Consider the following 110,833-nt stretch of genomic DNA (forward strand, 5'->3'; position numbering starts at 1 on the left):
ACATTTGTTAATTTTCAAAGGGGCATAACCCTACCAATGAGTCGTTGAATCTTTTCGATTCAAATGTAACGAAGCACCAGGGTCTGTTCCTGAACAAAGTCCACTCTTTGTTTTTTTTCTACCTATTATGGTTATGGAGTTAGAATGATAACAAGTTTTTCGATGTTAGGGGAGATAACCCCTATAAAGGAAATGTTACGGGGTCGTGCCCTCACCACAAGATAGCTTTTGGTCAACCGATACTAGATACCTAATATCATTTCAACATGTCGCATACTTTTTTTGGGAAATTTCGTTAAAGTTTGGCGGAAAGAATAATAATAATAATTAAAGTTCAATTCTTCTTGAATAATTGATAGGTCTTTCCTTCCATTTTCTTTTAATTATACTGTCATAAATAAATATATCATATATATATTGATTGATAAATTTATTGATTAGTTGGTTGGTTGGTTGGTTGGTTTATAAGTTAAACACTTGATACAGGGTCTCTTGAAACAAGCGAAAAAAAGAGACCTTGGATTCCGTATTAAACACATGAAACGGAAACATGTATTGAATGATTGATTGATTGATTGATTGATTGGTTGGTTGGTTAAACACGTCGGTTAAATATGCTGGTTAAACACGTTGGTTGGTTAAACACGTTTAATAGGCTCAATTAAATCAAGCAAAAAAAAAAACACCTTGGATCCCTTATGAAACACATTAAACGGAAACATTGATTGATTGATTGATTGATTGATTGATTGATTGATTAATTGATTGAATGATTGATTGGTTGGTTGGTTGGTTGGTTGGTTGGTTTGGTTTCAAACACACATAAAACTGTTTAAATAGTGCCAAAAACCACATAATTTGATGACCTTGACCTTTGACCTTGTGACCTTCGTCAAGGTCATTGCTCCACAAGGTCATTCCAAAAGACCCTATGGGTCAAGGACCTTTTGTTTAAGAGTTTTGCCTAAAAATGGCTTTTTAAAAACCATTAGTGGGAGTTATGTCCCTTACATGATGGTAAAATCAATATAGTCATAATGTAAAAAAGTTGTCCCTTGAAGTACCAATCATTTTTCACTGCTTAAATTTTCTGTATCAATAACCGTTCAATAGTTATAGGGAAATGAAAAACTTTTGAAAATCTAAAATATGACCTTGACCTTTGACCTTGACCTATATTTTTAAGTTTTGGTCCAATGAACTCAAATCTGAAGACCCGCAGTCTTTACGACTTACGGTTCATGAGATTTATATGCATATCGAAAATTAAAATATTCAAGGGGAAATAACTCCTATAATAAGTCACTGGATCGCTTCGGTGAATTTTGTGAACTTGTATTATTTGGCAAGGAACATTTAAAAAAAAACCATTTGCCGCTAAGTCTTATAGTTCATGAGTTATAGCGATAACAGTGTTTTTTGTAATTGGGGAGATAACTCCTATAACGTAAATAGTACACTTCGGTGCCCTTAATACAAGATAGCTTTTATTGACCCGATACTTGGTACCAAAGATTATTTTGATATCTTGCGTACTTTTCTTGGGGATTGACTTTGAAAACGGCGGAAGAAAAAGAATAATAATTAAACTGTCAATTGTTCTTGAACAATTGAGAGGTCTTTCCTTTTTTAATGTAAAATACATGTTCCAACAGACGTAGAATGTATTGAAAAGGTCACGGTCAACCTTAAAAAGCTCGAAAACACACTAAAAATCCTTTAAATAAGGTTAAAAACACTAAATTCGCTGTCTGGGACATGACCTTGACCTTTGACCTTTTGACCTTTGTCAAGGTCATTGGTCCCCAATGCCATTACTGAAGACCCTAAGGGTCTAGGACCTTTGGTTATATAGTAAAAGCTGATTTTGTCTTTTCAAAAACCTAAAACAGGGGTTATGCCCCTTATAGAAAGGTCAAATCTCGTTGGTCAAAATGTAACAAAGTTGCGCCATAATGACCCAAACATTTTCCACCATTTAAAACTTCTGTAAGTATAATGGTTTCTGAGATTATCCCATAACAAGGTGTTAGGTCAAAGGTCAAGGTCAACAAACAAATTTGACCTTGAGGTATTTTTTAAAGATACATGAAATGATGATGATTGGTGAAGATCCTATGTGTCTATGACTTACGGTTTCTGAGTTTTGGTGGCCAACCGACACCGGTTAATTTTCATAGGGGCATAACCCTACCAATGAGTCGTTGAATCTTTTCGATCCAAATGTAACGAAGAACCGGGGTCTGGTCCTGAACAAATTTCACCCTTCATTTTTTTTCTACCTATTACGGTTACGGTGTTGGAACGATAACAAGGTTTTTGGGTTTCGGAGGGATTACTCCGAACCGACAAAATATTTCGACTCACAGGGTGAGTTCCAGATAGGTATTCATGACACCGATACAAAGTGTGAACATGAAAGCGACACGTCTTACGGTTACGGAGGGAAATTTTGTCAAAGTTTGGCGGAACAAGAAGAATAATAATAATAATCAGAAGAAATACAGTAAGGTCTTTCCCTTTAGTAAAAGGAAAGACCTTAATTAAAGTTCAATTCTTCTTGAATAATTGATAGGTCTTTCCTTCAATTTTCTTTTAATTATACTGTCATAAATAAATATATCATATATATATTGATTGATAAATTTATTGATTAGTTGGTTGGTTGGTTGGTTGGTTTATTAGTTAAACACTTGATACAGGGTCTCTTGCAACAAGCGAAAAAAAGAGACCTTGGATTCCGTATTAAACACATGAAACGGAAACATGTATCGAATGATTGATTGATTGATTGGTTGGTTGGTTGGTTAAACACGTCGGTTAAATATGCTGGTTAAACACGTTGGTTGGTTAAACACGTTTAATAGGCTCAATTAAAACAAGCAAAAAAAAACACCTTGGATCCCTTATGAAACACATTAAACGGAAACATTGATTGATTGATTGATTGATTGATTGATTAATTAATTGATTGAATGATTGATTGGTTGGTTGGTTGGTTTGGATTCAAACACACATAAAACTGTTTAAATAGTGCCAAAAACCACATAATTTGATGACCTTGACCTTTGACCTTGTGACCTTCGTCAAGGTCATTGCTCCACAAGGTCATTGCAAAAGACCCTATGGGTCAAGGACCTTTTGTTTAACAGTTTTGCCTAAAAATGGCTTTTTAAAAACCATTAGTGGGAGTTATGTCCCTTACATGATGGTAAAATCAATATAGTCATAATGTAAAAAAGTTGCCCCTTAAAGTACCAATCATTTTTCACTGCTTAAATTTTCTGTATCTATAACCGTTCAATAGTTATAGGGAAATGAAAAACTTTTGAAAATCTAAAATATGACCTTGACCTTTGACCTTGACCTATATTTTTAAGTTTTGGTCCAATGAACTCAAATCTGAAGACCCGGAGTCTTTACGACTTACGGTTCATGAGATTTATATGCATATCGAAAATTAAAATATTCAAGGGGAAATAACTCCTATAATAAGTCACTGGATCGCTTCGGTTAAAATTATTTGAACTTGTATCATTTGGCAAGGAACATTTAAAAAAAAACCATTTGCCGCTAAGTCTTATAGTTCATGAGTTATAGCGATAACAGTGTTTTTTGTAATTGGGGAGATAACTCCTATAACGTAAATAGTACACTTCGGTGCCCTTAATACAAGATAGCTTTTATTGACCCGATACTTGGTACCAAAGATTATTTTGATATCTTGCGTACTTTTCTTGGGGATTGACTTTGAAAACGGCGGAAGAAAAAGAATAATAATTAAAAACCAATTGTTCAAAGAACAATTGAAGGTCTTTCAACTAATAAAGATCTATTTTGATATGAAAATATTAAAATTCAGTTGAAAATGTCAGTTCCTATGGCTTTATGATGTATAAATATGAATTTAAAGCAAAGGTCAAAATTTAGAACGTCCAATTAACCTTTGACCTTGACCTCAATTTCAAGGTCATAGACTTAACATCTTCAATCAAAAGACACTAGTTCCTTAATATGTATGGTTCATGAGTAATATCACTTTACGCATAATTCTAAATATAAGAGGGGCGAAAACTCCCATTTATTGTCTACGCACCCTTGCAACCAAAATTTATAAGTTACGACGTGTTGCAACTAACAATTTAGTAAAAATAATTTGTCGATATCTTATAAGGTTAATGAAAATAAGTGAAAATAAGCCAAAATCAAAATTTATAATTTGACCTTGACCTTTGACCTTGACCTAATTTTTATTTTTTTGGACCAAGGATCTTAAATCAAAAGACCCTAGATCTCTATCACTTATGGTTTACCAGTTAGAAATGCATATCACCTATATCATATATAAAAGGGGGGATAACTCTCATATGGAGTCTCCGGATAGCTTCGGTCAAAATTAATCAAATCATCTTGAGGATGTAACGAGCAATTTGGTAAAATAAATTTGTCGGTTTCTTATACGGTTGCGAAGACTTAGAGATAACAAGAAAAACAGTGTTCGGGGAGATAACTCTTACAAGGTAAAAGTTTTTGTTACGCGGTGTCAGTTTCAGAAGCGTATTAACTGTTCGATATCATATACCATATATCTAAGCGACATCTTGCGAAACAAAAAAACAGTGAAGGAAAAAAAAGTTGGCGGAAGAAAAAAAATAATAATAATTAAAAACCAATTGTTCAAAGAACAATTGAAGGTCTTTCAACTAATAAAGATCTATTTTGATATGAAAATATTAAAATTCAGTTGAAAATGTCAGTTCCTATGGCTTAATGATGTATAAATATGAATTTCAGGCAAAGGTCAAAATCTAGAACGTCCAATTAACCTATGACCTTGACCTCAATTTCAAGGTCATAAACCAAGGATCCCAAATCAAAAGACCCTTGGTCTGTATTATGTATGGTTCATGAGTAATATCACTTTACGCATAATTCTAAATATAAGAGGGGCGAACACTCCCGTTTATTGTCTACGCACCCTTGCAACCAAAATTTATAAGTTACGACATGTCGCAACTAACAATTTAGTAAAAATAATTTGTCGATATCTTATAAGGTTAATGAAAATAAGTGAAAATAAGCCAAAATCAAAATTTAGAATTTGACCTTGACCTTTGACCTTGACCTCATTTTCATTTTTTTGGACCAAGGATCTTTAATCAAAAGACCCTGGGTCTCTATCACTTATGGTTTACCAGTTAGAAATGCATATCACCTATATCATATAGAAAAGGGGGGATAACTCTCATATGGAGTCTCCGGATAGCTTCGTTCAAAATTAATCAAATCATCCTGAGGATGTAACGAGCAATTTGGTAAAATAAATTTGTCGGTTTCTTATACAGTTGCGAAGCCTTAGAGATAACAAGAAAAACAGTGTTTGGGGAGATAACTCTTACAAGGTAAAGTTTTTAGTTACGCGGTGTCAGTTTGAGAAGCGTATTAACTGTTCGATATCATATACCATATATCTAAGCGACATCTTGCGAAACAAAAAAACAGCGAAGGTAAAAAAAGTTGGCGGAAGAAAAAAAATAATAATAATAATAATAATAATAATAATAATCAGAACAAATACAATAGGTCTTTCACCTGAAAGGTTGAAAGACCTAATAATAATAATAATAATAATAATAATAATAATAATAATCAGAACAAATACAATAGGTCTTTCACCTGAAAGGTTGAAAGACCTAATAATAAACAAACGAAATACAGTAAGGTCTTTCCATTTAAGAAAGGAAAGACCTTAATAATAATAATAATCAGAAGAAATACAGTAAGGTCTTTCCTTATAGAAAAAGGAAAGACCTTAATGAAAATGCGAGTTTCAGGTAAAGTTTTTGGTCAAGGTAGTTTTTGGTCAAGGTAGTTTTTGATGAAGTTCAAGTCCAATCAACATGAAACTTAGTACACATGTTCCATATGGTATGATCTTTCTAATTTTAATGCCAAATTAGATTTTTTACCCAAATTCACGGTACGTTGAACATGGGAAATGATCGTGCGAGTGGGGCATCCTTGTACTTTGGACACATTCTTGTCATTAATTATTTCTCAATCACATCAATTCTTTTACCTACTAGGTTGAATGATATTAATATTGCACATTGAAATTGTTTATTTTACTCTGTTTTACTTGACCTGTTGATCACACTCTGCTTTGATATGTTTTGTTGTTAGATTCTTTTCTACTATTTTGAACTTCCATTAAGGATATTAATTTGTTCTTGCTAATCATTGTTTAGAAATCAACCATTTGAAAAAAAAATCCAGATATCTTGTATACCAATTCCGGTTAACGTCATAGTGAAGTAGTGAAATGACAACTACCACTGCGAGTGCGACAACATCTTTAGAAAATTATTGATAAATTTGTTGTCAAACCAAGAGACATAAAAATAAAATCATCATCATCATGAGCTAGTTATTCGATCGTGCTTTTGATATAATACCCAACTAAAAAGAGAATGTTACTGTTGAAAAAAGTAAAATCACAAAATTACTGGAATCCGATGAAAATTCAAAACGGAAAGACCATAAAGATGGCAATTCAAAAGCTCAAACACATCAAACGAATGGATTACAACTGTCATATTCCTGACTTGGTACAGGCATTTTCTGAAGTAGCAAATTGTGGATTAAACCTGGTTTTATAGCGAGCAAACTCTCTCACTTGAATGACATTCGCACCTAGTTCCATTTTATAGACAACGATGTGTGAACCAAACAAACAGACTTAATAGGTAAAATGTCAAAAATAGGAATACAGCAGTCAACAATGTGTTATAATCACAATCATTCTGTTTATTCAAATCGTAAAATCCCGACATCCCTGCCTTATAATGATGAAACAATGCAGACTACTTGAAGGGCAGATTTATATTCCATACAGAAACAAATCCTTTCGATAATTGACCTATCAATACACATGTATCTGAGATGTCAACGCATTAAAATAGCTATTAACAAAAATACCAAACTCCAAGTTAATATAAAAAGGATGGGTTGAACTTGTTTTTTTTTAAACTATCATCAGGTACAAGGCTTATTATTTTGTATGTCAGATACCCGTTTTATCTGCAAAAAAATCATTTACGCTCGAATTAAACAAGTTAAAAAGGCCATTTAAAGTACACGTAATTAGATAAGGCATAACTGCAATATTTTTTTTTTAATTTTGAGGTGAGAAAATTTTAATAGAAAGTGAATATGTTCATAATAAATTATCAACATTTATAAAAGGCGTCTGCAAAACAAAAATAAACAAACTTAAAAATCAAAGATAACTGACACTCTTTTAAAGCAATAACGAACTACAAAACATGTACGATATTTATCAATTCCCTTATCTGCGAACATAACTATTCCACATTTCAACGTTGTCGGCGACATCATCATTTAGGTCTAGTCTGTGGTTAAAGTTGTATCAATAACTATGTAAATCTTGTATGGAATTTATTTTCAAAAAAAAATATTTGGAAGCTTTTACGGGCTAAACAAACTCATAAAAGATACCAGGCAAATAATCTTGTACGCCAGACTTTCTTTTCGTCTACAAAAAGACTCATTAGGAACGCTCAATGTTTACCCCCAACTAATAATAAGATATAAAAAAAATATGATAATTAATTATACTAAATTCTTTTTGTTAGTTCTTAATATATTATTGTAATGTATTAAGATTGTTCTTAATACATTACAATAATAATTGTGAGAATTGCCGTGTGTTATATCGCTATAATTAGTTATCAAAGGTACCAGGATTATAATTTAATACGCCAGACTCATTTTTTTTATTTGTTTTGTTTAAACAAGATTCTGCATTTCATAATCAATCTTTTAATATATTTTACGAGGAAGATTTTATTTGTTTATTTAAAAAAATCCGTATAAATTTGTAATTTATATATATTTATATAATATGTCAATTAAACTCTTCCGTAATTTTTCAACATCCGAGTTTTAGATCATCCATTTCCTGCCTTCTCAGTATCATACCGCTTACATTATGCACAAACACTGGTTAAACCAAGAAGATGATATGTCAACTGCTTTAAAATGTAGGTATTCAATTTAAAATTATTTCTGATATTTATGAACCTTTTTAAGTACTAGCAATCATTTCAGCTATTTTATTTGACTATTTGAACACAGTAAAATAACGATCTATATATTTCCGGGTTTCCATAATGAACGACATATTATCAGTTGCACTTCTATTAATTATATTCATTACGTATAACATGAATGCAATTTTCACAAGGAAATCCGTTTACGCTGAAATTGTGCTACTCTTACTATGACGTTTCATAACCAAATATAAGTCCGAGTGATTTTTGTGTTATTTTACTGTGGCACCTTGCTACCACTGTTTTTTGCAAATGTCAAAACGTAGGGTTGTTCGTCACTTCTTCAGCATTTAGATACCTCAAATTTATATTGTATTACATTTCTCCACGTAAGATTATCACATGGTTATTCGTTTTAACTCGGCAAATTCCGGAAGATATATCCAAATGATACTGGTTTCAATTAAAACAAACCCAACAATGTAGGACGTAAAACCAATATTTAGAAACCGGAAAATATACATGTACTATAAGAAATAATACCATTTATAAGGCGTTTTTTGTATAGTTTTAAAACTTTACCGTTTTCATAATTTGATGCTTATCTAAAATGTTTTATACATTTTATGAGGTCAAAATAATAAATTTGAACTTTGTAGTTAAATTATTTTATGCTTAATTATGTTTTCAATATAATGATAAATATATTAAATTGCCTCTGTTGTTGACTTGCAGTAAAAAAAGGCAGTTGAGAATGATAAATTTTAAATCAAATATAAAAAAGAAGATGTGGTATGATTGCCAATGAGACAACTATCCACAAAAGACCAAAATGACACAGACATTAACAACTACAGGTCACCGTACGGCCTTCAACAATGAGCAAAGACCATACCGCATAGTCAGCTATAAAAGGCCCCGATAAGACAATGTAAAACAATTCAAACGAGAAAACTAATCAAAAATACTGTTATAAAAGGACAACATGCGATTTTTCTTGGTATCAGATATCTTATCAGTCCTCTGTTGATGTCAGCCCTCGAGCTTACTGCCCTTTGTTGATATATATACCTAGGTCTGATAATACATCTTATATGGAGACTGTCAACGTATATTTGTTCCACCTGACAGAAGTTCCACTATTGTCGTTCAATAATCTGATATTATTGTAGCTATATCTAATAAGATTTTTTAGTACAGCTCTTCAAAACATAAGATAATGAATCTGAAATTAATTTGATATAAACTTTAAAAAAAATTTAAGAATGGTTGAGGTTTCTTATTTCTAGCTAGTCATTAGATAATTTATGAGAGGCTAATCTGAAGGACGGAAGAAGATTCGGCGGTAAGCTGCAGTTTGTCTCATATGATTTGTTTTACATTTTGTTATTTTACTATCCGATGTCAGAGCTATGTGATACTCCACATACACATATACTCAGATTATCAAGTTTATGACTCTGATATGATATAAGGAGATGTCGATGAACGTTATCAGTGTATCGTGTACCTCATTGTTAATAGCTTGAAAGAAAATATTCTAGGGGTCGAATATGTTATTTTGTGTCTTGTCAGTATATTGCATACTTAACAGTTGATGTTGTACATATATTGTTTTGGTTGTCTAAAATATTAAAAGAGACTTTCTCACATTAACCTACTTCAAAACCCGAATTCGCATTGATATTTTGCACCGGACGAGACGCAAACAGCGGTCAACCAATCAATACATGCACATTGTCTGTCTTACTCTTCCATAACGACATCGCAGCAAGTTAAGAGATTAAAATCAAATAATATAGTCCATATGTCTATATGCCTCGTCAATGTACTTCAATATACTGTCCATGTGATATGTCTGCTCATCTCCTGGTTTCTAACTGGTCTGGTATTGATGAAGCTTTACAAACTTGTAGAAGATCACAATCAAATTATTGCATCATGCCGAAATCATTGATTAACACATTATGCATAGAACTAAATCTGTTTATGTAACGTTTTTGTTACTTTTTGCAGGATGAAATATGGAAAGTTGGAATGAGGTAAGATTTTCTCCCTAAATTTTAATGTTCATATCCCGACTCATGTGACTTACTGTTACAAACAGTGTACTGTTCTCTAATCGGTCTATAGAATGTACAAACATATACATTTGTAAAATATTTCCATAGTCTATAGAATCACTGTACAAACAAATAGAAGTGTACAATATTCTCAAAGGATTATAGACTCACTATACACACATATGCAAGTGTACAATATTCTTAACGGAATCTTTACTCACTAGACAAACATATACAAGTGTGCACTACTTTTCGAAATCCATAGACTGTAATAGAGATACAAGTGTAAAGTATTCACAGATGTTTATAAACCTTACAAACATATACAAATGTATAGTATTCTATTAAATCAATAGACTGTTTAGACATGTTCAAGTGTACAACCCGGGGTGTACAATACTCACTGAGGCCTATAAAGTGTACTATCTGATACATGTGTGGCGCATTCTCTGCTGAGATAGAAAGAAAGGGACATCTTATACATTTTACAATTACACAATTTTAAAAAGCCATACTTAAGCACAATACAATACATAATTGTCTAGAGTCTTTAAAACCACTGAAATTATAGATAGCAATCAGCACTCTCGCTTGGTAGTCAGTCACTGAGATTTGATATAAAATTTTGAAACTGTAAACTGTGACTTTTATATGTTATCTTTGTAATACATTTGTATGTTCAAGAGGGAATACAATAGCTTTGTTTTACTTACAGAAACTTCTTACAGCTGCTCAGGATGGGAATATTGAAGACGTAGAATTATATGTAAAGAATGGAGCAAATTTAGAATACACAAATGGAAGTTTTGTAAGTAAAGTAAAAATATTTAAAACATATTAAGGTATTTATTATACAGTATACACAATATTGATAATTAGAAAAACGCCCTTATTATTGTTAAATGATTTTATTTTTATTAGGAATAATACTATTGCTTGTTATTGCAGGTATTCCTGTATTCAACACAGTCATTGAGAAACACCATTACACAACATGAATATACAACACTGTTGTAATAACACAAACAGTGAGAAAAATCATTATAAAACACTACCCACTAATGTATGCAATTCCTGTTTTAACACACCACGTGATAAATTGGTATATTAATCACTGATGTCTGCCTTAATTATACTTTAGTTAAAGTGGAGAACATACCAAAGAGACAATCAAAACACATACGTAGAAGACGAACGGAAAATATCATGACCAAGCGAAAATGACAAAACGATCTACATTAGTTTATAACATACAATGTATTGTTTACATTTGCCGAAAAAAATAATTATATAGCAGTTCTGAATGAAGTTTTGACATTTCATATCAAACTATGTTGTTTGTTTCGTATTTTAATGGAGTAAAATAGCTTGACTGGCCATTTTATTTAATTTTGACCACTGCTGTTTATATTGCGTTTATCTCTATACAACAATGTTCAGTTTATGACACACATTTTGATGTTAGTTATATATTGATATTACAGTGGGGAAAGACACCGGTCATGGTTGCTGCTCAGGCTGGACACCTTCAGATTGTTCGCTACCTTGCTGAACAGGGCAGTATTTTAGAGACTAGAGACAAGGTGATGTTATCGATGCTATCTTCTAATAGATATAAGATGTGGTAGAGTGCTAATGAGACAATTCTCCATCCATGTCACAATTTGTAAAAGTAAACCATTATAGGTCAAAGTACAGCCTTAAACACGGAGCATTCGCTCAAATCGAACAGCGAGCTATAAAAAACACCAAAACGACTAGTATTAAACCATCCAAACGAGAAAACCAACAGTCTAATCTATATAAAAAGGGAGACTTCTTTTAATCCTCATTATACTGAACAATCGTTATTTCTTGCTGTTACGCAGACATGTCAACAGAACCATACATACTTGCTAGAATTATTTAAAGCGTTATTTTATTTTACTCGCTTCAATGTACTAGTTGATTAATTGATAGATTATCTATGTGTTAGACTACTTTCACCTCTATGGCTATATATTGTCGGGGCAAAACCGGATTTAAAATTGGCAGACCTGTCAGTAATTCATTGATATACATATTGGTAATATTTATAAAAAAGAATATGTTGTTCACATCACTAATGGGTTTTCTGAGATTTCAAAATTTACCATGTCGTTTATTTATTGTTTATAATGAATACAAGTGTAACTGTCAATTTTTATTCAGTTTTTACTACTAATTTATGCAATATATATTTTATCTATATTCATTTCACTACATTGTCGAGTGATAACACAAGTTGAATCAGATGTGGATACTTAAAAATTTCTTTTAGAGTACATACAATCTAACTCTCTTTCATCTTGTAACAGTATTAAAACATTTGACTTTTCTACTCTTTACACCAGTATTCCACATTCCAAACTAAGAGACAAATTAAAAGAGTTGGTATTGCTTTACTTCATAAAAAAGAATGACCAACGTAGATACAAGTATCTTGTCTTAGGGAGGGATAAATCCTACTTTGTAAAGGATCACTCTGATTCAAACAAAAAATTCTCTGAAACTGATATTATCAAGATGCTTGATTTCTTGATTGACAACATATTTGTTACGTTCGGAGGACGTGTTTTTCAACAAACTGTCGGCATTCCAATGGGAACAAAATGTGCCCCTCTACTTGCCGACTTGTTTCTTTATTATTATGAGGCTGACTTAATGCAGGAACTTCTTAAGAAGAAAAATAAGAAGTTAGCAATATCCTTTAACTCTACTTTCCGCTATATAGATGATGTTCTTTCACTAATAATTCAAAATTTGGTGACTATGTGGAACGCATCTATTCCATCGAGCTAGAGATAAAGGATACTACAGATACAGTTAAGTCGGCCTCATATCTTGACTTACATCTAGAAATTGACAATGAGGGTCGGTTGAAAACAAAACTTTACGACAAAAGAGATGATTTAAACTTTCCAATTGTGAACTTTCCATTTCTAAGTAGCAACATTTCAGCAGCACCTGCATACGGGGTATATATCTCCCAATTGATACGATATTCCCGTGCTTGCATTTCCTATCATGATTTTCTTGATAGAGGGTTGCTGCTCACAAGGAATCTATTAAACCAAGAGTTCCAAATGGTGAAGTTGAAATCATTCCTTCGTAAATTTTACGCCATCACGAGTTGGTTGACTGTTATGGAATAACCGTTTCACAAATGGTATCGGATATGTTCCTTACTTTGTAACTACAATCCCCTTCCCTTTCATGAATGTGACCTACCGAATTAGACTATTTACCGGATTTGTTATCACATAAGAAACACGACGGGTGCCACATGTGGATCTGCTTACCCTTCCGGAGCACCTTAGATCACCCCTAGTTTTTTGGTGGGGTTCGTGTTGTTTATTCTTTTTTAGCCATGGCGTTGTCAGTTTGTTTTAGATTTATGAGTTTGACTGTCCCTTTGGTATCTTTCGTCCCTCTTTTGTGATGTCCTTTATATGTTGATATTACAGTATGGATGGACACCATTATCTCTTGCTGCTGTAAGAGGACACCTTGAAATCGTCTGTTATTTGGTAAAAGAGGGCGTTAATTTAGAGACCAAAGACCAGGTAATCATGATAGTGATAACTGTTACCCCTTCAATGTGATCAGACTTTAGTCCATACTAAATCAAGATAAAATCACGATTTTAATCATACAGGCTTACTGGACAATAAGTTATTTGTTAGAATAATTATAGTATGGCCTTTACTTATATATACTGAATAAGATAGTTAATGTTTATTGTTTTAAAGTATTTTGTAAACATGTCATTTTGGATTTGATTACAACCAGTTTATTTTAAGATTATTATGTCAGAAAATACTGATTATGCAGAGCTACTACAAAACATCTTTTGAAAATACTGATAGAAAGTATGTTGTTGTTTTACTGAAAAAGAAAAAAAAAGTTACTGCTTTTATGTTTCTTGTTGTTCATGTTGTTGATCAGATACGCTTTAACAACTCATATTTATTATAATTAAATAAAGTTTTTAAGACTTCATCTTACTTGTCTCATTGAACTAAATCCATCATTGATTTACATATTGGTTCTCTAAAAATATTTTCATGACAGTTCAGATCGTAGTTCTCACATTTCACAAGAGCATTTGTTGTTGTGTTTGTTGTTAATGTCAAATATAAATCAAATTATCATTTTATTTGACCACTGATTCGTGTGATACATATTTTGTTTATATTCATTTCTCAACAATGTCCAATTTTATAGAGAGGAATGACACCAACTATGTATGCTGCTGAGAGAGGACATTTAGAGATCGTCAAGTTTATGAATGCACAGGGTAGTGATTTACAGGTCAAATCCCAGGTGATGTTAGAGAATATCTCATTACCCTGTTAAAACTACTCTTTATACTGAATCAACACAAAATCATACATGTTTGATGGAAAACAAACGGTCGTTTAAATTATATAAAGTGGTTTATTATTTTTATCTCGTTGAACTGAATCAAATTATTACGGTGTTCTTATGTTTTTTGACAAAAAACAAGTTGTGATAACTTTTTCAGACTAATTTAATCTAACACATATTTTAAATGTCATGCCATATCACCACAAACATGTTTGCTTATTTGTTGTTACTTTTATATTATCGTTGATCATTTCAACGAGATTGACTTTCTCACTTAAGGCGGTACGGCGAAAGGGAGAAAAGCAATCGAGTTGAGATGACCAATGATAATCTGTTTATCGCTATTTTATCTATGACGACGTTGTAAATTTCATTTCAATATCATTAACAACGGCACATGCTCCATTAGTTTCACGCGGTAATTTTTCATATCACTTGACTGTGTTGAGAAAGGAGATTATCAGTCAGGAAGATCGAGGTTAAAATCCGTAAAATTGCGATTATGTAGAATATAAATGACAGCGTGACTACCACTGGTCAATGTGGTACGATAAATTTCTAAAAATTATTATTACACGCCATAGTCCTGTTGATGTCTGTTATTTGTTGATATAACAGGTTGGTATGACACCATTACAGTTTGCTGCTGAGAGAGGACATCTGGAGATCGTCCAGTTTCTGAAAGAAAAGGGCTGTGATTTAGAGACCAGATCCCAGGTGATGTAATATTTTATATAATTGAGGTCAGGTGAAGAATTATTTTGATCGTTTCATCCACTGATAACATACTATAACTCGTTTAAATGTTTCCCGTACATTTTGGTTTTTACGTGTATTATTTTACTCCAGCATTACATAATCATATGAAACGATCTGATAACATACTATAACTCGTTTAAATGTTTCTCGTACATTTTGGTGTATTATTTTACTACATCATTACATAATCATATTCTTAATGCGACGAGTTTAAAATTCAAAGTCTTGTGATTTCCCGTTAATTGAAAACCCCTGTTTGAACTTTGTTGAACTTTCTTTGTTTCTCTTTTACCATTTCATAGTAATGGCTTTTTACTTTTTGGATAAATTTAGATTAGATTTCCAGATGTTGAATCGAGAGTTGCTTTTTGAAATTAAGTAAATTTTTTGTGCATATTACATGATTTCATATATAATTAAATAATTATTTGCTTATTGCATGTCTTAAAATTAATCGGATTTGATATAAAAAAAAATTGAAGTAAGACCTGATTTATATTAGAGCGTTTAGTATTTATGTGATAAATATGTATTTTATATACATATTGATTTATTAATTATAGGTTTTAATTTTTCAAACTCAACTTTTTTAAGATCGAAAGAAAGAGAACCTCTTTTTGATATAGATTAAAATTTGGATAGAATGTTTTCAAACACTAAACAAAATCATGAATATTCTCAGTTGTTGCGGGCAAGGGTATATGAGATTACGGAGTCATCACTATAGTTTATAATTAATTCACAACATTGTCCTTTGGATGACACAAGTTTTGATGTATGCTATATTTTGATATTACAGAGAGGAATGACAGCATTAATGTATGCCGCTGAGAGAGGGAACCTTGAGATCGTCAAATATTTGTCGTCACATGGCAGTCATTTAGAAGCCAGAGACACTTGGGTAATGATATACCTCCTCAGTATGATTTTCTCCCCTTTATACTAAATCAATACAAAATCATGTTGCTCATCAGACAGGTTTTATAGACAACAAATACTTGTTCTAATTACATATTATTATTTATAATTTTATTATACTCGACTGAATTTGGCAATATTGGTTTTCTGTCAAATTGTTTTTTTTGGAAATATCGGATTTTAACAAGACGTTGATGAGGACAAGTTGCATTAACATACTTAGTCAGATGCTGTTTCTTAAATAGATATAACGTTAAACTCTTTTGAAAGTGACAAATTCTTGTTAGAATTATATAAAATGGGACCTTATTTTACTTTTCTCATTTATTGAATCAGTAAATGAAACCTTTTCTTATATTTGTCGATTTGTTGAAAAAACTTTGATTCGCATAGTGATTCACCATACGGGAGCAACACCAGATATTGGTACAAGCTGAAGCGAAAAGAGATTGTTAAATTTGGGACCAATATTCATAATCTTATTTTTTTATGCATCTGTCATTATTGCATATGTATAACGATGTGTATAATGATAAATTATGAACTGACCTGCTCTCCAAATCATTCAGAAATGTAAAGCATCAGCTTGAAGTAGATCTGGGAATAAAAAATACCATCTAGTACCGGGAAAAAGAGACACAGATTGATTTAGATAAAAAAAAGTAGCCAGTTTGATGCTTTTAATGATTAGATATTTATTCGTTTTATTTTATGGCCCACCAATAAAACTGAAGACCATAAATTGTCTTTAAAAGTTATGTAAATCACAAAGGCAAAGTTTGATAGTGTGCCGCAAAATATTATTTAAATGTACGGGAGGTTGCATTTTATAACTTCTCTCCGCTTCAGCTAGTATCAATATTCGGTGTTGCTCTTATGACACAGCTTTTGATTTCTGTTATGTTTTGATATTACAGTGGGGAGAGACACCATTAATATTTGCTGCAGAGGGAGGACACCTTGAGATTGTCAAGCATCTACATACAAAGAAAAGTAACTTAGAGGCCAAAACAGATGTAATGACCAATATTTATCTGTTCATCATAAAATAAGGAGATGTGTTTTGATTGCAAACGAGACAACTATTCATCGAAGATCAAATGACTTAGATGTTGGCAACCGTAGGTCATCGTTTGACTTACAACAATGAATCAAACCTATATCGTTTAACAAGTTATTAAACACACTGACATGACATAATGTTAAAAATTAAAACAATATAAATGACGGTCTGAATTACGTACAAAACAACAAATGAAAATGATACACAGATACAAATGACAACCACTGAATCACGGGCACATGGCTTTAGACAGGAACAAACACAATGTGTCGAGGTTTCTAGGTTTGTTGGCGCCGAATCCTTCTCCTATCCAGGGACCTTGGTGTAACAGCACACAATAAGAACATGCAGAACAAACTTAAATAAATTAAAAACTGTTTTGACTGATCAGATCGTTATCAGCACGAAAAAATTCACAAAAGCAATTAAGACAACCAAAATACTGATATAACTACTTACAGTGACTTGAAAGCTAGTTTCAGTCCAATAACAATTTGTAAAAAAAAGTATGATCTCATTCCTCTTCAACAAAAACCATGCTGTTTATCAGAGAGGTTTAATGGACAGTAAATAGTTCAGGAATAGTTTAGATATAAATGAATTGGGGTCATATTTTACTTTTTCAATTGTACTGAATCAGAAAATACAAGTTCTGATTTATTTTCTGACAAAATATTGGAAAACATCTCCATAAGATATTAAAGAAAACAAGTTGTGTTAACAATATAGTCATATAAAACTGTAAATTCCGAAAGTTTTGCAATGTTTTCAACAATGCAAAAGATTGCAAATGGAAGAGTATTGCAATAATAAAAGGTGCATTTTGAAGTCTTTACCTTTATGACACTTTTCCTGATATCGCAAATCTTGCATTTGTTTAGTCTGCAAAATTCGCAATAATTTCCTTTGAACACTTTGAACAATATACTGAATGAAAACAAACCATATTTTTAATCAGACAAGTTTAATGGACAACAAATACTTGTTAGAAATATTTAAATTGAGGTCTATTTTTTTTGTACTTTCGTCTTCTTGACCCCACTAGCATAAAGGAAAGTTGTTTTGTTTTCATTGCACTCATGATTGAAGTTTTATTATCACAGAACAATACATGTTGTTTATTTCTGTTTAATCTAGCATATAAATACTGGTCATTTATTGATGTTCGAACACTTAAAAATACATTTTGATTATATATATTACGCATACAATTTCCGTTCATTGCTCAATTTATTATTGTTGTTGTTATTACAGGGTGGTATGACACCATTAATGTTTGCTGCCGAGGGAGGAAACCTGGAGATCCTCACGTATCTTGCTTCATATGGCTGTGATTTAGAGACAAGAGACCGGGTTAGATACATTCTCATTAGTCTTATCATGCTTCTCTTTATACTGACTCATTAACTAATCATGCTGTTGGATCAATCAGGTGTAATGGACAAGATATCCTTTTTAGAGTTATATGAAGTGAGGGTCTATGATTTAAATACCAGAGACTGGGTCAGATATTATCTCCTCCGTTTGATCATACTTCTCTTTATGAAAATCGTGTTGTTAATCATAGAAGTTTAATGAAGACAAAACCACTTGTTAGGATTATATAAATTGGGATCTGATGTGACTTGATGACGTACTGAATCATATAATAAGAATGTATTTTGTTTTCTGACAAGGATGTTTTATGTTACAACTGATTATTAAAAAGAAGTTGACGAGAACAAGTAGTGTTAGCGTCTTTATTCAGATTGGATTAATAAAGCTAAAGAATATATTTTATGTAATACACTGATTTATGTGAAGTATATTTTGTTTATTATTTTTTAACATTGAGCTGTTTCTCCATAAGTATAATTATTTTCTTTAAAACCAAAATATATTATTTTTCTTTTATTTTAATAAAATTCGTTGACGTTTTACTTGATTGAAATAGTGTTTCTTAGCATTAACACACTATTTAATCTATATTTTTTTATGATTATAGGATGGCGAAACAGCTTTACATTATGCTGCTAGAAATAGACAGGTTGAGATAACCAAATGTCTAATTGAGCAAGGAAGCAATCCTTGGATGAAAACACGAAAGGTACTATCCAGTCTTCAAGATTATTCGCCATCTCAATTTATAAGGAATGTAAAACTCTACAACATCATGTGTGCACTATTTAAAATGAAATATTTGTCAAAATATCAATTGATATGATGTGAAGTAAGAAGTGAACATGGTGGAGTCACTACCACTAATAATACACTACTAACACATTAACGACGAACCATACACTATCAAGCCAACTTCCACCTATCATACACTTTAATTAATCCTATTGCTAAGTTTAAGAGAAAAGATTTGAGGTGTATGTGAAATTAATGCAATAGCCAAACATTACTTTCTGTTTTACCAGTCGCTTTTGAAAATATGTTTATATGTGTATGATCGATTCATAAATAAATGATTTGAATGTATTTCAGGGTCAGACCCCCTTTGATATGGCAACAATAAAAAGCAACGACTCTGAAGAGGAAATAATAAAGAAGACAGAAGTAATGAATATTCTAAAGGTATTTTTGTTATATCAAAAGTCAGTTTAAGAGCAAATTTTGGCCTCTGTGGCTGGGAGGAGTAATAAGTTCAACCACTATCATATTACTAAAATTGAGATAGGAAATGGGGAATATTTCAAAGCGACAACAACCCGACCATAGAGCAGATAACAGGCGTAGGCCACCAATGGGTCTTCAATGTAGCGAGAAACTCCAGCACGGGGTTTGTAAACAGTGAGGATATGAGTTCGAGTCCGGCACGTGGCTTTACCAACAAATGTATCAAAAATGCGGCTGCAATCTTAAATGACTAGGATGGCTAGTTATTATACCGAAAGTCTCTCTCCAGCAACTCAGGCTTCCCTCATCTATTAAAAACTGACCGCCACGAAATAACACAATAGTCAGTTGCGTATTACCAATCAATCAATCAATCCAGATTAAATTAATGAAAACATTTTTTAATTTTTTAATTTACAAAGATTGTCCTTTATTAACACTTAAGTTAAATTCTTAAGCTTTATTAAAAAAAATTATTCAAGTCTTCCTTACCTAAGAATTCTTTAATCTGAGTCTTCAAACGGTAATTGGAGAGTCTCAGATTAAAGGTTCATTATGTAAGTGAAGAATTTTAGTGATATCTTTGTTTAAGGAACACTCAAGTAACGATGTTTTATGATTAGAGGCACTGTTGCTGGAGTTTGTTAGGCATACATTATTTTGTCAAACCTTCGTAGAATTTAAGGTGTAATACCACCAAATCATGGTACGTCACATCCGGTTGTATACGAAAGTAGGTCGAAAATAATATTCCCTTGAATTTGACAGTTGTAGGTAATTAATCTTAAGTTTATTGCAGTAAAACATTTCTGTGTCATAAAAATATGTACACAGATAAAATAAGGGGAGAAATTTGATTGGTTTACTTCCAATGATGGGTATTTTCTAATATGCAATGAAATGTTAAGTGAATTTTTTTCTATAGTACAGGACAGGAATAAACTTCACTCATGCCAAGTATTTCTTTATTTGAAACAAAGATAAATGTTTTTGAAAAGTGCAAATTTAGCAAAGATTAATAGGGGGAAATCAATGGTGGTAGTATACCTTGATAAAACTTTGATGGAAGCATTTTACAAATAAAATTAACGTTTGATGCAAAATTTTGGAAATATCTTAATTAATTATTTAGTGTTTTACTCATAGTTGAACTTTGGCGTTAATAGCTATATTTACAGACAACCTGGGATTACATTTCTTGACATAATATGTTTGTAAACCTTCACGGATGGTTATGAAATTATTAGGGAAATTGATCAGCAGCAATTTAAAGCTAGACTTCGGGAGCCCTTTACATTTGTTATATTCAGCTGTTTATTGCAACTAAAAAACGTTCTGGCATTTGACATTTTCAAGCTTATTCATTTTAGAAGTTTACATTTATTTACACAATTGTTTACATACCTTACATCATTATGAAATAATAGTGAAAACAAGTAACGAACTTGAAAAAAAGAAATTGAGGAAAAAAACCCAATGAATGTAAGGTTTACGATGGTATTATCGAACCTTGCCTAAAATTGAAAGTTCTTTCAACTATTGTACCAAAAAATTGTAAGTTGTTTCGACAATTGAACACATTTTTTAAAGGACATAATATGATAATTTGTATGGGTTTTTTTGTAGACTGCCATGGAAAAGACCCCTAAAGGTAACTTCTGTAATCCTTGTTATTCTGATATTGACTGGTATACTTTATAATTGCTTGCTTCTGAAATTTAAAATAAAGCAACAACTAAATACTGTTTATTATGAAAAGCGGACGAACAGTGTGATGTAGTTATTAATGATGTCATGGAGAAACTAGCCCTGATGGCCTGTGGTGTATGAGCTTCCCAGAATTACAGATCAGTGTAGACTAATTTGCAATATGCTGTCCCGAAATCTTTTTTAACTCAATTTTTAGGCGAGTCTTGAGCATGTTGAGTATGTAACAATTATTTTAAAAGAAATTGTTAGTTATATTTTCATAATTGTTCAGCAAATTATGACCGAACCAATCATATGCCATTACCTATGGCGATTATATGTTTTCAGAATGGGCGCATTGTTTTTTAGTACATGAATTGTTCACTTTTCACAGCATGAAGATTGATTCTTTTTTACTATAAAGTGTGAATATTGAACCAGTTTATTTCATAGAAGGACATTGCCAGCCGCTTATGGAATCTGCGATAAAAGAGAATGTTTTGGTCTTGTTTTTTCGTTCTCATATGACCTCTCGGAAAATGATATGACTTTTTGAGAGAAAAAAGAAAAATGACACAATAGTATATTTTTCATACAAAAAGCAAAGACGAATTATGTTTGATACAACACTCATGCAATAGACTACACGGCAAAGCATTCTAATAATTTTATTACTAGCAATACAATTTACTTTGCCAACTGTTCTGTTTTTAGTGAAAAAGAACTGCTAGTATAGAATAACAAAAAAAAAAAAAAAGAATTGCAATTGTTTTTATTCTCTCCACAGCTTAAAAGAAAAGACTATCCTTTATCCCTGTTTGTCCGTCCGTCGTCTGTCTATCCATTGTTTGGTATCTGTGTCCATCGTCCATCAAATTTTTGTGACACTTTTCTCAGAACAACAGATCAGAGCTTTCTGAATGTTTTTTTCTTTCACATTAGTATGCTATATTTTGTGACACAGTGTCAATTTCATAACTAATCAACTTCTTGCGTGCCGATTAATTATTCATTCAAAACATAATGAATATGTATAAATTATTCGTCCCTTTTTTCTGGGACACTGCATATTAGATCTTCCTGATATTTGTTATCAGACGTCGTGTAAGCATGCCGTACCGTGTGACATGGTTTCTTATTCACCTATCATCAACTCCCTGTTACTTATCACTGAATACCTATTTATCATGCTAAACATATAAGATATGTATAAAAGTTTCATCACGGTGTTCTATGGAACTCCTGAGATGTTAAATCAGGCTTCATGGAATCATGTATTACTGTATAATTCGTTTTTGGAAAGATTGGAACTTGTTTTGAATCTTTCCTTAGGCTCTGTCCTCCCTAACAACACGACAGGTTAGCTACTATTACTAAATGTATTCACAAAGGAATATAGTTCCCTATAGTTCTCATGTATGTGCACATAATATACATATAAACTAAACAAATGGGTATATTTTTGGAGCAGTTAATTCAAGAATGTATGTCATTAAGGTATGTTGATGGAAAGGTTTTTTTTAAACATCTTGATTAGGTAATTAAGTATTGATACAATACTAGATGATTGACAACTGTCATTATCATCAACCATTCAGGGACAAGGTGGACCTTTAATTACAGTGCCCCACCTCCTAAACTGTCAAATTGACCTCATTACTTATCAACCTCAGTCTTACATAATTATACAGACCCTATGACATCTTTCCTTCAATATACATCCCAATAAACAAATATCAATGAATATTTGACCTCATAATTGAATACACAAATGTATATATTATATGTTTGATATATAAGGATGATAGATTTATTATTGCCTATTACTTTGTACGTCGTAACTACAATCCCCTTCCCTTTCATGAATGTGACCTACCGAATTAGACTATTTACTTGATTTGTTATCACATAAGGAGCAGGATGTGCTTACCCTTCCGGAGCACCTGCGATCACTCCTAGTTTTTGGTGGGGTTCGTGTTGTGTATTCTTTAGTTTTCTATGTTGTGTCATGTGTACTATTGTATGTCTGGTTGTCTTTTGAATTTTTAGCCATGGCGTTGTCAGTTTATTTTCAATTTATGAGTTTGACTGTCCCTTTGGTATCTTTCGTCCCTCTTTTTATTTTTTTTTTTTATCTATATTACATAAAGTGAATCTGTAAATTATGTCTGAAAGATAAATGATTGATTAAGGATTAACAAGATCTTTAAAAAAATGAAATATAAATATAAATATGAATATATAAAAGGTATTCAAGTAAGGCCTTTGATTTACTTGATAAATTTCCAATAATGATCTGCAATTAATCAACAATTAAGGTTAGTTCACTTATTTTTATGGCCCCGCAGCGAAATTTTTTGCCGAAACTATGGGCTTTGGACTTGGATAAATTGTTTAAAATCACAGTTTTACAGACTTTTTTTCTAAATGCTTTCAGAAATTGGGTGGATTTTTGGTATGTGAGTTTACCATGTTGAATTACAGATCAAGTTTAAGTTTCGTTTCGCTCCGCTAATTTTTGCCGAAATTACGGGATTTGGACTTTGATAAATTGTTGAAAATCGCAGTTTTACAGACTTTTTTTCTAAAGTCTTTCAGATATTTGAATGATTTTTGGTATGTGAGTTATTCATGATGAGTTATAGATCAAGTTAAAGTTTCGTTCCGATCCGCTAATTTTTGCCAAAATTAAGGGTTTACAACTTTGAAAATTGTTTAAAGTCACAGTTATACAGACTTTTTTCTATACACCTCCAGATTTTGAGCTAATTGTTGATATGTGAGACTACCATTATGTTTGTGTCCTTATGTGTTTTTGAAATTGCAGATTTTTCAACTTTTTGAAACGGGGCCATTCGTGTCGCTTTGACACATCTAGTTTTTATTTATAATTGGCTTGTAACAGTTTTAAGATTTTAAAACTTTTGATTATAACAAAATATTTTTTATTAATTTATTCCCCATCAATCATTATGTCTATTTTAGTCATTTGAATTTTTATAAGAAGTGAATATATATTTTTGCAATCAAGAAAAAATCCGCATTTCAATAAAATATATTTTTTTTTAATTTGTTTAGGGATGACATCAAAAGATTGATGTAGAATAAAAAAAACTTAAATCAAATAGTTTGGGGGTGGGAAGGTCAACATTGCTGCAAGTTTTGATAATACAAGATCAATTTTACATATATCCCTATTGGTCAATCATTTTTTCCCAAATTAAGTTAAGAGGGAGGGTGTGGGGGTCAGTGAAAAAACTATGTGAATTAAGTTTTTTTTATCCTACATTAAACTTTTGATGTCGTCCCTTACCTTGAAAAAGTACATTTTCAATGCCCTGTTCTGAAAAATATAAATTGATCAAAAGACACTCTAAAACTTTTAATCTTCCATGTCATATAACCTATGTTTTAACTTACAAAATGCCCCAAAACAACATTTTTAGATTATTTTTGTTGACACTGTTTAAAGTTCTTTAATAGCTTATGTCTTATAAGAGTAGTTGGTAACATTTACTAGAAGAGTTTTCAGCAATAATGCTTTATTTATGTTCTTTTGTCCCCACCATACCTTAATTTGAAATTATCCAAACTACTGTACCAATTTTTCAATGAGTGATATCCACCACTTTGATTCACAATATTTTTCCCCAACCAAGTTTTGTCAATATTATTTTGGCATCTGGGTTTTTCAAAGTACTTTCAAATTAAAAAAAAAAAATGTTATTGATTTTATTTTAGATTACTTCCAGAAAAAAAAGTCTGCCATGTTGGAGCGTTTGAAGGGCAAAGGTACCTATAAATCGTTTGATATGCGCTGTATGGTGACAGGCCAGTTTGGGGTAGGGAAATCTACTCTTGTAAAGCTGTTAATAGGTGATGTAATACCAAAAGGAAGACATGCTACCGATGGAATCTCCCTTATTGAAGGTCGTTGTGGCCTTGATGTTAATACAAGAAAATGGATTCTTTATAGTCCAGGTAAAGATCAACCTTTATAAAATTTAGAAACTCAATTAAAGACGTACTATTAAGATGAATCAATTTGATTTTTATTTCCAATATTTAAATTCTAGGTTTTTTCTCTACAAAAGTATTTCCATGATTCATTGAACAGCTTAGATTGATGCCAATCCGTTGGTTGTTTGAATTGTCGTTTGGACTTGCAAGGGCTTTTTAGTTACAGGAAACGATGTTGATTGGATTTTGGTTGTTTTAGTTTTTTATTTTGGTTGCTTGGTATATATGTTTCAGAAAAATCTATAATGTTCGTCACATTTTATACTCGTACATATCTGTTCATATCATTTATTGAATTGTTAATAAATATAACAGCTCTACTCCTATATATTTATTTTTACCAGGAACTTATGAAGCCAGTGATGTTGTATACAACAAAGTGTTAATGACCTCGGTAGATACTGATAAAAAAAAGTCATCAGATCAGTTAGACAAATCACAAGCATCAGCTACAAGCCCATCTGGAAGTAAAAATGAAACACTGGTTAATCCAAACGTTTTCATACAGCAGACACAGGCTACGGTAATGCCTACCCAATCGACAAGATCCGAATATATTACTTCCCGACATTCAGCATTTATAGCGTCGTCATCTCAAACTTTTTCCAATGATGGTTTATCAAAAAAGCAGAGGAAACAGAAAATGAAATCCAAGATGACTGAAGATAAAATCAGAAGAGACATGGAAAAATATCTTAAGAGTGGAAACTTTGAGATGGAAGTAGGGCGTCTCATCTTTTGGGACTTTGGTGGACAGTATGTTTATTACACAACACACCAAACATTCATGACTTACAGAGCTTTATTTCTTGTTATATTTGATGGAAGCAAAGGATTGCACGAACATGTTCCTGATGTGTTGGGTTTTCCAGGACAGCATACGACACCAACCCCAGCAGGTAGAATACTGTTAATAACATTTTAAGGTCTTATACATCATTGGCTTTCATATGTTTGGTTTGAGTGTTCGTGTTGAAGGTAAATCTAACAGTTTGATTTAACACTCAGCTATAAATTAGATCCTTTCTGTGATCACCGTGATGTTATTTTTGCACAGTGCACCATTGACAGGCAGCAGTGATACGTTAATCAACTTCCTTAACTATTCATCTACTCAAACCCCAAATAAGGCAAAACATTAAGGCGGACATTATTTTACCGGTGTTGCAATTTCGTCATGTGAGTAAAAAGAGACAAATTAGGTAACAAACTAGTATTTTGAATACATTTCGGAGTTGAGTATGGCGTCCGTTGTCACTGAGCTGGTGCACATTTTAGTTTGGGGACAGCTGAAGCACTCCTCCAGGTGCGGAATTTCCTCGATATATTGAAGACCTGCTTTCTAGTCGAGTTGTTGTCTCTTTGGCTCATTCCCAGTTTCTATTCTCCAATTATACTAATTAGTAAAACATAAAGCATTGACAGTTGAATGACTTTAATATGTTAGCTTAAAGTGATACGACCTTCATATATGAGTATAAAAGTGTAAATAACCCGGTTTCAATTATCTTTTGCATTTTCAGTATTTTTACAACACTGGGTAAACTGCATCCTGACCTATTGTAAGGCTGTTTATGTAGGCATTCCAAAGATCTTGTTTGTTGCTACACATAAAGACAAAATACCAACGGTAGGTGACCCTTTGTTAAATGATTCTGGTATATCTGGCCTTTCATATATATCATATTTGGGTTTTTTCTGACACGACTATGTTACAAATTATGAGAAGTAAGTTACAGTGTATGACACAAGTGAGAAAAAAACCACTTGTGCAATAGAACATACAATATAGAAAACAGGGAGATATCACATTGAACATGAGGGAGAATAAAAACTAACAATAGTCAACAAACACAATAAAACTAAAGATAAAGCAACATGTATGACCATAAAGAGAAAAAGTCAGCCGATTCTGCTCGACAAATTACATTCTATAAGATATTAAATGAGTTCCTCCTGGTGAACTAGTAAATTGCGTAATTAGTTGTTTTAAGTCTCTAAGGGTAAACTGTTTATAACACCAAATAATTTATTTATCAAATTCTTCTGTATTACTTTATAGGAGAATATTGAGACACAGCGTAGAGAATTATACAATGGAGTAGAAGAGTTATTCAAAAACCATGAAGGACATGACCATCTGGTACTTGATAAACATATATTCGTCAATGCAACAGACAAAGCAGATCCAGAGATTGATGTCCTTAAGAAAACGATCACGGATCTTACGTTTAAACATCCATGTTGGGGAGAGATAATGCCTAATGCGTGTGTTCCCCTTGAACTGGAGATTTCGGTTTTGGTGGCTAAAGGAAAACAGATTTTGTCAGTTTTGGAACTTGAAGAATTAAATTCCATAAGCCAGGTGTCCGTCCTGTTTCCTGAGGAGCTCAACGATTTTTTGCATTTTCAACACTCTCTAGGAAAAATAGTCTACTTTGATACTCCACAGTTGAGAGGTTTTGTGATCATTAGCCCTCTACTTCTGGTTGAAGTCATGAGATCTTTTGTTACAGGTATTTTATATATATGATTTCCACTTTGATGCTGTTCAATACGGGAATGTAACATTGTTCTAACAAAAAACTGTATGAAATTGGTTGTGAAATGTTGGAACATCTTTCGTGAGGTGTGCTTTTAGACAATTTTATTTCTTGTTGAAATACTACCGCTTTCCTTTTTATTGCATCTGGCCTGAAGGATGAAATGAGATATTCTCCTCACGCAACAATCATCATTGAGTATCTGTATCAAAAACTGAGTCCATACAATGATCCTGTCTTCCTACCATCATATAACCGAATCTGCTTTGATAAGTTCATAGGGGGTTAAATGCTAGCCTTGTCAATTATCTTGAAAACCACAACAGATAGAGAAAATTTGAGTGCACTGAAATATTTAGAACGTTAACATCCTACCGCTGCTTCTGACATGAAACTCTCCGATGACTTTTCATGGGAGTTATTGACCTTAAATGTCACATTTTGCACGGTTTTGATTTTTGACTATTTTCTTTAAAAAACTGCAACCTATAGATATAAAATGAAAAAATGCAAAAATAACCAGAAATACTTAATCTTTAAGTAGATCAACATTGCTGGAATTGTCACTTCACTCAATTATTCTATTACCCCCAATAGATGATTTATTATCATATTTTATAGCCTATGTTTTTGTCTTAGAAAAACAAAATATATAATAGTACAAGAAAACTTTAAATGTCAAAAACAATCTACAAACAAAACTTTTCAACTAAGTCAACCTTCTGAAACCGTAGAACGGATTTATTCATATTTTTTTAGCCGAACATCTTGAAACCTGTAATGAATAAATATTATTTAGGATGCCAAACTTATCAGAAAGTCAACATTGCCCAAATCGTTGGTCCGTTGTGGACATCGATTTAAGATTTTGATTATTCTAAGAGACTGTTTCATTTCATTGTGAAATAAAGTCTTTGGTATATTTCTGAAAATATTATGTGTACTATGGATTCATTAATTTTGTTAATACCTATTTCGTGGATTGAAAAAATTATAATATTTTTGTTGGTATTGATCACATACGATATATATACTAGGCAGAAAAAGAAACGTTACATGCTTATAAGATCATTTAAATTTTTTATAACAAAAAATTGATAACAAAAATTTAATGGAGTAGTTTCGGGTTAACATGTCAATACCTTGTATGACCACCTCCTGCATTTATGACCGCCTGACACCTTCGTCGCATGGAATCAATAAATAAAGGCAACAGTAGTATACCGCTGTTCAAAACTCGTAAATCTATTGACAAAAAACAAAATCGGGGTAACAAACCAAACCTGAGGGAAACGCATTAAATATAAGAGAACAACGACACAACATTAAAATGTAACACACACAGAAACGGACTAAGCATTAGACAAAATCCGACGAGAATAACAAATATAACATCAAATACATGAATTTGGGATAGAAAAGTACCGTGACACGTCTTATAGTAATGTGAATTCACACTAAAGTATAAGAGAAAACAAACGACACAACGGAATCACAACGTAAAAATGTTACACACACAGAAACGAACTATGATATAACAATGGCCATTTTCCTGACTTGGTACAGGACATTTTTAAAGAAAAAAATGTTGGGTTGAACCTGGTTTTGTGTCATGCCAAACCTCGTACTTTAATAGCAATGTTAAATATAACATTAAAATGACAACATAATATGACAGGACTACAATACAAATAAATAGGAGAACGTATTAGGCAAAGAAACACATGAATAATAGATAACAAAAGGCATCAGTTTTTAAAATTCAATACGCCAAAAACGCACCTCGCCCACACAAGACTTACCAGTGACTCCCAGATATAAAAGTTCGAAAGTCTAAAAAAGGTACAAAGTTGTACAGCACTGAGAATCAAAAGTTGAAAAAGGTTGTGCCAAATACGGCTAGGGTTTTCTGCTTGTGATAAGACGTCGAATAAAATGTTGAGGGATGTTGTTCCATTCCCTGAAAAGTGCTGTTCGGAGCTGGGCTAGTGTTTTTTTTAGTGTAAGGGGTGGATTTTGACTATTCCTGATACGTCGTCCAAGTTCGTCCGAAAGATGTTCAATTGGGGATAAATCTGGAGATATTGCTGGCCAAGGCAACACACGAATATGGTTATTCTCCAAAAAGGTCATCAAAATGTGTGCCACGTGACAACGGGCGTTGTCCTGCTGAAAAACGTGGTTAAAACGATGTCTTCGGAGAAACGGGAGAACAACTGGAGCCAGAATTTCGTCCCTATACCTTGTTGCATTTAGGTTACCAACGATGATTTTGAGCTCGTTGCGTTCCTGGTACGTAATTCCGCCCCATACCATGATTTCGCCACCACCAAACCGATCTTTTTCCTGCACGCACACATCAGAAAATCGTTCATTGCGTCTCCGGTAGACCTGACTCTGCCGTCGCTAAATTTCAAGTTGAATTTAGAGTCATCGGTAAAAAGAACCAGTCTCCATGTTTACCTATTCCATCGAATCCGTACCCGTGTCCATTGAAGTCGCGCCATCCAGGATAGGTCCCTTCAATGGACGACGAGCTCTTATACCAACTTGACGCAATCGGTTACGAACTGTTTGAGCAGATATTCTGTTGTTATGTCTTCCGTGGGTTTGTCGTGCAGTTTGTGACGTGTTTACAAATCGATTCCGGAGATGAATGATGCGGATGTATCTGTCTTGACGTAACGTCGGTTCACGTGGCCTGCCACTACGCGGGCGATCATTTGTTGTGCCAGTATCTTTAAGACGAGTCCTAAGCCTTGCAATAGTCATTTTAGAGACATTAAAATGATTTGCAACCTTCACTTGAGTCATTCTTGCTACCAACATTCCAATAGCTCGTTCTCTCTCATTTTGGCGTAGACGGGGCATTGTTTTACTTTTTTCAAATTTTTAATGCGACCTTTTGTTAACAATCGTGTTCGACACAAAAATGACAAAAAGGACAACTCGATTCCAACTCTATATAGGTAATTTTTTGAAAAAATGGTTATTTGTTTGAAATCAGAAAATGACATCATGTCATTTCCGATATTTTTACAAATGAGTAAATTTGATAGATAAATCATTCAGGTTACTAGTTTTAATCATGAAAATATTTGAAATTAATATATGTGATATTTTCAAATTAAAAACCAATTTAACGTTTCTTTTTTTGCCTAGTATATATAAACATTGGTATCTCATGGATAATGACGAATTCACTGTTCATGAACAATATATATGATAAGAACAAATACAGGATAAATATTAATTAAACAGAAACCCAATTACACAAAGTTACAATTTTTTTGGAGACAAACATAAAGTTGTTTATTTCTAATGTTTTCATAATGAGTCTGTTTTGAATGATAATTTGTCCTTGTATAACTATGCACCTATGTAAATGATCTAGATGAAATGTAGACGTGCATATTTGTAGGTGAAAGTTTGCGGATTAATTTAAAAAAAATCTCAATTTCTATTTAGATATCAAATATTTTGATCAATAGTTTTGTAATTGTAAAATTTCAATAGTATTGGTAGAAGACCAATAAAATTTTGTATATAACGAAGTTTTGCATATTAGTTTTGGGTAACAATTACAAATGTAGAAACGCGGTCGGCTTTAAATAAAAACAGTTTCGTTGTTACAACCTTCCTCTGTAAATTTATTTTTTCCAGTAAATTATAATAAGGAGAATTTGAATAAAAATGTATGTGATAATATTCAATGTTTACTAAAGGACATTTCCTGACATTTGTTCTTGTTTACACATTTTGACTAAACTTGAAACGATATTAAATGCATTGCTTTGTTCGTATTAACATTTGTTATTCAGTTATGTACGACTCACAAAAGGTTCGAGCGCAGCCCAATCTGATATTGACATTTTTCTCGTAATAGCAATCTTTGGGTTTATTGTCGCAAATAGATTATATAGTTTTCTAATGTATCTTGGAGTAAAATTTTTATTGAAATTATCTCACGTGATAAATAACATTAATAGCAGAGTATATTAGTTGTTAGTGGCTTTGAACTAGCTGTCAGATAACTGCGAGTACTCGCAGATCTGTTCCTATTGTCTTTTTTGTTGTTCATATTTTGTACATAAATTAGGCCGTTAGTTTTATCGTTTGAATTTTTTTACATTGTCATTTCGGGGCCTTTTATAACTGACTATGCGGTATGGGTTTTGCTCATTGTTGAAGGCCGTACGGTGACCTATATTGACCTATAGTTGTTAATTTCTGTGTCATTTTGGTCTCTTGTGGACAGTTGTCTCATTAGCAATCATACCATATCTTCTATTTTATATTTAAACTTTCTCATTCATATTTTATTTCACAGATATAACCTTTTGGCCAAAGAAAGGTCGCATAAGAAAAACATTTCAAATGATGTCCGGAAGTGGAATAATACAAAGAAAAGATCTGTATAATATTTGGGAGCAAACGCACTTCGACAAAATATTACCTTATAAAGAGTTCATATTTGATATGCTCATCCATCTTGATATCCTGTCAGAGCAGCGTAGATATGATAATGATACAGGCAGTAGGCTAAAAGTGGAAAACTTCTTTGTTCCCTGCATGCTCATATTGAGAAATGAAACAAGTTTCATGACATGTGAATGCACACCAGAGAAAGCTATCCGTCTTGCATTCAGTTTTAAAGGGACAATTATACCACCAGCCTTGCCAAATCGTCTTATCAGCGCATGTCTTAGTATGTGGACAGTAAAGACTTATGAAGGGAAACAACTCTTGTTTTCAGGATTCATTGGATTATCATTTGATATGGCACATGATATTGTGGTATGTGTTGAAGGCAACAAGATTCTGCTTTACATAGTCCATAAAACTTCTAACGGACTTATCGTACCAGATATTGCCACTGGAATCAAGGAAACCATGTTTACAACATTAGAGAGAATTTCAGAGTTCTACCAATCAGCAGTTCATGCCTCCCCTAACAGCCAAAAGATACCCTTCCACGTTGAATATTCATGCTCGAGGTTAGAGTGTTTCATCACAGAAGAGGCAGCATCGACAACCGATGAATGGATCTGTGATAAACATAAGCTTTTACATACTAAAGAAAAGTGGAATATTTGGAATCAAAATCAGGTATATAGAATAAGGATAGTTCAAAATATGTTTTAAATCTTTAGTTGAAGACAAAGTTAAATAAGGAACATATTATGTACAGGTCAAGATAAGCAAGAAATAAGAAACCTATTGTTGATAACGTTATAAATTGTCGATATAATGTATCAGGATTGCATCAGCGCACTCTTTAGTATTCTGTGTAGTCGTTAAAACGACTTGCGATGTAGAGGTCAGAATAGGTAAGAAAGAAACTTTCCGGTTGATAACAGTTTAAGTAGGCCCTTACTAAACCTCTATTTAACAGATTAGACTTGGGAAAAATAATTGTGTGAATATCTTCATTTTGATTTAGAAAACTGAATGCAATGGAAGAAATTGACATGTTTGTGCATCCTACTTACGAAAATGATAAATAACAAAGTTATTTATAAACATATCAGTGTTAGGAAAACTAACAACACCGTGCAAATAAAAAACACACCAACAAATACAATGTCAAAAAACACTACACAGAATACTAAAGAGTGCACTGATGCAATCCTGATACATTATATCGACAATTTATAATTTGAATATACGTTTTAGTATGATATAAAACAATTATGTCAATTTGGGTGAACTGGATGTTACGATTCTGACAGCTAATGCCCGTTTAATCTATTAAATGCATTATGATTTGTCAATCTCTTAAATAAGAACACTTTATTCAGCACTTCTGATCGAAATAACCAGGACAGGTATCATCTTTTATCTTACCTCCTATACATTTCTAGGAATGGGATTGGTTAAAATCGTCCGCGTGAAGACCGTGTATATTTGATATAAGTTAGTAGGGATGCGGGGCTTATTTCATATACGATTAGCAAAGGAGTTACGTCCCTTTATATTCCAAATTAGGTAGCAGGGAGGCGGGACTTATTTAATACACGTTTAGTAGTTGAGTTACGTCCCTTTATAAAAACAAAACGGAACTGAGAAAAATCTTAAATGTTTCAACAGACGAAGAAATTGATGATTAAGATTGAAATAAATTCATTAAACACATTTAATCCTAACAAGTTGTTATCGTTGGCTATTGTTCTTGTAGGATTAATAAAAGTAGTTTCTTAATGCTAACAGTATTGGAGACTGGTTTGCTGATTTTGATAGATCACAAGTCTAAATTTTACACGTTTAGATAGTCGGTAAGATAAATTCGTTATATAGTGAACCAGTGACGTAATACGGTGTATATGGGGTCAGTAAATCCATATTCGCTCTCACCCCATATGGAATTTACCGACCCCTTATATACCGTATTAGGTCACTAGCACACTATGTAATTAATAATAACCAATTTTGAGAATCGTATATTTATTTTGAGCAATATTTTCTTTCAGAAAAAGATACAATGTGAAGAGAACTGTCAAGGTAAATATCATGAATGAGATTAACCCAAACTGTTTATTACTGTGGTTTACTCCAGAAGAGATAAGTATTAATTCAGTCTTTCGTTTCTTCAACAGGGCAAACAGTTTTGTATGCAGGGAATAAATAATACTTGGTAAACATCTTTTTTAAGTTTTTCATTTCTATATTTTTTTTGGCAATGTATCATTGTACCAAAAGCGCATATGCTCTAACTATCCCTTAATGCATTGACGCCACAGTAATATTATCAATGATCCTTTTGTACTCATTCAGGTTTAAGTGAAGATGCCTTGGATCAGAAACCAACTGATATCGAACTTCAACGATTTGTTTCACCATGTGATGTTACAACAGTACACGATTTAGCCATACATCTTGGTATGACTTTCCAAGAGTGGGAAGACCTCAGAGATAACTATGATCGGATTGAGATTGTTAAATGTAGAATATTGGTAAACTGGAGAGATAGATATAAAGGAAAATTTAGGGATATCGCAAAAGCTTTAAGCAATATGAATTGCAATTTACATATGCTTTGTCGGGTAAGTATCTAAAAAAAGAATACCCTAGCTGTAAATTTTCATTAGTGTGTAGAAGTTATATTTTGAATTATTTGGTTTCTGAGATGAAAGTGCCGATAGTTTACACAAAAATGGTACATTGACCAAAAGATAGATTTTTATTTAGGGACTTAACGATTGAATTTTCCTCGGAGTTCAGTCTTTTTGTGGTGTTTTTTCAAGATTCTCCATGACTAAAATCGTCGTTAACTTTTACAAAAATCTTCTCTGAAACTACTAGGCCAAATTTAATTAAACTTGGCCACAATTATCATTGAGGTATCTAGTTTTAGAATTGTGTCCGATGACCCCGCCCGGAGAACCAAGATGGCCGACAAAGCTAAAAATAGTACATATGGTAAAATGCAGTTTTTGGCTCATATCTCTGAAACCAAAGCATTAATAGCAATTCTGACAATGATAAAATTGTTCATTAGGTCAAAATCTATCTGCCCTGAAATTTTCAGACCATTCAGGCAAACGGTTGCTGCCCTGAATTGGTAATTATAAGAAAATTCTGCAGCTTTTGGTTATTATCTTGAATATTATTATAGATATTATAGAGATAAACTAAAAGCAATAATGACAGCAAAGTAAGACCTAAAAATAAATCAACATGACCAGAATGGTCAATTGACCTCTTAAGAAGTTATTGCCCTTAATAGTCAATTTTTAACAATTTTCATAAATTTTGTAAATTTCTACAAAATATTTTCCACTTGCAACTAATGGGCCAAGTTCATTATTTATAGAGATAATTGTAAAGAACGTTCAATAAAGTAAGATCTTTAAACACATCACCATCACCAAAACACATTTTTGTCATGAATCCATCTATGTCCTTTGTTTAATATGCACATAGACCAAGGTGAGCGACACAGGCTCTTTAGAGTCTCTATTTTATTTTCAATTCAATATAACCTATTTTTGTATCTGACCTGGTTTTTGATTAATTACTTATACTGAACAATGTACTCAACCTTCATCCAAATATGATATGGACACACAGTGTCAAAATTCGACATACCAAAATAAACATTTTTTGGGGTAAAAAAAAACGCAGCATGCATAATAATTATTCATCAAAATATACTATAACGGGATATATTTTATTTGATATTGTGGTCTGATTTTGTTATATGGTGCCGTTTCAGTTTGCTTTACTGTGTAACACGGTTTTAGTTTCATTGCTCTTCAACTTCCTGTTTAACAAACTCTTATATAATAAAACACTTGCTAAAAAATGTCGTTCTATTTATATACGGAGCTTTTAATGAAACCTTCCTTGATTTTGTTAGCAGGATTCATGGGAACATCTATTGTTGTATAACATCTTCTTGGAATAATTTGATGTGACTGTCATACAAGTGAGCAGTTTAGCTAGCTATAAAACTAGGTTTAATCCACCATATTTTACATATTAAAATGTCTGTACCAAGTCAGGAATATGACAGTTGATATCCATTCGTTTGATGTGTTTAAGCTGTTGATTTTGCTCGTAAAATGGTGCACTGAGTAGTATGAAACTTATTTCCATAAATAAGTGTACTTAGGTATAAAATAGAATTTATATTGAATATACTTTATTTAAATATGTATTGGAAAGCAACACGATGATGCAAAAATAATCAATAGTGTTTTATTCGATGTTAAATAATCATTGCAGGTAAAAAGAGTAAGAATAGAACGATGTCGTACGTATATTTCTTTTTATTTTAAACCATGAATGATTACTGATGTTCAAATGTCATCATTACATTAAGGTTTATAAAAGAACGTGTAACAAAGGTTAATCTATTGTAAGGTATATGTGCACTTTAATAGGGTATGTCAAACATATCATATCAATAACATATAACCAGTGAAAAACATTTTGATTTTTACAACAAGTCACGTTGTCTCTTTGATATTTAGTTCAGATGATATTTTATAGAACACACTTCACTTTTTTATTTATTTTTGAGAATTGTAAATAATATTCATTGGATCAGGCCACTTTAATAGTCCTTTGTTATTTATTCACACTAATTTTATTTTCCAAGAACTCGTAAATTTAGGATTAAATGTTTCTGAAGAAAATTACAGTCTTTCATCTCACTGTACAGTCATGATTAATATCTCATGTGCTTGGTTATCATTACAGAAATCAGGGAGGAATACATGGATTTCATTCCAACCGATGAAATACTAGATGAATTGGCACAAGTAATAGGTGTAGTATCCTTCCAACTGGGTATAGAATTAGGGTCATCGATCACATCATTAGACATTATACAGCATGACAATGGAAGGGATTTAATGGCACAATGTAAAGCGATATTATTTAAATGGCGAAAAGATCAGATAGTCAGACCAACCATAGAAGTTCTACATAATGCTTTGGTTAATGTCGGGAAAGGTTCTCAGTGTTTAGAGGAGATAATAAAAAGTAAAGGAGTGAAGAAATATATCCCTGAAGAGGAGAAAGATGAAGTGGAGAAAAAAGGAAAAGAAAAAACATTCTTGAAAAAAATGAATCCTTTTAAGAAGAAGAAATAGCACCAAAACTTTCAAGCTGGTGTTATATTACCAAAAGCTTACACCATCATGATCCCTTTCTTTGTAAATAAGGGGGAACATTGAACCATTTATAATGTGGTTTTCTTGCTCTTGTATTATCATTCAACAGAATTAAAAGAACTAAATTGGTTATTCATACTGTGCATTTCAATTATATAGTGACATCTCGAGGCGAATAACACACCCAAGCCAAAATAGATCTATTTATCTGTAATAATTGTATATCGACACTAATTTATCCCTTCAGTATATCTAACTGAACAGTGTTATGTAATAATGCAGTTATAATCATATTTTAAAATTTTTCTTTTCAATCCAACATTCTACATCTTCCTACATGCAAATTCTACAAAATTAAAGGAGTAGCCAAAGGACAAACTTTTCTTGAATAGAATCATCCCGTTATACTAGTTATTTGAATTATTAACATTCAATTTTCAGATTTGAAATACATTCCTAACATAGAATGCATGTTATAAAAAAAAAAAAATTTTGGAAAACTTTTAACTTTTTATAAAAAAAAATCTTTTGCTGTGGAAAGGTATCTGTTTATGAACAAGTCCAGACCAAACTGAAACATAAACTTCATTTGTACTTTGCAATCGATCACTACTCATAATTTGAAATCTATCTAAGTAGAACGTAAAATCACAAAAATACTGAACTCAGAGGAAAATCCAATCGGAAAGTCCATAATCACATGGCAAAATCAAACGACAAAACACATCAAAAACGAATGGACAAGAACTGTCATATTCCTAACTTGGTATAGGCATTTTTGATAGAAGAAAATGGTGGATTAATCCTGGTTTATAGCGCTAAACCTCTCACTTTGTTGACAGTCTCATGAAATTCCGTTATATTTACAATGATGCGTGAACTAATAAGACATAATAAAAGAAATAGTCAAAATATGGGTACAGCAGTCATCATCGTGTAACAATTTTAAAAGGAACAATTTAACAGAACACAAAAATATCTATCTACAAACACATTCATCGATTCGCGTTGCTGACGTCAGAAAATTATATACGTCACATATTTTTGTCGTTCTATGTTTATACAAACAATTTTAAAATTTCACATGGGCAATGTTAGCATACAGGGTTAAAAAATCAAAAGTATGTAAGAATTAATTTCAGAAATAGACCGAGATTTAAAATAGTCAAAAGTTCTATGGAATTTATAAAAATCCACAAATAGTTCATTCCACTACGTGGTTGAATAATTTTGACGTTTGTGGTTCAACGTTTTTTTTCTAATTCATATTAGAAATATATCATAGAGACATATTATAGAACAATAACTGATAATACTGACGGGATATTTTAAAGTACAGAGTCACGTTATAAGAACCAAAGAAACACAAAAAATCGCATATACAAAACACACCAGTAAAAAATGAATAATAAAACACACATTGACGGCATGTTTAAGTACCGAGCCACGTTAAATGGATATCTCATAAAAAAATCCAACAGTAAAAGTAATATTTATGTTTTGAATCGTCTGTGAAACTACATTGGCAAAAATAGGTATGACGGACAGAGATTTTCTTAGATTTTGATTGAACAATTTTAAACATTCTTTTTTCCAATAAAGCTTCAAATTTAGATGGCTTTAAATTTTCATGATTGATTTTTTGAAAATGGTTAAATAAGACGTTTGTGATATGGCAAATAAACACTATATAGACAAAGCCCATAATCGAAAATAAACGCCAGGAAAACAACAAATAACCATTTCACAATATTAAATAACTTGATGGTGCGAAGTAGAAATACCGAACCAAGCAAACAGGATATTATATGGTATTCAAGTCTCAGACAGGTTATATACTGTGACATTTACGGCTTAGACTTTATATCTCCTGAGCAAAAGGCGAAGGGGATATCAGCCTTAAGCCGGGAATGGCACAGTATTTACCCTATCTGAGACCTGAATTACACATATATTACGGATTACCTCTGTCTAAATGTTTTATCTAATGCAGGTAATTGTAATTTGCTGTGAAAATAATTTTATTGTGTATATAATAATTTTAATAACACTTTTAACATTAGATTTAAGTATTAAAAGTGTAAATTTTGTGATTTTGTATTAAAAATGTATTATTGACTGATGCACGTCATTATTGTCCCTCTGTGAGCCTCTGCCATTCCGTAGTGTTCTGTATAACTTTTTCTAAGTCACATAGTAACCGGAGTGATGCTGACGTTTTTGATGTTCTAATGAGGAGAAAAACGTCGTATATACCCCGGCAGTTTCTTGAATATATAATGACATCTCTGTGTTGTTATCCAATCACAAATCTGGACACATTTGTTATCCGTAATATTACCAAATATTGACTAATAGAGGCAACAGTAGTAAACCGCTGTTCGTAATTTTTAAATCGATTGAGAAAAAAAGTTAAATCGGGGTTACAAACTAAAACTAATGGAAAGACATCAAATATAAGAGGAGAACTACGACACAACAAAAACTCAACACTAAAATGTAATACACTCAGAAACGAACTATATTATAACAATGGCCAAGTTACTGACTTGGTTCAGAACATTTTAAGAAAAAAATGATGGATTGAACCTGGTTTTGTGACCAAACCGCCCGATTTTATGGCAATGTTAAATGTAACATTAAAATGACAACACTACATGACAGGACTAAAATGCAAATAAATGGGAGAACATATAGGACAGAGAAACACATGAATAATATCTATCAAAAGGTACCAGGTTTATAGTTTAATACGCCAGAAGCGCATTTTGTGTACATAAGACTAGCCAGTGATGCTAAGATTAAAAAAAGTCCGAAATCCAAAACAAGTTCAAAGTTGCAGAGCAGTGAGGACCAAAAATTCCAAAAATGTGTGCCTAATACGGGTAAGGTTTTCTGCCTGGGGTTTAGAACATCCTTATGTAAAGATAAAATAATTTAGTAATAAGTTTATAGTATACAATGACAAATAAAAAGAATTCTGTGACACTTAGATAAATATGATTTAAACATCGTCAGTAGCAGTGTGGCATTGTAAGTTCATTTTCAACGTTTGTGTATGTATATCAATTTTGGTATCTTTTGTCTCTCTTCCAAGACCTCGTGAAGATGATAATTTTTTGTTTAAAGACCGATGGATCATTTAAAAGAACACAATCGTAATTATTGTGATGTTATGTCGATTTCAGTCATTCGTCCGAATAAATTTTTAAATTCCGATTTAAAAGCAGTATCTGTCAGCAGCACATGTTGTACCTGTTTAGTAAGTTCGTACAATGTGTAAGTGCATGAGCATACAGTATGATATGAAATATGTAAACAGCAAACGATGAAGCAGACGATATATTTCTGCTGACTAAATGAAATTTTCACTTTTGTAACAGATTATTGTATTCGTTTTAAATTAATATGTATTAACTAGTGCATGAAGCAAGAAACACCTAAGCTGTGAGAAAGCACTAGTTGAAATTGCCATGCATTACATTTTAATGTGTGTTTCCCTCGGACACTTACTTTGAAACTGGTCAAACGAGGTCAAAACTGGAACCTCATTGAATGCGTGATGCAGTAATTCTAAATAGCATGCACATGACAGCAGTTTAGTCTTTGCAACTACAGGGGATCGCAGTTCCCAGTTCTCGAATCCAGTCTTCTTCCTCTTATATTCGGGAACCGATATTTGGATACAGCGGTTTTTAATTACGAAAGTGTATTAACCGTTGTATATAATAAAATTACAACGTTTCTGAATAATATTCCAGTTTCTTTTTTAGCTCACCTGGCCCAAAGGGCCAAGTGAGCTTTTCTCATCACTTGGCGTCCGGCGTCCGGCGTCGTCCGTCGTCGTCCGTCGTCGTCCTGCGTTAACTTTTCCAAAAATCTTCTCCTCTGAAACTACTGGGCCAAATTTAACCAAACTTGGCCACAATCATCATTGGGGTATCTAGTTTAAAAAATGTGTTCGGTGACCCGGCCAACCAACCAAGATGGCCGCCATGGCTAAAAATAGAACATAGGGGTAAAATGCAGTTTTTGGCCTATAACTCAAAAACCAAAGCATTTAGAGCAAATCTGAAAGGGGGTAATATTGTTCATCAGTTCAAGATCTATCTGCCCTGAAATTTTCAGATGAATCGGACATTTTGTTGTTGGGTTGCTGCCCCTGAAATTGTAATTTTAAGGAAATTTTGCTGTTTTTGGTTATTATCGTGAATATTATTATAGATAGAGATAAACTGTAAACAGCAATAATGTTCAGCAAAGTAAGATCTACAAATAAGTCAACATGACCAAAATGGTCAGTTGACCACTTTAGGGAGTTATTGCCCTTTATAGTCAATTTTTAACCATTTTTCGTAAATCTTAGTAATCTTTTAGAAAAATCTTCTCTGAAACTACTGGCCCAAATTTAACCAAACTTAGCCATAATCATCATTGGGGTATCTAGTTAAAAAAATGTGTCCGGTAACTCGGCCAACAAACCAAGATGGCCGCCATGGCTAAAAATAGAACATGGGGGTAAAATGCAGTTTTTGGCTTATAACTCAAAAACCAAAGCATTAAGAGCAAATCTGACAGGAAGTAAACTTGTTGATCAGGTCACGATCTATCTGCCCTGGAATTTTCAGATGAATCTGATAATCGGTTGTTAGGTTGCTGCCACTGAATTGGTAATTTTGAGGAAATTTTGCTGTTTTTTTGTTATTATCTTGAATATTATTATAGATAGAGATAAACTGTAAACAGCAATAATGTACAGCAAAGAAAGAACTAAAACTAAGTCACTATGACCAAAATAGTCAATTGACCCCCTACGGAGTTATTGCCCTTCATAGTCAATTTTTAACAATTTTCTTAAAATTTGAAGACTTTCAATAACATTTTCCACAGAAAGTACTGTTATAGATAGAGATAATTGTAAGCAGCAAGAATGTTTAGTAAAGTAAGATCTACAAACACATCACCATCACCAAAACACAATTTTGTCATTAATCCATCTGTGTCCATTGTTTAATATTCACATAGACCAAGGTGAGCGACACAGGCTCTTTAGAGCCTCTAGTTTTAAAACGTTAAAAATTACAAACGAATAGTACAAAAATGAATAATTAGGTCTTTCCACTTTTCGTTGAAAGACCTTTTGTTTTTCTTCTGATTATTTTGTTTTTCTTCTGCCGTCTGAGATGCTTTTTTTGCAACCTTTGCGGATTGGTATACGTCGGTGAAACAAAAGGAAGGCTGAACAAACGTATGCGCAGTCATAGATCAGACATTAACCTCAATGCTAACGACATTCTATACCAGCATTTCAATCAGCCCGATCATTCCATCGTTTCCATGACAGTTCGCATTATCGAAAAGATATACCATAGCTCTAACAATCCTAAGCTTTCAACAACTCTCCGTAGACAAAAAGAGGACTACTGGATTAGACAATTGGGAACTGCGACACCTTATGGTTGCAATGACAAAATTGATGGTATAGGTATTCTATCTAGTCCTTCGTGTAACTCGGTGAATGTGATGAATATTTTCAACTCGACTCCTCGACGTAGACGCAGTCATGGTCATCGTCATTATACATCACCTTCTCTGTATGATGTATCTATTAATGACTTGCTGCCATTTATACAAAAAGCCGTTAGGCATTCATCACATTCGCACGAAAATTTATTCATTACCCCTTTCAAAACTTCATTCTCTGTTCAATTTATGTTTGGAATCCACTGTTACAAACCCTCATTCAAACCAATACAAACTTGAAGCTATAATTTCGGATATTGCAAGTCACAGACTGTTCAAGCCAGTCCACATTGGAAAAGATGAAAAAGAGAAAAGATATTTCCTTAATCTTTCCTTTGCCAACAAAGGTCTCGATGGCGTCAACTTAGGAAATATCCTTCATCATAAATTAGTTCAATCGAAAATACCTCCTTATTTCAAAGACCAGTCTGTACCAATCATTTCTTATATCTACACCAAACCTATTGCAACTAAAATTTTCAATTACAAACACGTTTTGCAGGATCTCGATATTGACGACTTCAAGACTTGTCTAAACCTCCTGATTGCACTTGTGCTAGTTCCAAATTCACATATAATCCTGCTGGCCACGTTATTACCGGTGACCTCAACATTGTTAACAACACCTCTCTACGAAATGTGTTATCGAAAGGTCCGAAATATCGTGAGCCTAAATCCATCAATTGGAAATACAACTTTAAAATTTTGATGGATTCAGTCGAGGATTATGCCAGGCAATGGGCTAAGCGCAAGAAGGAAGACGTAGACACTCTTTCCGAATGGATTAAGGTCGTGAGGTCGTTGATACAAATTAGAATTAAGAAACTGAATTAAGAAACTATCAATGCCCATGCTACGTCAATCTTTAAAGACCCAAATGTTGCAAAACACCTATCCTACCTCCATAATAAATATGTTGTTGTCCCCGCAGATAAACCCCCAAACAACATCGTTTTTGTGTGTAAAACTCATTACATTAACTGCTTGATAAACGAATTAGGTATTGACAATTCACTTGGAAACTCAACATATACCCTCACGACACTTACCAAAAAGGAAATCCTGGATAATCATAGGTCTGTTCTGTGTTCCTTTGGAATTTCAACCAAAGATGAAGAACTGGATCTTCCATCACTGTATTGGATACCTAAACTACATAAGTGTCCTTACAAACAACGGTATATTGCTGGATCTCCCAAGTGCTCCACGAAACCTCTTTCGAAATTATTAACATCTATTTTATCAGCAATCAAAGACGGGCTTCAAATTTATTTTGAAACTGCCTATTCTAGAGGTGGCGTGAATCAGATGTGGATACTTAAAAATTCCAAAGATCTTTTAGAGTACATACAATCTAACTCTCTTTCATCTTGTAACAGTATCAAAACATTTGAATTTTCTACTCTTTACACAAGTATTCCATATTCCAAACTAAAAGACAAATTGAAAGAGTTGGTATTGCTTTGCTTCATAAAAAGAATGACCAACGAAGATACAAGTATTTTGTCTTAGGGAGGGATAAATTCTACTTTGTAAAGGATCACTGATTCACACAAAAAATTCTCTGAAACTGATATTATTAAGATGCTTGATTTCTTGATTGACAACATATTTGTTACGTTCGGAGGACGTGTTTTCCACAGACTGTCGGCATTCCAATGGGAACAAACTGTGCCCCTCTACTTGCCGACTTGTTTCTTTATTATTATGAGGCTGACTTCATGCAGGAACTTCTTAGAAAGAAAGATAAGAAGTTAGCAATATCCTTTAACTCTACTTTCCGCTATATAGATGATGTTCTTTCACTAAATAATTCAAAATTTGGTGACTATGTGGAACGCATCTATCCCATCGAGCTAGACATAAAGGAAACTAAAGATACAGTTAAGTCGGCCTCATATCTTGACTTACATCTAGAAATTGACAATGAGGGTCGGTCGAAAACAAAACTTTACGACAAAAAAGGCAACATTTCAGCAGCACCTGCATACGGGGTATATATCTCCCAAATTGAAACGATATTTCCGTGCTTGCATTTGCTGTCATGACTTTCTTGATAGAGGGTTGCTGCTCACAAGGAAGCTATTAAACCAAGAGTTCCAAATGGTGAAGTTGAAATCATCCCTTCGTAAATTTTACAGACGCCATCACGAGTTGGTTGACCGTTATGGAATAACCGTTTCACAAATGATATCGGATATGTTCCTTACATCGTTACTACAATCCCCTTCCCTTTCATGAATGAGACCTACCGAATTAGACTATTTACCGGATTTGTTATCACATAAGCAACACGACGGGTGCCACATGTGAAGCAGGATCTGCTTACCCTTCCGGAGCATCTGATATCATCCCTAGTTTTTTGGTGGGGTTCGTGTTGTGTATTCTTTGGTTTTCTATGTTGTGTCATGTGTGCTGTTATTTGTTTGTCTTTTTTATTTTTAGCCATGGCGTTGTCAGTTTGTTTTAGATTTATGAGTTTGACTGTCCCTTTGGTATCTTCCGTCCCTCTTTTATTCTTATAGGAGTTATATCCCGTGTCCCCTTTTTCTGGTTATCGCTATATCTCAAAAACCGTAAAAGATTTTAACAAACTGTTTTCACCAAATTGTTTGTCTACTCTTAAGAATGATTTGGTTAATTTTGACTGGAGTGATCAGAAGACATCTTATGGGAGTTATTTCCCTTTGAAAATTTAAGATAGGCGATATGTTGGATCAATTCATACGTTATAAGTCGAAGAGGTCTACAGTCTTTTGATATGAAGTCCTTGGTCATTTTGAAGGAAATTGAGGTCAAGGTCAAATGTCAAGGTCATGTTATAAATTTTAAATTTTGCTTGTTATCGTTATTCAAAAGAAACTGTTAAAGTAAATGATATAATGTGTTTGCCAAATAACTGTTTACAATAAGGCGCAACTTTAACCTATTTAAGTCGAAGAGTTTTGGTTAACCCGTATAGGAGTTTTCTCCCCTTATGTATTTGAAATCAGTATTTCTCCACAACCATACAAGTGATTGACCTTGGGTCTTTTGATTTGAGATCACTGACCTATGACCTCAAAATTGAGGTCAAGGTCAAAGGTCAATTTGACGTTCTAGATTTTGACCGTTGCTAAAAATTCTTTCTAGTTCATTATAAAACAATTAAGTCTACTGCATATACTTATCAATCTTGTTTTTTATAACAGTTTGATTTACCACATTACATCAACACGGAGTGACATTTTCTAACATCGTTTTTTAAATTTCATTCTTATTATCGAGGTGGAAAGACCTTCAATTGTTCTCTGAAGAATTGGTTTTTAATTTATAACTGAAACACTATCAATATAAAAAAAAAAGGTGTGGTATGATTGTTAATGAGACAACTATCCAAAAAAAGACCAAAATGACACAGACATTAACAACTATAGGTCACCGTACGGCCTTCAACAATGAGCAAAGCCTATACCGCATAGTGAGCTATAAAAGGCCCCGATAAGACAATGTAAAACAATTCAAACGAGAAAACTAACGGCCTTATTTATGTAAAAAAATGAACGAAACACAAATATGTAACACATAAACAAACGACAAACACTGAATTACAGGCTTCTGACTTGGAACAGGCACATACATAAATAATGTGGCGGGGTTAAACATGTTAGCGGGATCCCAACCCTCCCCCTAACCTGGGACAGTGGTATAACAGTACAACATAAGAACGAACTATAAAAATCAGTGGAAAAGGCTTAACTCATCAGATGGACAAAAATACAAGTGGACGTGGTCAATACACTTTTAAACAGAACGGTTAATAAGGTATAAAATGTAAAGGAAACAGTGATATGCCATTGTTCAATAGTTAAAATTCGATTGTGCAAAAAAAAAAATAGCCGGGTAACAAACTAACATCGGGAAACACAAAGAGGAAACCAATGGAATACGGAAACGCTGAACTACAACAAAAGCAAACAATAGAAAAACAGAGTTACAGGGTGTAGATAACAACTGCCATACTCAACCAGAAACGAAATATAAACTGCACGTCACGTGAATGGTTCAACGTAAAAGTGATGTTTATCTTGTGACATTTATATTATCACAGTTAAATTTCTAAAATTAAAATAGACACGTACAAAAATATAAAATTGGAATTGCGTTAGTAATTGTGTATTTTTATGTATTTTCCTACCTTGTCAGAGAAGAATATTAGAATGGAATTGTGTTTGTATCGGTTGTATTATTTGTATTTTCTAACGATGTCGGTTATTTCTTCTAAACCAAAACTGTGAATAAACAAAAAATAAAGTGCATATAAACTGGATCCTAATACGATAATATCTCATATTATAATATCTCATATGTAGTGATCGATGATCTTAAGAACAGTTTTTTTTCTAAAAGTTTTCCCTTCACTATTAAACCAGTGTTATTCAAAACAACACATGGTTCATGGAAAAAGCGGCAATATGCATGTATCTGATCTTTTTTAGGCTCCGTGTTTTGGTACCAAACTCAAATAGCATAATAAAAGAATTACATGTACAGTGCAAACCACGAAAGGACACTTATAGTATCCTTTTTTTAATTTGGTTTTCGGACAGCTCCAATTTTCAAAATCGTAATTTTGTAGATGGCTTTGCAACTGTTTTGATTTGAAAGTCACTGGTGGTCTTATCTAAAAGTTTTGTGTCTTGCGTACAAAATATAAGTCTGGTATCTACAATAGTTTTTCCATATCTTTGTAGAAGACGTTTCCAAATTTGCTGAAATAAAACACAAAGGCTGTCAAGCTTTATCAAAATGAAATTAAATAGATAACAAATGTGCTGAAAATTTTTAGTATAAAGATATTGATATCCCCCAATACAAATAAATAGTCTTTTTGAATTTTATCGTAGATAAGAAAATGTCAGAAACTGAAAAATGCGCAGAAACTGGGTTAGTGTCATCGCTATTATATTTTCTTTAAAAAAGTAAATTACCGAACTGAAAGGGAAAGTCCCTTATAGAATGGAAAAAATCAAAAGATCAAACACATTTATCGAATGGATAACAACTGTTATACTCCAGACTTGGTACAGACATAGTAGAAAATGGTCAGTTGTTTAAGCTAGCTATACCTCTCACTTGTATGATAGTCGTATTAAATTCCAATATTTTTAAAACTATGTGTGAACAAAATCAGACATAATAAGTAAAAATATCAAAAATTTGGGAAACAGCAGTGGACATTGTGTTATTATTTTAATCCCTTTAAAAACAAACAACTTTTCAACAAAGAAAAACAAAAGATAAATATAAGCGTCCACTCCACAAATAAAACAAAATTGTCTTGAGATTTATATTCTATGTGCTAAAGTTTTGTTCTATTTTTATTTAGTTCCCTGTTATTTGTCTTCGTGCTATAATAGATGTTTTTTTTTGTCGCATATCTTTTGATATGACTCGAAATTAATGCATGACGCCTTCGGGTGTATGACTATTTACTTTTGGCATTCCTGGTTCAGTATGTATAAAGTTTTGTTTATTTATGTTTACTTAAATATTTACTTTGTCGAGAAAGTGTATATATATAGTATAATCAGTTTGTACTTTCAACGACGCAATCTTTTGTTGACGTCATTGTCATATTTGCTTTCTTCTAAACGTGCATCTAGCGTTCACAATTTTTGTCCTAGTATCTATGAGTAGTTAATGTACACCCTCAATATTAAATTAATTTGTTTATTTGATTGATTCTTTTATGGGGTACTCCTTTTGAATTTGCTCAACACAGTAACGATATTTATGTCGTTTGTTTATAGTAGATCATTTGTTTTTCGTCTGAACTTGCAGTGACGTAGAGTGTTCAAGGCAAGTGCTAGTCAGTATCATCTACAAGTTTGCAAAAATAGTTAATTGAGTTGAGAATTTATTTTAAACAAGACAAAGAACAAAGTCTATTACCAGAAAAGTAGAGTACAGAAAGGGATGATGATGCCAGAAGAATATTTTCTCAATCAAATTTTCAACGTTAATTATGCAACTAGTTTTTTGTTGAATCTATAACAAGGAAAACTTCTGAAATAATTTTAAAAAGACGTTTATCCTACTATCACAAGTGCAGTGAACGCGAACAAGGGTAAAACGGAAGGCTTAACTATATCCTTGGTAAAACAAAGTGTACCTGAATAGGCTGGGTGTTTTTTCTTCCGTTCAGTAAGTGATTTCCGCTTACATCTTAACACTGAAGTTCTTTCTTTCCTGCACATACATTACGAAAGAAATATTAACGTTAACCACTGACAAATAGCCTTGAATATAAGATCGTAAGTCTAGACTGCAAAGAAAGAATTTGTTATTATTAAAAAAAATTAAAATATATAGAAGGAAGGCGAATATTCTGATTTTGTATGTCACTGTTATTTTCTGCATTTGTAACATGGCAGCATGGTAAAATAGTTATTATTATAAAACTTCCATTCTTCCAATAGTTAAAGGTACCAGGATTATAATTTAGTACGCCAGATGCGCGTTTCGTCTACACAAGACTCATCAGTGACGCTCAGATCAAGATAGTAATAAACATAAACAAGTACATAGTTGAAGAGCATTGAGGACCCAAAATTCAAAAAAAGTTGTGCCAAATACGGCTAAGGTGATCAAGTCCTGGGATAAGACAATCCTTAGTCCCAAATAAGGTAGATAGTAACAACGAGAATATTGACCAAGATCCCAAATTAACATTTGTTATCGAATTTTTAGTTTGCAGGACACGTCGTTAAAATTAAAAAAGTCTGCGAAAGAAACCAAGGGTAATTTGTTCGTAATTTTGTCTTGTCTTTCAAAAGTGTAAGAAAATGAAGTATGTGTCATTGACATACAGCACATGTATTGTGTAATATTTATGTTGATAAGAGAACAAGTACAAAAAAAACCAAGACAAATGTAAATGTTTAAAAGTCTTTTTCCTGTTTTCTACTATTGAATTAAACCCCCATGAATAAATTATATCAATGGAAAGTTGCTGTACAACATAACAGATTCAAAATAGTTTAATACATAATGGAGAGAAATAATGCATTCATCAACATATATGATGATGAAGTATTAGAACAATCTAAAGGGTCATGTAAACCCCTTTTAAACAACTACAAAACAGGGGATCAAACCAATAACACTAGTACAATACGTGGAAGTTATTACAGCATTTGTAATGAGGGGGGAAATACTGAAGAAAAACCAAAAGGAAATGAGAATACACATGGATGTATTCAAAATACGAAATTTTCGTGCAATAATCGGAACATGGATGCAACCGAATGTCAGAATATCGGCAGTAAATACAATGTAGATGAAAAACGAGAACTCGTAATTTTAGAAAATAATGATAGAATTCAAAAGACAAGTATATTGGATAAGCAAGATGAGTTCAAGGATGGTGACTTAATGGACACAAAAGATATAAGCCTTATTCATACGGAAAATAACATTTCAATGCAAATACAAGGACAACTGGATAGAACTGTTGGACAACATGAAATGCGGTCTGAAATTTATACATGTGAAACCTTCGCAGTAAAAGACGAGAAAGCCAACACTCAAATCACTGAGGAGAGTGACGATGTAAACAAATTTGGCAATATGAACTTTGTCGAGGGAGAACCGATAAAGAAATCTTTTAATCAAATAACTTACGAGAGTGACAATAGCCAAAGTTAAATCAATGCTGAAAGTAAAACCATCGAAAAGAAAAAGAAGAAAAAAAATGAATACCCTGGAATTTGTATTGGCCGAAAATGTAGAAACCCAATATCGTTCATTGAATACAAATGATATAGCATCAGCAGATCATGAACACATTTATAACACCATTAGAAAAAATTCTACGGACAACGAAGAAGTTGAATATTATTCGTTAGATAAACTTGGAAGAGCATTGGAAGATCGTGAACACATTTCGGTAACACTAAGGATAACTTAAAGCCTGAAACGAAATTCAAACAAGGTTTGGACAGAACAAATTTGGATGAAAATTACGGAATGAGAAACAGTTTCGACGATATCGAAAATGAAAGAAGACAACACGAGCATAATGATGACGCATATCATTTGACCGAATTAAAATCTATTTCAAATCACACGGCGATCGAAAACAATGAAGTTGAATGTGAAATTTGTTAGTATTACAAATAGTTTTGATGAAGGGGGCTAGGATGAAAAATGTTGTCCTGCATTTTTTTTAGCTGTAATCTCTGTCCTGCCTTTTTATTTTTCACTCTGTTCGGTCCTGCCTTTTTTTTTTTTAGTTTATCCTGACTTTTATTTAACCTAAATTGTCGTCCTGGCTTTTTTTTTTTGCAAGTGTCACATCCTGCCTTTTTTTTTAACTCAAAACTCCTGTCCTGCCTATTTTTTTCAAATATCATCCTAGCCCCCCATAAAAATCAAATGGTAGCTCCCTTAAAGAGCATTGACGACCAAAAATTCCAAAAAAATGTCAATTACGGCTAAGGTATTGTCTGCCTGGGATAAGAAAATCCTTAGTATTTTGAGTTACATACTTTTAAAAATATTTATACCACCAAAAAAACGAGGTTAGCCGGCATTTCGTAAAGACGTAAATACAACAAATCAACTGAACTTTATGTATATCTTATATTTTGATATGAGTGTCACTGATGAGTCTTATGTAGACGAAACGCGCGTCTGGCGTACTAAATTATAATCCTGGTACCTTTAACTAATTATATATGACAATTGGTGTTGTTTAAAAATTACACCAGTCCGGGGCCTTTTGTATTCCATATAATTAATATTATCAATAATTAACAAGTTCCGCATCGAATCTAGTACCGATACTAATAGTATATATCACATGTAGTTTCCGGTTACCCTAATACCTTCTGCAATGCCTTCCTCTGTCAGGAGAACCTGGAATTCCCCAAGTAGTTGTTTTATATATAAGTTACAATAATTTAATTTTGGGTATAACGCGTCTTCTGATTGACTGACAGTGTTTTGTCTATCAGCTCATACACATAGTTTTGTCATGTGGCCTTGATATCATCAATGTGTTTACTTTATTTACTCCGGTTTTTTTTTAAAATTTAGAATTAAATTATAAGAAATGACGGTAATATTTTGTCTGTGTATTCGAAATAACATTAAAAAAATGTGGTGCACACTTGAAATTAACCCGTTACGCAGGTTATTTAGTGTTTACCACATTTTTATGTTATTTCTTCATAGACAGACAAATATAGTCATTCCTTAAATAAAGTATACGTTTAAACCAGTGAGAAATCTTGTTAGCCCTTGGTTTTAGTATACTTATTTATAATCAAACAAGTATCAAGCGATTATTTTCAAAATTTTGCCATAAATGCACTTGAAATAATGACTATACTGTTAAAGGAAATGATTTTCATGGGGAATAATCGAATGCTTACAATTGTATATCTATTATCGTTTTGAAGTCGCAGTATTGTTGACATTTTTTTTTATAGCAATGTGTATTGAAACTTCAAACGGTTAAAGATAACAAGATAAAATCATATAATTTTGAGAATTAGCTAGCCTTTCAAGTCTGTTAAGATAATAATCTGATAAAAAATTTATTCGAATATTTACGAAGTAAATTATACAAGTGCGAAATATATATGCGTTGAAAAAATGTTTACCCAAGTATTTTCAAATCGAGATCAAAGAAGTAAGTTCGGTAAGGGCCATATTTCGCCCTGATTATAAAGTTTAGTGTAAGATACAAAAATGTTTTAAGTTGACTTTCAGACATGAGGCAAAGTCAAATAGACTATTTTTTTGGGGCCCTTAATAGCTTGCTGTTCGATGTGACCCAAAGCTACATGTTGAAGACCGTACATTGACCTATAACGGTTTACTTTTATAAATTATTGCTTGGATGGAGAGTAGTCCCATTGGCACTCATACCACATCTTTCTATATCTATATGTATATTGCTGTAATTCTACTTTATCAGAGATTTATTCTAAGCACTTGGTTTTGTTGTATCTTTATATGAATGTTAATTGAATGAAATTTATAAATGAATTTATTGCAGAAAACCAGCAAATCAAAGATTCGAATCAAAAGACACATGAGCTAACTAAACAGAAAGCTGAATATGAACTAACAGGTATAAGTGTATCTGTTAGCATTCCCTTTAAACACATTATATAATAGCATGTGATATAAACTTACTAGGACCTTAACAGACGTGTGGTATAGGACTATGACGCAGACAAATATTAAGATGTGGAAAATTTAACTTCGAGCAAAATTCAAAACGGAAAGTCCCTAATCAAATGGCTTTTAAAAGCTAAAACCCATCAAACGAGTGGACAACAACTGTAGTATACTTGACTTGGTCCCAACATTTTCTTATGTAGAAAGTGGTGAATTAAACCTGGTTTTAAAGCTAGCTAAACCTCTCACAAAAAATTGAATTCATCACCACATTTGTCATATATTAAAGTGCTCTGTTTCAATTTGAAAAAAAAATGATATCGGGATATAAAGCAGACTTTCCTATTATCATGATATCTTTTATCATGTCCACGTTAATCGATACAATACCATTAATACTGCCCGTTTGTTGCAATGTTTACAAACCAGCATTATGGTGATATCTAAACTTATATTAATTTTTGGGTATCAGTGTAGTTATTTTGAAAGTAATGATTTTTCTCATCAATCAGAATTTACAATTTTTATTTTGTAGAAAAAAGCTTTGTTTTTGATTTTTTACCTGAGTAATCGGGAACAATATTGTAAAGCGTAAATATTCTTATGTTTTCATATTACTGCAAAATTGTTAAATAAATGTAATTGAGGCATTTGCAGTAGACCTTTACATTTTTTAGAAAATTAACATCGGATTGAGAGCGCTGGATAAACAAAACCAAAACCCAATATGTAGAGTCCCCCTTACTGTTAAATAATAGAGGTAAAAATTAAGAAAGACAGGAAATCGAACATCTTAACGATCCGACGATATATCGTCCTTTGAAGGAATGTTTGTGAAATCCAGGTGTCCAGTTAAAAGATGGGACATTTTTTTGGTACTTTTTCATGCTAAAACCAGAAAGGAAATTGACAGATTTTTGCATTTCTCAAGTTTTCTCTTTCGTGAATGTAGCACGGTTTTATGTGGGATTTCAACTATTGCTGTAAAGTCCAAGTAATTAAGTTAACTATTCCGAATAATGACTTTTTTGCTGTTAAGTCCAAGTTCTTAATTTATATAAAATTAACTATTCCGAATAATGAAGATTGTACATTCTTTTATCTGCCAGCAGAGGAATTTTTTAAAAGAGAAGTAGCTGATAAAGTTTCAAGTAAAAGCACATAGAAACCAAATATTTTAAGAATCGGTGTATAGGATACCTATTTTCGCATACCTTTAGTATTTACCAATATCATGTGGAAAGACCTTCAACCATTCTATGAAAAACTGGCTTTTATTCTTTTTGGTTTATTTGTATTTTTGAAATAAGGTACCTCAACGCTCTTCAACTTCTTACTTTATTTGGCCATTTGTAAACTTTGTTTATAAGAAAGTCACTAATGAGTCTTTTTTCAGCCGAAATGCACATGTACATACACAAATTATAGCCTGGTATCGAAAATGAGTTTTATTGTCACTAAGCCAAAGAATGTAAGTACTTCCACTTTCACTGCTATGTTGTTTGATATGAATATTTGCTATAAACATAACTTTAGAAATGCTTTATTTCAATTTTCAATTTGATGATACTTGTGGTGTAACATCACTAGTGATTTTCTACTATAAGTCTTTGTTAAATTTGCACTTTCCAAAAAAAATGTGCAGAATTTATCTTTATTTAAAGAAATACTTGGCATGAATTAATTTTTATCCTGTCCAGGAGTATAATAATTCATTGCATGTTAGAAAATAAACATCAATGGAAGTAAACCAATCAAATGTTAAACCTTTTTCTTCCTGAGTACAATCTTTAAATTTCCTACAACTCTCATATTCAAGAGAATATGTTTTCGACCGTTTTTCGTATGCAACCGGATGTGACGTACTATAATTAGATGGTATTAGACCTACAAGGTGTAATACCACCATTGATTTTCCCCTATAAGTCTTTGTTAAATTTGCACTTTTCAAAATAATGTGCAGAATTTATCTTTGTTTCAAATAAAGAAATACTTGGCATGAGTAAAGTTTTATCCTGTCCAGTACTACAGAAAAAATTTCACATAACATTTCATTGCATATAAGAAAATAACCATCATTGGAAGTTAATCAATCAAATTCCTCCCCTTTATTTATCTGTGTACAAGGTTTAGTCACCATGTAACCTCAAGATTACAAAATTTTCTATAGAAATCCCAAATGAAAAATAATGGTGTTTTGAAATACCCAAGACATATATTTATGACACAGAAATGTTTTTACTGCAATAAAATGTAGGATTAATTACCTACAACTGTCAAATTCAAGGGAATATTTTTTTAGACTACTTGTGTATACAACCGGATGTGACGTACCATGATTTGGTGGTATTACACCTACAAGACTAGTATATGTGAACTTTGAGCGTAACATGCAATTAAATTTTATATTTACTGAAAGCTGTCCTCGTGGTTGGAAATTATACAAACGACATTGTTGCTTCTTCAGTTTGCAAAATGCATTAGAATGGGATCAGGCTAAGGTAATGATTATGTCAAATAAGACAATATGTATAAGATATGATCACAATGATGTGTACTGGTCTGCGTCGAGATACATTGGTCCTTTTTCTAAATGGTGTAATCGTTTAACAGGGCGCTTAAATATGCAGGAGCCGGTAACAAGAAGCATTCTTATGTCTTACGAACGTCTAAAGGGCGTCTTAAGATTTAAGAATGTAACAAGACAGAACCTCATACCTAATTAAGAATGATTGACAGCCCTTAATGTTTTGAAAAAGTGCATGATTTAAGAACGATTCTTACGTCTACCTTAAAGCGATCTTACTAATTCCGGTAACACAAAATCATTCTTAAATTTTGGTCAGTTATTAAGTGTTCTTAAAACAAACTTAGCAACTTAGGGGTGTACCAAGAACAATTCGCAATAGCTTCACATGATATTTTTTGTAAGAGTGGTCCCGACTACTCTAAGCTGTGCATTCACTTGTTAATAATCGAACAAAGTGCTTAAAAAAGTTAATACGTGAACCTTAGAACTTTTTTTATTTTACTTATTGTTGAGAGAAGTGAAAAATATAAAGCAAGGAGAAATTTGTGACCTTTTTCAATTTTAAACCAAGAGTTCCAAATGGTGAAGTTTAAATCATCACTTCTTAAATTTTTACGGAAGCCATCATGAGTTGGTTGACCAATATGGAATATCCGTTATACAGATGATATCGGATATGTTCATTATGTCGTAACTACAGTTCCATTCCTTTTTCATGAATGTGCCCTAACGAAATAGCCTATTTACCGGCTACGTAATATAATGAGCAAAACGATGGGCGACACACGTGGAGCAGGATCTGCTTACCCTTCTTATCTGAAATCATCCCCAGTTTTTTGTGGGTTTCGTGTTGCTGTTATATACCTATTTTTGACTTTTTTGCCTATTGTGTCTGTTTTGTTCACACATCGTTAACAATATAATGGAATTTGATAAGAATGTCATACAAGTGAGAGGTTCAGCTCTTTAACCCAGGTTCAATCCATCATATTCTTACACTTTGAAAATGCCTGTAACAAGTCAGGAATATGACAAGTGTCGTCCATTCGTTTGGTGTGTTTTATCATTGATTTTGCCATTTGGTCAGGGAAGTACTTTCCGTTTTGAATTTTCCTCGGAGTTCAGTATTTTTGAGATTTTATTTTTGTAAGAAGGCTTTCAAAATGTGAAACTTGAAAAAATATTGTTTAAAGTGAAAAAATATAGGAAGATGTGGTATGAGTGCCAAAGACACAACTCTCCATCCAAATAACAATTTATAAAAGTAGACCATTCTAGTAGTGATTTGACCGAAATGAAAGTGAGATAGAAAAATAAGCCTAAGTCATTTATACAAGATTCAAATCCTACCATTTGCCTGGTGAATAATAGGGCACTCAAAAATAAAAAAAAAACAGTGATGAATTGCCCTGAGACAAGCATATTTTTATTAAAATAATAATGGTCTATAAGCAGTTAAATTAATTTCATGTTTGAAGCGGTGCAATTTTTTTAATTCAATTTGACTTTTATCATAAAAGGGCCGGAAGAATAATGGTGGTATGAGGCCAGGATTGTTTTCCTTAGGTTAAATGGGTAGTTGATTGTAATGCGCATTTTATCGTTCATTAAAATGTTTTTAAGATTCATTTATGGTAATAATAATTTCTTTGCGAGGAACCAAAAACGGAGACGCCGGAAAATTATTAAGAACTCGTAACTTGAAATTCATTACGATGCAACTTAAGGGGGATATAAGACCGATCTACGAACAACCAGGACGATACAATTTTGTAACTGAAGGGTTAATGTTAACATAGGAAAGGAAAGTAACAAAAGAACGAACCAAGTCACGAACATTTCTTAGTAGTGCATGTAAAGGTTACACAAATATGTAAAACCAAGTCAGACAGCCAATTGTGAGGAACAAATGAGGGGCTCATAGATGAACTTGGTCGCAGATGTGTTAATCGGTGTACGGTATCCTATCAGATTCGAAATAATGTATGCCTGCCATTGATTTATTTTCATTTCCGCGTGACCTGTCCAGTTAATCTTATCTGCTTGTTATATAATTGTCATATAACGGTTAAGGCCATGTGAAAATTTCCAACATTCATTAAAAAACGTTTCCCACTATCATGTTTGCAGTTTTTCTTTTATATGAGTTTTTTCAACAATAAGTTGCATCAATGTTTGTTATTCAGAATGAATGTTCAAGGAAAGGTAGCCATTTAGTTAAGGTTGACAACAGAGCTGAAGATGTATGGTTACAGACTAACATTGAAAACGGTATATAATGCTAAGGATAATCAATGATAGCTTTATGGATCTCAATGACGCGTGAATAATTTTTTTTTCAAGTAAATTTCTGTAATCCTTTCCCCTGACTAACTTAACTTTTAACGAAAAAGATTAGAAATGTGTTCAAACAAAATATTTGTTTAAGTAAAAGATACCTCTATAAATTTATTTGGGAGATATATTCTCTTCATTTTCCTTCTTTTTCAAAAAAAAAAAGAAAGCAATAAAAATACCATGTGATCTAAAATGTGAAACCATTTATTCATCTTGCATCTTTAGTTGTTGTGATAGGGCCTACAGCAGGGTTAAAATATCACCCTATTAATAAAAAATAGCATACGTAGTATTCGTCAAGATGGTTAAAGAGACGAATGTGCATATACAAAAATCAAATTAACAATTTCAATGATTGAAGAAACAATATTTGACATAATACTAAACATTATACAAAGCTACCATCGTTATAAATGACTCTTCCGAATTACTGAATAATTATTAATTTTAATTTCAATTACAATTCCATGAAAGAAGTGAGCAGTAAATGGATTGTACATTATTCTAAAGCAACTGTTCATGATAAACAAATAAGAAGACGTAAAGGGGACAAAGTCGAAAAAAGTGCTGTAGCAAAAACTAAATAAAATCGACGAAAAAAAAAACCACAAAACATAAAACAATAAAGTAACAACTGAGCAGCACAAATCTCACCAAAATCAGGGATTTTCTCTTTTGTTCCTTTGGAGTAAGCTTACCATGCACTGTACCTGACATGCCACTAACGTCAGTACAATTCCGTGGATAAGTGTATGAGCATAACTGTGTGTATCATGATTTTAATTAGTGGTCGCATGCAGAATAATATCTGTATATATCAAGATACACGAATAAAAAAGTAAATCTGTAACTAATAAAGTTGTAATTATATTAACAAGAAATTACACTTGTTTGTAGACTCTGTTAAAACAAAAACGTATGTACTGAAAACAAGAATGTGATCATACTACACGGATGTCTCACTCGTACTTTCAATTTCTTTTTTCAGTGAACACTGAAGATCATTTCATTAGGAAAATGTGTATTAAGTTTCAATTTGAATAAATTTCAACTTCATAAAAAACTACGTTGACCAAAAGTTTTAACCTGAAGCGGGACAGACGGACGAACGAACGGGCGGAAGAATGAACAATCGGACGAACGAACGGACAAACGGACTAATAGACCGGAAAACATATCGCACATTAGCTATCATAGGTGGGGTACAGCAATAAGGAAAAAAAGTAACAAGAACAAAAATAACGTAGAACATGCAGAAAGTGAAAGTATTTAGTCTCTGCCAACCTTCAATCAGTTAAGTTCGATGAAGTTATATTTGAAATACGCGACAGATATAAAATGTTCATGAAAATCCTCCGAATAATTTATAATATGTAGTCTTGCCTCCGATTGTATTAAAAAATTTCTGTTACGATATACCTATAAGCTGTATTGTTTCTGGTCTGAAATAATTTAAACATGAATATTTAGAACTGCTAAAGGACACGTCTAGTGCAAAATCAATTAATGGTTTTTACCAGTTGGATTCAAGTGGGACTGAAACGAAGTAGTGCATTATTTATTAAAAAGGCCTTTTTAGTATATTCCTACATTTTACAGTTACATGACGGTATTAATATTGGAGTGAAAACCCATAATCTCCATCAAATGGAAGATAACACCTACATTCATTTGAGTACGATGCTTTACTAGACGCCGTTCACGGTATATCTGTAAAATAAAGAACAAAAAATTCTTATCATCTGTTCTAACTGTTTTGCAATTTATATTTTTTTACTATTATTGTTTTTTAGATGGCGTTTGGATAGATGCAATTGACAAGTGGCATGAGGGTCATTGGATAAGTTACTCAGATGGTACCAGTTTGCCATACACTGCATGGAAAAAAGGGGAACCAAATGATGAAAACTATAGTGAAAACTGTGCATACATGAGAATTGATGGATGGAACGACTGTCCTTGTAATGAACGAGCACTGTATGTCTGTGAAAAGGAAATGTAACATTAGTCATCAACTTAAAAAAACTTAAATTATTTAAATCAAAATTTAACTACACTATGTGTTTGTATTTAAACTTTTGTAGGAAATAACTAATATAATGTTTAAGGATGTTTGCTTGTCATCACAGGCGCTTGGGTATATGATACAGATATTTTTTTTTTTTTAAATTTTGTTGATTAAAATATTCAATTTTCTTTATTTATAATACATATCTATCACTTCTGTGCATGTCTCACCTAGTTTCGAGTGATTTAAACGACTAAGAGAAAATACCCAATTTTACTATCCATACTAAGAAACAAAAAGGCAACTAACTCGACGCCTTTTTTTCTGCTATCTAAAAATAAATAAATTGACCTACATGGATTCCCCAACGATTTCTCTGGAAAACGTGCCTTCCTTGCTGTTTAATCGCAGACATCGATTTATGTTTATCAAATTTGTATTGTTCGTAACATTTTTAGTACATCTCCAGCATATAACAAAAAGATTTTTACTATTTTGACTAATTTCAAATTTACGTCGTGCCCGGAAGTTGACTGTTTTTCAACACATCGGAGAAATATTTTTATAAGATTGCATAGGAAACATCATTGTTTACGTTTCTTCGTTCCCCGTTTTTAACAGTCTCTTCATACATGTCATAAATATATCTCTGCATTTAATTCATGGAATTTTAATCGTAATTTAGCTTGTTTGCCTTGGATTTACATTCATTTAAGATTCTGTTTTGACAAATGTTCATACGAAAATTGTACAGTGGATGAATTATGGGATATTAATGATAAAACTAAAAAGTGTTGTATTATAACGTAAAAAAACTATATACATTTGCACCATCTCGTCAATTTAGCCAGACTTATCCATAACGATTATAAATGATATCTGGGAGTCTGAAACTCAGAAAAATATACTCATCTGAACATGAACGAAGCATTTGCCACTGGACGTTCGGCTACAAACAAAATCATGCATTTTTCTTTGCCTTCTTCCATTTGTCTTCAAATTATATTAACAGTATACTATTCCAAGAAGAGAACTTCCCATACATGTACTTTTTATTTTAAAATAAAGTATATGAATCAGTCATGTGAGTGTTGGATGATGCCGTAAAATAGTTTTGTTTAAAAAAAAAAACCATCACAAACTATAAACTGACTTAAAAAGTCACTTTAGTGACGGTTCATTATTATGGATACAGAGAGAAAATAAGGGTGCGCTAAATTTTTAGATATGGTATAAATACACCTTACCGCTATTTGTCTGCCATTACTGGATATCGCACAGGTTCCCGTAAAAAATTGACATCATAAAACAAAATATCTGACGCCACAATGGAAAAGTGATTGTTGTATGCTTCAAAAGTTCAAGAGGCCGGGTCAGCCAGGATTAGCAATATAGGTGTATTGTGTTCCAAAGTTGGTGTCATTTTTATCATACGATCCGTCCTGACATAGAAATATGATTGGTTTACAATGAGGCCATATATATTTACATGATAAGTGTAAATAAGTTCAGTTTTGGTTGATATGGTCAAATGATTTTGTTAAAACGACTCAGTCTGATACATGTATATCGAAACTACTGAAATTTGTTTACAATTCAATATTTTGAATAAAAAGAGGACTTGCAGAAAATTGCTGGTACTCTAAATTGATGTGAAATTTTTTTTTTTAGCCAATGTGAGCCAATGTGTTACAATCTTGCTGTCATTTGAATTATACAATCCACCGTGATATGTAACTACATGTATAAGTGATTTACTATGCGGCTATATATATATATATATATATATATATATATATATTAAGATTTACATTATAAAGTGTAAATATGGTCAGTTTTAGTTGATGCTGTCACATATGGTCAGTTTTGGTTGATGCGGTCAAATATGGTCAGTTTTCATGGTTTTGGTTGATGCAGACAAATAATTTTGTTATATCCATGAGTCAGTCTGAGATATCAAAACTACTGAAATTAGTTTACGATTCAAAATTTTGATTTAAAAGAGGACATGCTGGCACTTTAAACTGATGCGAGCATAATTTTGTTTTCCAATGTTGCTTTCCTTTATCATGTTTATATTGAACAATCCATCCTGATATAAAAATATAAGCACGCGCAATATAAAATTCTACTCGGAACAATATTCCCCAATATTCATGCAATAACCATATAATATAGATCATTTGTATTATAATGATTATACACTCCATCCTTACATAAAAATATTACAGATTTACTATATATGCGACTATAAGAGTTGTATAAAAAAGAGCAAATATGGTCAGTTTTGGTTGATGTGGTCAAATATGGTCAGTTTTGGTTGATGCTGTCAAATATGGTCAGTTTTGATTGATACAGACAAATAATTTTGTAACATGAGTCAGTCTGAAGTATGAAAACTACTGATATTTGTTTCTGATGCAATATTTTGAATAAAAATAGGAAATACTGGCACCCTCAATTAATGCGAGAAAAAAAATTTGTGGTCATTGATTTCCAATATTGCAGTTATTTATATACTACAGTCCCTCTCGAACTAAAATTTTAACTGAATTGCTGTGCAGCTATATAGATTTACATAATAAAAAGCAAATATGGTAAGTTTTGGTTGATGCAGTCAAAAGATTTTATTACACGACTCAGTCTGAAGTATAAAAACTACTGATATTTGTTTATGATTCAATATTTTGAATAAAACAAGGACATGCTCATTGGAGGATCAAGGGGAGGGGGTCCAGGGGTTGGAACCCCACTTTTTTTTTTAACATCAATGCATATGAATGGGAGCATATAGTTGGACCCCCAGCCTGGATCTAGCTGCCCCTGCATGCTGGCACTATAAATTGATGTGAACAATTACATTTTTTTTCCAAAATTGCTGTTACTTGTATATTACAGTCCCTCTAGACCTAAAATTAAAACTGAAGTACTGTGCAGCTATATAGATTTGCAGAAAGAAAAAGCAAATAAAGGCAGTTTAGATTGATGCAGTCAAAAGATTTTTGTTAGATAGGTCGTCCGAGGTATGAAAACTACTTGTAAACAGATATTATATTGGTTATTGAGGTCCGATAATTTTGTTATGTGATAATGAGCCATCCTGACTCCCGGAATAACAAATGTAAAACCATTCAAATAATAATGCCCCCCCCCCCCTAATACTAACGGCCTAATTTATGTACAAAAATTGAGAGAAAAACAAAAAATTATGTAACACATCAACAAAAGAAAATCACTGAATTACATGCTCCTGACTTGAAACACTGAGGCACATACATGCAGAATATGGCGGGGTTAACAGGTTAAACATGTTCTCTAAGGCAGCAACCATTTGATTTTCTTGGGCTATGGGTTTTTTTCTGTACAAACTTTTTTTTCGACTTCGGCGAAGAACAATCTATTTTATTTTTTTAGCGACAAACCGAAAACAATTTTTTCTTTCAATTTCAGCATTACATATAGTGGCAGCTGAGGATGAAACAAACAATTTTTTTTTCTCAGGGTCCAAAACAAATTATTTTTTTCACAAAAAACTGGAAACAAACTTTTTTTTCCAAAAAAAAACATAGCCCCCCCCCCCCCCCCCCCCCCGAAAATCAAATGGTTGCTGCCTAAGTCTTGCCGATTATAAATCTGAAATAAAACCGGCAAAATAGCAAAACTCTATATAATTTAAATCGCTTTTTTACCCAACCCTGTATATTAAGGCAAAGTGTTCTTAAAACTTACAAATCAACTCTAGCCGTAGAATTTATAAATCAATTTTAGCCGTAGAGTTTATAAATCAATTCTGGCCGTAAAATTTATAAAAATCAATTTAAGCCGTAGAATTTATAAATCAATTTTAGCCGTAGAATTTATAAATCAATTCTCGCCGTAGAATTTATAAAAATCAATTCTAGCCGTAGAATTAGAAATCAATTCTAACCGTAGAACTGTTCTAGAAGTAGAACTGACCAAATATCTGGTCAGTTCTAGCTAGAACTGTCAGGATCAGTTCTAGGGTAGAACTGTCAGGATCAGTTCTAGGGTAGAACTGTCAGGATCAGTTCTAGGTAGAACTGTCCAAATCAGTTCTAGGTAGAACTGACCAAATCAGTTCTAGCTAGAACAGTTCTAACCTATAACTGACTAAAAGGTGTCAGGCTGACAGTTCTACGTACTGTTCTAGAACAGTTCTCCTGACAGATTTAATGAGAGGTTAGAAGTGATCTCCACTGTAGTTACAGCTTTATTAGAGGACCATTAACTACCACAATTACAGGAGAGACGAAAAACATCGCGTCTGAATCTTTTACACAAAGTGATCCACCAACTATTTCAATCCGAATTCCAGAATACATGATGACACCAGCAAGACTGACGATTTGTCAGATTATGATCTTGCATTCAAGACCAACCTCTTCGCACACTTATATTCATAAAAAATCACCACATATATATAGGTTTTAGCTGCACTGACACATGAATATATATTAAACACCTGTATACCTTTTAAAAGAACACATCGAGGACACCATAACTTTTATTTCAACATATTCATGTGATGAGTCGACCAACTCACAACGGATTTCCCATGTAGATGTAGATTGGAGTGTAAAGTGAAGACAAAGACGCAACCTCCGTAAGTGACCCCTTTCATATACAATTGTGTTCGTCATCTTATTACTTGTTACCTTACCAATAGCAACATCCCTTCTCTGCAAAATATGTAATACAAAATGTTCAAAATATCATGAATGCAATTCATAAAACGAAAACTCGACTTTAGATAATGTAATAATCCTGTGTGGGGATACGAGAGGCAAAATATTAGGAGCTCATAAAATTACATCCTTTAATGGCGCTTGCAAAACGAAAAAGAGACAGTACATGTGATTACGATTACATACATGTATATAACAAAATCGTATACGGACTGAACAGTATTTCCGGAAACGCGGATTCAACCCCCTATATATATTACAATAAACCCGAGAGATTCGGTCAAAGATTATTCCAGATAATGGGGTTAACACGAACAATGGCACGTGTATACTCTTTATACTTAATTGGCCAAAGCTTTTTTGTTTAAATGTTTAATGACATATTTGTGTCATAGATGACAGCAAAACATTAGGGTAGGAAATTGGGTTAGAAAAATGTAACAATTTTTGGTTTTGGGCTATTTATGTAGATCCTATATAGATGTATTAACGGTGCCATTCACACAATTTCTACCATAGTCACAATTTGTAAGAGTAAAACATTATTGGTCAAAGTACAGCCTTCAAACCGGAGCATTGACTCACACTGAACAGCAAGCTATCGAGGGCCCAACAAATATTAGTGTAAAATCATTCAAACGTGAAAACCAACGGTCTAACCTATATAAAAAACAAAAAACGAGAAACAATTATGAACCAAATCAACAAACGACAACCACTGAACACCAGGTTCCCGACTTAGGACAGGTTCAAACAAATGCTGCGGGTTAAAACGTTTAACAAACTTCCCCTTACCTTAAACAACAGTGTAACATCACAACATAGAAAGACATACATGTTCTATAAAATATCAATTTAAATGGCTTAACTCAATCAAAACACATATTTACACAAGTGAGCATACACCCAACGAATAAAAATCAATAAAATATAAGATGAGATGTAAAACAATTTCAGTAAGATAGCCCATAATCTTCATAGCCTTGCTCAAAGCGCCAAATAGAATAATGTGCACAGGTAAATGCAAATTATTTTGTTGTAAGTTTTGCAGTATCAATGGGAACAGAAAGAAAAATTGATCTGAGCGTCACTGATGAGTCTTATGTAGACGAAACGCGCGTCTGATGTATCAAATTATAATCCTGGTACCTCTGATATCTCTTTTTTACCATGGTACGAGAATAGGAGTGCAAATCTATAGTCATACTAAGCACTTATGAAAGCTGGTATATATTAAAGCTAGAGACGGGATATGGTTATTTTTTACTACATATTAACACAATCATGGTCTTTGAAGTTATGGTTTGGAGAGCATTTATCGTGAAGGTTTATTGCGAATAGTGCTGTACACACAAAGACATAATAATATTGATATTTTAATTTACGAAACATATAGAATGAAATTCAAAACAGTGTGGCTGTGGCCATTGATTGACACATTAAATTCATCCATTGACTGGGACAATTTACGTGAACGTTTGTCTGTAACGACCACTGTTCACGACGTACAGGTCTACGATAGACATTTAAACTGTGGGGTCACCAAAGGTTTCTTAACGCCTTTAATTATAAAATAATTCGAAAAATTAATCAGGAATAACCTTTATGTTTTGATTTATATAATTGATATAAATCAAAACATCGTGTTATTTCTGATTAATTTTTCGAATTACTTTATTAAGGTGTTGAGAACCTTTGGTGACCCCATAGTTAAAGTGTCTTTAAAAAGTACACAGTGAGCAGTGGTCGTTACATACAAACGTTCACGTAAATTGTCCCAGTCAATGGATGAATTTCATGTGTCAATCAATGGCCACAGCCACACTGTTTTGAATTTCATTCTAAAACCTTGACATCAGCAATATGATTTTTTTTTATTTTAAATACACGATTGATAAATAATAATGATAACAAGCAATATGCCTTCAGTCTCATTACAATTGTGGAATTTGCAATCCTTTTCGGTCCAGTCATCATCCATAATACAAGTTATGTAGAATATTTAATCATCTTTAAGCTGGAGTAACCCATGGTGTATGTGTTGATCCTGCTCCCCATTCCTGAAGAAAAAAAATTCAAAATATGCATTCATGTCTTCAATTTGAATTAATCAGCATCATCCCTCGCATATTTATTATACAGTGTATCTTTTTAACATTGCAAAAATACGCTAATCAATTGTTTAACCATTAAAATGTCAAAAAAAGAAAGATTAATAAAGTTACAAACTTCTGTTTTTAAAGTAAACAAATCGTTTTGTTCAATTTGCAAGTGATGCACTTGTCATACAAATGATGAACTATTGTCCAGCTTGAATCTTAACTATCATATAAAAACAAACATTAAATAAAGAAGGGTATTTCGATTCAAAATTTGCCACACACATGTCTTAGAACATGAAAATATGAAGGAAAACATTCAGAGACGATAATGGGCATTCTGTATACACGTTTGTTAATGTAAATGTATTACAGTTAAACATATGTTAAGGGCAACAGTAGTTTACCGAAATAATCAATATTATTCGGTATAGGTTAATAGTCTTTATTATTGATAAAAAGTCATATCATTTAACCTCTTATCAGCAAAATTCTACAAATAATATGTATTTTTATCATTTATTGAGGTAGTTGTTAAGATTTATCATATGTAACCGATATAAATCAGTCCCCAACAGGTATCTATGATCTTACACATTTTAGAGGTATTGCTTAGAATCAAATTTGATGAACTGCGCAGGTTAAGGTGAAGAAAAAAAAAACAACCAAAATTGCATAAACTAAAACAGCTAAGAACCGGTAAGTTAAACATGTTAAAGAGTTCAAATCCAATATTTATGCATCAGCTGTGAAACAATTCTAAAGGCATATTTAGCTAGCTATTAAACCAGGTATAATAAACCATTTGCTTAGGCACTTTCCGTTTAGACTTTTCCTCTGAGCTTGGTGTTTTTGGTATTTCACTTTCTTGCTAGCTGTAAGCGTCATTACAAGAAACCTTCTTAATTGATATAATGGGAAACTGACATCAATATTTCGTATGAGTTGAAATTTGTCGCCAGTGAAAGAGAAATGGATCAACTGATATTATTGATAAATTCTTTGATATGAATCATTAAGAAAAATGGTATCAACTCCCTCAGTTATTATCTTAGATAGATATGACTATTTTCTGTCCATTTTTGGTCATATAGTTTTTCAACTGTTTCGGTTCTTATACATTATTTGCGTTTAAATCTTTGACTTAGAGATCTCCTGTTGAACGTTAATCCAGAAAATTGTTTTGGACGCATGTAAAGTGTTGTTATTTTTTTTTAAGTTTAAGTATCAAATTGTTGGAAGGATATTTATTATTACACAGCCCATCACTAATCGAATATGTTTTACATTCTCTCGTCCTATATTAAGTATACTGACCGTGTTTAAGCCATATTAGGATTATGCTTTACAAACAATCTTTATACTTGGATGTATGAAATATTTATTGACATTGTTATACTTAAACCATAGCCTTTCCTATAACACATATAGCATAAAGTACTTACAGATGGGATTGTTGCGTCTGCTGGAATTTCTCGGTTATTATCTTCTCCACTGATAGATCTCTTTGCTCGAACATCATTAAGTAAGCTCCTCAGCAAGGCTTTCAGATTTCTCTTTAATGACTAACAAGATTTGACAATATCAGTAATAAAATTGAGAACGAATACTGATTATCGATACTTTATTCTCTTAAAACAATTGTTCCAGAGAGCATATACATGGTAACAATATACAAACTTATTTTTGTCCATCTGATGAGTTAAGTCTTTTTCAACTGATTTTTATAGTTCGTTCTTATGTTGTACTGTTATACCACTGTCCCTGGTTAGGGGGAGGGTCGGGATCCCGCTAAGATGTTTAACCCCGCCACAGTATTTATGTATGTGCCTATCACAAGTCAGGAGCCTGTAATTCAGTGGCTGTCGTTTGTTTATGTGATACATATTTGTTTTTCGTTCATTTTTTACATAAATAAGGCCGTTAGTTTTCTCGTTTGAATTGTTTTACATTGTCTTATCGGGGCCTTTTATAGCTGACTATGCGGTATGGGCTTTGCTCATTGTTGTAGGCCGTACGGTGATCTATAGTTGTAAATGTCTGTTTCATTTTGATCTTTTGTGGATAGTTGTCTCATAGACAATCATACCACATCTTCTTTTTTAAACTTATATATTATGTGTGAATTACCGAATGGAAATTATTAATTTGTCAAAAGGCCAACAACCCAACCAAGGAGCAGAGAACAGCCGACAACCACCAATTGGTCACCAACACAGCAAGAAAATCCCACCCTTGTAAGCGGTCTTTAGATGGCCTCAAAACAAAAATGAGTTCGAGGTCAGTGTAAATGAACGTCATACTTAACTCCAAAACATAAAAAATTGAACTAAGATCAAAAACATGTTTACTTATCAAATATTTAAAATGTTCGTTCCGGCTTTGAAATTAATATTTTTCAACTACATGTACACGATAAACATGATTAAATGGTTTAAAAGATATATCTATCAATTGAAAACTTTGCATAATTAAAGAAAGAAAAACCTTGTCCTAACTTATTTCTTTGTTCAAACCCTAGCTCTGAATAATCTAAAAAAAAAAGCACCGTTATTTAAAATTTTTATTCTTTCTCAGGTGTCATCTTATTTATTACTGATTACGTAACTCGAATGGTCAGTTATTTGTATGAACAACAATTTGTTTTCATAAAGTATACTCAAATGACATTAGCATGCAAGTTAATTGCAATTTCTTACCACTTTTGGACTGAGATCTCCAAATGAGTTTCTTGCATTATTTAGACAATCGTTGCCTGCTCTATCCCCGCTTTTGATATCAATTGTAAGCTGTATTGCCCTGTTGCGAGGATTTGGATGATATTCATCGTCCAAAAAATCGTTTTTATTTCGGAATACGGTGGCAAAATACCTTGAAAAACATACAAAAGTAGTTTAAATGAAAATTAGAAATCAATGCAAAGAAAAGGAAAACAAAACATTAATTATAAAGAAACTAGAGGCTCTAAAGGCTCTAAAGAGCCCGTGTCGCTTACCTTGGTCTATGTGAATATTAAACAAAGGAAGCAGATGGATTCATGACAAAATTGTGTTTTGGTGATGGCGATGTGTTTGTACATCTTACTTTACTAAACAGTCTTGCTGCTTACAATTATCTCTATCTATAATGAACTTGGCCCAGTAGTTTCAGTGGAAAATGTTAATAAAAATTTACAAATTTTATGAAAATTGTTAAAAATTGACTGTAAAGGACAATAAATCCTTTCGGTCATGTTGACTTATTTGTGAATCTTTCTTTGGTGAACATTATTGCTGTTTACAGTTTATCTCTATCTATAATAATATTCAAGATAATAACCAAAAACAGCAAAATTTCCTTAAAAGTACCGATTCAGGGGCAGCAACCCAACAACGGGTTGTGCGATTCATCTGAAAATTTCAGGGTCGATAGATCTTGACCTGATAAACAATTTTACCACGTCAGATTTGCTTTAAATGCTTTGGTTTTTGAGTTATAAGCCAAAAACTGCATTTTATCCCTATGTTCTATTTTTAGCCATGGCAGCCATCATGGTTGGTTAGCCGGGTCACCGGACACATTTTTTAAACTAGATACCCCAATAATGAGTGTGGCCAAGTTTGGTTTAATTTAGCCCAGTAGTTTCAGAGGAGAAGATTTTTGTAAAAGTTAACGACGACGGACGACGGACGCAAAGTGATGGGAAAAGCTCACTTGGCCCTTTGGGCCAGGTGAGCTAAAAACTCAACCATTTATCAAAGTTTGGAAATTGATTTCAAAACGTTTGATGAATATACATGTCAATCAAAATATAGTAAAATCACAAAATACTGAACTCAGAGGAGAAATTCAAAACGGAAAGTCCCTAATCAAATGTCAAAATAAAATGATAATACAAATCAAACGAATGCACAACGACTGTCATATTCCTGACTTAGTACAGGCATTTTTAAATGTAGAAAATGGTGGATTGAATCTGGTTAAATATCGCTAAACCTCTTACTTTTATGACAGTCGCATCAAATTCCATTGTTAACAACGATGCGTGAACAAAAACAGACACAATAGGTAAAATTGTCAAAATAGGGGTACAGCAGTCATCGCCGTAACTGTTTATTCGGTGGAAAAAACTGATGAATCATTTATATGTTATAATCCAGGTATATTTGATGAGTCTACTATTTTGATCTGACCGTCACTGATGAGTCTTATGTAGACAAATAATTTTGGTCCAAAGTCGAATTTTAATCCTTTTGAGTGATACTTTTTCGGAAACAACATGGTTTTTTATTACTATTCCGTAGAGGAGGAGTTGCGTTAAACTTCGCTTTGTTTTGAAAGCTGCAAAAGTACAATATATATTTGCATGCCTTTATCGAATGTTGTCAGACGAAGATTGCTTTAAATAAAAATACGTCAGTAACGTACCCTGTGTCTTTGTCATAGAAATACTTTCCACCATCTGTATCGGAGTCGAGATCATGAATTTTATCTACAAGAGTCCATTTGTCTATTGTTTTGAACGTCGATGGATGAAATGTTTTCAATTGGAAATCTGCGTTTGGTGGTAAACAGACACCAACTCGCACGTAATCTGAGCTACAATGATATGATTTGAAAACATGTCATACTAAAACATTTGATATATCTTAAATACAGTTATACTGGTTTGAAAATGGTATAAAACCAATAGTTTGCTAAAACTAATTATTTCATTTAGATATATGACAGAATTGTTTTTAATGGCAGACTATTGTTACGCACTGCATTTTACAAGTCAGAAAAGAGAGACTGTTTCAAATATTTCTACTATGACTTATTCAATTTCTACCCAGTGGACACATAATTGGCAATCGTAGACAAACATCCGTCTTTAAATACAGTGGCGGATGCAGGAATTTTCGAAAGGGGGGGTGCTAGCCCAGGGCAAAGGGGGGGTGCAGGGGGGGTGCTAAACATATGTCCCGATTCAAATGCATTGATCGGCCAAAATAAAGGGGGGTGCGGACCCCCGGAACCCCCCCTCTGGATCCGCCACTGAAATAACTCGAATGTGCAGAGATGAACTTTAAATGCATTTTAGAAAAAGTATTCGGAAATATTTCTTACTTTGAAACTGCTTCTGTTAAGATTTTTACTGGATTCGGGATTTGATTATTGAAAAACATCGAATAACTGTATTGTCCACCGAGTAAAACAAGGAAGGGAGCATTGTGTGACATGTCAGACTCCATCATAGCCGTGCTGACGTCATCACGTACCATGGTAACCAAGTGTGCATCATTGGTTGATGAACTATCTTGAACTCTTATCTATTAAAAGAAAGTTAAAACTCATAATTCAGTTTCTCAAATATAAAATAAATCAAAGCTATATGGTTAGAAATAAAACATCGGAAATTCGTTTCCAAACTTGATACCTTATTTTCGGTTAAATTAGATAAACGAAAAATACCGATTTGGATTTGAAGTCCAAAACATACTGACAATGACATGGTGCCAAAATGAAAACGACCAAAATACAAAAATAATATAAAATTATAAACAGAGAGAACTGCGCTCTAAGCAACACAAATCATTACAAAACAAGAATGTGTCCCCAGTACACGGATGCCCAACTCGCACTATCATTTTCTATGTTCAGTGGACCGTGTAATTGGGGCCAAAACTCTTATTTGGCATTAAAATTAGAAAGATCATATCACAAGAAACATGTGTACTAAGTTTCAAGTTGATTGGACTTCAACTTCATCAAAACCACCTTGACCAAAAACTTTAATCTGACGTGGGACGAACAGACGTACGGACGCAGGGACGGACGAACAGACAGACGGACGCACGGACAGACGAACAGACAGACGGAAGAACGGACGTATAAACCAGAAAACATAAAGCCTCTCTACTATCGTAGGTGAGGCATTAAAAGTGTGATCTAAGGTTCTTTGCAAAAGTAGGCAAACTTGGCCCACATGTGACGCGACGATCTGACGTTGGTGTAAATAACTAGCTGAAATTCAAGACTTTTATTTTGAACAGCAAGGAGTTTCACAAATACATCCCTATTTAACAATTTTCTGCTAAAATTTCTGTCACATTTATGTATTTATGTGACCTACAAAGTAATGCATTATGGTTAATACCTATAACATTTGATCTCATATAGGTTTAGAGAATCATATGCGTTCTTGGAAATCGAAGCAATTATAAAATAGCATTGAATTATTTGAATTTGTAGGCAATTACAGTCAATAAAAATTATAACCCCTCTTAGCCATATAGCACCTCAAATATTGAAGTATTTATCTACCCTTGGATTTATTTTCTTGGTTTGAGCTTTTTCAAAGAATGTAAATCTTGGTACGGTTTTCAAAAGCAATTTAGAAGTGTTATTTCCTTTTTTTATACCGCTGATAGACTTTAGTAAATAAGTGTATTATCAAATAAATAGTCGGTACTGACATTATTGATATCAAACCTTTCACATAATCCATATGGATAATCAAAGAAATCATTTAGAAACTTGTGATCATACTCCCTCAAGATAAGGTGACCTTATACCAAAATAAACTATTATTTCAAGACCTCCTTTTGGTTTTATAGTTTCTAAAGTATTTTTAAAGTATCATCCCTGGCTATCAAATGTGATGATTAAGGTGAATCAGGTAAAGCAGTTTGGAAGCACTGTTTTTATAATCTATTTTTTTCCCAGCCAGCTTAATTGAAACTTTTTTTCTGTATTAACCTTTTCGTAACTTCAATGCACTTCAATTTCATATTAATTTAGCCCTCCAACTTTTTAGTACTTTGAGCATCATTGGTGTGTTACCTCGTAGACAAACATGTGTTGCACTTACTCATATGATTTCTATTTGAAATGACTTTTACATATAAAAATGTGTTTTAAACTATAAAACTTAATTTTCAGCTGTCTTAATACTTGCATTGATAAAGTACAGACTACCGAAGATATACCTCTCCAAAATTTTGGCAACACCACGCCATATTCCAACCTGTTCTTTTATAACATTCTGGTGTCATATGGAATGGTTCCGGTCTTACTACTGTAACTGCCTCACTACAAACATCAGTTCGAGTTACAGATCTATCTGCGTCCCGAAAGTTTGCAATGTCATCCCCATCTCTTTCAGTATATAGGTCATCATCATTGCCATAATCTTTGACACGGTTTCCTTCGGTGGGCTACAAGTTCAAAAGTACAATAACAATTAGAGATTCGTTAACAATAAACATTATTCTCTTTTCATTTTAGATATTCGTGTAGTGGTTTTGTTCTATCATATTGAATATTGACAGAGTTGTCTGTGCTGCTTTATTCGTAGGTTCTGAAAAATATCAATATGTCTCATGCTGACTTTTAATTTTACAGTTGTGGAATTCTTATCCTTTAGATATGTGCACTGATTGACTTTCTCATTTACACCCACTTACTGTTATGTAAGTGAGATGTTTAGCTATAGTCATAAAATCAGGTTTAATAAAACATTTTCTACATATAAAAATGTTTCTACCAAGTCAGGAATACTACAGTTGTTTTCAATTGGTTTGATCTGTTTGAGCTTTTGTTTATGTCAATTGTTAAGGGACTTTTTATTTTAGTTTACCTATAATAACAATAACGGTACAAATTTTTCTGCACCAGATGCGCATTTCGACAATACATGTCTCTTCAGTGATGCTCGTGGCCAAAATATTTGAAATCCAAAGTTTAAATAAAAGATGAAGAGCTATAATCCAAAAGTTCCAAAAGGTATAGCCAAATCCGTGAAAGGAATCAGAGCTTTGCACGAGCGAGATACATTCCTTAATTTATAATAATTTCTAACATTTTGTAACAGCAAATTTTAATAAAACAAAAAATCCGTATTCTTATGCCAGTACCGGAGTATAAGTTATGTATATAATCCTGGTACCTTTGATAACTATAAGGGAGGCACTTTTTGGTAAGATGTAACCTGTTCATAATATTAGTAACTATAATATAATCAATTTCACAAGTATATATAATAAATATTGTGAATACACATATAGCTCTTTGTGTTTCAGACCTTTAATTATTTAAAATTTTCTTTGGAGTTTGTTTTTTCTTCAATTTTTCTTTTTTTCATTTCAAGTTTTTATGCGATCCATCAAAACAAGTTGACTATATATGTATTCGTAATTTCAGATATTTAACAATTATGTTGATGTGCGCAATGATTGCATCAAAGTTTGTATAGTTTAAATATGTGACTGCAAAAATATATGTAAAAATCAAAGATAACAGTCACAACCGAAAATATCGAGATTACAGATGCACTGCGGGTATTTGGACATTAAATCTTTTTAAAATGCGAATGAATTGGGTCCAGCTCCAAATAAAAAAGGTTTAGTAGAGTGTCGTATATTGTGATGTGGTTTATATATCTTTCAATGTTGAATAGTGTACGGTGCAATTGGATATGGTTCGAAATGTGACGATGAACAGTGTTTACGGATTAAATATTTTGTAACGATTTTTCTTAAAACATGTTATATAAAAAATCTGTAATGGAAGGCTTCATCTGAAACTTAAATGCATTATTGGAACTTGTTATTAGTGCAATATCTAATTATTATCAAACGGGGAGGGGTATTGTGTATAGCAATATAAAGAAACGTATGTTGTTTTAATAGAGCTTGATAATGGTAAGAAAAACTAAAGGCTCTACAGAGCCTGTGTCGTTAACCTTGGTATATGTGCATATCATAAACGAAGGACACAGATGGATTCTTGAAAATATTGTGTATTCGTGATGGTGATGTGTTTGTAGATCTTACTTTACTGGACATTCTTGCTGCTTACAATTATCTCTATCTATAATGAACCTATGAATCTATCCCAGTAGTTAAAATATTTTGTATAAATTTACAAAATTTACAAAATTTAAGAAAATTGTTAAAAATTGACTATAAAGGGCAATAATTCTTTAAGTATTAGTATTTTGATCATGTTGACTTATTTGTTATTTGTAGGTTTTACTTTGTACATTATAGCTGTATACGATTTATCTCTATGTATAATAATAAGATATTCGAGATAATAACCAAAAGCTACAAAATTTTCTTAAAGTTACCAATTTAGGGGCAGAAACCAAACAACGGGTTGTTTGATTTGTCTGAAATTTTTTTTAGGGCAGATAGACCTTGACCTACCAAACAAACAAATCAGATTTGCACTAAGTGCATTGGTTTTGGAGATTTTAGCCAAAAAGTGCCTTTTACCCTTTGTACTATTTTTAGCCATATCGTCCATCTTAATTCGCTAGCAGTCATCGGACACATTTTTCAACTACATTTTTAGATCCCCTATATTGTGGACAAGTTTGGTTAAATTTGTCATAGTAGTTCCAAAGGAGCTTTTTGATAAAGATTACAAAAATTTACGAAAAATTGACAAACATTGACTATAAATGGCAATAACTCGTCAAGAGGTCAACTGACTATTTTGGTCATGTTGAATATTTTGTGGATCTAACTTTGTTGAATATTTTTGCTGTTTATTATACTCTATCTCTATCTATAATAATATTTATTTTAATAACCAAAAACGGCAAAATTTCCTTAAAATTACCAATTAAGGGGCAGCAACCCAACAACAGGTTGTTTGATTCATCTGAAAATTTTAGGGCAGATAGATTTTGACCTGATAAACAATTTAATTTCGTGTCAGATTTGCTTTTAATGCTTTGGTTTCAGAGATATAAGCCAAAATCTACATGTTCTATTTTTAGCAATGGTGGCCATCTTGGTTGGTTGGCCGGATCAACGGACATATTTTTGAAACTAAATACCCCCATAATGATTGTTGCCAAGTTTGGTTAAAGGAGTAGGTCCGGTAAGGGCCAATTTGGGCCTCAAATTTCAGGTTCATCTAACGAAATATTTTGGACACTTTTTAAACACTTTAGTGTCTATTTCAATTGATTCAATTAGTTTATGTGAAAGATTTTAACTGATTAAGTCATCAAAAACGCTCAGATTCAAGCTTAAAAATGAAAAATATCAAATATGCAAAAAATCATCACTTTTTAGATGGTTTTTGTCAAAAATGAAAGTGGCCGCATCCGTGTTCATCCTCAACCTTTATATATGTTATGTATTATCATCAAATACAACTTTCATTTCAATATTATGAGTGAACACGAATGCAGCCACTTTCATTTAAGACGGAAACCGTCTAAAAAACTAAAATGCTAAATTTGTGAAGATTTCTGTAATTTAGCATGACTTAATGATAGTAGTACCCGATATATGTGCATTGTATTGTCAGAAAACAGCCCATATTTGTGAAGCAGAAGCATTCTGTTTTCCAATAAATAGCTAGAAGATTACATTTTTACAATTTTGTAAAACTGCTATATTTTGGGGCCAAAAAGGGTTCTTACTGAACCTACTCATTTGGTCAAGAAGTTTTAGAGAAGAACATTTGTGTAAAAGTTACGACGACAACGACGGACGGCGACGAACGCCAAGTGATGAAGCAAGCTCACTTGGCCTTTGGGCCAGGTGAGCTTAAAACGAATAAAGTATTTGCTATTATGAACCATGCAGATAAAGTCAGCTTATAGATATCTGAATTATCCTCGTCACATGGATTTTTGTGCTATTAAGCATTCATTGTGACATCACACATACCATTAAAAGAAAATGCAGAGTACTAATTCATATGAAGTACAAAAACATATTTTCTGACCATAAAATGGTGACGATAAATTATTTATCCAGGGTTAATTGTTGAATAGTTAGTTTTCTATTCACTGCTAGTGTTTAGTTGTCATTGTTTTGCCTTGATTTCTGTTCTTCATCTCGTGTTTGAGCTCCTTAGTATCATAATTCTTTTCGGTAGATTTAAACTAGAACTGGTGATGAATTTGATTGCAAAAGAAATATTGGTGTTCTCTTTAGATGATTGAAAATTATTATATGATAATGCAGACTTTATATCACATAACTTACGTCAGCAAATCCAAACTGTGCGTTTTTAACTGTAGACCTTGCTGAACTTCTTGCTGCATTATTCCGGCGGAAACCAAGAGCTCCCATTTGATAGTATTCGTCTGTATCTTTAAAGTCCTCAAACCTCACATCAGTGATGTAGACCGGTCCTTTCATAAATTCGACTCCAACGTGCAATAGATTGCGGTTCCCCCTTGAATGTAGAAGCCGTACATTTGTAAAGCATGCATATCCTTTAATACGATAAAAAGCAACGCAAATTCGGTTATAATCCTAATATTTGAAATTCATTGTACAGCGCTACATTAATCGACATTGATCCAAAAATGATATATAATAAATAATTCGAAACCAATATATAAATTTGTAAAACATAAATCGTTTAGGTGAGAATATTTAATATTTGGTCAAAACTAAATGTTGAGCAGTTGATATGTGAACTGAAAAAAGTAATTCTCGATGCTTACATTATATTTAATAACTTTACTAATAATGACAAGTTTTCATAAATAAATGCTCTTAAATTATGATATTGCTTGTTTTATGGTTGAAAGCATTTAACGAAAGTTTTTAAAATAACATTAACGGTACCAAATTTATTTAACCAGATTCGCATTCCAACAATTAATGTCTCTTCAGTGATACCTAGGGCTAAAACTTAATTAAACGTTAAAGAGTAGATTAGAATAAATGGACCTAAGTTTAAGTAATGTATGGACAAGGAATATACGCGAAAGTTACAATAACCGGAATAATGATAATAGCGACCTTTTCGGACTTCTGATCGTGCATCAAGGTGGTTAAAAACTCCCATCATCACCTGATATATATTTTTTTAATTTTGCAGCAGATGGATTTTAATTCAATCTTTGTGCCAAAACTTAAGTGTTATTTAACCCTACTAATTGAAATAACTGTATACACTAAAGGTCCATTGATAATAAAGGATTTAAACTGTTCCAGAGGTTTTCATTGTAGGATTAAGTATTTGATTTTAGTTTAATGAATTATCATTATCAGATTTTTAAAGAATTAATAGAACATTTGCCTAACGGTAAAGCAGATTATCATAGCATTAAGGAGATTCATGCGTGAGTGTATTCTCTACTTTATAGATTTGTTTATTTAATTCGTCATTAAGAATTATTCCATTGTTTTCACGTCAACAAAATAACTTCACTTACATAGATCTACCAAACGGGAATGATCTCTGCAAGCTTCCTGTAGGTGATAGAAATGTTTCAGGTTCTCCAAAGTTATCGGAATCACCAACTATGATACTTTTTTCCAAAAATTGATATGCTGGAGTATCTCTAAAAAGAAAAAAAGTATATATAGTTTGTTTAACTATTTATTCAGTATTCAACTTTTAACAGTTTAAATTGATGTTTTGTACGTCCTTCGATATTCAAAATAAATAATGCATTGAAACTTCAAATTGAAAGCTTAACACAATACAAATTTTAGAAAAAGTTTTGGATATGTGAATAGTTAAAGTTGTGGATGAAACACAATACCACTTTGAAATCCTTAGATTGGACATAGTAAAATCTGTTCGAACAGTACAATGCCAGAGATATTAGTTTGTCTCGATTGGCACAAACATGGCATTAGATACAATTTCTGTGGAAATGACGAATCTCGAATATAGCTGTTTAAAACGAAATTCAATGTGGTTTGTATGCAGAATTTGTCAAAACTACGAGTCCATGAATCATTAAAAGAAACCCCAAAACAAAGACTCATTAAAAGAATTTTCCCTCAATGATTGAAAAATTAGTACTCCTGGATATGAATGAAAGTAAAATAGTACATATCTGGAGAAATGAGTTGTTTAACAAAGAGAAATGAAATAAATTCTCGATTTCGACATTTTATCAACTTTGAGAAAATTCACATTGCAAAGAATGGAAATTAGTAATTTCTGGATTCATTCTTAAAACTGAAATCTATGAGACTAATCTTTTAATTATTTCACACAAAAATGGAGAGCATACGTCAATGAGACCTACGAAAAAGAAACATGAGGTCAATGTACAGTGGTCTTCATTAAATTAGTGTATATATTATAAGTAAAATTAAGGTTCACAAATGAGAAAAAATGGCAATATATGCATCAAAAACAACAAAAGATTTGCAATTAGAACATATTCCTAAATGAAGAAAAAAAACAGAGGGTTAATCACAAATCAAAAGTCATATACAAGAACTGACAAAATCATGTTAAAAAATAAAAACTGCGAAAACACACACACATTACATAGAAAAATAAGTTTGAGGAACCGAATCCCATCCAAAAAACAGGGCTGAACTGGAGTGTCGGGAGCGGTGAGTATAGTATTCGCTTCACATGTGAAAAAAGTCGTGATAAATCGTTTAAGTATTATAACAATCGAAGTAAAAAAGGATGGTATTTTTACAATAACACATTAGACATAAATGTATCAATAGTCAAACACTGACGAGGTTTTTTCCAACAAAAATATCAAAATATTTTTCCTGTTAATTTAAAGTACTATCAACTGATTTAATGCAAGTTTGGAATCATATATTCGTATTCATAAAGGGCTTTACAATTGCCGGAATATATTCAAAACACACTGCGCAGATATATTTGTTAACATGAAGTTGTTAACATAAATGATTGATAATTGACTTACCTTAATAGAACAACGCTAGAAAGACTGTCTGAAAATCTGAAAATACAAATATTGATGTTTTGCATTGCTATCTTACAAACATAAGACCCTTTCAGTTTGTTACATTATTCTAAATGCTCGGAAACAAACATTAGTACAAGTAAACCTCGCAAATAAACATATTACTTCAACAAATTCTATTCTAAAAAAGATACACCGTTATTGATTTCTAAGTTGAGTTGTTGTCCAACATGATATATTTGTTGCAAAAGAGTTTTGCAGATTTTAAATAGTTTTATATATCTAGTCTAACTACATGAAACATCAACACGTATTTTATTTTCTCAATCCTTCCACTGCGGTAAACTTTTACAAGTCGGTACTTGCTATTTCAAATGGTATTTGTTTTTTTCTTCTTAAAAAGTCTAAGTTTTACATGAGAAACATCATGTACTTACGATGATTCTACAAGTTTCATACATCCACCTCTTACCCATGCATTCTGTCTGACGTTCTTATAAGCTATAAATAAATCAAACGATTATTTGAGTTAATTGCTTACTTGCATATATATATAAAGTCATGATTACAAAACTCTAGTTACGAAGATAGTGTCTCAGACCTATGGTAAAAATCTTATTCATATTCTTTTGATATAATGACTATCCATATATGCGTAAAATTTGCGAAAAGCGAATATTTATCATTCCATTGAACCTGGGATTGTGGTGTAACAGTACAACATAAGAAAACAAAACAAAATCTGTTGAAAAAGGCTGAACTTAAAATAAAAGTACATCTTACAAAACACAAAGCTGACGTTGGCGGGTACAAAAAGTCACTACGCATGCATCTTAGACGTCATCAACAGTCAGAGATAAAACATGACCATGCTCAATGCCAAGATACCATACTGAAACTACTAGGTAAGGAGGATATGTACAATTATGATATTAAGTATTCTTCACTAACAGGCATTGTAAGCTACCTGTAAATCTTCTGAGATAGACACAATCGTCCTCACAGCCTTTAGGATCGGCGATGCAGTTGTTTTCTACAGGATTTTTCATTGGTCTGTATTGATTATAGCCTTCTGATTTTCCATTTGGTTTAAGTATATTATCCCAAAATCCTCCGGCCTAGAAAATAAAATGTGTCTCGTGGTGTATTTTGGGGTTTTTTTTTGTTAGGTATAGAAGAGACTGTAAACATCTCTATAAAATAAATGTGCATATTATAATAAGTTTATTTCTATTTGATGCATCTGTTGTGAATTAGTTATAGTTTCAGTTTAGTATTTTATATCCTTTTATTTGCTTAACGTTTTACCGCCATTTACGTAACAATAGGCCCGCAACGTCGTCACTTGCCGACGTCTCTTTGTATATCTTAGACTCTAGTTAAGCATACGAAACATTGAAGACGCTTTTGTGTTTACTCGCCTTTATTATCGATACGTTCAAAACATTGGTGCCGTGACAAAAACAGAAGAATACGAAAGATGAGTACCGCGACAACGAAGATGAAGACCAGATGAGCTGGACATCAGGGAGTTCTTACAAAGTTGCTAAAGAAAGTGGAACCGAGTTCCGAGGAACTTTTGCAGGAATATGACGTTAGCGAACTTTCTACCATTCGAGGACTTATCGATAAGAAACAGGAAACGATCGATCAACTGAACGAGAAGATTGTGGAGGAACTATCAGAAGAGGAAGTGAGCGAAGAAATATAGGAAGCCGACAGATACACGTATGACATAGAAATGGCAGTAACCAAACTTTCAAAAATCATTAAGGAATCGGAAATCACAGACAAACAGTAAAGTAAGTCATTGCTAAACCCAAATGCACACGAGTTTATTAATTACACAAATCATCAAGAAAGTCAGCCACAGCCCAGTTTCATGCACGCAAATACATCAGCGTCCGTTTTTTCAAACTCCAGCATGTACCACAACCTTCCAAAATTAAATTTACCAACGTTCGGCGGGAATATGTTAGAATGGCAACCCTTTTGGGATTCGTTTAGTGCTGCCGTACACGATAACCTGTCTTTAAACGATGTACAGAAATTTAATTACTTGAAATCTCAACTGTTCGGAGAAGCCACCCAATGCATAGCAGGTCTACAAATAACTAACACAAATTACGGACAAGCATTACATGTACTGAAACAAAGATTCGGTCAACCACACAAGATAGTACAAACATACATGCAGAGTTTAATCAGCCTTCCCAGTCCAACGTCAAATATTACACATTTGAAAAAATTCTACGACAGCATGGAAAACTACATCCGTGGCCTTGAAAGTATAGGGGAGTCTCACGAGTCGTTCGGAAGCCTTTTAGTGCCCATAATATTAAATAAACTACCTGGGAATATACGAGAAAACATGGTACGTGCCCACGGAGGCGACCACTGGAACTTGCCGTCGTTACGGCAAGCTATTCAACATGAGATAACGATTAAGGAAGCGGGTCAGTCGGTAAACGGTGATGATATAGAGCCAAATTACACACCCACATCAGCATTCCTTACGGGTACAAATCGTAACTACGCTAATCAAAAAGGAAAAAGAGACATAACCAAGAAGCCGTGCATCTTTTGTCAAGAAGTTCACGCCCCATTAGCTTGTAAAAATGTCGTGGAAATTGAAGATCGAAAACGAATTGTTAAAGAAAAACAGGCATGTTTTAATTGCTTAGGAAATCACACAGTTGCCGATTGCAAATCCGATAAGACTTGTAAAAACTGTAATAAACTACACCATACTAGTATTTGTTCAAAGAATGAAACTCACTTGTATACCAAGTCTAAAAATAGCAGTACATCAAAACCAGATACCGATGCCGCAGTCGCAAGCATGCATTCATACACATCATCGGTTAGATCGCAGGTATTGTTGAAAACCGCGATAGCACCTATCACGTATGACAAGACACATTTTAACACCGCCAATATACTATTCGACGAAGGAGCCCAGCGAAGCTTTATCACTCAAGAGATGGCCGATTTATTGAACCTGAGACCACATAGGAAAGAAGCGATAACGATATCCGGTTTCGGTGAATCCAACAAGAAGGTTAGAAATTTACAAATTGCTGCTATCTATATAAAAGGTCTAACGAATACGCTTATCCCTATTGAAGTTCTTATAGTACCACAGATTGCTTATCCGATACATACATACGCAAGGAACCAGTCGAGTTTTCCGCATTTAAATGGACTGAAGTTAGCCCACCCAGCTTTACAAGACGAGGATTTTGAGATATCAGTCTTAGTTGGCGCCGATTATTATTGGGATATAGTTGGAGACAGAGTAATTAGAGGTTCCGGACCAACCGCTGTACAGTCCAAAGTAGGATACTTGCTATCAGGACCTATACAAATGAACTCTAACAGTAATAATCAATCAACGTCATCGATTATGAATATTTTGACCCCACACAGACTAGAAGAATGTGAAATACATAAATTTTGGGAAATCGAATCCATAGGAACAGAAAAGGACAGTGAAGTGAAAGCGAAAACGGATTTACAAGAAATGACCACTTACCAAGAGAATAATATTCATTTGAAAGCCAATAGGTACATCGCCAAGTTCCCATGGAAACAGGAACATCCGGAGTTGCCTAGCAACGAAATGATTGCCAGAAATAGAACATACAACGTGATAAACCGACTTGCTAAAGAACCAGAGATGCTTAAGAAATACGTTAACATTATCAACGACCAAGAAAATCGAGGTTTCATAGAGAAGGTTGAAACCAAGGATGAGACTACTAATCGAGTACATTATATTCTGCACCACCCAGTGAAAAAAGATTCATCAACTACACCGATACGTATAGTATATGATTACAGTTGTCGTCAAGATTCAGAATCACCCAGCTTAAATGATTGCCTTTCTTCTACACCGCCGCAGCTTAATAAGTTAACAGATATTCTTACAAGATTCCGCTACGGGAAATACGCCTTAACAACTGATATTGAGAAAGCATTCCTCCAAATTGGACTAGACGAAGAAGACAGTGATTCCACCCGATTTTTTTGGCTTAGAGATCCAAGCAACCCGAAGAGTGAACATGAGACTTACAGATTCAGGGTAATTTTATTCGGAGCGACATGTTCGCCATTTATTCTTAACGCTACATTATTGAAACATTTATCAACGGTTAAAAGTGCTACTGCTGAAATACTCAAGCGTGATTTGTATGTAGACAACGTACTTACAAGTGTCAATACGGAAGAAGCTGCATTAAATTTCTTTGAAGAATCTAGAGAACTCATGACAAATGCAGGATTCAATTTGAGAACATGGAAGTCAAATAGCAATCAACTTAGCAACGAAGCTATAAAGGCAAACGTACTTGATAAAGATAGCGAGACGAAAATTCTTGGAATGCGTTGGGATGCGAAGTCAGATATATTGACATTTGCGAAACTAAATGAAGATCGCATAGATATTGATAATTCACAAGCGACAAAGAGAGAAGTATTGCGTAAATCATCGTCAATTTACGACCCACTCGGAATCCTTGGACCAGTGACTGTAAGAGCTAAGCTACTGATACAAACATTATGGAAAGAGGGATACGATTGGGACCAGGTGTTACCTAGCAACATAGTCAAATTATGGTGTGAAATTTTAGATGACATCCGAGATGTAACTGTTAATACGAAAATGGCACGATATTATTTTAACGATCAAAATGAGAACGAAAGCAACGAGAAAATAACACTACATGTCTTTGTTGATGCCAGCCAACGCGCTTATGGAGCCAGTGCCTACTTATGTAAAGGAAACACTTCTTCTCTCGTAATTGCAAAAAACCGGATCGCTCCGCTCGCCAAAATGACATTACCAAAGCTAAAATTGATGGCTGCAGTAGTAGGAGCTCGAATGGCTAAAACCCTCACGAAAACCCTAAAACCACAACGCACAGTACTATGGAGTGATAGTCAAATCGTTCTGCACTGGATTTCGTCTTTAAAATCATTTGGAAGATTTGTTCAGAATCGTGTGCTAGAAATTAAAGAAACGACACAAAACTACGACTGGAAATACGTACCAACAGAATCAAATCCAGCCGACCTTCAAACTCGAGGAATATCATCAACGCAATTCAAGGAGTCGACTTTGTGGATGCAAGGACCGTCATGGATATCGGATGAAAACAGTTGGCCTACAAGGACCCCACAAGTTAAAAAAGAGACTCTTTTGTTAACGACAACAGATGACAGCGAAAAGATAAAACCGTGTGTATTAAATGGAATTTCGAAAATAATCGATGTATCAAGATTCTCGTCATTGAAGAAGTTACTACGAGTTACATGCTACGTGTTTAAATTTGTGAATATATGTAAAAGTAAGCGACCGTATAACTTGAGGAAATATGCTAGACATGGAAAAGATATTACGAAAGATGAAATCGACCGCGCAACTCGTACATGGATTACAGATATTCAAAATGAAAAATTCAGTAGTGAAAAGGAGCAACTCGTAAACCCGTCACATGACAAGAATCTACCGTTAGTAAGACAATTGCGCTTGTTCATAGATACAGAAGGTGTCATTTGATGCGCCGGGCGCATACACAATTCACAGTTAGACGACTCCGCAAAGTTTCCAGTGTTACTACGGAAGAAAAATCAATTTACGGACTTAATTATATTGAACGCGCACGTGCAGATGTTGCATTCTGGTGCTGGACAGACAATTACGCAAATCCGCCAATCATATTTGATACCTTCCATTAGACAATGCGTTAACCACATCGTTCAGAAATGTGTAAAGTGCCGAAAAGTGACCGGAAAAGCATTTCCACAGCAAATTTCGCCTCCGCTACCAAAGGATAGAGTCACCGATATGATTCCGTTTACGACAACTGGTGTTGATTTCGCTGGACCACTATTCGTTAAAGATAATGGACTTGTTACAAAATCGTATATTTGCCTATTCACATGTGCTTGTATTCGTGCGTACACCTAGAACTTGTTACAGATATGACAATCGAATCATTCAAATTAGCGTTCAGACGATTCGTAAGTAGGAGAGGAATTCCCAGTACTGTGTATTCCGACAATGCACCAACTTTTGTTTCTGCTTCACAAGATATTCCGAAGGAAATGAACATTCAGATTAATTGGAAATTTATTCCGAAAGCAGCACAGTGGTACGGTGGATGGTGGGAGAGACTAGTTGGAATTACGAAAACGACATTAAAAAAAGTGCTCGGGAAATCACAAGTAAATTCTGACGTATTACGAACAACTTTGATAGAAATTGAACGTGTAATCAACGACCGTTCGATTACATATGTGTCGTCCGACATCGAGATCCAGAGCCGCTAACGCCGTCACATCTACTGCAGGGAAGAAGATTATCGCAAGAAAACAATTCTGATTCAGAGGTCCATTATTCAAATTTTGATTTTACAGAAGCAAACAAACGTTACAACAATAAAGTAACTTTAAGTGAACACTTTGCAAAACGATGGAAATGGAATACCCCACCGGATTAAGAGAATTTCATCGAGTCGCCGGCGACCAAAACGCACATGTGAAAATCGGTTCCGTCGTACAAATCATGGACAATTCACCGAGAATGATGTGGAAACTAGCAGTTATAGAAGATTTGATCACCGGGAATGATGGAGTAGTGAGAGCAGTCAAACTTCGGACATCAAATGGACTGATTACCACGAGACCAATAGTGAAACTGGTGCCATTAGAAATATGAACTTTAATTGTTAAAAGTGTTTTTTCGATACCCTTTTTATGAACAATACATTAACAGTAATTGCATTTTGCGGCCCCCAGAATGTTGTGAATTAGTTATAGTTTCAGTTTAGTATTTTATACTCTTTTATTTGCTTAACGTTTTACCGCCATTTACGTAACAATAGGCCGACGTCTCTTTGTATATCTTAGACTCTAGTAAAGCATACGAAACATTGAAGACGCTTTTGTGTTTACTCGCCTTTATTATCGATACATTCAAAACAGCATCAATGGATGTCAGCATTGAATTTGACGGAAAGATAATTTTTAGACCGAAAACTTACTAAAAAGCAAATTTGTTTTCTCAATTATTTCTATTATTCGTTTTGATATTACAGAAGATATGCACTCAATCTTATAGATTTCTATTAATAGCATTTGCCGCATTATAGAATATCAAATCAACTTGACTAGTTGAGTATTATGTATTAGTATATCAACTTCTGTAGAAATTGTTCAATTTGCAACAATAAAAGATCAGAATTTAAAATGAACAACTGTTTTAATTTATGTTTTCCTCTATGCATTAAAATTTACAAAATATACATGTACCATCATATGTTGATGTATAATAAGATTTAAGATAATGAACTCTGGTCGGAAAATCAAACTAAAAAGAAGTCTAAAATAAGTAATCCTCTTACAATATACCTCAACTACATTTTCTAGTATTGTTTTTTTACTACTCACCATTCAAGTGATTTTACTTCGACTCAAGTTAGATTTTTCAATTCTAGAATCAGTATATAAAGTTAATGTTTCTTTGCATTTGGAAAATTCATATTGATGACAGAGGACAATAACTTACCCCGCCATTTGAATGAGCCGTGTTATCGTCAAATTGATGGATAGCAGTAAATCTGGCCTCTTTATTTAACATATAGGCATTACCAGTAAATGAATCTGGTAATAATGGAAAGTCTGGGTAATTGAACCAGAATCCTCGACACTGTAATTGTATATAACATTCATTGAACATGGTACAAAATTTTATACGTTACACACATGTTTTGAATTAGTTAAGGTATAGTATGATAAAACAAATATATTTTTGTTTTATTTATGCTTTAACATTTCGTGTTAATCAAAAAACGAAATTAAACAAAACGATAGTGTGTGCTCATCACTTTTCAAATTGTCATAAAATATCCAAAATAAGAAAATAAGAATCTAAACATAAGAAATAACTGTCACTCAATGTTTGCAATTTATATTTTCGAGTTGGTGATTTATTACAACAATAAGACAATATTACTTTATACAGACAGTAAATTATTACGTAAAAATCAGTTCAGGCTTAAAAAAATAATTGTTAAAGACCAAGATTTAAAATTAACACGAACATTTCTTTTTTAAATGAGCAACTGTGTTTTAGGTTTACAGCAACAAACTTAATTCACATAGTTTTTTTCACTGTCAGGATCAGTTCAATGGTAGAACTGTTAGAATGCGTTCTATGTAGAACTATCTGGCTTTGCTTTAGATAAAACAGTTCTAAACGTAAAGCATTTGGTTTACACAGTGACCAAATAATTTTATCGGGGAGTGTTTGTTTCACTCTTTTAATTATGACATTATCCAATCATAAGTTATGCAGAGTTGGTTCCGAATCATTACTTAAATTTTCACACAGCTAATATTAACAACAATTCTTTAAGCTAAACAAAAACAAACAAATAATGAAATTTTCAGACAATAACACTGCAAAATAACTAAATACAGATGAATGGTAACAACAATGTTCCATATTATCTTGTTTCAACAATATGAAAATGAAAATAAAAAACACATTATTAAAATGAATGCAAAATATATGTAAAAACACTGAATAAAATGAAATTAAAAACAAATCAAACCAATAAATAGATAGATATAATTAAGATAATCATATACAAAATAAATAGATAAAATAAAACAATTAATTATACAAATAGATTGAGCAATTCAACATTTATCTAGAGATAAAAATGTTCAAAATTATTCCAGTAAAGAAAAGTAATGCCAGAAACGTTGTTCTACGCTAGAAATTGTTCAAACCTTTTGAAGTTAGATTTCTTTTTTGAGATGTTTCAGAATTTATCACAACTTTAGATTACAATGGTAAACCAAAGTAGATGCATGTCATGTTTGATATTCATAATGAAACCCAATAACCTCATCAAAAAAAACATTCTCAATTTTTATTAGAATTAGATAGTACTACACTTGTTCGTTATGTTATGTAAAAAGTTTTCTATATAAGAAACTATAAATGTTCCCATTCTTTGAACTTTGTACAACGCAGATTATAATATTGTTTCCTCTTATAGTTGAAATGTTGTCCAATTTTGGTTTTGACCCGGATTTGTTTCAATTAAATAGATTTATGACTATTGTACAGCGGTACACTACTATTGCCTTTACGGACCATTTTCATTTACAGTTTACCCAACATAAAGTACGAAAAAATACCAAATAAAACAATTTAATGCATTTAATTAATTTATGTATTGCTAACAAAATGAAATGGCATATAACGGGATTGAAAAAAGTTGACTTAACTTTTTTGGTTTGACCAAAAGATTGCAGAGACTTCGCGGTTACCCTTCAGCTAAATTGCATAGCAAACTAATGTTTTACTGTTTCAAGAGGTACAACTTACAAAACTACCAGCAGCTGCGTTATTGCGAAAACTATTCTTTGGATTCGTCACCCAGTAAGTTGTCGGACAGCTGAAATTGTCAAAGAGGATTCACATTAGAGGGAAACAATTAAAGTGGTTGACAACAAGTTACAATTTTAAATAACGATACCAATATAACAGTGTAACAACAAAGAGTATATTTGGTTATAAACTATTTTAAATACGTTAAATCTGTTAGATGAAAGTAGATGTGCAGTATACGTCAATGATACAACAAACCAATCATACATAGACATCTAGAAGTAAAAAATTAATGTCAATTTGTGTCAACCTCTAGGTCACTGCGTTCCTAGAAATACTTTAAATGCAAATACAAAATTTAACGTATCAGATTTTTTTTTACTATTGTTAAGCCTACGGATTTCTGTACTGTAATTGACATTTCATATTTCGGCTTTCTATGAATTGACCCTCAATAAAGATTGTTATTAAAGAAATGCATGATGTGTGTCAGTCAAAAGATTGTTATTAAGCGTACTACGAGGATCAGTGGGGTCGTCAAAATGGACGGCTGTACTGATAGAAAGCCTTATAACTATATTACTTTCAAGACCGTGCAAAGTTTGGTCCTTAAAGAAAACGTTTCCCTGAGCGAAAGATAAATTTCACTCGATACGAATTCGTCACATAGACAATGTCGTTGTCATAAGGGGTTGGGGGAACACACACACACAATGTATGTCTCAGGTACACCGAAAATAAAAATTTATGAAAAACATTTTCTATTTCCACAAATATACATTAATATCTAAAAAATATTATTTAACCTTTTTAAAATGCTGTTAAGTGACAATTCGTGTATAAAATATTAAAAATTATTACCAATCATATATTCTATTACTGTAAACAGAAATATAATTGTAATTCATCTGATCAATGATTAGAGCAAGGGGTTTTAGAAAAAAAAAGTAAACAGTTTTGCCTAACGGGTGAAACATAATTGTTAGGGTCTTGACGAATTGCCATTCAGCTAACAGTTTTGCTTTATTCAAAACAAAAGAAATTGCTAACGCTTGGGTTTTTCCCCTAATCAGTATTGAATTTTCTACAAGTAGCATATTTTATGGTGGCTCTTCGCTGAGATTTGATTGAAATAATCCGTATGCATATGCATAGTGCTCGTTTAACGGATACGTTGACGTATCCGTTAGTTATTGGGTTTAACGGAACATTTAACGGAGACGTTAACGGGTGCGTTAATTAACGGAGGCTTTATGAATACGAAATAAAATTAGCGGAAATTTAACGGAAATGTTAACGGGTCCGTTAACTAACGGATGCTTTGTGAATAAGCTGCCTGGTGTTACTTGTTCAATAAAATGTCGGTTTTGCACACGGGATCATGTCATAAATTTAAGAGGAGAATATCAATGATATCAGATAAAAATTAGCTCAGTCAAAAAAGGGCAGGACGATTGAATCTAAATAGGGACATATCATGCAATAAGGTCAAGATTGTATTCATACGTCATCTTTTTAAATGTGTGCAACAAAACCAGTCCAGAAAAGCACTTATTTTGGTACCATCAGCATAAAAAACAAAAGCAGGTGGAAGGTACTAAGAGAGCATTCTAAACATATAAAACTATAAGAAAACCGTCACTCAAAAAGACTTGTAGCGCAATTTCAAGATCGAAAAACGACAAAAAAACCAACCCCAAAACAAGTCCAAGAACCAGAGAAAACTTAAAAGCATTAAAAATCCCTCCAAAAACAGACGTACGTATCAAGAATGCTACCAAATACTGAAAAGTTAAAACTATATTGATATAAATTACAAGGTTTACTTATCAATCTTTCACTTTGCCTCAAGTTATATTCTATAAAGATTGTAGTGATAAGATATACGTATCATTTTGTCTTATATTTTTGTAGTTAACCTTGTTTGTTTAACTCACGCAGTATCTGTTGGAATTAATCCTCTTCCAGGTGGAGGTTTAGATGTACCTAATCCAAGATTTCCCTCCATTATGGTATTTTGCTCTGAACCGGCCTCAAAGAAGTATGAATGGCCGATGGTTCTATAACATACATTCTGCTCAATCTACAGAAAAATATGCTCTTTATAGAATAACAAATATATGTCTTATATATAAAAGAAAACCAATATATGTTTTTTAAATCATAGTTACCGAGTTGGGTGACAAACATTCAGTACCTGCGGAAATAGTTAAACTCAACTATTCAAAGTGAGGACAGTTTGAATACAGTTTTGAATGTAAAGTTTTAAGCAATAATCATAAATCGTTTTTGAGACACGTCGCGACATGTGAAAAACCTCCCACCTTTTTTTTACAAAAAAAACCAATAACTTTAGTTTTAGATGCATGATTTTATTTTATTAGTTGTTAGTGGCTTTGAATTTTTGTCCGTTTAATGAGTTAAGCCTTTTTCAACTAATTTTGGTAGTTCGTTCTTATGTTGCACTGTTATACCACTGTCCCAGGTTAGGGGAGTGTTGGGATCCCACTAACATGTTTAACCCTGCCACATTATGTATGTATGTGCCTGTCCCAAGTATTGAGCCTGTAATTCAGTGGTTGTCGTTTGTTTATCTGTTACATATTTGTTTTCCGTTCATTTTTTATATCAATAAGGCCGTTAGTTTTCTCGTTTGAATTGTTTAACATTGTCATTTCGGGGAATTTTATAGCTGACTATGCGGTATGGGCTTTGCTCATTGTTGAAGGCTGTACGGTGACTTATAGTTGTTAATGTCTGTGTCATTTTGGTCTCTTGTGGAGAGTTGTCTCATTGACAATTATACCACATCTTCTTTTTTGTATCAAAAATAAATTTTGAATCATCACTGAAAAGTATACAGATATTTAGATTAATATAACAATGTAGTGTGTAAAGTTTGAAGCAATAATCAAAAACCGTTTTTAAGATACGGCGCGACATGTGAAAAAAAACACACCCTTGTTTTAGTTACAAAGTCCAATAACTCAAATAGTTTTAATTTTATTTTCACCAAAAAGTATACAAATTCTTTGATCGTCATAAGAAATAACTATTTTAAGTTTCATGAAATTTGGAGAAGGTGTTTTCAAGTTACGGCGCGACATGTTTACGCCGGACAGACGGATAAACAGATAGACGGACGGACGTACAGACGGACGCCGGACATTTGTATAACATATCACATCCCGTCAAAAGTTTGACGGGCGTATCAAAACGAAGCTGTTAGCCTTACCTTGGTAGTTGAAAGTTAAGAATGAACACACCATTATATACATGTCATAACGGACAACATATATCACAGCATTAACACAGCTATTATCTACACGATAACCTTAACTTTAATTCGTTTTTGAAGGTATCGAAATTGAATATCACAGACAGAACTATGAGAGCCTTTGATTATTCCAAAGTTGGTAAAGGCTATCCAAAACAATCAATTTTCGATAATAAGGATAAGGAGACGTGGTATGATTACCAATGAGAAACTATCGATATTTATCAAAGGTACCAGGATTACAATTTAATACACCAGACGCGCGTTTCGTCTACATAAGACTAATCAGTGACGCTCAGATCAAAAGAGTTATTAAGCCAAACAAGCAAAAAGTTGAAGAGTATTGAGGACCAAAAATTTCAAAAACGTTGTGCCAAATACTACTATGGTAATCTATTCCTGGGATAAGAAAATCCTTAGTATTTCAAAACATTCAAAGTTTTGTAACAGGAAATTTATAAAAATGACCATAAAATTGATATTTACGAAATCAAAGTTCAAATAAAGTGGATGCAAGTATCAAAGGCAACCGTTACGCCTTCAGCAATTAGAAAAGCCAATACCAAAATAAGTCGACTTTATAAGCTATGGTTTAATGTAAAACTGATAAAGGTAAAAGTTTCTACCAGATCTATAACTTACTGAAATACCAGTTGTACCTTAATCAGAAAAAGTTGACTCTCAATTGAAATTACCGTAACCAAAGATTAAGCTTAACATAGGATCTATAATCTATACACTTACAATAAGTCCCATTGTATGGTGAATTGTTATACATCTAGATTTTGAATGATGAATAGAGTTTTGTCGTATCCAAGGCCTGGCTTGGCTTACATCCTCACACATATGAAAATGGATAGAATATGCACCTAAAAATACATAAAAATTATTGTTAGTCTTATACTAACTTTGAGCTTAGTATTCTTGAAGACAAAAATAGGCGGGAGATACCAAGGGGGATTTGAAAAATACAATATCAAGAAAAACTGACAAAGCTTCTACAAAAAATTAATCTGTTTTGTTTTTTTAATTGTGTTGCATGGTGATGATTCTGTCCAATCACAAAGGCTACAAAAGTCTTTAAAATTCAATTTCAGATTTATTTCATCGCAAAGTCAAATTTATACTTTCAAAGTATTTTAATATCAAATGTACTGAATATTATTTTTACTAAATGTAATCAAAATAGTTCGGCTAGTTTCCCCTAAAATAACTTCACATCAGGTCTATTTTCATGAACCCGTTTTAATACTGATGCAAGTTACAGAGGCATATCGAAATCTCAACAAATATGAAAACATTATTTGCAAGCCTCAAGAGATCAAATTCCCTTTTTTACGTACTACTTTCAAGCCAATATACATGCTTCTAAGTCTGAGAATACGTTTTTTGTCAAAGGATATCAAATGCACAAACTTGTGTAACGTAAACGTGTATCTTCATTAACGACTATCGCATCAATTCAGAAGATAGTAAATAATTTCCCCCTTATTACGTGGTATTTGCTATTAGGCGTATGAAAGTATGATAAAGACCAATATGGGCTGTGAAATGTTTTTTTTTTATATAAACTCACCTAAAACTTCTTGCTGACCTAATCCCTCTAATTCGGCGCCTTCTATATGAACTGAAGCAAAATCTTTCAAAACCTGAATTTTGATAATAAAAAAAAATATTTGAATCGACCTTGACTACATTAAACAATAATTAATGTACATGTTTGTTACTAAAACACCTTAATATACTTATTTTATAAACTATTGTTCAAATTGATGAGACACTATATTTCAATTTCTATTTGTTATTCTCGATTATATTTATGACCTTGTTTCAGTTTTGTGTCGCATAACTTTAGAAATTGACAGTGAGTGAGTTATAGGATGTATGGTTAAGAGGTTATTACAATCTTAAAGTTCTTATCTTTTCTATTTAAATGTTCAAATATGTTTTCATAAGGAGAAACCTTGATATGTCCGCCGTAGAAATCACTCGTTAAAGCTTCTTCGGAATCAAATTTCACATTTCTGGACAGCAATCCAACTTCTCCTCTCATATCAACACCTTTGTAAATATTTCCGTAATGTGTAAATTTCAATGGCTCTGAAAAAATCATTTTAAAGTTATACAAGCAGTTGAATTCATTATTACAAATCGCTGTAGAATTCCAAGTATAATGAGTAGTGACGTCATTTTTTTTTATTCATACAGTTTTAACCATAGCATCAATATTTGTCATACTTGAGTATGCGTTGTTAAATATCCTCTCTCATGAAGTCGATCGTCACCGATTTTTTTATGCATTTCGATTTTGTTGCAGGATCTGATAAACTTGTTGGAGCAGCTGAGATAATCCTCAGTTGATGGTTCGGTTCGTGCTGCAAAGTCTTCAGTTTTGATGTTGTGCTTAATTTCAATGACTGCTGTTTGAATTGTAATTTTTTTTGCCTTGGTTTAAGGTCACAAAACATGACCCTTGTGGGATGTCTTCAGATCTTACTCGAGCGACAAACAAATCAAACAGAGCAAAGTTAAAGATCTGATTTTATTCAGATTGAGAAAGTTGTTGGATTGAAATGAAATGTGATGGTCAATGTCACTCCAATACAAAATAACGAAATGGCTATACTTGCACGATATCTTGTCATAATAATAATGTTTTGGTTTTGTGTCCGTTATTGGAAGGTTTTGTTTCCTATTAATAACGGAATTTTAAGTCTGTCTGGTGTAATGTATCAAAAATAAAACAGAAATTGATGAATAATGTTATCACCTGTAAGACGAACTTGATGAGATGATGGTATAGACAAAACAGTTACTTCTTCGGCTTGTTCAGGATTATAGTCGGTAGAAGCCACAATCAGTTTATCACCTTTTGCGAAACAAAAAATACAAAAATGATAACAGTGAATTGCAAATTCTTATTTCTTAAAAAAAAACATGGGGTATTTAAAACTTACAAACGTATAGGATGATATAAGACTTTGGCAATCAATAATATGTGAAACTGTAACTATCAAATAAGACTGTAAAACAAATGTACTAGAGATTCTCCTAGTTTAAACTAGTTTATAAAATCAGGCGCAAGGGGTCTGACGGCCGTCATCGTGGTTTATACAATATGTTTTCTTTCTATTCCACTAGATGTTGATCAGCGCAATTGGCGTTATGTACATTGTATCACAAGCATCAACTTGAGTGAAATTATTGTTGAAAACGCACAAATGCCATATCTTATTTTTTTCCTTTAATTCTATTTTAACCAAATTATTCTGTATAATTTTAAAAACCCTTTCCGCATATTAAGCTAGGAAAACAATTTCAATGGTTTATTCTAAAACAAGGCAATTGACGAAAAACATATACAACGACCACCACTGAATGATAGGCTCCTGACTCCTGCGACAGGTACATAAAGGTACATAAAGAATGTGTTGGGGATATTACATTTCTTATAATTTGTTTCTAAATTTGATTTCAAACCGGCGTAATTCATGAAAAAGGTTGGTGACGTCGCGGTCACATGACAGAATTATGTCTATGAGATGATAAACAAAACGACGTCAGCCAATCAGAAGACGCGTTACATTCAAAATTAAATTGCTAAAACTATATCTATAACTTTTTATTAATATATCTGTACAAGAAAGCAATACAATAAACTATACCTGGCAACCATGTTGAAACTTCATCAAGCAAGGTAATGGTAGGCCTATACAAAGCATCGTCATATACATGTAGCTCCACTTTATTCTCACATCCCATGCCTAGATTACGGACATAGCTTTCCATCACGTATGCATAGTTCCCATGATATAACTTAGCCATAACACTGTGATGTGCCTTTACGTTAGCTTCAAACACTTCCACAGTTTTGCTTTTAGCACCTGAATAAAATAAATAACTAAAAGTTTGACTGAACAATTTTATGAATTAAAACTGAACATTGTTCTTTTGAGTTTGGTCTTCAACAAAACTTACAGGTAATTGTTTAAAGTAAATAAGTTCTTTATTTCCCTAAGTCTTGAAAATTTATGTAATAGGGGATCATTTTTGTTTTTTGTGTTGTTTCTTTAATTGCTTTGAATTGTATATTCAAATATCAATGTTTAATTTATTACATTAAAACATTTTATTTATAGCAAAATGATAGTACGTATATTCAAAGAAAGTATGCAATATTGTTCAAAATTTAGGTCTGCACTATCAATATGTAAAGCCTTTTTACATGTTAATACCATCTGTCATAAAAGAGATGAAAGTGTATATGAAAGAGACATGTAGAGTGTACATTACCTTTTAAGTTTATATATAAAAATATTGTACAGTTTTACCTTTCAAACCTAACAATGCAAATGCACTTCCTTTGTCTACTCCTCGAAGCTGACTTTCCACATCTGTATGTGCCAAATCTTCAATGGCTTGAAATACTCGTGTGAGGTCATGCTTTTTGTTATCTACGATTTGTTTCTTCAGTCCTATTCCAACTATACGATCGACAGGAATGTCTGAAAACAGAAAAAAATCTTAAATAAAAATTGGTCTTCATGGATATCTGGAGAACACCTAGTAAACAACAGCGTTAACACCGATATTTCAAGATCTCACACTAATTTGGATTTGATATATGATGGTAAAAATGGAATTGTCGAAGATCAAATAAAAACAGTGCGAGAGACAAATATTACCAATATTCAAAATACAGAAACATATAAATTAAAGTACAAGTCCATGTATAAATGCAAATCAAGTAACTAAGATGCGCTAAATTAGAATAAGTCTGCATCTGAGTTTTATTATTTCTCGTGTAAAAGCAATGTAAAGTGGTTTGTTTTTGGTAAAATTGCGGGTTCTCTATTTTTTTACATTACCTCCAAGATAGTCAACAAACTGGTTAATTCGTTCTTCTATTTCTTCATTAAGTACCGTGAAATCAAATATATGAGCAGCTATCAGTTGTCCACTGTTGGGTTCGATTTGATACACTAATAAACCATCCTGGCATTTATCGTTACAAAAATCTAAATTGTCCTGTTATTAAAAGAAAATAATGGAAGATAAATGGATTTAAAATCTGGTGTATGAGTAACGATTTCTAACATCAACCGAAATTCTTTGAAATTCAAATGCATGCTGTATATGGCGAGTTCAGTTTCCTAATTTGTGAACTATCCATTTCAAAATAGTAACATGCCCTCGGTCATCATATTGCCTTTATATATATGTCTCACATGATCAATCTAATAAAAAAGAGGTGGTGGTGGCATTGTGTTGAGCTGCCTTTAGTTTTCTGTGCAATGTTTCGCAGACTTGTTCGTCTTTTCGTTGTTTTTCGTATTTTCTCATGGCAAAACAAAACATTTTATTCTCTTTATTTAAAATAGAAATATAACGTTAACACTCAAACACACAAATCGACTGCATGCAGTGTTCCACTCATCGATTTCCATCTCTCAAATGGATGTTATATTTTTCTGTTCTTTTCATAAGTCATCTCTATCACGTATGACGATTATATGATTTGAAATTTAGCTTGTCTAGTAAGCCTGGATAATACAGAAACGAGAAAACATCTAGAGATGACAATAATGGCTATGAAACTGGGAATACATCATTACTTCAAAGTGTGCGTCGTTTGGAAACATAAAATAATGGTAATATATGACACAGATTACATGATACAAAGTTTGGACATTGCTTCGATATTTTCGTGAGCCAAACATGCTAATATAGATAGTTTATCAATGATTTAATTACTATAGATAACACTTGTGAAAATAGTAATGTTTAACTGCTATGAACTATAAAGATGCACTAGTTAGAAATTTGTAACATATACCTTTCCTTCCAGAATATCAGGAGTTTTCTGAAGTTTTGGTGCCGTTCCGTCTAACTTTGTCCATGGTAGTTTCCTTGACCCATGGACTTCGAAAGTGCCTCCCGTTCTAACCAAGAGAATTTTCTCTTCTCCAACGTCGCCTAAAAGTAATTAAAAATTTGTAAATGATGTTAAAAAAAATGGAAAAGAAAAGGAAAAACCTATATCCTTTGTTAAAGCAAGAAAAGAAAGACCGAAAGATAGCTGTATTGGTAAGAGATAAACTGTTCATGGAGGAAAATCATAGGAACCAAACGATGACAGAGAACCAAAACACACGGATAACAAAGAAACGCAGAACAAAAACGCCCAAAATCTTGAAGCAGATAGTTTATCTGATAAAAGTCCATTCATTCATTCAACCCAACCCAGTGATTTCTACCCATGGAATCGCCCGATACCAAAACAACGGAAACTTCTGAAGCGGAACAGAATTAACTCTGACGAACCTGATTCGTAAAGACTGGCCAATATAAAATCAATGCGAAGTGCATGCAATCTATTAATAATCTATCTTGAAAATTTTATTCTACGCTAGTACTATCCTGAACTTATTTCACAAATACTGAAAACCTCTTTTTCACCCATAGTGATAAAAGGCTTGCGTTATTTTTTATTTGTAATATTTATTGACCAATTTGTTATTTTGTATACTACATTATGTTGCTCTTGTTGCACACAATGTGTGACTAAGTGTATTAATAAACTTGTCTTGTCTTGCTAGTAAAGGGGACAACACTACAGCTCCATACAAAAGTCTCCCTACAAGAATATACCTTGTTGTTCCCACCTGCCATGCATTTCATAGAATATTAATTTGATAGTTTTGGATTCTTATTTGCCATGTCTTTATTACCTACTGACGTTTGGAAATTGTTAAAGGCTTCGTATTCTTTGACATGGATTTTAATTTGCATTGCTGCTTTTAATTCAAATCATTTAAAGGTCACTACAAAGAAGGACAACAGTATATTGTAGTTCACAGGAACATTCACGGTACTAATTCTACTGCACCAGATGCGCATTTCGACTCATAATGTCGTTTCAGTAAAGCTCGACCCCACAATATCAATGGTGTAAAGCATATGTTTCTGTACAGAAGACTCCTGCTACCAACAGATTTTCCGTAAAAAAGTGGGGTTTTTATGAATCAAAGTATATATGTTATTTCTAACTTGACTTTATCATCTATATGTATGTCCTAATGTATATAGTGCGTACAGAAATCAAATAACTGTGTCTTTAAAATTGATAGAATATACACTATCAATAAAACATGACTTTTTTTTAAAGAACATGAAAAATTTTAAATTCTCAATTTCTCGTCGTAGAAAATGCAGTACCAGTAGTTTTTTGTGGTAAAATTTAATACCTAAAAATGTGATATGAGCATTTCCTTCAAATAAGCATGTCTCTGATCCAATATGAAATTCTCCGTCGATGTATATGGCGTGAACCTGTAGATGAACGTCTGTGGTTGGATCAAATACCAGCTTAGCTCCAGACGCTATAGTCAGCTCACGTAAAATAGGCGGCTTGCTATTGAGTTTGACACTTTTTATAAGTGTAGCATCACTGTTAAGTTGTGGTACCTATAAAACAAAATTGATATCAATATCAAATTTAAATAATACAGATATTTTGGTCTTGAAACCAAGACATGCAAAGGAAAAGCATTCAACAGGTCAACTATAAACCTTTTAAATAGGTAATGTCTTTTTTACTTTATACTAGATGCATCTATATTTGTGGTATGTTAAAAGGATAAATGTTATCGAAATAATTGTAATAGAAATATAAAGAATTGTAAGATTGCAAAACCACGATTTTACAAAGATCGTTTATTACCACAGTGCCTTGTCTCAGAATTTGTTTTCCCTATATACCTTAATATATATTAAGGAATATAGGATTTTTTTTCTGAGACAAGTGCCTGTGTTTATTACATCCCGATATATACTTGATACTATTAAACGAGAAGACCTCATTTTGGGTGTCGCTTCTCTTCTTTCCACAATTATTTGATCAACACTCCACTGTGTCCTATAGGTACAGTGCATAGTGCCATTTGTCATCCATTCATATGATTATTCAGATTGAGTTATTTTTGGAGAAAAACGAGAAAAAAGGCATCCGGATATTGTCCCGTCATTGGACGAAATTTTAAGTCAGATTAGACTTCCGGTTTGCCTGTATACTTTGAACATACATATACAAAGAATAAAGTGTATTTTCAGAATTCTATCTGCTATCATTTTCAAGTTTACTATCCACAGCAGTCACAGAGTTTATTAAATAGAGAGGGTCTGTATACTATATCAATGACCACTATGGATCGATTAGTAAACTTAGAATTGAAAGTAAATACACTATATTTATATAGTAATGAATGTTCATAATATACAGATAAGCGCAAAAAATATTCATGTGAACTTTTGATACCTTTTCTGAAATTCTCCAGTCATTAAATCTTTTACAAAATTCATTGATTACAAAAAAAAGAAGATGTGGTATGATTGCCATGTTGAGACAACTCTCCACAAGAGACCAATATTACACAGATATTAACAATTATAGGTTACCGTACGACCTTCAACAACCCATACCGCATACTCAGCTTTAAAAGGCCCCGAACTGACAATGTAAAACAATTCAAACCAGAAAACTAGCGGCCTTATTTATGTACAAAAAAATGAACGAAAAACAAATATGTAACACATAAACAAACAACAACCACTGAATTACAGGCTCCTTACTTGAATGTTCATAACATACTAAATGTATGTTCATATTGAAATTGATAGAAAACCAAAAAATGGGAATATTGGAAATAAAGGAGGAGGGATAAAAAAAAAAGCATTTTCCTGACCCCAATAACCTATGACTTATGATACTTTTGCTGAAATTCTCCAGTCATTCAATATTTTACAAAATTCTTCCAACAACACTTTACATACTTTAAACTACGCTCTGAATGCCCGCGATCTCGTGGGTGTGTTCTAGTATACTTGAACAGAGAGTAAGTGATCACATTTAAACAGAAATAAGTTTCCAAGATTAGTGTTCAGTAGTCTCCACAACTTATTACACTTTCTAGATTCTGTAAAAAAAAACCACCACAATTACTAAGTACCCAAGTACATGTTACATTTAAGAATTGAATGCTCTTTTTTGTAAATTTATTGGGGTGTAAAAGCGTTGACCGAAGTATATTTTGTATGAAGCTCCGCGCTTCATACTTAAAATGTGCGCACGGTCAACGCTTTTACAACCCTATAAAGTTACAAAAAAAAAAAAAGCATTCAATACTTATAATTACATTTTTACCTATAGGATCATGAAAACTCGCCTTTTATCAAGTTTTTATTTTATTTACCTGTGTACTTTATTGTGGGACCTCGTGTCATCATGAATGAGAAGTTTTATTGAGTGATACAACTGCTTAAGGAATAACACATGATGTGCAGTTAGCCAATCAGAATAACTTATTGTAATGAAACATACATCTAATGTAATTATATAACTTTATAAAACTGTATACATCAATGGTATAACATACATGTACATGTACCACTGTGTCAGCATTGATATAGATCGGTTTATCAATTACTTCCACCATACTAGCATATAATCGTGACCAGTATTCATATCGGTTGATCATCTTTAAATATCAATATCAGCAAAATAAGGGAAATTAACAAATAAATAAAATGATTGACAATAACCCAAGGATACACAATGAGAAATACTTATACCTTTATCTTGATCATTGGTCAAAACATTGTTCTTATTTGTACTGAAGAAACGGTCTGACGTGACAGGAAAGTTAAAATACAGAAAACATGCATTATATGACTTTTTATTCAAACCACACCCGTATCAAATCGAGACACCAAATAAATATTCTCTCGGGTTCATTTTGGTTAAGAGGTGATATTGAGAAGTCATTTCATAAACACTTTTTTTAAATCTAGTACACTTAAAACAGATGTTTTTTTCTCGTGACATAGTGTCATAAAGATTTGATATATGATAAGCATGTGCAACCGTGACTGATATCGATACATTCACGGGTGGCTGAAACAGAAATTTTGCCGATCATTGTATTTCATATTAAATTCACTTATATTTACTAATAAGTATATAATTAAAACAGTTCTATTTCTATTAAGGACAATATGACATTGCAAAAAATTAATATTGTACCACGGATATCATATTTCTCCATTCGAAATATTAAAATTTACTTTAAAAAATAACACGATGATCAAATATTTTCCAAAACTAAAATATAGTAGGTTGACAAATATCGTTCATTGAACAATTCTAGAATGAGTATTTACACCATAGTCATTATTTTTATCCATCACAAATTATCACAAAGCAGATATAAATATCAAGTCGTGTAAAGCTATTTATATGTCTCCTTCCCCCGCGGGAGTTGCTTTCACAAAAAAACTTACGAATAAGATTCTTCGTAACTGTTCATGATTCACGACCAATCTTAGTCAGGTTTCTTTTTGTGAAACCAAATTCTGTTCGGGCTTTTCAGAATGCAATTGTTGTACAATTCGTTTATTCTATGTTGCCTGCTGTAACGATAGCCGGTAATAGGGTGTCTGTGTATGTGAAAGTGTCATGAAATTTGTGGTTCAAATATGCTCATATGAACCAAATTGTATCCTGAAAGAAGTTGGGTTCCTTGGGTGTACATGTAAGAGTGAATGTATTTTTTGGTTATTAATTAGTGAATACCAAAACAACTACATGTACCTACAAACTATAAAAATAAATGGACTTTTAGAAGTGATAAACAAAAAAAATAAAGTAGAGGAGATACAAGTCTAAACGTATATTTATGTTTCTTTTCAAACTAATAACTTTCATTTAAGTACACGGTATTATAATTAGATTGATGCACTAGTCTTAACGTATGCTATAAATGTGTTTGAACTAATAAAAGCCATGTTCTAAATGTACTTATATGTATTTATATTGTTTACATCCAATTGGTACCATTCTCTGTTCTTTTTAATTTCATCAGATCTAAAAGTTTTAATAATTAGTTTTATTTAAAAGACGAAAGCTGTTAAATGGTTAAATGTTTACTTCTCCCATACAATCTACAAATAACACATTTATCTGTCAATAAATCTTATTTTTTACTTTTGATTTAAATATTTTTCTGTCATGGTCTGAAGAGTAAAAACATATCAGGCTATATGTAATCATTGATCAAATTGAAACATTTTTTCTATCCGATAACTCTTGAAAATTGAATGCTTCTTTTTGTAACTTCATTGGGGTGTAAAAGCGTTGACCGAAGTACATTTTGTATGAAGCGCGGAAGCGCTTGATTCTAAAAATGTGCGCACGGTCAACGCTTTCTCAACCCTATGAAGTTACAAAAAGAAGCATTCAATACTTATAATTACATTTTTTTAGCTATGATCATGAAAACACGAATTTTATATTTGTTTTTATGTAATTCACCTGTGCACTTTTTTGTGGAACCACGTGTTATCATGAATGATAAGTTTTATTGAGTAATGCAATTGCTTAAGGAATAACACGTGATGTGCAGTTAGCCAATCATAATAAAGCATTATAATGAAACATACATCAAATGTAATTATTACGTTTTAAAATGCTACTTTTCAACTACGTTTTGAATAAAAATGTCCCGTTTTTTTTAAGTGAGGTTTTATTAGGTTTGTTCTACGTTCTTATCACGTTTTGCTACGTATTAGTACGTGTAGACCCACGTTTCCACCACGAATTGATACGTTTCGATACGTAGTTAGCACGTTTTGTTACATTCCGCTAAGCTTTGATACGTTTTTACTAGGTTTCTACTTCGTTTCAATTTTCGCTACGTTTGTTGCTCAATTTTCAAAACATACGGGGCAGGTCGAGTTTTGAACAAAGGATCACTACGTTTCGATACGCTTCGTTACGTATATTCCTGTTTCGCTACACTTTCAAAACGTAGTAAAACATAGCTCTTGAAACGTGACAGTGTGACTGGGGCTTTAAGGATAAAAGAGCATTTAAAGATAAACAAATTATAGAAAACTAATTTTTAAACATCTCCAGTTTTGTAAGAGGATTTTTTTAGTTTAACAATAGCAAACAACTTCGTCGTATATTTTTTTTAAGTCGGAAGCATATAATAGAATAAAGAGTAGAACTTGACAGGAATGGTGTATTTATCAAAGAAGTATATTCCGTACGTTTAATTATGTATAATTTGATGGTAGAATTGCATATACTAATAACCCTATTAACTTTGAGTTGATATTATAAGTGCAATCGAAATGCAATCCCCGTAGTCAATCTTTTATGTGTTATGATTAAATCATATTTGATAATGGTATGATAGTTAAAAAAAAATAGTGGAGAATTTTTGTTGTGGGGTTGTTGTTTTCCTAAAAATAGAGTTCTACTCAAAATTAAATATAATGTAGTCAAATAAGAATGACAGATTCATACTATTTAAACTACGATGCTGGCTGGTTACAATGTAAAATTTCAACAGAATCGAAGAAGCTTACTGAACAGGAATTTCAGGGGGAAAAGCCGTCTGTGTAGGGAAAAGGTTATACTTATTTAACAAATGGTTCTAAACATGAAATGATAGTTTTAAACATATACTCAAATTTAAATACGTCGGATATCTTTTTTAAAGATAGTTCTTGTTTTGTCTAGACGCGAATGAAACCATTTGTATAATAAATTGTGTGTCACTTTTCTCTTGGAGTCACGTTATCTTGATAATGAAAATATTTGGTTTTCAACTAGAGGTGTTTGAATAGTTTTAAACGTTTAATTAAATGATAACAAGTTATGTTGTTTTTCTTGATAATGGCTACAGTTAACTCTATCTCTGAAGTTGATTATCTAAATTAATCCCTCTCTGGTATAAATATTGTACATCGCAAACTGTGGTGTACTTTTTAAAATATTTATAAATATCGGATTTATATACGTTTTTTCTGCTTTTTTATACATAGATTAGAAAAATATGGAAGAACGATTTTAGTTTTTTTCATCGTCGTTATACATTTATAATTGATACGTGAAAAATGACTAAAGATCAGGAGAAAAAAATCTTTAATAGCTTGTTCTATAAGATAAGTTTACCATGTAAGTGTACAGTCAATTTTGGTTACAAATCTATTGGGCGATTCATAAAACTAGAGTATGATAGAACCAACAGAATTTCAATAAACCTCTTAAAGGATTCAGAAAAAAATATTCGTTTAGAGAGCTGTACTAGGTCTGTTGCCAAACAGAAAAATTGCTTTTATTAAGAACAAAAATATGCTGCTGTACCGATTTACGGAAGCACACTTTCGTATGTTCTGTTCAATTGCAAATTCTAGCGGTTTAAGCTACATTTATGATATTTTAATTGAATTAATGTTCGACGCCTTGTCAAATTGAGTGACCATCATATTATTTCCCGTAAGCATATGGTCGTTATCCTGATAAAAAAAAAAACGATCCACAAGATTCTAAATTAAAAGATAAACGATAATCAAAATATACAATAAATTGTTTTGAATTTCGTTGTGATTCAAATGTATATAAATTCACCGGCTGAGTTTTTCTTATAGTAAACTTACCGTTCCACCGTCCCAGGCTGTGGGGTTATTCCAATCTAGCAAATTAGGATCCTGATGTGGGCATTGTAACGAAGACCCTATGACAAAGCAAAAAATCAGTAGAAACTTCATCGTTAACTGTAGCTGCTTAACTTCAATTTGGTGTTTAAATACTGAATTATAAAAGTTATTCGTGCGTCACGTTTACATATATAACGTATTTTAAATTTTGTAGAAAAATATGTTTTTATTAAGAGGTTATATTCCACAACTCATTAGCTTCTTGGTTTATTGATCTATCAAAAGTTCAATTTTCTGTGCTTACTTAATTAGGCAGGTGCTTTATTTTTATAAAAATATTTCATATATTTCAATAAATATATTTTTGATAAATATATAAAAGTTTCTTTGTAAAGTGTAGGTAAAATTGAAATTAAATCTTTGTATGAGATCAATTAATAAAATTGTTTTCGATTAACGATCAATTAACAAGGCCATAAGGGCAGTAAATAGAACATTCGAGGTACATAAAAACAATTTTAAGTTAAACAAAATTAATGTAAAAATATTGTTTTGGGTTTTGATTTGGATGATATGGGTATTCAGGGGTTTGGCTTCTTCCCATACAATCAGTGTGGACGCAATATCTATTAGTAATTATTTGAAACTGAATGTTTGGTCATTGCAATGTATTGCATTGTCAACAAGGGACCCTGTTATTATTCTAGGACTGTGATGACGGTGTGAGGGTACATTCGTTTTTCTCATCTAAAACTATTCAACACATATATTTAAGCATAGCTGCCCTCTACTTCTATTCAATGTTGTTATGTTAAATTTATGATTATAAACGTGACATTGCATTTCAATCTTAGGTAACGCGATATCAGTTATAAAAAATCACCGCTCTAATTTGTAATTTGATCTCTATAAACTTCTAATGAGCATTATCATAAAGATAATATATCGTGAAGAAAAAGGGCTGTTATTATGTTCACAAGATCAGCACAACTGCTCAATTGCCTTACACTCAAAAATGACTTCAGGACATTTTAAAAATTGTCCGGGTAAATTTTCTGGCCCCCTTTAGACCGAAAACTTTTTTAACTTACTTTTTTTCACAATTTGGAATGCGGCGGTTCCCCTCTTTTTGCAGAGCCTCTAGAACCAAGCACCTTTCAAAGTCTGGAATACACGAATGATGTTTTTTCCAAATACGAATGTAAATTTGATCAAGCGAATTTCAACTTAAAATGAAATTTGCGATCCTGTTCAATATGTGACTCTAACTCGAAGTTTATCTCAAAATTAAATTCAAACTTTATCGTGATTGTAGAAAATTGTAAACATGAACAAATTATTGTCAAATAGATAGACTTTATTTCACAGTGGGGCCTAAAAAGGGAGTCCATGTCCCAAACACCTGTCACTTCAAACGAACGATAACCCTAACTTTAGTTCTTTCTAGTTCGAACTTTAACGCAGTGGCGGATCCAGGGGGGGGGGGGAGTTCCGGGGGTGCGCACTCCCCTTTATTTTTGCCGATCAATGCATTTGTATCGGGACATATGTTTTGCACCCCCCCTTTGCCCTGGGTGCCCTGGGTTAGCACCCCCCTTTCGAAAATTCCTGCATCCGCCCCTGTAACGAGAACCTTAACTCGATATTACAACGATCTGTAAAAGTGAAAGTAGAAGAAGGAAGTAAGAATTCCAAATCTATTTATAGTGACACCTAATACAACAACAAATATTGTATCCAAAACCAATATAACAGATCCTAACTGTTACAGATGATTTGATACTCTGTACCATTCATGAATGAGTATTTTTATTTTATGTAATGTTACAAGGTAAGATATGTTTAAGATATTTGTTAAATGGTCCTATGTCTATATATGGTTAATTACAATCAGATAAATTGACAGTGTTTACACCTCGAAAATAGCTTTATGAAATATTACGAAAGATAAAATCTTCTATATGTTGGGATTATTATAACTGTCTGTTTGCTTGTAGCAATGAACCATATACAGTCCTGTAGTGTATACAAGTTCAGAAAATCTATATATTTTTAAATAATTAATATTGTCAGATGACAGAGATGAGGGGTACCTTCATGACGAATAAAGGTAAAAATTCTTGCCAAATGACGTTAACGGTAATATATGGTGCATGACGATAAAATATGCACGAATATATTTTGACAAATCACAGTAAAATTTTAACCAATTAGACGCTAACGTACCGTAGCCGAAAATGGCCGTTTGACGCGTGACGGTAAAGGGCATTACTACCCTCATAGATTCATTCGATTAATTGGGAAATACAGTAGCTCTATTAACAATAATCAGCATGTCAATATCTATGCAAGGGATGAAAGATAAAATGAATATTTAACTCACAAGTCAAAAACAAACTGATCACTACATAACTATAGTATTAATGAATGGGTATTTTCATAATGGCCCTGTTATATGTCCAAGGTCTGTAATAATGGTCGAGGAAGTCTGTAATGGCCCGAGGCAACGCCATTACAGACATCCGAGGCCATTATTACTGACCAAGGACATATAACAGGGCCATTATAAAAACACCCATTTCTTAATACATTTATTAACCAACTGAAAAATTTGTATGTGTTGCTACCAACTTGATGTACTCTCTTACTTTTTTAATTTTAGTTTAGTTTGAAAAAAAATAATTTGTACTTCACCTTGATCAAGCTTTAAATATACCAAATATCCAAGATATTAAGTTGAAAGAAGTTATGTGTTGAAAAACAGGATGAACAGTGATCCCTTTATATGGTTCTTTAATGATGCCCTAACTGGGCTTAATACAGACAAGCTGGGCATTAATACAGGGCCATTACAGAAAAACAGGGCCATTACAGAAATAACAGGGCCATTACAGAAAATATGTTATTTTTAATGACCAGTCATTTTTGGCAATAATGTACTTAGTTGGTTAATAAAAAACAATTAAAAGGATGAAACAACTAACACAAGTCTACAAAATACAAACAGAAATAATTAATTAAAGGCTGAGTAACTCATGCAACGCAAACAACGGATGATATCTGGTGCTCCCGAAGTGTAGACAGAACCTGCTCTAAAATGAAACGTCGTGTTCTCACAACAAATGACAATTCTTTCCTACAGTGTCATTGTACAAAAAAAAGTAATATATTATATTGTGATATTTTTGAAAATGATACATATAGGTCTCCGAGCTGTTGTCAAGCTACAGGTAGCGGGAAAAAAAACACGACACGTCATACAGAGAAAAGTATCATTATGCGGCTAGCAAGTAAATTCATATAAAGTTAATGTTTTAAAGTAGTATGTATGATAAGATAGCTATTATAAAGAGTGCTTTAAGAATATCGAAAGAAAAAATGTGGTCATATTAGGTTTGATCCGGCAACTAATCATGATAGAAAAATCCTTGTAGATTTCTTTATAAATGGTACAATTTCTGCATTACCCAGGGGCAAATTTTGGGCAGGGCGTGGCGGGCGTGCCCCCCTAAAATTCCCCCTGTCCTCGGCTCAATAAAGTATCTGAATAGACGACGAAAATTAATGCCGTCGCATTGCATCTGTTTTAAAACATTCAAAGAAGTATGTTAAACAGTAAGTTTAACAGAATCAACCTGATTACTAATAAACTGACCTACGGTTTATTTATAAGTTCTATAAATCTATTATATATACTTCAAGAAAGGTGTCAAATGCAGTACTGTGTTTGATGACAAATATCATAGGCTTTTAGCAATAAAAGTAAAACAATTGTGATAGTGTAGTTGTAGATTTTATAAACAATTTCTTTGATAATCAAAATTCATAAACATTCCCACCTCACTTTCCCACGAAGTGGGTGAAAGTGCCCTACCCGCGGATTGGTTTGTTATTTCATCAT

General features: G+C 32.7%; 4 protein-coding genes across 5 annotated transcripts; 2 read left to right on the forward strand and 2 right to left on the reverse strand.

Annotated features, from left to right (window-relative positions):
- Positions 1-7,972: 7,972 nt before the first annotated feature.
- Positions 7,973-37,875, forward strand: LOC143041969 (uncharacterized). Of its 2 annotated transcripts, none has more exons than XM_076214164.1 (22): positions 7,973-8,063; positions 10,089-10,114; positions 10,851-10,943; positions 11,620-11,718; positions 13,621-13,719; positions 14,381-14,479; positions 15,143-15,241; positions 16,083-16,184; positions 17,119-17,217; positions 18,519-18,617; positions 19,249-19,350; positions 19,734-19,823; positions 21,492-21,516; positions 25,296-25,535; positions 25,919-26,473; positions 27,098-27,204; positions 27,637-28,090; positions 32,448-33,226; positions 34,588-34,618; positions 34,892-35,160; positions 36,845-36,872; positions 37,322-37,875. In XM_076214164.1, exons 2-22 carry the CDS (start codon positions 10,097-10,099, stop codon positions 37,714-37,716), a joined length of 3,882 nt encoding a protein of 1,293 aa, XP_076070279.1. In that variant the 5' UTR covers positions 7,973-8,063; positions 10,089-10,096; the 3' UTR covers positions 37,717-37,875. The 2 variants fall into 2 exon arrangements, with proteins under 2 accessions (XP_076070279.1, XP_076070272.1); XM_076214157.1 differs by lacking the exon at positions 7,973-8,063 and adding an exon at positions 9,362-9,417.
- A 20,237-nt stretch (positions 37,876-58,112) lies between these two features.
- LOC143047482 (hepatic lectin-like) lies at positions 58,113-60,334 on the forward strand. Its single transcript, XM_076220570.1, has 2 exons — positions 58,113-58,234; positions 60,094-60,334. Exons 1-2 carry the CDS (start codon positions 58,135-58,137, stop codon positions 60,300-60,302), a joined length of 309 nt encoding a protein of 102 aa, XP_076076685.1. The 5' UTR covers positions 58,113-58,134; the 3' UTR covers positions 60,303-60,334.
- A 6,376-nt stretch (positions 60,335-66,710) lies between these two features.
- LOC143042013 (cell surface hyaluronidase CEMIP2-like) lies at positions 66,711-79,406 on the reverse strand. The gene is made up of 8 exons (XM_076214221.1): positions 79,271-79,406; positions 78,087-78,279; positions 74,064-74,291; positions 72,202-72,404; positions 71,521-71,691; positions 69,813-69,984; positions 68,559-68,678; positions 66,711-67,074 (listed from the first exon to the last, which is right to left on the reverse strand). Coding segments are annotated over exons 1-8 (1,137 nt in total). The 5' UTR covers positions 79,273-79,406; the 3' UTR covers positions 66,711-67,026.
- Positions 79,407-80,226: 820 nt separating this feature from the next.
- On the reverse strand, positions 80,227-107,088 carry LOC143058131 (cell surface hyaluronidase CEMIP2-like). The gene is made up of 17 exons (XM_076231914.1): positions 106,933-107,088; positions 100,677-100,896; positions 99,266-99,405; positions 98,298-98,457; positions 97,761-97,934; positions 97,095-97,313; positions 96,200-96,298; positions 95,393-95,529; positions 95,006-95,078; positions 94,174-94,298; positions 92,090-92,235; positions 90,150-90,219; positions 88,317-88,457; positions 81,714-81,864; positions 81,184-81,247; positions 80,747-80,782; positions 80,227-80,239 (listed from the first exon to the last, which is right to left on the reverse strand). Exons 1-17 carry the CDS (start codon positions 107,041-107,043, stop codon positions 80,227-80,229), a joined length of 2,079 nt encoding a protein of 692 aa, XP_076088029.1. The 5' UTR covers positions 107,044-107,088.
- Positions 107,089-110,833: the final 3,745 nt, after the last annotated feature.

Source organism: Mytilus galloprovincialis, chromosome 1 (genome assembly GCF_965363235.1).
Source record: "Mytilus galloprovincialis chromosome 1, xbMytGall1.hap1.1, whole genome shotgun sequence".
Taxonomy (NCBI): domain Eukaryota; kingdom Metazoa; phylum Mollusca; class Bivalvia; order Mytilida; family Mytilidae; genus Mytilus; species Mytilus galloprovincialis.

Coding starts and splice junctions, on each gene's coding strand:
- LOC143041969 (XM_076214164.1), top strand. Junction 34,619..34,891: donor ATGTGAAGAGAACTGTCAAG/GTAAATATCATG, acceptor GTACTCATTCAG/GTTTAAGTGAAGATGCCTTG. Junction 36,873..37,321: donor AGTAAGAATAGAACGATGTC/GTACGTATATTT, acceptor TTATCATTACAG/AAATCAGGGAGGAATACATG.
- LOC143047482 (XM_076220570.1), top strand. CDS start 58,135: ATGTTTGTTATTCAGAATGAATGTTCAAGGAAAGGTAGCCATTTAGTT. Junction 58,235..60,093: donor ACAGACTAACATTGAAAACG/GTATATAATGCT, acceptor ATTGTTTTTTAG/ATGGCGTTTGGATAGATGCA.
- LOC143042013 (XM_076214221.1), bottom strand. Junction 71,692..72,201: donor TTAACAGAAGCAGTTTCAAA/GTAAGAAATATT, acceptor ATATCATTGTAG/CTCAGATTACGTGCGAGTTG. Junction 69,985..71,520: donor TTCTATGACAAAGACACAGG/GTACGTTACTGA, acceptor ATGTTTTTCAAG/GTATTTTGCCACCGTATTCC.
- LOC143058131 (XM_076231914.1), bottom strand. CDS start 107,043: ATGAAGTTTCTACTGATTTTTTGCTTTGTCATAGGGTCTTCGTTACAA. Junction 99,406..100,676: donor TGCTCATATCACATTTTTAG/GTATTAAATTTT, acceptor AATTACTTTTAG/GCGACGTTGGAGAAGAGAAA. Junction 98,458..99,265: donor CTGATATTCTGGAAGGAAAG/GTATATGTTACA, acceptor TTTTAATAACAG/GACAATTTAGATTTTTGTAA.